We start from the raw sequence: 131,089 nt of genomic DNA on the forward strand, positions 1-131,089 counted from the left end.
ACACACCGCGAGACAGATCAACCCCGACTCCCCCGACTCGTTCACGCCCAGCACCACCCCGTCGTACCAGTCTCCCCTTCCCCTCCCCAGCCATGTCCGAGTCGTACATCCACGCCCGAAAGCGCTTCCCCGGGTACCAACACGCCCTCATCGACTGTCCCTGAACCGACTCACCAACACCAAAAAGTCCGGCAACTCCATCGCCGACACGTGGTAGTGCACGCTAAACGTCGTGGCCACCTGCTCCTCCCCCTGCTCCTCCCCCCCCCCCCAAAAACTCCGAGCGGCACCACCGCCTCGCTCTGCTCCTCCCCCCCCTCCTCCTCACTCACCCTTATCCTCGGCACCACCCCCTGTCTCGCCGCCGTCGTCAACTCCAACACGCAGTGCGGAAAACGGCTCCAAGGCCGTAGTTGATGCTCGTCACCCTGCAAAACGCCAAGTTCGGCACCTCCGACGGTACTATGTCGCTGAACTCCGCAAACATCGCGCAATACTGGTCGTGTCCCTGTCGAAAATAAACCACCTCGTCCCCCACCTGCGGCGAATAACAGTGCTGCGTCCCCGCCAACGACTCCTCCCCTCTCCCCCCCCTCTTCTTCCTCCCCCCCCCCACCCAACAGCCAACCCCCCCACGCTCTCCAACTCCACCTCCTCCTCTCTGCTCCGAAAATCCGACTCCACCACCACCTCCTCCCCCCCCTCCTCCGACGACGGTCACCACCTCCTCCGACGACGCCACACTCCTGCCATCTCGCACCACCCCTCCTGCTCCTCGAACGCAACCTCCTCTCCAAAATCGCCTCCGAATACCGACTAATCGTGTTCTTCAAACCGCACCGACCGATACGGACGCACGCTCGTCAAAAACCGACCGCTCTTCCACCCCGACTCAACCTCATCTGTCTCTGCCTCTCACTCTCCTCCTCAACTGACCCCCCCCATCACTCCTGCCCAAAAACCGCAACCGACCCCACCTCACCCTCCCCCCTCCTCTCCCCACGCGCCCCGTGCCCACCTCGACCCCCCCCCCCCACCCTCCGACGACTCCTCCTCTCCAGACCAGTCCTCGCTCCCGCTATCCTCCGCCTCGCTGTACCTCTCCTCCTCCCCACTCATCCCCCACCGACTCGTCCCCCTCGCTCTCCACGTCCACAAAATCCCCATCCTCGTCGTCCGTCGTCGCCCCCTCCCCCCTCTGCGACGCCCCGTTCGACGCGTCGTCGCTCCGGTCGTCTCCCGACGGCCCCCTCACCGGCCCCCTCAACCTCACTCTCGGACGCAACGACCGGTGGTACGCGTCCGTCCTCCTCCTCCTCACCTCCAACGCCCCACTCTGGCTCGACGACGCCCTCTGACCCTGCTCGCCCACCACCCCCTCCAACGAGTTCCTCGTCGTCCTCGCCGTCGCCACCACCCCCTGTCCACCCGCCAACTCACTCGTGCTCTTCTGCGTCTGCAACCTCGTCCATCTGCCTCACCAGCGCCGCCGAAAATCGCGAAATCCCACTCTCCTCCACCGCCCCCCTCTCCTCCATGCGCAAACAACACTCCCTCAAGTCGAAGTCCTCCGCAAACTTGTCCTCCACGCTCGGCAGCGTCACCGCACTGTCGTACGGCGCCATGTACATGTTGCAAATCGGCCCCCTCGACATCAAGTGCGGCTCCTGGTTCGTCGTCAAATCCAGCACAAACCCATTCGCGTCCACTATCGTCTGCGCGTAATCCGTCTGGAAAAACTGGTCCACCGGCGTCCGACGATACCCGTCCACCGGACCCAACCCAAATATCGTAAACGCTCCCCAAAATGTCCGACACCACCAAACTGCATCCCCGTCGGACTAAAGTGCCCATCCACTATCTTGCTGTGCTCCTCCTCAAAATTCTCCAACACTATCACGCTCAACGGCCTCCCCTCCGACAAGTCCCACACCACCACCTTGCCGTCGTATCCAGCGCTCATGAACACGCTCGGGTCCCTCGGGTTGCGCGTCCAACACGTACACAAAATTCGTGTGCTCCGACAAACTGTACGCCAGCTGTCCCGTCTGCGCGTCGAAAATCTTCAAATTCGAAACCGTTCTGCGGCTTCTTCAACGACATAATCACGTACCGGTCGTCCAACGACCACAACACCGTCACCACCTTCGGCTTCGAGTGCGGCGACTCCGCCGTCTTCATCGTGCACTGCAACTGCCACCCAACTCCGCTCCCGCGAACGACCAAATCCGACCCACCCCGTCCTCCGTCGTCGAAAAAAATCCTCCCATACCCGGTGACTCCACGACACGTTGCTCACCTCGCTCGCACCCCCCTGAAACGTCAACTCCTGCACCACGCTCGCCGTGTTCAAATTCCACACCCTTATCACCCCCGTCCTTCGACCCCGTCACCACTCGACTCCCACCCTGCGACACCGCCGCGCACTCGAACCCGTTCAAACACGCTATCGTCGCCTCCTGTCTAAACGCCGTCCCCTCTCCGTACTCCGGCAACTCCAACGGGTCCCTCCTCATCCTCTCCTCGTTGCTCGGCGTCACCCTCCACACCCTCAACCCATCGCTGCACGACGACAGCAGCGCCGGCGACCTCCACGACGGACTCCACGACAAAAAAGCCCACCGACTTCGCGTGCTCCGTCTGCAACACCTCTATCGGCGACAACGTCCTCAAACACCATATCCTAATCGTGTCGTCCTCCGAACTCGACGCCAGCAACTGGTTCGTGCTGTCTATCGCCAGCCCCCGTTATCGCCTGCTTGTGCCCCCTCAGGGTCTGTATCAGCAGTCCAGTCTGCGCCGACCACACCTTGATCAACCAATCGTCACTGCCCGTTATTATTCTGTTCCCAGTCCTGTCAAACATGACAAAAAACACCTCGAGCTTGTGTCCCCTCACTCGAGCCAACTGCGAAAACCCCTTGTACACCGACTTCAACATCCGCCGAAACATCCCCACCTCGGACACTCTAGGCTCCACCTCGCCAGCCATCAACATGTGCAGCAAACCAACCCGCAGCGAAGGCAACTTCTGCAGCGAAAACCTCCCCAACGCGAGCCTTCTGGACTGGCAAACCCTGGCCGGCATGTAGGCGCACCCCGGCCCTCAGATCCGCGAAGCAATACTCGGACCTCTCCCCCAACGAAAGACGACCGGACCTCGACCGCCGCACCCCCTCCCTCCAACAACCTCAAGTTCGGCAGGTCCAACTCACCCCTCTCGACCGGCAACATCCCCGCAGACAACTCCGGAAACATCCGGTGTCGGCTGGGACGTGTCCACGAAGTACTTCAACAGGTTCAAGAGGCCCTCTCACCCCCGTACAAGAGCGCTTAGCCATACATCCACACACACACACACACGCGCGTACAAAGAGAAGAATTAGCGACACCTTTTTTGTGCAATTCCCTCCGCTCTCCGAAGTCGAGCCGCGCAAACTGAACGGGCGAGCGCAGGACGGTGCCAGACGGTCGCTTCTCGTAGCGCTCGAAGCGCGCCCAACCGAACTTCTGAACCTGCGAGCGCCACGCGCAAAAACCAACCGCGCTTCGCCGCCTCTTCTCTTTTCCACTCAGGAACAACTCCCACTCCGCCCCCCACTTCACTCGAACTTTGAAAAAGCTACATACTATTTCGGTCGAACGTTAAGGGCGATACGGTCCCATCCCAGTTAATGTATTTTGGAAGCTTGCCGTCTGAAACCAGGCACCTCTCTAATTCCTCTGCTAACTTTCTATAAGGTCCGCTCTTCAAGTAAAAGAGCACCAGGAAATTGAACTCTATTGCGTCGAGAAAAGTCAATTGTCGTGAGAAACCTGTCACCGAGAAATTTACAAGGCCCGCTCACCTTCTGTGCACGAGAACGTGCAATACACTTCCAGCTAGCACAACCACGCTCAAGACAAGGGAACGTATTCTTGTCCAGAATCGCGCACACTCGTGACTAAATCATCAACCTGGCACCAATTTGTGTGCATACCTTCGTCCTGTAGGAAGTGCCCCATCCTAAGAACAACCTAGCTATTTGTACGTAGACGCAGACCCACACTACCGATTTGCTTAAGCATACGAGCAATTCAAATGAACGGGGAGTGTCTCGCTTATTGAATTTAAGTCTTCAATAATATTTTTCATACACACATATACGCAATGGACACCAAACCAATACAAAAACACACTTTCTCAACCAGCGCAAAAATATTTTGTTGTTCAGCAAGGTGCGCGAAGGTATTTAATTCTTACGAATTACATGACAAGTATGTACTATCATCACTATTTGCACCGCCTCTGCGCGTGGCCCGACGCTGCTCTTCGACAAGAACCAGCATTCCCTCCGCCTATCTTCCGATACTGACCGTTCTTCTTGCCTCGTGAGATCACATCACCGAGGTCCAGAAAGAAAAGCTCATCAATGAAGAATACAAAATATGGAAAAAGAATGCCCCATTTTTGTATGACTTGGTCCTCTCTCATGCGTTGTTGTGGCCCTCGCTGACGGTACAATGGTTCCCAGACAAGAGAATGTATGTCCCCCCTTTTCCTCGGCCCTCTGAGAGAGTCCTCTGATGTCTGCGCTTCCGTTCGCGCAGCAAGGTTCGCGTAGTTCAGAGCGGTGTCCGGTTGTGTTCACGACCTGGTCGCGCTTAATGCAACGCGCTGCATGTAACTGATAATTAACATCAAAAATTTTCTCGCTCCCACTCGGTCTCACTTCGCGCGCCTAATACCGCCTCTGTTTCGCTCTTTCGCCGAGGCAGCTCCGAAAACAACGAATGTTCGATTCAGCGCCTGCTGTTGGGAACACACACCATAGTGAAGGAAATGAATTACTTGATGATTGCTGAAGTAAAAATCCCCTTGGAAGAGACCGCCTTCGACCTTCGAAGGTACGACGACCAAAGAGGCGATATAGGGGGATATGGCGCTATGTCAAAGTGTAAAATAGATATCAAAGTCAAGTTGAATCACGAGGGCGAGGTGAACAGGTATGGGAGTGTTGTTTTCTCTCTCTTGCGCTCAAACTTCTTGTTGTAACAAGCTTGTCTCCCTTGTCTTGGACTGCGACCTTGTGGTGCCTCTGCGCTGTAGAGCGCGTTATATGCCACAAAACCCAAACATCCTGGCTACAAAAACCATATACGCCGACGCGCTACTGTTTGACTACACGAAGCATCCTTCGCAGCCGTCTGATGACACCTGCAGACCTGATCTCAGACTGCAGGGACACACAAAAGAAGGGTACGTTTAGAGCATGTTTTGGTTTTTTTTTTTAATGACAGGCACTGACACTTCCTTTTAGATATGGCCTCGCCTGGAACCCACTGAGGGCCGGTCACCTTCTCTCAGGTTCCAACGACTCGACCATCTGTTTGTGGGACGTTGAGGCGAATACCAAAGGCCGAGCCACGTTGGATCCCAAAACTGTGTTTGTTGGGCACTCGTCTATCGTCGAGGACGTGTCTTGGAATCCTAAGCACGAGAACTCTTTTGCCTCAGTTGGAGACGACAAGAAAATTATGATATGGGACGTTCGCACCCCTGAGCAACCCTGCAGCCAAATAGAATCTCACACTGCCGAAATCAACGCGGTATCGTTCAATGCCTTCAACGAATACATATTTGCTACAGGCTCTTCGGACAACACGGTCAGACTTTGGGACCTTCGAAACTTGAACACCCAACTACATACCTTCGTCAGTCACACGGACCAAATTTTCCAAGTTCAGTGGTCCCCTTTCAGTGAGACCATACTCGCCTCTGCTGGTCAGGATCGACGTGTCTTCATCTGGGATCTTGCCTGCATAGGCGCAGAACAGACTCCAGACAGCCAGGAAGATGGTCCTCCGGAACTTCTGTTCATTCACGGCGGTCATACGTCGGAGGTGTCCGATTTCGCCTGGAACTACAACGAAGACTGGGTCATCGCCAGCGTCGACGCCAACAACATTCTGCAGATATGGCAAATTGCGGAGAGCATCCACTCCGATCAGAAGGACGAGACTGAACCTAAGATCTAAAGCTTTCTGAAAGAGTGCGTGTTACCGCCGAAATACTTTTTTTTTTGGGGTGGAACGTGCTAAAAAATGCTTCTCTTTTATGCTGTGAGTAAAGATCAATTTTTTTTTTCGAGCATTTTCCTGATTTGGTCGTTTTTTGCTAAGTCCGCCGCCGTATTTCCTCTGACATCGCGAACTGTCGGGTCCGCTCCGTGCATCAAGAGCGTGGCCACGGTATCCAAGTGGCCTTGTTGAGCCGCCTTGTGTAGGCTGGTCGAGTTGTCGGCATCTTGCGCGTTCACGTCGGCGCCAAATTCCGACAGATACTGTATCACCTTGGCGTGGCCCGCGTAGGCCGCCCGGTGAATCGGCCTTACCTGGACGCGTTTCGAGTAAATAAAGGGGAACATTATGTGGCGACAGCTTGTAGAGGAGACGCACCTTTCCAAACTTCGTTTCTCCATTCGGATTGGCACCTCTTTCTAAGAGCAACTTGCAGATGTTCGCGTTCTTCGTGGCATAGTGTAGCAAGGAATATCCATAGCTGTCTCGTTCGTTGACGTCTGCCTTCTGGCGACAGCGTCAGTTTGGCCGCGGCACCGCGAGAGTATGTACGAGGGAAATGTACGTACCCTGGAGATCAGGCTCGCCACCTTTTGCTCGTCTCCGTCCCTAATAAATTGCTTTATATGGTGGCTTCTTTTTTTTTTTTAACAAAACGATTCAGAATCACGGTACCTAACTGCAGACCACAGTCCTCTCTCGCAACTGAGCTCCGCCAATGTCTGGGTCAAGAAGGAGCCGGGATGGGTCGAGCATTCGTGGGTCGAGTCTTGGCCCTCGTGCTTGTTCATTCGTTACGGTATGAAGCAGATTTGCACAGTTGAGCGCACAAAAAAAAAAAAGAAGCAGACTTTAAACCTCAAGGCGAGCAGTATAGCCGTGCGCGACGTAGGGGCTGGGAAGTTTTTTCAAAAATCTCGCATTCGCTCAATAAGAGCTATTCAATTATCCGCACTGGCGCTGACAATCTTTGCTACTGAGTTTCCGTAGATCCTTTCTCTGCCGATGAGACGCGAGGGTCCTCCCTCTACCCGGTCTCCCTCGTGATATCACCTCGCGTCTGCTATCGGTGCCCGCCTCGACTGTGGGAGACTCGAGGAGACTTTTTTTTTCCTCTGCGTCATTCAGTACAACTTGTTTGAAGCTGTTCCTCGGGCGAGTTCGGGAGCCGCCTAGAGCGCGCCTTCGGCTTCTATAGAGGCCGAGCGGTCGGCGAGTCTGCGTAAGTTCGCGTGCCAGGGACCTGTGGCTCGGAAGCAAAGACCTCTATTTGAGGACTGAGAGATAGATCCATATCTGCGCCCGGCCAAAGGGAAAGAAAAGTTCTACCACAACGAAATCAAAATACACAAAGTCCCTGATGGAAAATCGAGCCCATCGACCGATTGGCATTCTTTGTGTGCTTCCTTGTCAGCGCCAACCGGCGTCCAAGGACTGAGTAGGTCGACATAGACCGTGAATTCACCTCGAACTTTGACAGGACAAATTGGTACGCCTATACACACTTTAAAGGGGTCTAACTACCGGGGCGTCGAGCTCGTAATACCGAGAACTTCTTCGAGTCTGGAGAGCTTCTATGAGGTCAGGAATACACTTCACATTTTTGGAGCAGCAGGGCCGCATGCATTTTGAGCTCCCCTGCAGCATGCAGATCCGTGCGTGATGAGAAAAAAGAAACAGACTTGAACTTCACCATCATCAGGCGGGGTCCCCATCCTCCCCCAGAGTTTCGAGAGCACATCCTCATTCTGTGATAGAACGGCATCGCACATACGTACTATGCGTACAAAGTCTCTCTGCAAATGTACGGAAAAAGTTCGAAATTAGAAAAAGAGTGTTTTTTTATCTTCCCCCCAGAATTTGAGGATCTGAAAATCACCTACGATCAAAGATATTCCGTAATCAAGGGGGTCCGCCCCGATGAACCTCTCGTTAATATATTCAAAAACCACGCTGAACGATTTAAGAGTGCGCCTATCGAACGCCAAACCTCGTCTCAATAGGTCTTTTCAAAAATGCCTTCTTGAAGTCCGAATCCGAAACGACGACATAAAACACAGGATATCCCGGAACGATGTACTCCGCATGTTCGAGGACTTGCTTTAAGGTCGTCGTCAGGCTGACCCTGACCTTTCTGGGCGGTCCCTTAGCTCTCCCGTGTAAGGGAGGCACGTGATTGACGACCACGTAGACCTCTAGGCGATGGTAGACGTATTCCCGCCTCCTATCCCAATCGCAGTACACTTCTTCGGGAAACATTTCTTGCAAGTGCTGTTTGAAGGTGTGCAGCTCAGAAAAATCCTTTACGAAGTCTGTCTGATGGTATTCATCGTACAAGAACAGAACCGGCCAGTGAGTCGCGCCGTACTCATCCTCGTAGGGCCTCGTGCCCTCGGTCAGGTATTCGGACATGAACTCGAAGAGATAAGGACCAATCCGGATATTTTGACGTATCGGCTGTTCGCAGCCTTTTTTGATGACTCGGCGATTTTTTTCTTCTTCAACCGTTTGAATTTTTTGTTCGATCTTCTTTTTTTCGAGCAGAAGCTCAGAGTCGCTAGGCGCGAAGCTCAACCCGGACACTATGCTTGACAATGCTTCCGAATACCTGCGCAGGCCGCAAAGGGCCTTGGCCGCGCGAAAGTGCGCCTTAATGTTCGAGGCATTGTGCTTTACGGAGGACTCGCAGTCTTCTAGAGCGCGCCGGTAGTTCTCCAACTTCAGCTCCACAGCGGCGCGATTTGCGTAGTAGACTGACAGGCGGTCAGAATCAACCGGCTCCGCTATCGCCTTGGAATACCATTCTCTGGCCTGCTTGTAAAACTTCGGACCTCTGCCACACACAATAAAATATGTGTGACATGAAGGAGAAAAGGAGTCAAAAAAAAATCCTCAAGCCGCCGCGTGAAGGTTCACAGAGCGTACTTTTGGAAAAAATAGTTCCCCTGATCCTTGTAGCAGTCAGCACGTCCTTCCGGCTCGGACAGGCCGTACTTCAGTTCCTGGAGGGCCATGAGTTTCTCGTTCGAGTGATCTGAGATTCTGGTCATGAACAGAGGGTGCTCGGACTCCCAGTCGCCCTCAGCGTCCCCTAGGGGGTCGACGTCGGCCGCAGCCCCGATCATGAGAGACCCTGCAATGAAAAAAAAGTTTCGCCATACATTATTTTTTTTATGCGCAGCAGAACCTACATGTGTATTGTATGTTATTGTACGCCACCTTTTTATAAGAGAATTAATATTAACCGCTAAAATAGTTATAATCAATTCGATTTCTATTTTAATTCTCGGCTAATTCATATATTCTTATACTCGCCAACAACAAGAATTTACCATCTCTCATCGCTATTCTTCGTATCATACACCCCAAATTTGCATAGATGATAGTCATTATTTATAACGTCAATAATTTAAGTCAATGGTGGCCTTGTTTTTTCAGTGGTTCATCTGGATAGCTCAGATCCACACAACTCGCAAATATTGTTTATAACGTCATCAGCGAGCCTAAATATAACCCCTATCAGAACCCTCTTCAAAAATTTCAATTCTTTACTATCATTTACTTGTATAGAGCCAACTGTTCGTTTGGATTTGTCTGCCAGTTAAAAATATACCGAATTGTTTTGATGAATACTGTTACTAAATTTTTATTTATATTTTATTTGAATATAACCCGGTACCTTCTATTTGCAAATATGCATATAGCAAAAGCTGACACGTACTTAGAATGGGTAGGGATTGCATCTTACCCAAATCAGCATTTGGCTATACCATTCATATGGGTTATACCGCCAACTAAATTATTAGCAACACCTAGGATGTGTGGTAGTTTTGAGAATATACATCCAGATGAAGACATTCTCAACAAGTATATGAAACAGACCGATACTGGATTAAATATAGATGTGCTCAAGCAATTATGTATCGTTAATGATAATTTTTGTGTTGCTCACATTAAAAACCAAGAAAATATTATAACACCAATATCTTGGATATCGACGACAAAGGCGATCGCTTCTGCATGTGCTTCTGTTTCTTCAACAATAATAAATGGAATTTTATTATTAAAAAACGTAACTGATATAATTGCTGCTGATTTATACAAAAAACATAATCAAGGAGGTATTGTGTCTGAAATCAATAGGGTGACTGTTAAACTTGAAATATTACAAAAAAATATAGAAAACCTCAAGTATAACCTCTGCACTGTCAATAGGAGCGTTATATCCAGAGATCTTGCATATCAATATTTGTCCATCTATTGGAATAAATATGAAAGCGTTTTGGATAGTGCTATTCGAGGTGAGGTAAATCATCAATTGATAAGTTTAGACGAATTCAGTGAGTTGTTAATGAAAAAAGATTTAAATTATAAATATAGTAATTTGGATGTATCCTCAATGTTCTATGGAAGTAAGTTTATTCTTACTAATTACAGTCAAAAAACTACGCCGTCGATTCATGGAGTGCTAGTAGTCCCAATAATAATCAAAACTGAAACACTCCCTGTTTATAAATTGTTAACTCTTACTACTGTTAATAGACGATACTACAGATTTCCAAACCAGGTTGCAATCTCCTATGTAAAAAATCGTTATCGTGTATATCAAGTAGATAATTGCGATGTATTAAATGATCGATATATTTGTCCAGTTAGTGTAGCTAAAACTTCTGATAAATTACGAGAACTAGAAGATTTTATAAACGATATTGATAGATTCATAGAGCCGGAGATTGCAAAATATAATATAAACTATATGCAAGGAATGAATGGAGTCTACATTAAGAAAGGTCAAGAATATACTTTGAAAGTATCAAATCGTGCTGCCCAATCATTTAGAAACAGTAAAAATTTATTTATTGATTACGACGAATTTGACGTAATGACAATTAGAGGTAAAGAGATAATTGGATTAAACAAAATAGCTAGCTCGTTGAAAACAGAAAACAATACCGTTTACACAGTAAAGGCACATAATGAATTAAGATATGTGAAAGAACTTTTTCCAAAAAACAATCTATTAGCTGATGAAAGAGCAACAAACTCCCCTCCAGATGATATTCTTTGGGCATATTTAACGCGCATCGCCTATATCTGTAAATACACATCCATTGCAGGATATATATCTATTTTATTAATAATTTTATGGATTGTTTACGTCGAGTATCGCATAAAAAATAACACTAAGTAGTAATAACATGTAGGCTATAAAATATTAAGTACGCAGCTTACAAGATATATGGAACGGTACAAGTAATAAATTCAATAGGTTTGACAAATGCTAATCCTAAAATTGGTATATAACACTATAGACAACCTGTTTTATCAGTTGTAATGGACTTGTAAGGCGAGTATAAGGAGTTGTTGTACTCATCTATAAATCATCATAAATCAGGACTGCTTAGATGATCGCAAAAATTGTGTTTTTATTGAAATAGGATTAAAGACAGCCTGGGTAATATTCAGTGGATATGAACTGTTAAGATCATTATTATTGCATCTGATTGTATTTGCGATATTTTTTTATCAGGTTTGTTTTCTAGATTTTTTTGGTTGTTTTGACGCTTTTTTTTACAATTATTTTTTTATTTATTTCTAATTACGTGATGTTTGTCTATCACCTATCAAGGATTTTCAAGGTGAATTTTGATTGAGTGCAGGTAAAATATCGATGTCCTAATAATTCCTCGCTTTCAATTATGTGTTTAATACTCATCACCTTTTAGATAAGGGTACTGATTAGGGAGTATTTGTGTAATTACTGTGCAAAACTTCATCATTACGCATCTCACATTGTCGTATAGGCCGATTTTTCTCTATCTATTGATCAATTCCTCGGCATGGGCATATCTAAAATCTATTTCCGTAGGCCTGCTTTCATAGCAGTTATGTATATTGCTTATAATTTTTGTACTTTGGTCTATGTACTTGATTGTAATTATGCCTGAATTATTATATTTTAGTATCAACAATACAATGCTGAATTTTCAATAGATTTGAATCTATTTCATCAAAGTATTTACGTTGTGTAACATCTTCTACATTATAAATTTGTGCTTTCTCTTATGATAGCATTTTTTAGCTTTTTCAAGTAATATTGGATTCTAGATTCATTTTTGGTTGTCTATTTTTTTGGAGACCTTTTTCACATCTCTAGGGCAACGATCTGTCTGAGTTTAGACATGTTCAATTACGGATTCAACACTCTGATATATATTAAAACATGCGTTCAGCTCTACACAAGATTCAGGCCTGGGCATTTCGGTGACTAAAACTGTAGCTGTATTAGCTTGAACCGTTCCATAGATTTTAACTCCTCTGATAAGTGACCAATGCAACCCAGCTCGACATACTACTCTGTTTCAACATACTATTTACACTTTTTAACACCTTTTTAACTTTTTCACTCTAGCGTTAATTTCATTAAAAAAGGTGTGAGCTCGTATAAACTAACGTCGTTGTACGCTCTTTTTTGTATACACAATATGAGTTGGATTTATCGCTCAATTTTATTGTTAGCATTATGTCCAGTATCTGATGGGAGCAGAGTCATTTTTTCGTCCATAAGATGTGCTATGCTTGATGTGAGAATTTGAATTTTTGGAAAATGGATAATATCACTGTACATCTCGATATACGTAGCCAGCTGCTACAGACGAGATGCTGCGCACCAACGTTTTCATTCAAATACTGTCAGGCGATGCATCATTCTACAAATTAATTTTACAGAGGAGGAAGTTTTTGGTCTTTTTATTAGTACGGTCATTAGCGAATTTATATAGGGGGCTATCATGTCTTATCTGAATGTAAAATTTATGCTGATACAGTACACCTGCTTGTGTTGTTTATGGTAATATATTTTTGGTGTCGTTGTTGTTAATACTTATTCGTTCTGCTAGAACCAAAGTTGTCCAAATTATTTAAATAGCTAGTAAATAACCTCTAGGTGTTAATTATAGAGTTACTATCCGTGACCCACGTCGACGTATTATGCATGAGGATGTTTCTGCGTGTTCCATTTTTTACACTAGGTACATCGCGTTTGATTAACATAGCAGATTCTATCTATGCGCAATTTAGAAAATAGTCGCAAGACGGTATTTTCCATCAAATATTGTTCTTTTAAATATTTGCAGTGGTGCAGCAATTGGTAACAGTTAGCATATGCACGTCAGACCCATCAGCGGCACGTTTCTTAGTAAAAGGGTTCATACCGAGATATCGGCAACAGTTGTCGCTGTAACGTGTGTCTATGAATTTGTCGTCCTGAATGCCTAATAGCGTAGCCGAGAGAGTGCGTTCGGGTACTCGCAAGAGGCATTTCTGTACAGTTTTATTTAGAAAAAAGTAGACGTATGGATTGTTTTGGACGTGTTCTGTAAAAAATGCTGTCAAGCTACGTTGTTTTCTGTGAAATTCGTACGTAAAACGACACGAGCGGTGTGTCCAGATGGCCAGTAGAAACAAGTCTACAGAAGAAATTATCGTGTCAACGTAGATGGTAGGGGTACAAAGAGAAAATACGGATTTTACAGTTGTTTTATTTTCAGATTAGCATAGTTACTCTCAATGTTTACAGATAAGAATTACATATGTATATGAGGTGCTGGTGGTGAGCGCTCATCCAGAGGCAGATCGTTATCGGGGCGCAGGCTCCACACGATTGAGAACAGTGTCATTATGTAGGTCATGACCAGGAGAAGGCTGTAGCACGAGATGTTTATGATGAGGTGCATGTACAAATTAACACAAAAGTAGTCGGATCCGCTGTATGCTGTAGATATCCAGCCGAATCGGAGGGACGGGTGCTGGTTCATTGCGGTATCAAAGTCGGTGAGGGCGTTCAACGTTGAGTCGAAGAACGAGGAGACATAGTTAGAGAGGAGCTCGACTTGGTCAGACAGAGCCCCTAAGTTTGAAATTGAGGTGTACAGGAGGGCGATCTTTTTGTTCAGGGCGTCGCAGGAAGAACTGATCTCGGGGGGGTTGGATGGGCAGATGAAGTAGGTGGCGTTGGTGTTTTCGGACGGCATTAATTCCCTGACCGACTTGAGCTCGGCCACGAGAGTGTCGATCATCGACACTGCCTGAAGCTTGCCGTTTTCCAGGGCCACTGTGATCGGTGTGGAACTGCCTTCTGAGAGGAGGGATAGAAAGTCGAGGTTGTACAGCTCTAAGATAGTGAGATTCTTGTTTTTGTTATCCAGCAGCCTAGGGACATCGCTGGAGATCTCGACCACGATTCTGTTAACAATTGGCGCGACGGATGGGGCGTTCGTGATGGTGTACTCGTTGAGGGTGTTGAGCAGGCATTGAACCGACGAGATGATCGCTTCCCTGCGACCCTGGCACTGAGATGCTATGATGTTCAGGAAAAGCGGGATAGACAAATAGATCAATGCCGAGAAAAAAAGGAAGAGAATGGTCCATATGACGCTGACAGTCATGCTGAAGGAGTGACGAGTGTTTTTGCAGAATATTCGGATGGACATGATAACCAGCGCCAAGCCCACGATGACCTGAACCACGATCAAGTAGATGAGCGGCCCAGACGTAACGTATCCCATAAACGGATCGACCCTTTGGAAGATATGCTCCGCGGAAACATTCTCAACCAAACTCGCGTAATCATTGATGAGGTCTCGAAAATCGCAGACGTCCGGGAATTTCATATTGTTGAACGTTTCAACACTTTTTTGCGAATCAACCACTATTTTTTCGAGTTTGCTCAAGTTATTTTCAAGTTCAGTGGTGTCCAGAATAGCACCGAGACCACTGTCTTTGGCGTCTTCTAAGGCGGATTGAACCTCCCGCGTGGCAGACAGAACGTCTGCCGTCCGATTCATGAACTCATTCACGAGACCGTCCTTCTGGTTCATCAATTCGCCGTAACTCTCAGTCAAGCTTGTGCCCAGACTCCGTAGCAGAGCGGAGATACTAGTAACGTCGCGAACCTGGAGTTTGATCGTGGCGTACAGATCATCGGCAGATTGCGTGACGTTTTTCAGACTCCGGTACATCAAAACGTTCGAAACGGCGTACAGCACACACGACAGACTTGGTAATGGTCAGTAAAAACCCAAGTGGAGCGGTTTCCGGTTACGCAGGTAAAGGCGTACAAAAATACGAGAGAGACGATGAGCACCACCCACGTGGCATCCAACAACAGCGAGCGGTCGCCCCCACCCTTCTGAGGCTTGCTGTACTGCCTAGCTCTTTTCCTCACCCGACAGCGGTTAGCGGAAATCTAAAAAGACTTCTACAAATAGATACGTACCCGACGGTTTTTATCGCATATAGCCCGAACAGCAGTAATATTACCGCCAGCAGAACGGCTGAGTACAGAAATATAGATGATGTCTCAAGTGACAAAAATCAGATGGGGTCCTCAAAACAATCCTGAGGTAAAAGTTGTTCACATACACTGGTGAAGTATTTGGTGAGATCAGCTAGCAAATCGTTGTTTTGACATGATACTGCTTCGAGATAGTTGAATGCAAACGATGTCATGCTTACTGAATGCTATACGAGTGACCTAAGTCTGACTGTGTGTGCCTATTTATCGCAAAAATATATTTTGACACAAGCACCAACTAATAGAGGAAAACTACTTGAGAACGCAAGAAGACCAGACAGCCATCTCGCATTGTTTGAGCACGGTGGACACGGGTGGTGATAGGTCGGACCAGTGCGTTTTCTTGCTTTCAGACCGCTGGTTCGTGAAAAATTTTCTCGTGCGCTGATATTTTCCTACAAAGAAAAAAAGAATATAGTCGCCCCCATCAACGCAATACTTCTTCGATTCGAATGTTCGTGCACTTGCCGGTGCCTGTAACTCACGCATGACCCGCTAATCTGGGATTACCGAATATTTGCGTGTCGAGCCTTTTGTGTAAGCATGCAAAACTCCCCCCAGAATGCCACGGTTGCATAAACTCAGGTGTTATTTTTTTAATATAGAGAGTTGTTGGCATTCGATTTGCGCTCTTCTGCAGCAGATTGCCGTTACACCGCTTTCTCTTCAATGGATCTGGCAGCTATCGACAAATATAACAAAATCATAGCCTTTGTCAACGGGAAGAGTGGCGGGCGACTTGGTCTGAGGCTGTACACCAAACTGCAGTGCCTTTTGGGCATGGACCATGTGTTCGACCTAGGGGACGGCGGACCGGAGGAGGGGTGCGTTCAAGAAAGAGTGAGGGGTGCTGAGAAACTGGCGAGCTTCTGACTTTCTTCGCGCATTGACGGGGGTGCATCACCGACGGCAGACTGAAAAAATACAGAGACGAGAAGGGTCTGACGATTGTCGCTTGTGGTGGGGACGGTACAGTAGTACGTGTAAATAGCTGAGTTCGGCGTTGTTCCCATCCGCACGGTCTCGCATAGAAGACGCATGAAAAGCTAATCTGATTTTCTGATATATGTATGAATTAGACACACGTATGAGGTGTATCTTATTGCTAACTGTCTCCCTTCGCGTGCTTTGGCAATCTAGGGATGGGTGCTTTCATCTATAGATAACGTTGAGTTTAGGTACAAGCCAAGCGTACGTTTTATGCGGACGCACAGAGAAGTGGCTCTCGAGTATTTTTGACGACGAGCGAATACTTTGTGATTTTCGTTTTCGCTAGACGCTCGGCTCCTAGTGTTGACCGTTTGCGATGTCTGCAGGTAGTGCCCATGCCGTTGGGGACGGGGAACGACATGTCTAGAGTGCTGGAGTGGGGGTCCAGCTACTCGGATGCGTCGCTGATTGATTGGCTGGACAGCATTCTGGACGCCATTGGCATGAATTTCGATCGCTGGGTCGTCGATTCTCGTGAGCTGACTTCAGAGGAAATTGAAGCATTGCACAAGGAGCTATGTCAGGGGAATGCGGGGGGCCTGCACGACAGTGAGCTCGCAGAATGCATTCTTGCAGATAGCGGTGCTCCAGAGGGCGCGGCGCCAGAGGAACAAGACAAAGAGGCAGATCATTCGCCCGAAGATGCGCAGTCTAAGCCGTTGGCCGTGCCTCACCATCACCATCACCATCACCACCGTCATCGCCATGATCGCGGCCCGCTGTCGAAGTCTCAGTTTTATACGAGCACGCAATTGGCCGCTTCTACTGACCACTCCGCGGCTTTCGCATACGACAGCGAGACGTCGTGCGATTCCGAAAAGAACGGCCATGCGCACTTGAATTCGTCCATATCTGACTTAAAGGAGCCGAGGCGGGACAGCGAGACTCGCCACCGCACATCTAATAGGAATAGGAGCTCCAGCACCCGGATGTCGTCGTCCTCCAACAGCACGCACGACAAAAAAAGTGAAATCGACGAAGGCAAAGGTAAATCGGTCCACCCGAGGCACCACAAGAACAGAAAGGAGTCGCCGCCATCTTCTCTGAAGCAAAAGTTAACTCGAATGAGCAGTTCTGTGGGCGACTTCGCCAACGGCTACAAGTATTTAATCAGCCAAAAAAAGGGCGTAGACATCAACATCGTTACGCCTTCCAGGGCGAAAAGACGCAGCGAGAGCACCAAGGAAGTGATACCGCCAGAGTCTCGAAGACCAGAGCGCCAGACGAACAGGAAGTCGGACCAGCGCAGCGTCCTGAGCGGCTTAGATGAGAAAACGAGCGAAGCTGCGTCCAAAGCCTCGCCAGAGGAGGAGTGCCCATGCGCCTCTCCAGCTCTTGAAACATGTCCCATCATTGACAAGAAGACCCAAGCCAGGACACTGGTCATGAATAACTATTTCAGCCTGGGCATCGATTCCCTTATCGCCCTGGAATTCCATAAAGCACGCAAGACTAATCCATCTCTCTTTCCGCACCACGCCATCAACAAGGCCTGGTACAGTATTTTTGGCCTCAAGAGCGCCTTTCTGAACATGACGTCGAAACCGCTGCACAAAGTGATCAAACTGGAGCTCGACAACAAGCTCGTTCAGTTGCCCAAGCAACTTCAAGCCATCGTCTTTTTGCAGATTCCATCCTACGGGTCCGGGACCAACTTGTGGGGCGATCCCTCTAACACCAAAAACCAAGCTTTCCCTCCCCGCATCGACGACTTCATCTTCGAGGTGGTAGGCCTGAAGGGCGTGATGCACTTGAGCCGATTGCAAACCGGCCTGAGCTCCGGCATCAGAATCGCCCAAGCCCACTCAGCCACCATCACCAACCTGATTCCCATCCCAGTGCAGTGCGACGGCGAGCCGTGGGTCATACCTCCCTGTCAAACTGAAATCAAGCACAAAAACCAGTCACGGCTGCTGTTCAACTATCGAAACGGAAGAGGTTTGAAAAAATGTACCATGTTGATAGGAGGCGAAAACACTAAAAACGCCATCAAGAACATGCTGCGTGCCAACGCGAATGCCAAGATGAGGAGGCGCAAGCAAGCGAGCTTCGCTTCTCCTGTCCAACAAAAGCAGACCGATTTGAGTCCCCAAGACGCTAAGAAGCATTTTTCTAAACCCAAGCTCTACAGAATCGTAAGTCGAAGCACATCTCACCTGCCCTCAGCGGATGATTATGCTGATGAGTGCTGTGCGGAAGTGCAGCATGGAGGGAGAAGGCACAGGAAGCACTCTTTGCCGAGGGAATCTTGAAGACGAGACTCACACTACCAGAAGAGGCCAGATTGGGTATTTTTTTTCACGCATGTGCAGCCAAGTGACAAAGGAGACGAAAAAGTTCCTACGCGCGTTATACACTTACTAGTCCGAACCCACAAGGACACCTCGACGGAGCCAGGTCACCCTGGCTATCGCACCCCGATCATCTGCAAGAATGAGCGTGTACTAATTTTACCGAATAAAACAGATGTGCATGATGAACGCACTCCTATTGATTTTTTTTTTGCATTAGTGGTCGTCTAGAACTAGGCTCTATCCCCCCTGGTGTGTGAGAACGCTCTCTCCTTTGAAGGCCAAACGGGGCCAGCGTAGCGAAGGCCCTGTCTTTTCATTGCATATCAGGATGAGTCGACCCCTCAAATCGAAACGTGTAAAAGTCGTAACTCTCTGGCCGCTGTTTTGTGGTAAATGATCCATCTAACAGCCGTTCGGGTACGGGATGCCGGGCGACCCTGAATCCAGCCTCCCGCATGCATTCGCATAACATCGAAACACCGTCTCGATCAGTTGAGAGAATATGATAGAAGACACCGTCTTTTTTCAGGTACTGTTGTACGGTGCGAACCAAGCCTTTGACACTTTTGGGGCTGTATGTTAATTCGGAGCCAATGATGATGTCCGCAAGCGGTACAGGCGAGCTCCTGCAGACCTCGTCGTCCCAATCTAGCTGCATGCAGGTGGTTTTGAACTTGATAGAGCGTCTCCACTCAGGGGCATCAGGAGGATCGCTCTCGTCCACATAGTCTAAATTACTGTTGATCAAGATGTTGTACCGAACGTTTTCAATGACGCCAGGTAAGTAATCAGAAAAGTATACGTGCTGCGCGTACCGAGCAGCGACCAATCCGGGAAGGCCCACGCCACACCCGAGTTCGTGCACTATTGCATCTCGAAAGACGCCAGGATGCGAATCAATCCAACGAGCGAGAAAGACGGCCGCATCCCAAAGAGAGCTGCCGAAGCCACCAATGGTCAGAGAGACTTCGCGAAGGTAAACAATTCCATTCGACCAAAGGCGTGTCTTGCGGTCGTAGCTACCGAACCCTATTTCTTTTCGACGATACTTGCCATGACCGAGAGCGATAGATTTCCAGTCAATGTTCACATCGGAACCTCAAACAAGATCGGTCAGCTTGAGCACTGTATACACATACGCATGTCGTCAACACGTCAACACGAACCGATCCTTTCGCGACCAGCGAGCATTTAACAGAGACCAAAAATAACTTTGTGGTTTCGCCATAAACCTCTTACAAACTACAAACTTGGTTTTTGTTTTTGTGCGCTCAAAATCCGACGTGTCTCCCTGTCGGAAACTACCTGCAAACATTTTTTGCCAGTCCGCTCCAACAGCCCACTTCCGAAGGAAAGGGCCGTGGCTGCGCACGAATGGAACTCACAGCCTCACGCCGCAAAACAGCTGCTCAACTACGGCGACGATAGAGTTGCGAAAAATGCAAATCGACTTCCAAAAATAGTCTTCAGGCACGCTCTTTCAAGCCCAAGGTAGGGGCCAGAATTAAAGGCATTCAAGAAGAAGTCACCGCGCACAAAAATGCAGAATGCTGAGACCTCGGCATTCTGAAAGTGCACAGTGAAGTATCTATCTTCACAAAAAATATTTCGTATTCGGTCAGTTCATTTCGACGAGTACCAAAAGAAATGTTCCCAGTGCTAAAAACAACCAAATTGATTAGCGACCCCAGCAACTCTGGTACTGCCGCGTTCTCTAAAGACAGACGATATTCGAAGGGCAGCGCGTCTACATCGCGAAGGTCTTGGACCTAGTCCTCTCTGCTACGCGGAAAGAGCCGAACAAAACGGAAAAAACTTTGCACTTCGAGCTGAAGACAATAAATGAGTGAGATATTCATTACATCTATATATAATAGTCGGTTTATATTGCAGCTCGAAAAACATGCGAGAAGATCTATTTCTTCGCGCCCTGGTTTGTTGCCACTTTGATTCTCCATTCTAATAAATGTATCCAATACAAAATGTTGTTTATATCCTCTGAGTATAAAATGTATTTTCGTGTATCGGTGTTAATTTCCATACATCCTTGGATTCCTTTAAATTCAACTATCTTGATATGTGAAATGTGCTTAAGCATGATGGCTCCAGCAGGCAAAATTGTATTTTTCTTTTTGTAATAAGAAAAATAGTTGTGGCCAAGACGCCAATAGCGCTGCTGAAACGTTCCTTTGGAATTATCGTCGGATCCTTTGTAATAGTCCTTGCCTTCCTTCCACCGTGCCCAAGCAGTTCCTTTGATTCCTTTACCATACTTCTTTAAAAATCCTTCTCTAATAAAAATGCTGTCTAGGTCAATGGCGGTGGGCTTTAGCTTAGTTATGTTTATGGAGGCTCGAGGATTGGCCTCGTAGTCAGATTTCATGTTGAAAGGAGGCTGTGAAGGTTCGCTAAATGGCAGCTTTTTGCCAGATTTGCGCGAGGATGCCAAGATGAGCTGTGTCTGTACTATAAACTGCTCGAAGAGCTGCGATCCTGCTATGATTTCTAGTAAAGGCCTCAAGTTTTTGCGGTACTCAATGAATCCCTGCCTGTCGAAGGAGGACTCCGTAATAAATTTGGTGTAATGACTGAATATTTCGTAAAAAAAGTTGTTAATAATGGCTTCTATCTCTTGCGTCTCTAAATCTCCAGCTGACCTTTCATCGAGTCTGAAGTTTTCCTGGATATACTGTGCCAGGTTATCTTGTCCCTCGCTCCTCTTGGACTTGGAGCTCGTGCTGTCCACCATGCTTTTGAATTTTTGCTCGATGTCTGAAAAGACATTCCGTTGGGAATGAGCTGTAAGTTGCTTCATTTTAGAAACCGAACACAGAAAATTGATCAAAATTTTTTCTGGAAGCAAAAAAATGTCAGTGGGGGGTGGAGAGATAGTTGAAGCATCAATGTCGATTATCATGACTTCTTCCATACTGGAGGCTACTGACTGCAGCTCGCCTAGCAGGTTCGCTATAATGCCTATGACAAAGGGTACAGGTGCGCACACAAAATTCATCATCTTCGACGGAAGAACCGGAATGAAAACATGTTGCCATACAAAGGGGTAGATTATAGAGATACATGCCTGGAGGCAGCTCGTCAAAACAGACAAATTTTTACAGAAGAAGATCATCCTTCTTTCCGCTAAAAGTGCGATGATGATTGCAACGATGGTGAACGGATCGAGGTATTTGAAGAGCAACTTGAAGTCGGCAAAGCCAGAAAGAGAAGTGTCCTGCAGGGGTCGATCGAAGTTGAATACTCTGGTTTCATGAACCATTGGATTAATGGTTATGCTTGTGCAAACAGACTCACCTGGTAGGGGGAATTCGCGACTTCTAAGCTGTGTGACCAGTTGGAGGACAGAATTTGTATCCAAATTAATCAATTCATCGAGAATCCTATAGAAAAAGACATGAGAGTAGTGGCTGCTTATAATGCAGAAACAAATAGGCCAGCGCTTAATTGCCAGATTAAAGCCGATAAGATGACGGCGGCAATATCCAAACCGTTTTTGACCCTCGAGTTTAGTTACAGTAAAAGTAAACCTCTTGTTACTTTCAGACATTTTAAGCTTAGGGAAAGAGTTTTTGTCCGGGAAACAAAATTCGCTTGCATTGCTGATCACGGGCTGTTCATCTTTGGGAATATCTCGCACGGGATAGATCGTTTCTAGATAAGCTTCAGGGATGTCATCTTTGAAAAAAATATCAGCAAAAAGGTTGTACGAGAATGTCAAGCTGAGGTGATTGGGACATGCCTAATAATAATGTGAACTAGTAACTCTGTGACAGAGCTAACTTACCTATAGATTGCATCTTTATAATCAAGAAGTACTCGTAAAGAGGCTGTTTTTGTCGTACACGATTCATGATAGCCGTTTTATGTGCTCATACTGCCAACACAAGTATATCAGTACGTGGTAAACTGCGGTTCGCTTTATGAGATATATGAGACAAAAGAACTTGGCTTGGCGGTAGACTACGGCAAAATAGTTGTATTAAAATCAACAGAGAGAGAACAAAATTTTTGTCGCACAAGCGGCTTTCATCGGCCCTCTCTTTAGGTTTACGACTGCCGATATTGAAAAATTCAATAACAGTAAAATATTTGCGCATTGGATTTACGAGAATGATATCTCTACCAATGGCTATTTCGTACCAGACTGAATAATTTAGTAGATAAAAACCGTTATAGTCAACCTGTGTTGCGGAAGTAACACGCAGAGGTTTAGCCCTTGAGGGTTTTTGATACCAAGAAGATTCAAGTCAAAGGCGTATAGTTGAATTCGATGAACTTCAAGGGACTGTAAGGCTTAAAGCTGGGTTAGATTGAAAATGTCGTAGTACATTATGTGTTCTAAATTTTTCTGTTCATCTATGAGCAAACGTACCAAAGCATATGTATTGTCCTAAAATTTAACCCGAGTGTTTTTAATGATAATTTTATTACATTGCCAACACCTGACCTACTTCTTTTTAAGTAATCAATGGGTCGCTAGAAAAAAAATTACGATATAGAGAATACAAATCTCTAGGTATCATTTATTCGTGGTCATCGCATATGACATGTATGCTGTTTGTTTCTCACTGGAGTGACGATGGTGCGACAGACCCGATTTTGACGCGACGAACATAGGGAACAAGAAGCCATGCTGTTTCTCTTCCTTATAGACACCAGCGCGTCTATGAACCAGCATACAGCCTGTGGGTTGAGTTTGCTGGATGTTGCCAAAAGCGCTGTGGAATATTTTTTCAAAAAAAGGGCTTGCGATCAAGCTGTTCGAAGTGACACTTACTTTTTGGTCACATGTGAAGAGGATTTGAATGCAATCAAGGTAGGGAAAATTGAACGTCCAAGAGGGGGGAGGAGTGGCCCTACCTTTTTTATCGGTTGCTGTACCAGCAGAAGTTTGCCCGAACTGACGACAACTAATGTATTTTTGCCTAATTTCCTCAGGTTGGATGGAAGGATTCCCTTTCGGCTAATGCCTTTTTACAGGAAGTCAAAAATTTGGAAGCTTACGATTTGAGCGACATCAGATCAGCTCTGAAAAAAAGCTTTGACCTTTTGAATATGTACCACCTCAGTAACAACTCGTTTAATAACAAAGACCACTACGCACAAGTAAGGGACATTTTAAGTTAGTTTTAGTCGGTCAGACTTTCTCGTTGGGCCGCGGGGTCGAGTTGCCTGTTTGTGTTCGAGCAACTGTGTTTTTACAACTTACCGCTTTATTTTCTTGGAGTTAGGGTCGTTATCCGTGGGAAATCGAGCCTACTGCAATCATCGTTTTGTCAGATTCTGGCGCATTCTGCGACAAGAATGGGACGTACGAAGAACTGGAGTTGGATACCAGTCATATTGAGAGCGAATTGTGGTTAGAGCCGTTTCGATGGGAGCAGCACGTGTACGGCATTTCAGTTCGCTTCCCGGGCGTTGAGTGCGTGCCGTCAAATGGGGGTGCAACAAGGGGCAGTAGGGAGTCGAGTACATCCACTATTTCGTCTATATGCGAAATGACAGGCGGAAGTTACACACAAGTCGCTAATATGAAGCAGCTGTACCTCGCTACCGATTCGATTCTTGCGAAGTGTGCTAGTAACGCGAGTTTTGGCGTCAGCGTATCATTTGAACCCATCGTACAGCACCAGGATAGTTCTACTTGTCCGCCACCTACGGTGCGTGGCCGGTCTATCTATGTGCGGCCGGGCTCGCCTGGGAATTGGCCATTGCCGGAGGATTATTCAGTGACTGCCAACATGACCAAAACACCTCCTCGCCACGTACATCCCTGTATTCAGTATCGCTCTACTCCCGTGAACCAGACGGTGCATCCTAAGGATTTCCCGGTTGACGTCTACGTACTGGAAAGTTCTCCCTTAACAGAGTGGATTCTCAGTCGCACGCTGAACTGGAACATGGTCTATGAATGCTCGATTGTGCCTAACAATGATCTGGTTTGTTCGTCGCTGCACGTCCCGCCATTTGGCTATTTGAAACCATACAGCGACCAAAACATTGTGTGTTTGCATGTGTTGGCATATAACTACCCTATGTTGCTTTCTCTATTTAATCACGCCCACCAGAGCGACACGTCCAGATGGAAGGCGGAGTTTGAGCGGTACATTAACTCGACGCCTCCTTACTACATCCCTTTTATTCGTTCCGCGCTGAGAAGGTTGGAGATGGGAGGCACCCGATCTTCTATCTCTGCTTCCAGTCTGATATCGGACAAGTTAGTCGCCAGCTGCGAATTACCGTACACTATTCTCGAGTGGATAAACGGCGTGCGCAAGCTGGCCTTCAACGAAACTAGTCTCTTCGAGTCCGCTTTGGCTAGCCAGCGAAAGAAGGCCAGCAATCGCGCTAGACAGTCTGAGCAGTATGAAACAAAGTTCAATCTAAACAATTTGAACGTTTTTGAGCTCTCCAGGTCTCAACTGTTTGAGTCACTTGACCAGATGCGGACGAACCTCTTTTCGTCGGCTCACGCAGATACGTTGCTCAAGAAACGGACACTGGACGATGAAGCAAAACATCGCGTTCCAATCGGTGAAATGGGCGATTATCAGTCTCATCTGATGAAAAAAAAACCTGGACTGAGAACTGTTGAAGACAAGGACATGGGACCCATGCACTCCAGAATGACACCTTTGAAAAAGAATAACCAGAAAATAGATTTCGTTGACGAAGCAGACATGCCGTGGAAGAGTGAAACATCGTCTACGACAAACGCGGGAATGGAAACAAGATCAAGAAAGCTTAAACTTGAGTACATCCGAAGAAGGCAACAGGAGGACCTTTTAAGGTCAAAGAACCCAACTGATTCTCAACCGATGGCCTCAAATGAAGAAGTCGCGTTTGAGAACGAAATCACGACGATTGGACTAAGAGAAACGGACCTCTCTACTCCATCCCAGAGCAGCGACGAAGGAGTTGCTTCTTCAAAAGTCCAGAAAAACTCTCAACCTCTTGCTGACCATGACGACCAAATTGGCGTTCGTGACTCTCTCGAACCGAAGCCTTCCGCTTTGAATGTTCAGCGCGTTCCCCCGTCCTTGACGCCCGCGGAAAACAGACTGGAGATGCTAAAGATGCACCGCCACAACAACGCCTTGAAGCTGGATGCTCTGAAGGCCATCCGACGACCTGTACAAGTCGATTTGATAGGGCTTAGAAAATGCATTGAATCAATACAAGGTGGCGAAGTCCAGCGAAAAATGTTCATTTACTCACTCTCGGTCTTTGGCCAGCGATACAAGCGAGACGTAATAGGCTTGCTGAAGACTTCGCAAAAATCAAGATAATAGTCCTTTTATAGAGGGAGAAGGACGTTTCGCAATTTTGAGCCTCTTCGTCCAGAATTAAAGTTTGTGTATGTACAAAGGATTTAGAGAGCCGTTTTTTTTTTCTTTGATTTGTTCTATCTAGAGTGTCAGTTTAACTAGCTCGTAGAGTTGATCATCTGCCTATTGCCTACACGTTACAAGTGGATCAGATTTTCAGTAAACATTCTTTCTCATGGCACATCTTCTCTCGACCCCCATGCTCCTTGCGACCCCATCTTCCACCAACAAGGAAAATCTGATTGTCGTTCCAAAGAAATCCCAACAAAACACTCTAGCTGAAGCTCGAGCATTCGGCACGGTCATTACTAATCAGCCGAGCGCCAGCGAGAAGGTAAAATTCCCTCTAGTCAGCCAAAACCAGGTAGGCCGATATTTTTTTAATTTTCTTTCATCTAGAACGTACAATTTCTAACGCTGAGCACAGACGACCAACCCGCAACAGAAGGCGTCATTGGTTCAAGAACCTCAGTGGGATAACGAGTTCGAGGTCTCGGATATAGATTTTACATATACGAGTCCCACTCCGGCATTTTTGGATCCTCTAACCGAAGATGTCGACTTTTCCAAGCTAAGGCATCCTTACCATTATAGTCGCTCAACTCCTAGCCTCGAAGACCTACTCACGTGCGATGAGGTTTCCTATCAATCTGGTACGTCATAAAAATTATTTTTTTTTGGCATAAATTAACGTCATGGAAAAGATTCAGACATTCAAGGTGCATACTTTTCGTCTGAGGAGAGCATAGAGCTTCCACCTACTGGGTTCTACACTGAACCCATGTGAACTATTTTATTCGACAAGTTTGTACCGCGCCTGGAAAGGAGCCGCAAAAATGTCACATATGACAAATTCACAGCAATGTTTTTTTCAGGATTACCACGACGCGAGACCATGTTACCTAAGGGAAGATATAAGATGCTCACTCGAGGGCTATGCATCTTCTTCCCAGGTAGAAAGCACTTGTTTATGAAATGCTATTATATCCCTTTCACCTGTAATAAAAAATCTTGAAGATAGTGTCTATAATTGTCCTTATAGGGCAGATTCTGGTTTTGCTATTTGCGAATTTCTGTGTTTTTCTGCCCGCTCCCTCTGACCCATTGCTCCCTCTGACCCATATCATATGTACTGGACTAAAAAAAAAACCATTTTATAGCTCTCAATTTTCGCTTTTTTCAAGTAACTTTCGCTTTATATTCCATTTCTATCTCTAAGACAAAGATGTGTGACTGTGCATCATCGATGTCTGCTTCTTCTGAAGCTACCCCGAGTAATCTGCCATATAAGTTTTTGTTCAAGTACATCATTGTTGGCGATACTGGTACGCATGATACACAACAACATGGTGTAATTTAGCGAGTCTGCTCTCAACATATCTGGTAGTGCATTTCTCGGATCTTTGCTTTTTTTTCGCTGCATTGAAAAACAGGCTCAACTCAAGAAGCGCTGCGATAACAGATAGACCTATTACGCGAAGCGTATATGTATACAAAAAAAAAATCTAACGCTCAATTTTTGCCTTTTGAGCCGTTGGCAAGTCTTGTCTGTTAATGCAATTCACCGACAAACGCTTTCAGCCCATGCATGATTTGACCATCGGCGTCGAATTTGGGAGTCGTACTATTATGATAGACAACAAACGTGTCAAACTTCAAATTTGGGATACAGCTGGGCAAGAAAAGTTTCGTTCTATCACTCGTTCATGTATGTTATCCTCCTGTTGATCACATTCTACCCAAGAGGGCTCTAGACGATGTGGCAACGACCATGCAACCCCCTCTGTGCCACCTCACTGCGAGTGTTCTTGGATTCGGTTGAAACCCTATTGAAAAATTAACAGTGTTTTGAACACCGTCCAGATTATCGAGGCGCCTCCGGCGCGCTTTTGGTTTACGACATTACTAGGTGCGCAATATATACACAATATGCACACGAATGATTTTTTCTTGCATTTTTCTAACGCGTTTGACTACTGAAGGCGTGAGACGTTCGAACATCTCTCCTCCTGGTTGGAAGACTGCAGAAAGTGCTCAAGCAACAACACAGTGATTGTTCTTGTCGGAAACAAGTGTGATTTGGAACCTGATCGTCAAGTTACGCGTGAGGAAGGAGAAAACTTTGCCAAAAAAAATAATCTGGAGTTCATAGAAACATCCGCCAAAACGGCAGAAAATGTCGAAGAAGCGTTTGTCCGTACATCATATAAAATATACCAAATGGCAGAAAAGGGAGAAATCCAGTTTTTCCACACAAGCAATAACCGTCTTCTCTAAAATTTCGTCTAAGTCAAAGATACGCAAAAAGAGAAAAAGGCCATGCCTTAAAACGCATACATGCCTTCACTGTCGCTTTGAAAAAGTCCTCCCAATCGTATGAACGGCAGATGAACCGCTTCTTTTCGCACATCTCTCCAAAGGAAGTTCCAAAATTTAGAATTCCTCTTTCGTCTCTTTTCCCTTCCCCAATATTAATAAATTCCAGAAAGAGTGCTGTACAAGCTCCCCCCTCGTCGACGTTCCTTGAGAGGTGTTTTTGTGTGAAACTTGACCCAGTGTACCCGTGCACAACCGCGGGCTGTTTTTAGCACCCCTCACAGACTAGCCCTTGTCCAGAGAACGAGGTGCAAAGGGTTGTTTCCTCCCCACGAGAGCTGTACCCGCCTCACAAAAATCATCATGAAGATCTAAAAGATGATAGATTTTATTTACAGTGCACGCGTGTAGCAGCAAATAAAAGCAAGATATCTTTGAATTACATTCCTCGTATCAGGACCACGTCACTAGCTTTCTCTCGATCAAAAAATGGAAGGTCCAATGTACTTCAAGAATGGGCTGCAGCGTTGCTTAGAGAAGAGATGCTAGTGCCACGGCCTTTCCGAATGTGTTATGTGCTAGAGGAGAGAGAAAAGCAGGTTCGTTTTTTTTTGTGTTTTTTTTTTCGATATAAGCTTTGGATGTCATACATCTCAATTGTATGGCAGGTTTGTGATTCTGTGTGGGGTGCACCTCGGCGCTCGTAGACGTATTTGCGCTCGATCGTCACCTGGTTTACAAAAGGCTGAAAGCCTAAATCTCGTTGATTTTACTTGGTGCAACAAGCGGGTTGGCTTTGTAGAGTAAGTTCTGTTTGCTTGACTTGTAGTCGAATGGACAGTTATGTTGTTCTGCATATCGGTGAGTGGAACAGAATACAAGTCCACAGCGGCACTCTACAGAGGTGAGAGTAAGTCTTTTCTTGCACCCTTGAGCTGCACAAGTGTTTCTCTTTTTTTTCGCGTCACGGTCGCCGTTTGACTCAGAATCCAGGAACTTCGGAGCTTGCGACTTTGCGTCCGCATCTCGAGATGGACTCTCGTCCATGACGACCATGTCCAAGTGATCCTTGTCATCACTCTCTGGGCTACAGCTGTTCGACAACTTAAGTGAGTTGTTGTTGAAGTTCTTGGTCGAGATGGGAGACGAGACCTTGCCACCATTCGCACCATGACGAGAGCGCACAGAGGATTTTTCCGAAGAGTGTTCTAACGGGTTCTTAGACAACGAGGTGCCAAAGAGCTGAGCATAACACTTGCTGCAGTAATTGTCCCACTGAGACGCGCTGTAGAAAACAGTACGTTAATACAAAAAAAAATTATCATTTCATGTAGGTATAGCTCCTTCCCTTTCATGAGTGACCATGACAGGTCTATAAAGAATTGCGAGACGAGACGTACCCATAAAACCCACAATTGTTTCGACAAAGGGTAGGTGTTTTCTGCTCGCTAGACATTTTGTTCCGTTCGCTACAAAACGGTCTAGTCGTGAAGGTTGACCAAGATGTTCAGAGAAGCAAGCTGCAGCAAGTATTAGAACGAAAAGAATAATATCGCGATTAAGAGGCAATGAGTAAAAAAAATATGCGCTAAAAACGATGTATACTAGGAAAAAAAAAGCACAGGCACATTATGTTATTGCCAATTGATAGATAGGCCAGTTTCGGTGTTACGGTTGCCTGCTTTCCTATTTTGATGCGCGAGGGTCAACCGTGTCTACCAGTAATTCTAAGCTGAAGGAGTGAGAAAACATCATGTATTGCAAAATGTGTATACATAATAATAGAGCTAAATCAGGATTTGTTCGCCGTCTGTGAATGCAAGACAACCCGGTGAATATTTGAAAAATCGTGTGACAGCGGGGCTCACCATCTACCAATCTTTAAGTGTTCGGCAGATTCACCCCACTCTAAACAAGTCTGAAAAAAAGTGCAGGCGAGAGGGACTTCTGGTTTCGAACGCCTCAACCTCTTAATGAAGAGGTTTGTGTGTGTATACAAGATGCAGCCACCAACTGCATCCCTTTCTCTCTGGGTTTCTGAGAGGGACAGCTTATGCACACACGCACACACGAAAAGTGACAAATTTGACGCATTAATAATCATATTCTGTTTTGCTCTTCGCGCATCTAGTCCGTCTCTGAGATGCGGCGATGTCGCATCCCTCTGAGATTAAGTGCTTTTAACTTCCTCTACTGAACTTAAGTGCTTTACATATGGCTCAAAATGCTACCTCGATTTCGCCCAACGCCATCTTGTTACAGATTTTGTTAGATGCCGAAGAGGAGGCCAGAGCTTCTAGGGCAGAGAATATGATGCAGAATCTCAAGAAAGTATGCTCAATTTTCATTAAAAATGAAACCGTCACAAAGGGCGCTTGTTTCAATTCAACTTGTTGTGCAAAGGGTTTCCAGGGACAGATTGCGGATCACGAAAATGCTGCCACTACGTGTATACTTCATGTACTTAGTCGCGTTTGCTTTTCTTTTTTAGGCACGCATTGAATTGGAAAAGTATCCGCTACCTATTTCTTGTGGAAAAGATGCATTAGTGATCAAATTTGTAGGTGATCGAATTGCCAAATTAATCGATGAAAAGCTACCACAATATCTCGAAGCTGTACAAAAAGATTTACCTGCTCTCAATGCAGCTACTCGAAACCATTCCTGCGCATCTAATTTAGACGAACCTAGTCGCACTGCACTTGCTGTCCAGAAACGATGCACGTCTAAAGTTCCAGTCAAGAGTAAAAAATGCAATAATGGTACATAATTTTGAATACACTTTTTTTTTTATCTCAACTAGGGGAAGGAACGCCATAGAGGAAGGCCGAACTAACTGAGCTTTGCACCATGTCTCCGAAAACGTATGATTTGTATAAGAAGACGAACAGTCGAGTGTAAAGAAAGAATACGTGCCTCGACCTAAGACAGGAAACTGGGCCGTGCTCATTGCTTTATACCTACATGCACTTCCCGGACAGGCCATTGAAGAGGCCACGTTGAAAACTCTTGCTCAACGCTATAGCAAAGAATCTATGACGGCCAAAAATCACGGCATGTATACGTCTTTTTCCTCTGTAAACAAGAAATTATGCGAAGCCGAAAAACTTGTGATTAGAAAAATTTCACCAAAGCGTTATTTGCTCAGCCCTAAAGGCCGAATGCTTGCAGAAAGACTCTGGCGAGAATGTGATGAATTCAAAGAGCTTTCAGACGGGAAAAATGCTGTCGAGTCGATGGGCGTGCCAATATCATGCAAGCCATCAGGAACAAAGTTTTCGAACAACTCGAATGAGCCGTTAGATTCGACATGTTCAGCAAAGAATATAAATAACGCAGACTGTCTTTCTTCTGGAATCACAGAAAAAAATAACGATCTAATTTATCGAGATCAAGGCCAGCCATCGAATCAGAGGTTTGGTTTTTTCAATATCACTCCTTTTACTAATGGGGACGATGTCATAAACCTTGATTCGGACGATGAGACTGACAAGTCGCCCATTCAGGCCAGCTGGATCTCTCCTTCTAAACATGCTTCTCGCGATATCAAGCGCAGGGAATTTGTACACGATAATTCTCCCTGTCAAACCAAACGGCTGTACGAAATTTCGAATCACCGCATCTCTTCAACGTTGAATTCTGTTTTTCCAGAACTCACCAACGGTAGCCCTGCAACGTCTTGCTTTGTACAGTCGGATTTACCAGAGTGGGACTTGACTGACTTGGATCTCGAGTTGACAGAACACACAATCGATCAGGTGGTTCTCTTTGTCGACAATCGTGAAAAAAGCTTCAAAAATGCACAGAGCGACCAAGAATATTTTCAAAGTGAGCTCAGCAGTCTAGGTGTTTCGGTGCAGACGCGCTCATTGGTGTTGGGTGATTTTTTATGGGTTGGCATATCAAACCTTGGAAAATATATTGTTCTTGATACAATCATCGAGCGCAAAACTGTATCTGATTTAGCGTCTTCAATTGTTGACAAAAGGTATCTAGAGCAGAAGTGGCGTTTGAGACATTCTGGACTGTCAAAAATAATTTATTTAATTGAAGGTAATTTGAGCCACTTGGTCCCTTTGAGTAAGTCAAGTGTAACACCAGAAATGTTAGACTCGGCCCTGGTAACCACAGAAACTCTAGACTCGATGATCATCATTCGATCTAAGGACTATAAAACCACAGTCGCTCAACTTTATGCCATTAGCACCTTTTTGGAGACAAAGTACAAGGGAAAAAAGGTATTGACAACTCATTACAACCAAACCATCGCACTCAAGGTACGGCACAATGGACAGACTCTTGTAGAACGTTCGCAACGAATGAGTGTGCTTGGCTTGGACAAGCTACATTTTAGTTATGAGCATTATGAGGAGCATAATGCAAAGAGAAAAATGTTGCCCCTAGTTGACTGCTTCGGGAAACAGCTTATGCGATGTCCTGGAATTACCATGGCAAAAGCGGCCGTCATTGTCAATCAATTCAAGACACCTCGTGCGTTTATGAATGCGCTGAAGGAGCTGCCAAACGAAGAGTCCAGAATCAAATTGATCGCTGACTTGAGGGTGGAAGGAAGACGAGTAGGAGAAGCGGGCAGCAAGGCCGTTCTCTCATTATTTTGGGGAACGGACTAGACTCTCGAAAAAAATACAATGTCGATATTGAACTTTTTCTTTTTTTTGCAATAGTGGCAGAAAAATATTGTACACTTTCTCAGAAGCTCGATTGAATGTTCTTTAAAGAAAGAAGAACACGTTACTGCTAGTCTAGAACTATACTGCTTACTATCTCAAGTTTCATCTTGGCTATTTCGTATCCAGTATCTATACAGTGCGTCCCTGTCTGGCTTTGGTTGAAAGAATCACAGTGAAGTGATAGAGAGTGACACAGCTGCATACAAAATAACATTTAGCGCTTTTTTCGTCAGTATCAATTCAACTATTCTACCTGGCTTATGCAGATTTATCCATTAGCTAGCTAAACTGTCGATCTATTGTGTGTCAGAGCATTCAGACGGTTCTCAAGCATTACTTCAGTTATGCTGACTCGTGGCATTACATACATTCCCAGAAAGAGCATTAATAGCGCGCACCGCCGACTTAGGTTTCTTGTCATCAAAACTTTATTTTCGGTGGACAGATCAATGTTCGATACAGAGTTAGCTCCTTGCTCTACCTCATTCCTATTTAACGTTCAAGAGGATCCGTTTTTCGAAGTATTTCCAACCTTTCTACTGCCCTTGGAAATAATTGACAATATTCTTCAATACCTCAGTGTGAAGTCTATTAAGAATTTATCAGCCACATGCAAATTGCTTTGGAATTGGACGCAACAAAACGCGATTTGGGCGTTTCACTATCATCGCTGGTGTTATCTGTTATATGTTCCACACACGAAAAAATTGAAGCGACTAAATTATTGGGAACGATGCAGAATTATTTATCCCTTCTATAAAGTGTTTTGTGCGCTCGTTAACCTGAGTGATTGTCACCCCTATGTTGTGGCACCTGAAAAATACAAAAGGTGGATTGAACTAGTTGAAAAGAGCATTTGCATACCTTGGAAGCGCCCCACTTTAGAAGAATGCTTGTCTTACAGCGTGGATAGACTGATGCTTTCCAGGCGAAAGGAATTCAAAATTTTCAAAATTAGTGCGAGGGAGATATTACTCATCCTGTTTACACGATATCTGAACCCCGTCTATCGAGATTCGAAGACTTTGTGCTTTTTGATATCTTATCCACATACTAGAAAATATTTCAGACCGCATGTAATGTGCATCAGCCAGCATACTGTATATCATCCGAATATCATCAAAGGCATGGTTCTGTTTCCATTGGCAGCTGAACACTGTGGGCTAGTGAGCATTCTTCAGGTGTTGTATTGTATGTTTACGCAAATTGAATTTTTAACTAAGCGTTTTTCTGATTAAGTCATTGAAAAATAAAGCGCCTGAATTGAAGGTTCGATTTGTATTTTCTTGGGAGTGAAATTTGCAATGACGCCTATAGGTAATGAATTGTATGTTCTCCAGGTGCCTTTCCTATACGCTCCAATGACCAGGCTATGTAGGGGATCAAAGGGCTGAGAGAAACTCTTTTTAAAGCACGCACATTGGGCAATGTGGAGCATTTTTTGTATCACACGACCAAAACTCCAAATTGCATCAACTGTTGGCTGTGCAGGTTGATAGAAAATCCGAATTGTGTTTTTCTAGATTTTTTAGATTTTAATTTTTAGTCTGCTTCTGATTACAGAAAGAGATCGAGAAGTATCATTGTCTTAATTCGAGTAGATGCTCATTTCTATTTGCAGCACTCGCTTGAATTTTCTTGCGTGAGAGCTTAGCCACGGCAACGCATTGGTCTAGGAGTTGAATGTCTTGTTTCAGTTAAAATAAACTTGTTTTTCTCTTTCTTCTAATAGCATCTCTGGTAATGATGTGTTGGTGCCGATATCATCGTATGCAATCGAATGGTTTCTTACAGTGCCCTCTGCGTTCACGAAAACACAAGTAGTGGTCAACGCGCCTGCGCTGGCTCCTGATAAACCAAACGACGAAGTAAGGAAGTACCACCGCTTTTTGTCCGCCCTCAATAACTGTTACCAGCATTCTCTCTTTTCTTGAGTCCAAAAATGAGTCTACTGATCCATATCTTGCGAATGTGTCGCTCGAACCGAGTTGCTTTCAAGTATACACCAAACCAAGACGAAAATTTTCGGACCGGCTTCTTAGCTGCCGCGTCTCTAGAGAAGCCGACGATGAAAGTGCAGACATTCATACACACAAAGAGAATGTTCCAACCTATCCCGGTGTTTGAGTATCGTATAGAGGAAGGGTCTATACAACGTGTTGTAAAATTATAGTCAAGAAATGATCGTTTTTTAAGCTGTCAAAAATCAAAAATGAGCGGTTTTTCGCCTGTTTTCTACCATTGCGATTTATTTGTGATGACAACGAAGGGTAGACTTAGCAATGATAATATGAGTTCTGAGTGACCGAAGGGAGATGGCATCCCAGCACTGAGTTTTACGTAAGCTGGTTACATCTCGGTTAAGACAGGAGCCGCCAGTCGGTCAAATTGTACCGGAAATTGTTTTCGATCTGGTCGAAAACGGCGGTTTTGCTTTGAAGCGTATTAAACGTATCACCCGACTCCGTCGATTTGATCGCTGCTCGTACCTCCATGTTGATTTTTTAGAAGTCACGAAGAAGTTTGATTTGGTAAAAAACTGCTAAGTTCTTGTCTTTAAATGTCACTTGTGACGTTGGCTGATGCACAACCTCCATAGCCTAGCTGTGGATGTCGGAGGCTGTTTCGAAATAATAGTTGTTCGAGATTTTTTGCAATATAAGTCCCCCAGTCTTGATAAGCTGATGGCCTTGAATTATTTCTTGAATTTTTATCAATACGAGGAGATTCAACAAATTCTGACTTGCCTCTAGAATGCAACTCACTGATCCACTGAGCATATTTTGAAGTCCCTGCGCTTCGTCAATGAAGGCTGAAATCTGCTCAGAAATCTCGAGGGCGTCGGAATGGTATTATAGTTCGTCTGTGAATTTAGTCGTTTCTGAACACAAATTGCCTGTGCATCGAAAAACTGGACGGATATTTTACGAATTCTGTACGTCGTCAGCTAGTGAAGCAGCTGGCTTCGGTCTATGGGGCAGCAGCACGTTTTCACCTAACACAAAATCGGAAGTGTAATGGACCTTCTGTACATGCTCGTCGCGGGATAGCGCTGCAGTCCCTTCGGCCATGTTAAAATTTAGCTATTTGTGCGCTGAGGGATTTTCTGTTTTGGTGAACAAATTCGACCGGTAGGTTTCCCGCAGAATCCTGCGAGGATGCAATCGAGAACGTGCAACTGAAGGTGGGTGTCCGGCGTCGTATTGTAGTGACCCCTCCGAGTCTCTTCAGCTAATCGAGCCCGATAACGTCTAGAATTTGATTTTTTGCAGTGGTTTGAGTTCGTACTAGAGACTTTCGAATTGAAGAAGTTCTGCAAAGAGCATTTATTTGCGAGGTGGTGTATCAGAATTTTGAACGCCTAGTAGTGGGATTGGCGAATACATGACATTTAAAAGCGTTGGGGGTAATTTTCGCTGATGCAAGTACTGGTCCTTATCAGTGTCAAGTTCGCGCACAGCGATTGCTATAAACACAGTAAATAGACGTCTGAAGTCGACTCAGTTGCACCTGTTTTTCTGCGGCGCATTTTTACAGATTTCGCTTCGCCTCATTACCGATAGTTACATTGACGAGAGAAGCACTGTTTCGTCCGCGAGGACCAGCCAGAAATCGACATTTTAGCTTTGAATTTTGTTCCGGTTTCTTTTGCCCTCAAAAAAAAAAGGAGGAAAGAGTGTGTTCATACTTTCTCCGTCTGAAAATTGCTTTTTATTAGCAAGGGCGAAAAAAGCCTTTGTGTGCGTGTTCCATGTGTGAATGGCGTTTGTACAGGGAGGAAAGGGCGTTGGTCATTAAGAGATAGCAGATGGGTTTACTGGTATAAAACTAGGCTGCCAAAATCATATGGTATTGCGGGAGGTGGATGATGATCAGTAGGGGCTTCGTTGGCGAGCGATATAGCCGAGAAGGGCGAGAATCCCGACGATGAGTAAAATTATGCCAATCGTAAGCATGATGCCATCACCAGCATCAAATGCGGCTACAGGAGATACTACGGATACGACGAATAGAATCGCGCCAAGGAGGGGATTCATGTCTTGTGGTAGAAAGGCGAATAAAACGTAAGGTAGAGATCAAGAGTATTAAAATTATGTTTTTTTAGGACATTTATCGGTTATCGGTCTATGTATGGCGGAGGTGGCGAGGTTTTTTAAGATATTATCTGAGGTCTTTTAAAGTCGTAGTGCGGCGTTACGCGAGTGCCTCATGAGTTTGGCAGGGGTGGATGTGAAGAGTGCGGGGGCGGAGTTGCCGGGTGCAAAACAGACTTACTTGTTCTTTCAGCGAGACGAGGTTGCTTTTTCCGTCGCTCAAATTCTTGTGTACAAGTTGACGAAAATCGGACAGGCGTGGTTGGTTGAGAGAGAGGCATTCTCGATGAATTTCGCAGGAAATTTTGACAGCTTGGTCTATGAATTTGGCGATTTCAAACATGTGTTCTTCTTTGGCACCGAGGCTGGTGACAGCAGGTGTTCCAATTCGCAGGCCAGATGGGGGAGACGCAGGTTTGTCGCTCGGAATGAAGTTCTTGTTGGTATAAATATTGACAGATTCGGCAACAGCTTCTACCCTGGCGCCGTCAATATGTTGAGGTCGAAGGTCTATGACGACTAAGTGAGTGCTCGTTCCTCCAGAGACGAGTGAGTAGCCGAGAGAAGTCAGCTTTTGGGCAATAGACAGGGCGTTTTTTTGAACCTGGATTTGGTACGTTTGGTAATCTTTCGTAGCGGCTTCTTTGAGTGCGACGCCAATGGCGGCAATGGTGTGGTTGTGAGGTCCGCCCTGTATCGAAGGGAATACGGACGAATTGATCCGCCGCTCGAGGTTCTTTCGACAGAAAATAATAGCACCGCGAGGACCCCGAAGAGTTTTATGCGTGGTTGTGGTGACGACATGTGCAAATTGAAACGGATCTGGAATGAGTCGCGCGGCCATAAGTCCGGCGGTATGCGATATGTCCGCAAATAGATAAGCTTGGTGCCTATCACAAATTTGGCGAATTCGGTCGTACTCAAACAGGCGTGGATAAGATGACGACCCAGCAACGATCATTTTTGGATGAAATAAGGCAGCCGTTTTTTCGAGCGTTTGGTAATCGATCTCTCCAGTTTCAGCAACGGTTCGATAAGGCGTACACTCAAAGTATTTAGAAGATGCTGAAACTCGCCTGGCTGGCGTTTGGTGTCCGTGGGTCAGATGCCCTCCATGAGATAACTCTAATCCCATGATCCGGTCGTGCGGGTCCAAAAGGCCATTGTAAACGGCAAAGTTCGCGATAGACCCACTCAATGCTTGTACGTTGACTGCCCATTCGTCTGGATTCAGGCGAAACAGTTCGAGTGCTCGACGCTGGCATAGCCTTTCATTCTGGTCGATGAACTCATTTCCGCTGTAATACCTCTCTCCAGGTAAGCCCTCAGAATACTTATGAATCAAATAAGATGAAGCAGCTTGTCTGACTGCGTGAGATGTGAAATTTTCGCTGGCAATCATAGGAAGACCGCTCAACTGACGACTTTTTTCCTTTTCCAAGATTGCATAAACTTCCGGATCTGCGTCTTTCAGCGGCGTTCTCTGTACGGGTTCGAGTCAGAGGGACGAAGGTTAAAATTTTTTTGCATAACGTACAAAATCCACGCTCGTGCCATATTTTTGGGCTCTTCCTTCAAAAGCACTCAATCTGCTCTCGAAGCCCTTGGATGCGCCAACTTGACGTGACTTCTCCAGCGCGCGCAGACAAAGCGGCGCAAGCATTTCGCCCTTCGCGGCGCAGAACACTCTGTCTTGACAGGAACGTTTTTTTTTTTTTGTCACCTCCTTCACGGCTTATCCGTCGCTACCACACCAGAAAAGGAAAATTTGAAAGTTTTCCCACTCAGTGCGATGCCTGTTCCCCAGCCGTGTACGGCACTTCTTGCGACAACTGTTGTGTGTGAATAATGCAAAAAAAACAATTTTTCGAAATCGAACATGTTTCGGTCACCGCGCTTAATCAAACTCCCTGCACCACAGACTTTTACAAGATAACGTCGCACTTTCAGTCAGCATAGCTGTTTTCCGTGTTCTGAATTGGCTGTCAATCTCGCTGACGAGCCACACACCGCTTTCATGAATATTGCCCTGCTCGGTATGTGCGCCGCTTCTCTTTTTCAGTCCGAGAAGTCGCCTCCGGCCGCTTTTTTTTTTTCGCTGACAAACCGGACCGCGCTGCCCAAAGACCTGCAGACCAGAAATGCATTGCCCGAGTACATAGAGTACGAGCTGCGAGAAGATGGGCTTGTACGATGTGTGGAATTTAATCGGAAAGGAACTCTGTTAGCCGCTGGGTGCAACGACGGCAGAACGGTAATTTGGGACTTTGAAACAAAAGGCGTTGCAAAAATCCTAATCGGGCACGTTTTACCGATCAGCTCTGTGAGGTAAGTGTGGGTTTGCTTCGGATTCGCAACGCAGTCTAACTCAAACACATCTAGCTGGTCGAAGAACGGGAAGAAGCTGTTGACGGCGTCGCTTGATTGGAACGTTATTTTGTGGGACTTACTCAATGGAACCCCAGACGTGAAAATTCAATTTGAATCGCAAGTCATGAAGGCCGTCTTACATCCACGTGATCCGTACGACCGAGTCGTGCGGAACCGGCGCGCACTCTTTTGGGAGAACGCGGAACTTGTGCACTTAAGTCGCAAAACCGCTCGCTCATGTACTTTCTTGATTTTTTTAGGAAATGGTGCTTGGTCAGCTCTTGGATGGAGTGTCCCTATCTTGTAAATTTGGAAACGCTCGAAAAATTCCAATTGGTGCACGACGCGTGGCGCGCGGACCTACCTCAGGACGATATCTGTTTTGATCCAAAGAACACGTCTATTCATACGACGGCTGTCTTTGCCGACAATGGCGACACAATCTACACTGGAGACTCGCTGGGTTTCGTTTGCGTTATCGACACGAAACTGCTCACGCTCCGCCACAGCTTTCGACTACCCTGCGGCGCCGCGATTAAATCACTGGTCTTCTCCAAGGACAAACGACGCGTGCTTTTGAATTGCAGCGACAGAATAATTCGTGTGTGGGATGTTGCAACTCACACACAATTATTTGAATTGACAGATGCTGTCAGCAAACTACAGTGGAAAGCAGTCTGCTTTACGTCAGATGGCGAGTACATCGTCGGAGGCTCTGCGCTGAAGCGAGAGCATAAAATATACATCTGGACAAATCCGTTGAATGGATCTGGGACCATTTGGAGATTGCTAGAGGGCCCAAAAGAGGGAGTTCTTGATCTAGTGGTACACATTTTTTTGACATAGTGGATGACAGCTGTTTTTTTTTACATAATCCTGACGTCAACATGTTCTTTTTCTCAACCCTCTACTCAGTGGCATCCTGTCCAGTCAGTGTTAATTTCGGTGAGCAACGCTGGTGTCATCTACGTCTGGAACGCTCATCTACCGGAACGATGGGGCTCCTTTTGTCCTAGTTTTGTGGACTTGAAAGAGAATGAGGAATATCTGGAGCGAGAAGACGAATTCGACCTTTCGAACTCGTCTGAATCCGAAGGAACCAAGAAACTTGAGACGGATAGCTGTTCAGTCGATATTACAACAGTCGACAAAATAAATGGCTCAAATTCTGATGAAGAAGATTCATTTCATCTTCCTGTCTATATTATCCCAGACAGCTACGCACAGCCAGAATCCTCCTCTGCCTCAGAACATTGTCAAGATCAAGATAAGCTAGCTCTTGAGTCTTTGGCGCGGAAGCGTAAAGAAAAAGAATGATGCCATTTTTAATGTTTTTTGCCTAGCTCTCTCAGACCTGATTGTCACAAACAGCGTCAGAGAAGAAGACCCGAATTTTATGTTCCGGTCCTAGCTGTAATTTTTATAGGTGTTGTGTGTATAATACATCCCCTTTTCTTACACCCCTTCTGCTCGCTTTTTTTCGCTATGAAGATGGCCGCTTAAGTCTTGAATGTTCTAATTTTTGTCAATCTGGCGTGCTTGCATAGAATCTACCTATACGTTTATTTTCCGGCGCCCTTTTTGAGAAATTGCAATAAACGTGAGCGAAAAAATATTATTCATTTTTTCTCTACATCTCTATCTTTCACATGCAACATATCGCGTACTAAATCCCATCTTTCCGTACTAAGTGTTAGAGAGAAGGCGTAACTGGCAGCCATACAGGTTCAAGGCTACTCGAAAACTAAGTATATGAGTGAAACAATTGTATGGATACGTTCATAAAGGGATAATATTTTATTACGGCAAATCCTAGCAGAGGTGAAAGAAGCGGTGATACCGAGGTGCAATACAAGTGAACTGCTATTACTGGATACGCGAAGTTGAGTTGATCTAGGTATAACTTTCGTCTCAGTGCCAAATTTTCTTCCAGATATGAAAAATTTTTTTTTTTTTTTTTTTTTTTACCATCGTCTTTTGAGGGAGAGACTTTCTCGGATGTTTTGATGTCCGGGTGGTCCTTTTTGGTTTTGTCGGTTTTCATCTCCACTTTCTCTGTCTTACTACCTGAGCCTTTCAGCTTGAAACCTCCGTCCTCTTTCGTGCCATCCTGGGTCGGGATAGGACTTGAGGATCTGGACAGTGTTTCGGTTTGAGTAGATTGGCTGTCAGGCGATTTGACGTATTGCCTTTTTATAGAGGGTGCGGGCAGTTTTTTGTAAGTGTCAAAGTTCAGGAAGGACGTAGAATTCCTTTTTTCATCGTCACCGTCTATAACAACCATGGTGTTGATGTCCTGGGTATCCCTGGTGGAAGACATGGATTGTGCGTTACTGAGGGAAGAAGTAGATGACTCATTACTGTCATTGTAGATGGCGGATAACGCCTTTTCTTTTCCACCGTACTGCTTGATCAGTTCATCGACGTTAGCAATCAACTCGATTAGCGGATTCGAGTCGAAGGTGTACATTTTTAGCCAAGGATGCTCTAGGCATTGAAAGGTACTAAACCGGGATTCTTGTTCTTTCTTCAAACAGTTTTCGAGGAATTCATTCATTTCTGGGCTCCATTTGAGTTTCTTTTTGAGTGAGGGTGGAGGCTGGGAAGGGATCATGAAGATGGCGCGTAGTGGATGCACATCAGATAGAGGTGGATATCCTTCTGCCATTTCTATGATTGTAATACCCAGTGACCAAATATCGGCTTTACAGTTATACCCGATTTCTTGGATGACTTCTGGGGCCATCCAAAAGGGAGTTCCGATGACTGTATGGCGAGCGTCATTGTCTTTGGAAAGAGTACCAGAGACGCCGAAGTCACCTAACTTAGAGACACCTTCATGGGTAACTAGGATATTTTCAGCTGTGGAGATAAAGAGATAAAAAGCATTAGTCTCGTATTTTTTTTCCCTAGAAATTCGAGTTTAGAATGTACCTTTGATATCTCTGTGGATCCTGTTTTTAGAGTGTAGTGCAGCCAACCCATCCAAGATGTCTCGAACGACGTATACGATTTGTTTTTCAGTTAGAGTGGTTTGATTCAAACGCAGAAGATCTGAAACCGATCCAGCTCTACAGTATTCCATAACGATGCATAACACGTTCTCTTCTAGCAAGTAGCAGTCGTCGAATCGTACAACATGCTCGGACTTGCAATCCATCATGTACTCAATTTCCTAAAAAAATTTTCGATACATTTTGTTTAATATACATTTTTTCCGGATAACACAGTTTCAGGTGACTTACCTTTAGAAGCTCTTTTAGATTATCATTGATAGGAATTTGCTTGATGGCGTGTAGCGACTGCTTTTTTTTGTGACGCGCGAGAGAAACTGCGCCATAGGACCTGCCGAAAAAAAGTGAGTAACCGGAACGATGCGCTTCTCCTCACAGCTCGATTTTTACCCTCGAGAAGCCGTCGCTAGAAGGTGGACCTTCGCTGATCGGCTGCTCAAGATAGAAGGCTGGCTTACCCTTGACCTAACGTCTCTATAATTTCATATTCTTCTGACAGCTTACGAGTATTAAGCTTCAGTTTAGACTTGATTGACTTGAAGGATTTACCAGACATGAGCTATAGCCGACTGTGAATGTTCAGGTAGCTTATGTACATAAGCTAAAACAGGATCCGTACAGAATGATTAAACCATTTTGTAAAACAGATTAAAAAAATTTTGCTATAGCGGTTCGAAAAACCCGCAGATCCATGCTCTATCTCTACGATTATCAAAACGCTGTATCAAGGGCTCAGAAAAAATTACATCGATCCCATGGATGTTACGGGCGGGGCGAGGCGGTATAATAGTGTAGTATGAATTAGTCTATTTTTTTGCACAATTTCTCTTCTATCCTCTTTTTTCCCGTGTTGACGATATATTTTCGCTGTTTTTTTAAAACGGCTTCCTTTTTTTTCTGTAGAGCACTTTTGAATAATTTCTTCAAAATTCGGTTATTTTTCTTCGTCGGTTTGTCTGTTCACACTATATGTTTACATTATAAATAGAATGGCTCTTCGAGAGTCCCGTGCATTTCTGAAATATGATTGCTTTTTGCGAAAGGCTTTTTTTTTCATATTTTCTCGTGTCTTCTCCGTTTTTTGGCCGTGTTCTCGGTTTTTCACTAAAATCTCTGGAATTCCGTCAACCTAAGGCTTTTTTCTTTCTCGAGGTCGGATTCAAATTAGTCAATTTTTTACGCGTGTATCATGTCAAGCGCTCCGAACCAAAGGAAGCGTGCTTCAAGCACGCAAGTTGAAGGGTCCAAAAAGCCCAAAAGCCGAATTCCTAATGACGCAGCCGAAACGAATGATGGCGTGACTGAAGAGGCCAGCGTGCCTCCTCGCTCTTCCAGAAGGACTGATGCTGTTCAAATTGAAGAAGACACCTATTCATATACTGACAAGGATTTTGCGCCTATTGTGTCTAAAGAGGGCCAGAATGAAGGCAAGCCCGAGTTGTCTGCTCCAGAGAAAGAAAGTACAGCGCCCTATTCTCTGCAGGAACTCGGCTACGTCTACTTTTTCTGTCGTCCGAACGACACGCGAGATCAGACTCTCCCTAAAAGTGTAGAAGCCTTTTATATGCTGTTGTGTCCGTCTGACAAGGAACAAAACCATAAACTCTGGAGGGTTCCAAAAAATAGTCTACCGGCACCTGAAACAACATCCAGGTACTACTGCCTTGTCGACACGGTCTCGAATGACATGTCCGATCTTTTGAAATTTCTACAGACAAGCGCAGCGCCATCCGACACCAATGCGAAACAATCTTCGAATCCAGATTCACAACCTTCGAATTCAGATTCACAACCTTCGGATCCCGGCCAACAGCCACCTTCTCGCCAGACCGCCCCCAACCAGGCGCCGAATACCCCTCAATCTGGTCAATTAATCGCACGCGGATCCTATGTCATCGCATCTAAGTCCAAAAAAAGTACCATCTTCTACTATATGATCGACTTCCCCGAAACTATCGGCCCATCTCAAGAAGCATTCCAAATAAGAAATAAAGGATGTTATCTCTTGCAATGCCAAAACCCTGAAAACACCCTCCCTAACTATCCCGCAAGGCTGCTAGAAATGTTTCAAAACTGTAGATATTCGTCTGTCCAAGAAATTTCCATGCTGGAACAACCCGGGTCTTTGCTTATTCTCGCTTCTAATGACCAAGGCACCACCGATTCTGGCGGAGAACCAATGCCTCCTCATATAGAGGTGAAGAACACTCAAGCGGCCCCCGATACAAGCGAGCCTGTTTGTCCTATAGATAAAATTTTGAAGGCCCTTCATTGTAGTCCCAGGAAGCTGCCTTCAGGTACTCCAATGCCAAGCAAAACAGGGCAAACCTAAACATATGAGGACGAGCTCTGATACCCCAGCGCTCTGTCTGAATGTAGGTTCAATAAAAAAAAATTCTATAAACCATTTTTTTTACGTGCCTTTCAATCGCTCTCGTCGAACTCTTGGGCAAGAAATGCGTTCGAGTCCATCCAACGCAAAAGAGATAGCGTCTGTTTATCCTTAAACCAATCAACTTGTTTTGCAAAAATTATGTTTTGAGTGATTGTTTGCAAAACAACATATCGCTTCTGTACGAATTCTAACCGTTTTTTGAGGCTGAAAAACGCGTTAATCAAAAGCTATCAAAAAGCGCTAGTCAACGCATGTTTGAAAAGCGTACTCCGACAAACTCTTGCTTCGATTCTCAAACCTCTTCAACAACTCCGATCTCTTATCTGTGACGTGTACTCGAAAAAGAGTTAACATCAAAAATGACTCGCAGCCATACGACCTTCCGTCAGAAATCACCCCTCGCTCTCGACGCACCCTCGAACCGGTTCTCAGCCTGGACCAGTTCATTCCATAACTTTCTCTTTCTATCGTCTAACATCATCCACCGAGTGACTTCCGCACTGAAAACTCGCGAAAAAATCACCAAACATTCTTCTTCTATCTGATGCCATGTCTTGTCTGTTTTCCGATCTGCACGTCCAGGAATAGACTCCGCGCGAATCTGGGGCATTGACTCTTCGCAATCTCTCATTTGGCTCTCAGATTTGAAATGCAGGTTTTCTAAAACCTCTAATTGTGCCTCATCAGCTCGACTCAAGCTGCTCAACAACGCGTCTATCCTCGACTCGGCTAAGCGCTTTTCTAGCTTTTCGTTCTCGACTTGTTCTGAGTCATCTTCTAAGTTCACAAAGGTCATTTTTGAGAAACAAAAGCGTTAAACTAAAAAAAAAATGTACCTGAGACGTTTATCGAATTCAGCTTGTCAATATATAACACGCTCTGCTCGTAAAAACAAATCTGCTTTTTGAGCCTTTTTAGCTCGTCGCTTAATGCACTTATATGACGGACAATCGAATTTGATTGCTTGAAACCATTTAATCTGCTGTCTGAAGCCTGAGCTAAAAACAAACTGCACAGATCATCCGAAGATAGCAAACGACTGTCGCAACCCTCATCCATTTGGAAAACTAATGAATATGTGTTGTTTAACTTTCGACCCCATACTATTTCTAATACAATCGGTTGCCTCCTTAGCACAGTGGTAGTGCATCTGCCTTGTAAGCAGGGGGTCGCGTGTTCAATCCACGCAGGGGGCATTTTTTTTTAACTAGTAAATTTTTATAATTTCGTCAACATGGCTCACAAATAACATACACTCAAACACTGGTAGTCAATACTTTTTATGCCATTCCCACGAGCAGCAACACCCGCTATAGCAGGGACTAAATTTCTCAAACGTCTGAATCTAATGTCTTGCAATTCTCATTACTTTATGGACTTTTTTTTTGATGAGGGCATTCAGAGTATGCGAATGCGCATACGTCGGACGCCTCTGCACCTGATCTCTCTGGAATACCACGGGGTCGTGGCGCGTAATCACCTGACGCAAAGGCCATCCGGATTTGTTGAGTTTTGCGAACACCAGTAAGTCTAGGCGCCGAAGGAAATTTTGCGGCGCTTTGCTTGAGGTGTGTGTCCGAATTTGGCTCCAAGATGGACCTGTTTTGAACCATTTGAAAAGCCACATCTCATGATTATTTCATAACAATGTTGAAACAATATGCTGCAAAGTTATTAATATTTTTATGTTCTTGAGTTTTTTAGTATCTTCAATAGTTCTGCAACATATCTATTCATCGCAAGCTTCATACTTTCTGTTAACTTAATATATGAGCATTTATACGTCTCTCATTAAGATGATAAATCAATTAGCCATTCAAGTCTAGCTCAGCTATTTATTTTGCAATCATGAGTATCGAGGCTGCCCCCGATTCGGGGCTTTATGGCTACACCGTGATCACTATTGGCGCATTTTTATTATTCTTAGTATGGTCCTACGTATATCCTGTTGTACTCGGCTTCATAACGACCGCGTTATGTCGTCTTTTCTTGAAAAAACAGATTCGCTTTATTAAAATTGGTATGTATACAATCTAATCTTTCTGCCTCCTTTCCCGAACATGTCATACTCTTAACGTGTATAAACTAAACACTTGCTCTATCGTGGGAAATTTAGGTTCTGTAAGCCTTTCTCTCCTCTGGTGCACAATTCACATCAAAAATATTATAGTTGTTAAGGACGATTACTGCATTCGCCTGGTTGATGGATCGTACCGATATAGGTGGTGGGTCTCTAGATGTTTAAAGAAGAATGTTGACGCTGATGGAAAATTGCGCCGCAATTTCATCGAACTCAGCGGCCTCGAAATTCAACTTTTCGACAACACGTCTATCTACAACTTTATGCACATTCAAAACATGAAAAGCGAGCATATCGGCGCAGAGGACGAACGTGCTAATGCCGGTGCTGAATCGAGCTTTGGCATACAGAGAGCTTATCAAAACTTAAAACACCGTCTGTGGCTGAAATTTTGTACTCAGTTTACTGTCAAGATTTTGCTTAACAGGGGCAGCGTTTTGATTGGCAACCCACAATTTAAAAACATTTTAATTGGCTACTTTCACAGCGCTTATGTGAATTATGAATTCGTCGCCGCAAAATCAGAGACTTCCGGGCTCTCTAACAGTCAGGCAGAAGCCAACGTTTCTCAATTAAAGCTGAGCTTGGTGCCAAATGGCCAACATGAAAGCAGTCGTGACTCGAGAGATAAGACGGACAAAGCACGTTACAGCCAGAACCTGTCGGCCTACTATGGCGAATACCTGGCAAGGTTGGGAATTGATTCTTCAATTTGGAACGAGCAACAGCCAACGTTAGGGAGCTATCCCCTGCTCTCAGACGGTACTGTGTATCCACAAGCGCACTCCGAAAACTGGAAAGGATTGAAGCGCTTCACTCAGGCCGTTGACAGGGTGGAAGAGCCCAATTTGCTCATTGTTCTGGGTCTGCAAGTCAGCTATTGCTATGAAGCAGCTCATTTCGATGACAGTACGAAGACGCAGGGTGAAATGGACGCCAGTTCACCCCCCAGCCCTTTTTGGAGTACGACTCTCATTTTTGATCACACGACGGTCAACTACGGTCCATGGACCCACCATCAAATACTCCTATTGATGCATTTCTTCTTTCCTTCTATGAAAAGCGAAGACTATGACAACCAGGATTTGGAACTTGACAATGATGCAAATCTAAAACGGTCCAGCCATTTCGCTATCTACTTCCATTTCAGATCGCAGTTTCTCTTGTCCATTCCGGTTCATAGCACCAACACCTTCAGTACCTTCTCGGAATCCAGCAATCTGGAACATGGGTCGAAATTAGCCAAGCCCTATTCTTCGTGTTCAGAATCTTTTGATTATTTTAGACTCAAGATCAAAGACATGCTCGTTGAGCACAAGGTGACGTTGCAGACTCCAATGGATCGGAAAAGGTTTAAGGTTTTCGTGGACTCGATCACCTGCATAAAGGACATGTCGCACAACAAATCTCTTTTTGCAACAAAACCCTCACTCAAGCAGGTGTTATTTTTTTTTAAGGTCATGCAGGTTTCTCTGACTACGAGGAATCCTCGTGGCTTGGATCGCCCCACGGCCCTGAATGTTTTCGTCAACGCGGACAGTGGCAACGTACAGCTTTACAGGAATCACATCGATTCTTTGGTACAGCTCTCTCAAAGCATTTTACATTCTCCACATTACTCAGACAGCGAGGCGTCCTATTACAAGATACTGAACGATTTCAGACCCGCCCTTTACCGGTTTAAGTTTGTCCTGAATCACAGCGATTTTTTTTTCAACGTCAACGAGTACAACATCGTCAGCAGCTTCAGCGACACAAAGAGTAACTCTTATTGCGTTCTGTCCAGCAGCAGATTGAGCATCGACTGCAGGCTGCCCATGCTTTCTTTTAGCCCTCTGAAGACTAAGTTTATGTTCGACGTGCGCTTTAAGACGGCCGAGTTGAAGTGTGCTTATCCAGCGCTTTCGACCATGGTCTTGTTGGACGAGAGATGCAAGAGCATCATTTCGGCGCCCGAGGTCGTTTTGCTTGGGCGGTACATCATGTATTCGGGCGTATTAGCGGAGGCCGATTTGTGGAAAACAGGTCATTCCCCTTCAAACCTTTTGAAGCTAGATTTTCGGATCGAGAATGCCAATTTCGTAGTACTGGGGTCTCATTTTCGTTTTTTGTCGATCTTCATAAGCAATTTTTTCGGAGAACATACGCAAGTTGTTCAATCGCGTGATCTCAAGCAGCGGTTGCTGCGCCAAGTGTCCCTCGAGTCTCAACGTCTGGCAAGTCCCAATTCGGTCCCTCTGGAACTTGTTATAACGCTGGAGGCGAAAAGAACTACTTTCACCGTTCCCGTCCACCTGTACTGCATGGACGATAGCTTTGAGCTGAAGGCGAGACGGACGGTGCTCAGCTTTCGAATGTTTCGCGACTTGGAGTGCTCCGTATCGATTATGCCGATATATATTTGCGTCAAAGCGAGGCGTTACGATTTGAAAAAAAAGCCGACGCTGCTGTACATTCGAGCATTTTATTTTAGTTTGCAGAGAACTTATGGCACCGCGTTCGAGCGATTGAGCCTGAAGCCTTATAGGCATCTGATCAAGCTTTCGGCTGGAAACGTTTCTATGACCGTCGAGCCGAGCCGGTTGCTTGATATGCTTGGATGTTACAGGAACTTTTTGTACCACTATGAAGATCGCGACAATGTTGTGGATCGGTTCGATCTGGAGAGGCAGGGAGTTCAGTCGGGCGCGGTGGACGTTTCTCGACTTGAGCATTTGACCGTCTATTGTTCGGTCGAGGCGGTTGACGTCAATCTGATGACCGACGAGGGTATTTTTCGCTGGCAGCTGGAGTCTGGGATGAAGATGGTTTACGACAACTTCTGCACGCCAGAGTTCAGAGACTACGTTCGTCTTTCCGTTCCGGGGATCAGGATGTCGGTTCTCACGCCGTCCGTTTTCGGCCGAGATGGCGGTCGAAGAGAGCGCGTTTCGGAACAAAAGTACGTAGAGACGGGGGAGGTTTGGATACCCGAGTTGGTTATTTGCTCGATGGCCTTGATCAGAGACAGAGACGTTGCGAGGAGGTTGGCGTTGCAGCAGCTGAAGTTTTTGCGCTTGGCGGATTGTTCAAGAAGGAAAAGGTATTCTTACTTTTGGACGGAGACGAGCACATGCTGGTGTCAGCCGATTGAGAGGTGTTGGATTCGGCGGTTTTTCCAAACGTTACCTGTTGCGAGGTTCCGAGTTAGTTTGTACGACCGTTTGAGCGGTATGTGGGATTCGTCTGGTCGAGAAGCTGGGAGTTTTGGTTTGGAGAGTGGTTTTGAGTCGTCCGTTGGACACAGAGTCAAAGGGGAGTATGGCAGCGGCTATGAATCTTTGAGGGCTGGCGCGAGTACGGGCGTTTATTCGGACAGTTCGGTGAGCTCGGACGAGTTTTTGTTTGGGAGTCGGAGTCGCCGGGCAGCAGAGCGGTCGTCGTCGAGACTTGCGCAGTATGTATTGAGGTTTTCGTTTTTGCCTTTCGAGCAGTCTTCGATTGGCTTTTTGTTGGCAGATCTCTGTTCTTCGGGCCGCGATGCAGCTCCCGAGGACCAAGTTCGCGAGGGGGATCGGTTGGCGGGGTCGATGGAGTCTCCGAGGGTTGAGCGCGAGGACGTGGGAAGAGGTCAGAGTACTAAGGAGGGCGATGAGTTTGCGGATGCATGCAAGTGGGACGGAGAGGATAGTGAGCAATTGAAGGAATTCGTTTTGTCTCCTCCGAAGGAGGATCATCTTACGTGCGTGAATGTGCGCGGGTCTGTGAGTATTAGTTTTTCTTCAGTTGCATTGGACAGTTTGACCCATGCCATGCATCGGCATTTGTGCAGAGAGGTTGGCGTCGACTCTCTTTTGGACTCGTTGCAATTTCAGATATTGGACACGTTACGTCTGGACCAACAGTCGGTGGTTCCTGGAGTTGAGAATCGGCGTTCTAGTCGCGTGGAAGTTTCCTCTGTTCGCCTGGCCGTGTTTGAATTGGACGACAATTCGACGGTTGGGAGCGTGGCTGCATTGCTGAGCGTTGGCGGGCTCAAGTACACGGTGTCGAGCGTCGAGTGTTCGTTCGCGCCGACTTATTATGTAAACGACGCACTTGGGTTGCCGGCGGTTATTTGGAGGCCGATGAGTGCCGACGCGTTGCTGACGTTGGCCGGGTTGGAATTTTGCATAAGGCAGTGGGGCAGCAGAGTTGGTCCCGCCGCGAGGTTGGCGTCGAGTGGCGGCGCGGAGTCGGCGGAGGTTGTTCGAGATCGGGGTGAGGTTTGGTGTTCTTCCTGCGTCGAGTGCAGACAGACGCCGTTCAAGTTGGTTCGCAGGTTGTGGGGTGGTGGCTTGGAGCGCGAGTTGGGTTTAGAGGGGTGCCGGTACTGGACAGTTGCGGAGTTTGGATCGACTGAGGTTCGAATAAACCGGCAGTTAGACGTGGCGTGGGTGTCGGCGGTGCAGCGCGTGCTCGCGCGGTTGAGGGTGTTTTTGCCTATGGCTCGAACGGTTACCGACCGTTTCGCGAACGATTCCGTTCGATTGCTGTTTTTCATGGAGTTGTTGCTGAGGTTGGAGGCGAAAAATCGTCCGTTTGAGATGGGTGCTAGTGTTTCTTCGGAATATCTCGAGCAGCATTACACGTCGTGGCGTCACTTTTCGTCTTGGAACTTGGTGTATGCGATGAGGAGCCACATTGGGAGGATTTTGAAGGAGGGGCGCCTGAGCCGTCGGTCTTATGGGCGACTTTGCTTGAAGTTTTCGGAGCCCGCGACGGCGACGAGGTCGCCCGTTGACTGGGTTTCGATTGTCGATTTGAGGCAGGCGTTGAAGCAGGTTGTGGTCGTTTCGTTGGAGCGTTTTTCCGGGAGTCTTGGGGAGCGCAGCGACGAGTTGGAGTTGTTGGCGCGCTTGGTGCAGTCTTTTTACGCGCAGTCTGTTATTGATTTGCAGCGCTCGGATTCGACGGAGCGATTTCGCGTCCTAGTTGGCGAGGTTCGGGTTGTGGCTTTTAGCGCAGAGTCGAGGAGTTGGTCCGTTGCGTCAGGGGTGACGCCTGAGCAGGCGCTGGCCGTTTTTTCGCCCTGCACGGTTGGCGGGGTGTATGAAGTGAGTGGGGCGGTGCGACCTGATTCGTTGAAGTCCTCGGCTAGTGCAGAGCACAAGTCGCAGTTGGAGAAGAAGTTGTGGAAGCAGTACAAGTTGTCTGCGAGAACGTCGAAGTACCGTCGAGGCGAGTCGCCGCCGTCCGCGCGCGCGTCGAGCGTTCCGGTTTACGTCTATTTGGTGGACCACAGCGTCCTTGGTGAGGCGAAGCTTTCGTTTCGAGCGGAGCTCGGCGCCATTCGCGTTTGTCTGGTACAAGATTTGTTGTGTGTGTTGCCGATAATGAATTTAGGTCGCAGATTGTCGTCGTTCGAGTCTGCGGAGGAGGTCAAGCCGGTGGCAGGTTTCGTTTTCGAGTTGCTCGATTTGCCGAGCTTGCGGTCGCTCCTGTCTAGCGATGCGTCGGCGCGCGACAACTCGGCGCGCGGTCATTTTTGTGGCGTTGTTGACTCGGGGCTTTCGTGTTGCGGGGAGTTGGAGCTCGGGGAGTTGTCTGCGTTGACGGCGGAGTCCCGGCGGGATTCGGTGGGGTTGCGCCTGGAGGGGGCGCGATTGTTTCTGACGGCAGGTGTGGGCGAGTCGCGTCGAGCTCGATCCGTGAGCCTCGCTTTGATTTGGCGCGCGCGTTCCGTCGAGTTTGGCATGTCAGTTAGAGAGGAGGCGAGGCGGGGCACGGAGCCGGTCCGTCCGTTGAATCTGCGGGTGGAGGACAGTTCTGCCGCGCTTGCGTACAGTGCCTACGCTGCGTTCCGCCTACCGTTCGATGTCGTGAAAATCGAAGGCGTTGAGGAGGATTTTTTTTCGGCCGTTTTTCGGTTTTATTTGCTGGAGTTCGACTACCGGCACCGCCATGTGGATTGCCTGATTGAGCTTCTGCAAGAGTGCCTTGTCTGTCTGGAGGCTTCGAGCGCCATGCGGTCGACGTCGCGCAGCGCCGAGCTCGGTTACGGGTCGCTGCTTGTCGCCGCCGAATCGGACACGTCGGACACGGACGAAGCGTACACGAAAAAGAGCAACGCGTCATCGTCTGTGTTCTATTCCGGGGGTCATGCTATGTTCAAGCAGCACCCCAGGCGCCGTCGTTGCTTTTTGAGCTATGTTCGGGTTGGTCGCGTTTCCGCGACAGCCGAGGAGTTGGCGAGCGTCGACATTCGGTACGAAGCGGAGGCGGTGCGCGGTCTGTACTGCGCGGTTTCTTCTGACCGCCGAGAGAGGCGCAGGCGGGGTGAGAGGCTGAAGCTGAGTCTGAAAGATCACCGATTGGCTTTGGACTGCGGCCGGTCTCGTTCGAAGAGGGAGTCGCTTGTTCCGCCGCCGCCGTTTTTGTCGCCGTCTGAGTCGGCTTCGGCGCCTTGCCTCAATTTCAGCTTGCCCTCAGTGTACGTGTATACGAAGACGAGGCCGTGCAACGGCGCCGACAGCCTGGCGGCGATCAGCGTCAAAGTTGCGTCATTCGCGAGGGTAGTGGCGTCTCCGGTGTTGGTCGAGCTGATACTGTTTTGGTACGTTTTGTTCAAGGAGGCGGCCCTTCCGAGGACGACGGAGCGGCTTCGACGCGTCCGCTCGCTGCTGAATTCGCTGGGCCGAGTTGGCTGGCGCGACGAGGAGGGTCGGGCGCGCAAGGAGGCGTCGGTGGTGTTGTACAGGGTCAAGGTCCAAGTGCTTGGCGCGTCGGTGCGGGCGGTTTTTCCGTCGGCGTACGTGGGTTTGTCTGTTGCGAGTGGTCATTTGATAGTTTCGACGGTGAGCGCGTATCCGGACGTGCAGGTGCAGGTCAACAGGTTGTGTCTGACCGCCGCCGGGCGAGAGGGTGGTTCTTCGTTGGGGAGGAGAAAGCGGGCGGGCGACTTTTGCATGGCGAGCACGTGGATAGAGTTGCTGAGTTCGGTGAAGGTGCAGAACTTTTCGGACGACAAGCGCTTCGCGGGGGGAGCGGTGAGGAGGGGTGGGGCGAGTTGGAAGGGGGGGCAGTTTGAGTCGCTGTGGGTGTACGTGAACAGTTTGTTGATAGCGGTGGAGTCGAGCATTGCGTTCTCGGCGCTGTGGATATGGTCTTATTGTTCGAGCTGCTACGGGGACCTGAAGAGGTATTTGGGCCGTGCGAGGGAGCTTCTTGAGGGGGAGGAGGAGGGAGCGAGGGTGGCGGCGAAAGAGCAGTCAGAGTTTGGCAGGTTGTCCTCGACGTCTGGCGGATTTTTGGAGTCTTTGGACAGAGCGGTGTTCTTGTCGGTACAGGTGAAGAGGTTTGGGGTGTACTTGCCCTACAGGAGCGAGTTGTACAGCGCGCGGTTGCTCGAGTTGGCCAAGTTGGAGAAGTTGAGTTTGTACTCTTCGATAGTGCTGAAGGTAGAGTTTGCGTCTCTGTCGGGTCGCTTGGTACAGGCGAGGGGGTTGGGAGTTGGGCGAGACGGCGAGGGGAGTGGGGGAGCGGGGTTTGGTTGGCAGGGGAGAGAGAAGCAGACGAAGTTGTTGGCGAGCGCGTGTTTGAAGATATTTGCGGTTGGGTTTAGAACGGCGGTTCGCCAGGAGAGTTCGGTTAGCCTGGAGGACGGCGGTATTTGGGCGCTCGACGAGCACAACCAGGTGTCGTTGGCGAGCAGCGACTTTGAGATTTGCTTTACGGAGGACGAGCGTCGAGTGACGCGGGGAGTGGTGAACGTGCTGTCGGAGGGGCAGAAGTTGGTTTTGAGTTCCGATATTTACACGAGGTTGCTGATCATCAGGTACAGTTTGTTGTCGAGTGGTTGGAAGTGGGGGGAGTTTGCGGCGAGCGAGGGGGAGGGAGAGAGCGGGGGGGGAGGTGGAGGCGACGAGGGGGCGAGTTTTTCGGAGTTTTGCCTGGACGTGAGTTTGTGCACGGAGTCTGGGTTTTTGGACCTCTATTCGCTGTCTGCGGCGAAGGGGTCGAGGGGAGCGCACCACCAGGAGAAGTTGAGGAGGGCAGCGAGGAAGGGGGAGGCGCCGCCGACGTTTTCGCAGATTGCCAAGATTCCGATTCCGAAGATTGCGCTGAAGTACCGAAAGGAGTCGCGCTACGATTTTTCGCCGGAGCCGACGAGGGGCGCGGTGCCCCGGGCGCGCCACGAGAACTATTTGACGTTTGAGTCTCAGCCGGCGCACGTTTTGTTGTTTCCGGACTTCGTGTTCTTCTACGACAGTTTGCAGAGTCAGACGGAGTTGACGCACGCGTTCGCGTCGGAGGTGGAGCGTCGAGAGGGGAGAGAGGTGGGGGAATCGGTGGGGACGGCGGTTCGACAGACGTCTGGTTGGACGGTTAGTCTGAGGATGTTTTCGATGGATTTGACGTTGGACTCGAGTCCGTACTCGAAGACGTGTTTGAAGGTTAGGTTGTTGCGGTCGAGCGTGTTGTACCAGAAGTATTACAGGTCGGCGGATGGCGCGAGTGCGCCGGAGTGGTCGTCTCTTTGTCGGTATTTTTGCATGGAGATCAAGTCGGCGGAGATATCGATTGAGAATCCGAGTTTTGAGAAGGAGACGCTCGCGTTTGCGAAGTTGGAGTTGTTGCGCGCGTACACGAGTCACGTGGTGTCGGAGGAGGGGGAGGGGGGTTGGAGGTTTCCGTTTTCGGCGCTGGCGGGGGTTGCGGAGGCGCGTTTTTGCCGCGGACACCCGTTGGATTCGAGTTTGACGCCGTGTTTCGTGCAGTTGGAGAAGTTGACGAATTTCCTTTCGGCGAGGTACTTGAACGAGGTGTTGTTGTTCTTCAGGGTGTGGAACGAGGGCGTGAGGTTGATGAGGCAGTCGGAGGCGCGAGAGGGAGACGGATTGCGGCGAAGGGGGTCGGGGAGCGAGTTGGGCGAGAAGAAGAGCGCTGGATTTTTGGAGTTGGTTCGCAACGGGTATTCGATTTGCCTGTACGGAGTGGCGCGTGTGGTGGATTTCAAGCTGGACTTGGGGTCGTCGCTTCCACAGGCGAGGCTGCGGATAGGTGGTGTGTTGGCGAACTGGATTGCTTGCAGGCCGTGCGAGGCGGATCCGTTTGGGAGGGCGCACTTGGCGGTGGTGGAGTTGGATCGGTTGAGTTTGAGTCTGGAGGGAACGATTTCCGGAGAAATCCAGTTATCGTGCGCTTCTTTTCGGAGCAAGCGGTCCGTTTCGACGTACGCGTCGTGGGACAGGCCGCCGGGGTTGGTCGAGGAGGGTGCGGAGAGCGGCTTGGACAGGCGGCACAGGCAGGAGTTGGCGTTTGGGTCGTTTTCGGCCGAGTTGTCGCACGTGTTGTTCCCGTTCCTTGCGGTTTGCTTTGGGTGCCTGGAGGTGGGCGTCACGGACACCTGGATTGCGCGAGAGGACGACGAGACGCGCGTGGAGCCCTGCACGAGCTTCGACGCGGTGCTGAGCGCGCCTCGCGTGCAGCTGGCGTGCGAGTCGGTGCCGATTTTGGTGACGATGCTGGACCGCCTCGAGAGGACGATTCGCGACCAGAGGGAGAGGGCGGACACTCAGATGAGCTCGATGAGCCGGCTGTTGAAGATCAGGAGGAGACACGCGAGCACTCAGACGAAGGTGACCGAGGGGTTCAGTCGCGTGTACTTGTGGTACTACTCGCCGACCGAATTGAACAAGAGCGACAGGAGCGCGGAGCAAAAAGTTGGAAAAAAAAAGCGCGAGCGAAGCGACGCGCTCGGATTTTTGAAAGTTTCCAGTCACCAAATCGAGATTTTGTTGTACCACCATTCGTTCCGAGATCCGTGCTGGTTTTCGTTCAAGTTGGATTTTTGTCAATTGATGTTGAAGAAGTCGCTGAGGGGCGTCGCCGGAGCTCGGGCGGACGTGTGCAGAGAGCTCACGTTGGCACTTAACAGCGGTCTGATTATGAGGTGCAGCGAGAAGACGTCGGGGGGTCTCATTTCCGCGAAGTCCAGAGTCAAGTCGGACACGATTTTCAAGATTCCCGCGACCACGCTCGTGCAGAATTCTGTGCAGCGAGTCGGGTGCGCCGAGTTGGAGATTTACCTGGTCACCGAGTTCGGCGGCGCGGTGCAGGTCTCGAAGGACCTTAGTTTGTACAACGAGTTGCGGACGTTGTTCGCGGCGTACATGCAGACGTACAACCTGCGCATGGAGGCGCGCGGTGAGAACTGGATCAAGCATTCCGGCGTCAAGAGGGCGCAGGAGGACGGGAGGCTGGGCGGCTCGTCGAGGGGCGAGGAGTCGGTTCGCTCGTCGAGTACTGCTCAACCGTCGTACCATTTGGGGGGCAACAAGCCGAACTCGCCGTTGCCGGCGAAGTCCGCCGACGGCTCGTCTGTGCTGCCCGATTACGGCAGCGCCGGCGGGCCCGCGCGCGCCGCCAGTTCCTCCGAGGACAGGGAGCGTCCGGGCGCAGCCGCGTCGAAAAAAAGGCCGTTTTTCCGCATCAAGAGGTTCGATCTCAATCCGCAGGTGGACGTGTTTTGCGAGCTCACGCCGAGTTTTTTTACGGTGCTCGAGTGGATGGGCATAAAGGACGGCAAGAAGGCGTGCCTGGAGGTCCTTCACGACATGGTTGCGTCTTTAGAGGCCGTGCTGGCGAATGCAGAAGAATTGAATCGATGATTTTCTCTCTCAGTCTCTCTAACTGTAAATTCAATTTTTTATTTTTTATGTGTATTTTTTTTTATATTTTTTTATATTTTTTTTTTGGGGGCTCCGCGTCTATATAGGAGCGCGTTCACATTTTCATGACGCAGTCTTCGTTCAAGAACATCAGCTTGCCGTCGTTTTCCATGTTCTCGAGCGCGCTTCTGACGCGCGCGTCCAGGTCCGCGCGACTGACCGCGCCGTCTTGGAGCAGGGCGCTGGAGACCTCTGCGACGGAGCACTGGTCCTTTTGGCGAAACAGGTTGCTTAGGGCGCGTTCGACGTCTCGTTGGCTCGCGGGCGGCGGTTCGCTGGTGCCCGAGCGCTGGACGTCGTTCGCCGAGTCGCCGGCTTCGGTTCGGAGCGTTGGGGCGCTCGAGTTTTGTCCGGCGTCGTTGTAGAGCGCGTATCGCATGATTTCCAGCGCCGAATCGACGTCGTCTAGGGTCACGTCGTTGGAGAGTCTGCAGCGCGCGTGGGCGACTGACAGGCGAATCGCCGTTTCCAGCATTCTGGCGGTGACGGCGAGCGTTTTGGTGTCTTCTTTCCTCCTGAGCTCGTCGTAGGCCTCGACTATTCTAGCTTGGGCCTCCTGAGTCAGGACGGGTTGCGCGCGCAGTTTGGCGTACAAAATGTACTTTTTGATGAACGAAATGGTGCAGATTTTGTCCCTTGGTCCGCTGCTGGGCGCATAGTAGCTGGTGCACGGGACGTAGATGGGGGAGGTCTTGGGCTGTTCGTCGCCCTCCTCCTCTGGAATCGTCCGCGCGTCGTCCGCGGGGCGCGAACTGGGCCCCGGCTCTCCGACGCCCGCCGGGTCCCCGCGGAGCTCGTCCGACTCGCCGTCGTCCCCCTGCCGGTAGCGGTGCATGCGGACGACGTGCTCGGCGACGTTCCGGTCGTGCATCGGGTCGAGGAGGTCCAAGACTATGAACAGCAGGTCGAACCGAGACAAGAGCGAATCTGGCAGGGCGATGTTCTGAGTCGCGGTCTTGTTTTTGTCATACTTCCCGTAAATCGGGTTCGCGGCTGCCAAGACGCTGCACCGAGCGTTCAGAGAGGCGTGAATGCCCGCCTTCGATATGGTGACGGTCTGTTGTTCCATGGCCTCGTGAATCGCGACTCGGTCGTCCGGTGTCATCTTGTCAAACTCGTCAATGCACACTATCCCTCGGTCGGCCAGCACCATCGCGCCGGCCTCCAAGCGCCTCTCGCTGGTCTCTCTATCCTGAACCACCGCCGCGGTCAGCCCGACGCCGGACGCGCCGCGGCCCGAGGTGGAGATGCACAGCGGAGCTGCGTGCATCACGAACCGAAGGAGCTGGGACTTGGCCGTGCCGGGGTCCCCGACCATGAGGATGTTGATGTCTCCCCTTATGCGAATGCCGGTGGACTTCAGGTCTTGTTCCGCGCCGCCCAGCAGTTGCATTAGAATTCCCTTTTTTATGTAAGAGTACCCGTACACGGAAGGCGCTATCGAGCGACTCAATATCTCGAACACATTTGGGTCCTTCGCCAGGGATTTTATGTTCTGCACGTCTTCCGCCGTGATCACGGGGCCCTGAGCGTCCTTGCCGATCACCTGAATGTTGTTCGCTACGATCAGCGTCTGAAAGATGCCCTTCGTCTTCTGGGTCGTGAAGGCGTTCGCCAGAGCTCTGTAGACGCCCATCACCCTGACGCGGTCCCCCGGCTTGACCAGGTCGACCAGGTCGTTCTCGACGATCACCTCGACGCTGCGGGGCAGCTGGCCGGGCGGCGCCCTCTCCGGCATCTCCTGGACGTGCAGAGTTTGGAAGTCCTTGAAAACACACAATCCGAACTCGGTTTGGAGAACGTTTCCGAATTCGTCCGTCTTGGGGTACGCGGGCGCCGTGGGGAGCCCGAACAGCGCCGTGGAGTCCCTGTGGTACTTCACCGTGTGCTTCTTCGTGGCGGGACAGTAATGCACGGATTGCACCAGCTTGGGGCGCACCGGCGACATCTTCGTCACGACCCCCTCGACACACAAAAGCGACAAGATCAGAGACGCTCTGAGCTGTCGAGGCGACACTCTGTTCGGCCCGAAGCTGCCGCTGAACCCGACGAAGTATTCCTCGCGCGCGGACTCCAGCGCGGGAACCGAATCCACGTACGCCTTCAGCGCGTCCTGGAACGCAGCAATGTAACGGTGGGGCTGAGACATCAATCTCCACCCGCGCCTCTCAATTAGTCCCCTCCGACGCGCCCTCCCTCGGTCCGCGGTAAAAGTCCGACGACGCACCTCGAAATGTGTTGGCGATTGCGGTCGAACGCAATGAAGTCGTCCAAGCTGACGATCAACCTGCACCTGCCCTCTTCGACCATTTGGCGAACCCTCTCCGGATAGTCGTCGCCCGTCTCCGAATGCTAGACACGGCGCTCGTCATCGATTTCCAGCTCAGACACACCCCCCCTGGCGCAGCCGCGCCGGCACACGCACCTTGCCATCCAGAAACTCCAAAAACAGACTCTTGTGCTGCTGGTAGCGCTCGTCCTGCTGCGCGCACATCAACGATCAATTCCACCTCCCGGGGGAGGGCCTCTCGACGTCCGAGCAGCGAGAGATGCGCGCGGCTCGGAACCAACGCTCGAAATTGTAAAAAAAAAAAAAAAAAAAAAAAACCACCACACACGACGCTTTTTGTACGTGCCAACTTTCGGGTCCACTGACCCCTCAATAGACGTCTCGTCCATATGGTACGCGCGCCTTGTCCCCCCCCAGCTCGTCCCCGAACGAGCGAGGCAACTCTCGCGCTCCGTGTCGGAGCGCTCCCAATTGAAAACCCCCCCCCTGTGCACCTCTCCTCCGTTCGCGAACGTTGACCAGTTTGCCTGCTCTTCCCCCGCTCCGCCCCTGATCTCAGAATGACTTGAACGAATCGGAACAGAACTCCATCTTAGAGTCCGCCAAAGAGGTTCTGAAAGTCGAGGAATTTCACCTCCAGCGCGCCTTGGTACAAAAAAAAAAAAAAAAAAAACGTAAACTCAGCTCGACCTCGCCGCCCCTAACCCGACTCCCCCCTTCCCAGGACGCGAACGACCACATCAAGGCCATCCACCACGCGACCCTCATCCTGAACGGGCTCATGCGCTCCGAACTCTCCCCCAAGCTCTACTTCGACCTCTACAGCAACGTGTCCGACTGCCTTCGTCACCTCGCGTCCTATCTCTGTGAGGCCCCCGGCGTCGACATCTCCGAGGTCTACAAACTCGTGCAGTTCACGCCCGGCATCTTTCAGCGCCTCTACCTCATGGTGCTCGTCGGGAGCGTCTACATCAAGCTCCAAAAGGCCCCGGCGAAGACGGTGCTGAACGACCTGGTCGAGATGTGCCACGGCGTGCAGCACCACCTCCGCGGCCTGTTTCTGCGAAACTACCTGATCGAGGTCACCAAGGACAAACTCCCCGAAGTCGGCAGCCCCTACTTCGGCGAGGAAAGCGGGTGCCTGCAGGACTGCATCAGCTTCTTGGTCAAAAACTTCACCGCGATGAATCAGCTCTGGGCGCGCATGAAGCACTTGGCCGCGACTAAGAACCGAGTCAAGAGCCAAATCGAGCGGCGCCACCTCGCCACGCTCGTCGGCCGAAACATCTCAATTTTGGCCTCCTTGGAGGGCCTCACTTTCGAGATATACAGCGCCTCCGTCCTGCCCAAGCTGCTCAACCAAATCATCGCCTGCCAAGACCCCATCATCCAAACCGACTTGATCTTCATCATCATCCAAACCGTCGACGCCGAATGGCACCTCAGGTCCCTGGAAAAAATAATCAAGACCATCGGCCTGTTCGACCACCAAATCGAGCTGAAGTCGATCATCGTCATGCTACTCGACCGCATCGCCTCCTACCTCACCGAAGTCGAAAGCGACCCGTCCAACTTCTCGAACTACGACCGCTCCGCCTACAAAAACGACGCCTTCAACATCCTGTCGGACGGCGTCGTCTCCATCATCCAGCGACGCCCTCAACTCCCCCCCAGCCACGCTCTCGCCATGCTGCACTCCCTGATGAGCTTCAGCTTCCAGTGCTACCAAGACAACAAAGAACAAGTCGACTTCCTGCTCGACTACACCTCCAAGTACCTCGAACAACTTCCCGAAGACTTCGACTCGGAACTCGCCTCCACCGAGATCTCCAGGCTCCTGCGCCTGCCCCTTCACCAGTACCAGGACATCGCAAAGGTATTCGAAAACCCCAACTACCTCTCCATCATAAACTTCCTCAGTCCCCACAAGCACATGTCCATGGTTGTCGAAATCGTCAAGTCCGTCGTCGAATTTCCCACACACATAGAGGTCTACACCGTCCTCAACAAAGTGCTCACCCTCTCCAAGCCCCTGCTGTCGCCCCCCGCCACCTCCCCGGGCGAACCGGCCAAACCCGCCGACTGCACCCAAGGCTACGAACTCGTGGCCTGCGTCGTCCATAAAATCAACACCACCGACCTCAAGGAACTCGGCGCGTGCGTCATGCTGTGCAAAAAATTCTTCTTCGCCGAAAACGACGACTCCCAAAACGCCAACCCCTCCAAACTGTGTCTGTTGACCTCCTGCGTCTTCGCCATGCTGAGACTCGTCAAGCTCACCCACGACGACCAGCAAAACGACCCCACGTGGCAATCCAAGGCCCAGCGAATCTTCAAAATCATCACCCAGTGGTGCGAACCCTTCGAAGACGCCACCCCCCTCGCCGCCTTCAAGCTGTACATACAAGCCGCCCTCGCCGCCCTCGAATGCCGCCTAGCCGACACCGTCGACTTCTTCGTCGAAAAAGCGCTCCTGCTCTACGAAATGCGCGTCCCCGCCAGCCTGCAACTCGAATACTGGAAACAAATCTTCTCTGTGCTCTACATCGCCTATCCCGTTCTAGCACAAACCGACCCGACCACCACCGAACCCATCGACTACTGGGCCCTCCTCTCCACCAACTGCGCTCGCTCCGCCAAAAGCATGCTCACCTTCTCCGATCGAGCCATCGCCATCTCCACCTGCTCCCACCTCTACTGGGTCTCCGCCAAGTCCTCCACTCAGCCCAACGAACGCGACGTCGCGAACGTCCAAAAAAGCCTCCAATTCGCCTACAACAACCTCTCCATCGCCAGCACCGTCAAGGCCGACCCCCTCCCCTTCGTCCACCTTCTCAACCTCTACCTCTACTACCTGCCGCACATCCCCAACGACTCGTTCAGAGACGAAATGAACGCCGTCGTCGAAACGGTCAAGCGCATCATCGCCGAATTCATACCGGAAAACGCCAACATGACAATTTTGTTCAAAGAGGCCCAAGTCTTTTTTCAAAATACGCTAAAATCCATTGAAAACCTAAAACCTGTTGAAACCCAAACTGAATAAATGCACTGCCCCCACCACCGCGCCCACTCAAGCGACTCCTCCCCACAAATTTTCGTTTTTTGCTCACACGCCGCCCCTTTTCCTGCGCGCGCCCTCGCGGCGACGAACCGTTCTCCTCGCCGCCCCAACGCTCTCCTCAACTCGCGAAACCCCTCGCGCGTCCCAGCACCGAACCAACCACCTCTCCCCCGCGCAAACCGCAACCCACCGCTCAAACGCCACTCCAACCAAAGAAGCAACCCTCGCACCTCTCTCCAACGCGCGCGAACGAACACCCTCCATCCAACGCGCGCGCACACCCCCCAGGCCCCCCCCAACCACAATGAATTTTGATACACTTGTAAAAAAAAAAAAACGAAAAAATGTTACATGTTTCTCAAACCGTCCCATTTTGTCAGATCCTCTACTCAAGCAATGAATTCCCCCTACGATCCAGACCTTCTGGAACTGCTGGTGCGTGCCCCCCCTTCCACTCAACCGCTCCCTCGCCCGCCTCCGACCTCACAGCGCCCTCACATTCACAAACGCACCGCTCCTGGAATTCGCACGGGCGCCAGATCAACACGGCTCGACAACAACAAACCCTGGTCGCAGAAGCACTCTCTCGCTGCTGCGAGCTCAAAGAGACCAGTGACAAGCGCGTACGCATCCAAACGAACCCTTCACAGCCCCTGGACGACACTTTCCTAAAATCAATTTTTGCGCCCTTCAAGCTACAATTCATCTCCGATTATCACGTTTGCTCGAACAAGGCCTTCACGTACTTCAGGCATTTGCAACAGCTAATCCAAGAGCTGCTGCAGCGATACGAAGACGCCAAAGAAAAGCTGGTGCAATTGGAAAAAAAGCACGAGTTCACAGAATTTGGTACAACTCTCGGTGCGCCGAAAACTAATTCGACTCGTCTTGCGCCTCTTAACTGACCAAAACCTTTAGAGCTCGTCCAACAAAAAGAACAGTGCGCCAAGCTACAACGCGAATTGGTGGAGGTCGAGGTGGAGGCAGCCCGTCGCATCGAAGAAACCACTCTGCAGTTCGATACGCTGTATGCTGAAAAACAAGCCGAAGTTCAGTATTACGCAAAGCAGTGCGAAAAAGTGTCTAGACAGTGCCAGCAACTGCAACTAGATGCAAAACTAGTGAAGAGGTGCCGGTCTTCTGATTTGAGAGAGACTTCGAACACCTTCGTGGAAGCTCTGAAAGTTATTTGGCAGATGACCAGCAACCCAAGCCAAGTCCAGAGCGTACTTGATAGCTCGAGCGAGCTCATACAACTGCTCGACGCGGAGCTAGATTCTATTCTCATGTGCTGTTCGCTCACGATTCCAACGAAATTTCAGGCAGAAAGGCTGAGCCCAGCCGATCTGTCCACCGTGCTTTCCATACTCGGAATCTTGGTCAACATCTCTGCAAGTCCATACGGGAAACAGGCTTTGCTAAAAGAAGAGAACAAGCCGACCATTCAGCACATAGTCAACGCATTCTACATCATTCCTTTTCTTCCAGCAAAACGCCAGTCTGAACCTTTTCGCCAGAAACCGACATCGCGTCACAAACCCACCTCAACCAGAAAGATATGTGAAATCTCCGACATAAAGGAACTTTTGCTGTGCTTTTGTTCAAACCTAGTTACAGAAAAGTTAGGCGCAATAGCTTTGCTAGAATTCGGAATCGTCTCAGCCACCATAAATTTGATAACTCAAGAAACGCCTCAAGAAGTCCGCCAATACGGTGTCCTGATTTTCCGGAACGCTCTGGAGAGATGTCAAAGTACAAACAGCTTCCAAGCTATGGAACCGGCCGAATGGGTCAAACTCTGCCCAGATTATTTACAAATCCCTAAATTATTAAGCATCGTCAAACAAGATTTCGAAATAGATCCCCCGACCCTGGAGAGCATTTCAAAGCTTCAGCCGGCGTTCAACTACGAAGAGTAGACCTCGCTTTTCGCCCGCGAAAAACGAGCATACGAAACGCTCACTCGTGCCGGGCCGAGGCCATCTCTAGACCTCCATAAAGCCCATCGACGACCTACATCTCCTACATCTCTCTTGAACGTCTAAATCAAAAAATTATCGTCAGAAACCGTCCAATGCTCGATTCGCGTTGCGTAAGAGTACAGTCGTCTTCACTCCGGGCTCAAAAATGAACCCCACAAAAAAAGTGAACAGAAGGTACAAAGACAGTTCACATTCAACCGCCCTATACTCTGGTCTCTCTGCTTAAGCGACTCAACTGCCAGAATAAAGTTTAGACATTTAGCCCTTCCAGCCTCTAAATTTAGTTTATGTCTAATTAACAAAAATATTCAATTTACCGACTTGTCGGGTGTCACTAGCGGCGCATAGCAACGTGAAGATGGGATTGAGCCCGCAGGCTGATCAGTTATTTCATAGTTGTAACTGGAATTCCCCTTCGGCTGCTCGGAACAGGTAATCACGGCCGTTCAAATACATAACCCCTCCGCTCAAAAGAAACTTACGTTTCGTCTTAACCTTTCGACACTAGATATTTCCAACAAAGTACAAGGTCAATATCAAACCGCGCTGTACCTAACACTCAAAACTGCTTTCAAGAACCAACCTACCTTTTCAAACAAACAAAAGGCCAGATTTTCCCACGAGGATGTGTCCACTCGACGATCGTCGTACTCCTCCTCATCAGAGTCCTCGGAGTCTTCCAACTTATTTTTCTGGACTTTCGAGGGGTCCGCAACACCAGTGCTCGAATTTACATTGTTGCTGTCTTTAGCAACAGCTGGCGTCCTCTCTATTGGGGTTGTTATTTCCTTGTCCAAGGGATGTGCGGCTGGCGCAGTCTGGAACGAACTGTTGCTTTTTTCATTCTGGGCAAAACCCGTGGGTAGAAGTTCCTGCTGGGTAGGAACGGTGTTCACAGTATACTGCAACAGGTCCTCTCTAATTGGCAAGCTCTGTGCGGAGTCCTGCTTTTTGGTGACTGGATTCGGAGGCTGCAGCTGGGAATTTCAATGAACAGAGCAGGTCAACAACGAATTTACGATAAAAAAAAATCGTGACACAATATTGTGTGTATGTGTAGCACAGATATATACACCGACGTGTCACTCTATATAACAGAATGTGAAGACCAAGTCGGTTGAAAACGCGCTAGCTCACAACAAGATGGCAGAACAGATCCCGCGGATCACGCGGCTCAGTACGATCGCCCGGAATCGGAAAAGACCGCGACTTTTCCCCTGTTCTCCTTTACACAATATAATCAAATGGAGTAGTACTGCATTGTATGCACTTTTTGTGTATAGAAAAAAAATTTTGATAGCCCAACATTCTAAACGCGCGCTCTTTCTAAAATTCGTACCAATGTGCCAGGCCTCACCATGGTTGAGCTTGCTTTCGATATTACGGACCCCGTCGATTGGGAGTGACCTGGCAGATGCGCCATATTCCCGGGGTCATACCAATTGAAGTTGCCTAGATGCGACTTCTTATATAACACAGATGCGACTGTTTGATCCAACTGCAAACCATGAAGCTGGGCCTGTACCTGACTTTGTTGTACCGCCATCGTATCGCGCATCTTTGCATTCCATATCTGTCATAGTGAATTCGTCAACGCAGAAAATGATAATGCGAAAACAACGTTTAGGTCAAAGCACGAAAAATTGAAACACACTACAGCTTTTAGCGAGCTAAAGACTCATTGCAGTGCCTTACTTGATGGATCATAGTAATAACGCTATCAGGTATACCAGAGTTTTCAAATTCTGGCATAAGTTTTGTGATGACATCTTCTATCACCCACTTATATATTTCTGTGACGGTCTGTGGATCTGTCATGTAGAAACGTAATTAGCAAAAAAACGAGTGTAGCCCCAGTCGCTCAGAAAACTTCTTACAGAGCAAAGTAAATTCAACTGATAAAAAAAACTAAAAATATGATATAAGCAATTTTTTCAGAGGGCAGAGCGCTGGTTGGATAGCACAAAAAGAAATTCGTCGTGACTAGAGAAGTACTTGGCACGGTGGGGGTAATAACAAGTAGCGCGTAGCTGAATACAAAAAAGAAAGCTAGGCAAGTACATTAATTGTTTTTGAATGGAAAGTAAATCAATAGGGCGCACAAATGAGAAAAGATAAAAGACCACTGCATCGTAATTCACACTCCTAGATAAAAGATTTCGATTGCAGCGCGAATGCTTATTTTCTCAGTTTGAGACGTCCATTATGCACCCCTGGTAGAATACTGATACAAGTGGATGAAACGAATGAGAATGTGGGACAGTTAAAACAATTGACATTCTTCGTAGTTAACTCGTTCTCGAATCCGTGTTCATCAATGAGGTGCAGCTATATATAGGTACATAAAAAGACTTGTGCTGGTTTGTGATACAAATACCTCAAATAGCCGCCGTCCCTGCATATATGTGCGTACACAAGGACACAAAATTTTCTTTCATCTGTCAGATGGCTCTCGGGCACTTGCTGCTGGACGAGGATACACTCAATTTCGGTGTTATACTGTATCATTTTCGTGAGCGGTGAAAACGGGCGCGAACATCATTCATTTTTTTGGCCACTCTATGTCTTTTGCGACAGAGTGCCTTTCAGTCATCGGGTGCGAATGAGTCGTCTTCGCCAAACTAAATTCGATATTTAAGCTGAATGAATATACGTTATGACTTGTTGGATTTCAGTTACCCGGATTTAAACACGACAACATGATAAGCAATCTAAAAATACTCACTGATAACAAGAACTTTCACCAAAATACAGCAGCTTGAACCGTCACGAAGGCATTTCAGTTATACGGGCTATACGTCTTTTGTATTGTACCCTTTCTTCAATCAAGGCTGTTGAGAACTGCCTCCTATCCAACGCTATATTTTATAGCTCTGAAAATTCAGTTTCTATCTCCCCCATTCATAAAAACTTCCAGAAAAACTGGTCTTCACTGGAAACAGCCTTCTTGCTCTTTAATTCATCTCTATCGTAAAATAGACCCTAATCTAAATTTCGTTCTTTTTTTTACAGAGCGAACCATCTGCCAGGCATTAATATATAGATGGTAGTATAAGCTCAGGTTCATAAGTACTAAGAATGTCAACTTTCCTTCAATGTATGAAAAACATGTTCCGTTCTATAAAATACGCTCCCTGTAAAACATTGTGACTTGTTTCATCACTTTGCCCAATTTTTTGTTTATTGTGTGTGTTAACTTTGTACCTTTTTCGATTATTCAACTTTTCCAGTTTTTAGCGATTTTGTACGTTTATAGAAGACTCTGGTACTCTCGTCGATACTTAAAATAGGGACATCCACTGCGCCAATTCAGTGAGTTCCGCGATCATTAAGTATTGCCTTCTTGCTGGAAGCTCAGTATTTTTTACCTATGAGAGTGCATCGATCCCTTTTGAATATAGGAATCAAGTCTGTTTGTAAAGGATACCTTCAATTGTCTGAGTACCACAGTCCCAGTGGGTGTTCAATCCGTAGTCCTCATTACACAACGACTACTCTGAATTATTGTGTACGATTTATATTTCGCAAAAGAAAATTTAAAATTTCATTTAGCTCTGCAGCATATGCATTGATTGCATCTAAATCTGTTTCCCTTTTTACGTCCTCGAATCAATTTTGTATTTTAAAACTTTGCTTGTAGATTAAATGGAAAACTATGTCAAATTAGAGAAGCTGGGCGAAGGCACTGTACGTGATAAACTGCTTCTAGTCCAATAAAAAAACGCCATTTATTAGTTTTTGAATGCAAGCTAACACTCGAATTTATCTCAATACCAAACGCAACGTCCCCTAGTACGGAGTCGTTTACAGATGTAAGTCTAATATCCTTTGATCTTCGTTTTTTCTAGTTCAATTTGAAGTCATTTTGTACATAGTTTAAGTGTAAATAGCACATGCCATTTTAGGCCTGTGTCTGACAATACAGAGGTGCACGTGCATACGCACATGCACCCTAAATTCTGGTTTATTGTTTATCTTTAATAATCCTGTAAAAGCGATAATGTCAAATTTCCGTACTACATGTTTTTTGTTTCCAACTAAATACAATTGACAAAGCAGACCGTCGCACTAAAGAGGATTCGACTGGAATTTGAAGAAGAGGGGGTTCCTTGTACCGCCATCCGTGAAATTTCGCTTTTGAAGGAACTTATTCATCCTAATATAGTCAGGTCAGTTCCAGCAAAAAATGACTGCTCTTAAAGCTTAACATCACAACACGCCGAAAATGCTCTTTTTTCATTTAATGGATTTGCTTTCATTGGTGGCGGCATTTTGAGCAAGAAGTTATTCGTTTTTCATGTAGCCACTAACCATATCAGCTGATTGAAAAATGTTTTAGGTTATATGACGTTATTCATGAGGAAAAAAAACTCACGTTAGTGTTTGAATACTGTGATCAGGACCTGAAGAAATACTTGGATGAACACGGGGGGGTGATACCCTTACAGATTATAAAGGTACTAGTTAGATAAATTTTAGCATTTAGGGCGCTCGATTGATATCCATAATTAGGACACACATGCAAAAAGTTGTAGAATTGAAGGGAAAAAGAATTGATTGATGCATTATTGACTATTTGCTTGATCGTTTATTCATTGTGGATGGCTTGGTTATACTGTAATTTCTCACCAAATCAACGAAATCGAACGTGCTTAGTATTTCTTAGCACAGCTGCTTACGGGTGTAACGTTTTGCCACGAGAGGCGCGTTTTACATCGAGACTTAAAACCGCAAAACTTGCTCATCAATAAGGTAAATGCGTATTTTTGTTGATTCTCGGATTAATTGTTTTCGTTTGATTCTTTAACCGTCTGTCTTTAAAATTCGGTGAGTTGTATTAGTCGAATTTGCAGCTCAAGTTGGCAGATTTCGGTTTGGCGAGAGCATTCGGTGTTCCCGTAAGAAGCTACTCGCACGAGGTACGAGCTTTTTGTTGATAGATTTCACTGCGAAGTTTTAGAGTAGAGGTAGAAAAATCCCTATCTCTATGGAGCTTGAATCAAGAAGTAGGCCAATATTATATACAAAATAGGTGATCGAGCCATAGATATTTTGGTCACATAGGTTGGATCGATTCGTGAATTTGGAATTAGAATCCTTGCTCGACAATCGATAGGGGGCAATATGTTTGTGTCGTGTGTGTACATTTTTTTTGTCCTTGACAAAATTTAGTTTTTCGCAGTCGGCGCCCTCTTAATCATATACGACGTCCCTCTCTATCAATTAGGTAGTTACGTTGTGGTACAGAGCACCGGATGTCTTGCTAGGATCTCGAAAATATTCGACTGCAATTGACATCTGGTCAGCAGGTTGCATTTTTGCAGAGATGGCAACCGGAAGACCCTTGTTTCCTGGGTCTAACCAGGCTGAGGAGCTTACTTTGATATTCAGGGCTCTAGGGACGCCGACCGAGGAGACATGGAATGGCGTTTCAAGTTTGCCTGATTGGCAAAAGTATAATTTTTTGAATTATCCAAAGGGAGATTTGAGAATCACCGTACCCACTCTGAATAAAGAGGGATATGATTTGCTAGACGTATGTTTCGAATTTTGCCGAGTTTAGAAGTATAGAGAGGATCTATTATAGAGTGTGTTCTTCTTAGTCTTCTGGTTGCGATGAAAGAGAGAGAGAGTTGATCCTTTTGATGAGGGCGCGCCTGCGATGTGCATCTAGAGTTACAACGTCAACATAGAGAGGATATACAGACTAAGACTATCACTCTTCTCAAAATGATATTGTTCGGTGGTGTCGATTAAAAAGGCCGCGCAGGTTAGTGCGCTCTTGCGGCGCTTGTATTCAAGATACATGTGAAGTAGTAGTACCCTGCAGAAATCTTCGGTACCAGTTGGTGCATATTCTTATCGGCTCTTTATCACCTCTCTCTCTCTAGCATCCGCCTGATACGCACTCACATTCTCGAAGCTTTGTATTAAGAGGAGAGCAATAACTCAATGTTTTTTTGTCACATCCATTGTGGATTTAACTGAAACTTGTATGGCTCATGCTGAAAGCAGCAAATGCTCCAGTACGACCCGGCGAAGAGGATTACTGCAGCAGCAGCATTGAAGCATCCCTTTTTCGATTCACTGGTGGATTTCAAGCCCAGAGAAGCAGCAACGAACGTTAGCTTGCCTGTACTAAACTAAGGTATTGTAGGTTCAAGTAGTAAATTTTAAGGGAGCGTGAAGACGCGAATGTTCGAACGCTTCAAACGCTGTGCATCGAGTGTCATGTACACAAAGTTATATACAAAGGTTTTGTCATTTAGAAATGCGGACGCAGGTTTTATGTGACTCGGTTGGTGTACTGCGCCATTGTACGGGCGTTTACACAACATTATGCGAAAGAGACAATAGGCATATAGAGTGAGTGCGTATAAAGAAAAAAAGTGTATCCATCACTTATTGTGTTGTCAAAAAAAGACGGGCAAGATTTCAGTTTTGCAGCTGCGTGAGCCATTGATTGCTCAGTGAACTGTTCGCATTACATAGAAGGCGTGGCGTTGTCTTCCTGGAAGCAGAACAAGAAATGGTTTACATTTCGAAAGGCACGTGCGGTGGAAACAACGTGGTTTAAGAGAGAGTTGAGAGGCAGTTAGCTCGCGGGCACACAAGCGATCCTGCACCGAGATATATTGTATGCAAAGGGTGTTTCTTTTGGATTTTCCTGGCATTAACTGAGAAGGGTCTAGGCGAAGTGGTGGAGAAACAGGGATGGGATGCAGCATATTTCAAGAAGATGGCGATGTTCGTGTACAAATTTATCATTTTTTTGTATGCGCCGCGGTGAGGGCAGAGTGGACAAGGGATGGCGTCTGTGAAGAGAACTGACAACAGGATGGGGGAATTGCACGTCGTGAAACGTTGTAGTTTTCAAAGTTTGTTTTTGACGGAAGACGAGATGTCAGGTGGTGTGTTGGGTGAATCAAGTGGGCAGGGTTATAACAGGCCAGATGACGGCAGAGGGGGTAGACCATCCGGTGGTCGACCTATTGGTCGGATTTCGCACGGTACGTGGTTGATGAGAGAGACGTGATAAGTTGAGTGTTGCGGTCAGGGAGCGCGCATGACAGCGGCGAGAAATGGGGCAAAAAAGAAAACAGGAGCGATGAGAACTGACGGATGTCTAAAAAAAAACATGTTTTACATACAAATATGACGCGTGTATCAGTGAGAAGCTTCACGACGTGCTGCGGAGGTGGGTGCGGATGATAGAACGTAAAGAAAGCGGATATCGGGAAATAAAGAGACGTGTTGTTCTTGAATTTGCAGTACGCAGTTTTTTCTCGAGAGAGCATAGCACGTAGATAGAGGGTGGTCGAGAGAGATGAGGGGTGTATGCGATGTACGGAGAGATAGAGTTGTGTGCATGTATGTATAGGGGTGTGCATAATTTCTGTGGCAGAGATCTCCTTTTATTTGGAGGGCGTGGAGCATGACTCTTTGTACCGCTGAATTCTGGATTCAATCTGGTTGAACATGTCGTAGTTGTTTTGAGATTCCTCGATCAGGTGCCGGATTTGGTCTTCTAAGTCTGTTTGAGAGAAGTGGTTTGGTTAATTGTCAGACTAAGGGTGAGTAAGCATACATAAAGGGTGGTGTGTAGAGGCTATGAGAGGCGTACTGGTAGCATCGACAGATCCGCCTAGCAGATTTAGGTGGAACCATATTTTTTCTAATGTTTCTAAGTAGGCTTGATGTTCTTGTACACACTTTAGAAGCTGGTGATTGAAATATTCAGCTTTTTGAAGGCTGAGTTGGAGTTGCGGCAGGTGATCTTGAGCGGGATGTGTGGAAGAGGTGGCTGCAGGTTGTTCCGAGTTTTGGGCCGTTGCTTGTGGAATGAATGAGGAAGTGGATTCACATTCTTGTTCGACTCGACCTGGTTCAAGTGGCGAGATGCGCTCGGTGGGCTCATCGAGCAACAGGTCATTAAACAGAGCTCGAGAGTTGTAGGGGGCGACGTTCATTGTATCTTTTCTGGATATGGGGACTTGTTGACTCATGACAGCGACGATGGCGTCGCAAGGAACCTTGAAGACGTATCTTTCAAGGTATTTTTGGAAGATGTCTGTTTGTTCCTTCATTTTAGTCATAAGCAGCCGCTTGAGCTTGGAAATGGCCTACAGGGTAGCGTCAAAGAACATATTAATTGAAGGGAGAGAATACAGTTGATGGATCTCGTGGAGTGCCTATGAAACGATTTAACGGGATAATTGAGAGCGGAAGCGCGCAGATTTGCTTAGATCAGAGTGTGTTGGATGGCTCTCTGGGTCGATGGCACGCACAAATAAGGAGGTGGGAAAAATATGTGAATGTTTATGTGTGATAAAAACATGGGCCATTTAATATGGCGGAGGCGCGTATAGACGCGCCGCGAGGACGTTTGACAGGGCGGGGAGATAGAATACCATATCGACTTGTTTTGCGTGGTCACGACTCAAAGGTTTTTGTTTCTCTAGGTAGCAGCGCAGGCGCGAAGACAAATCTTCGCACTCCATAGAAGTTTTATCGAACAGGTTGTCGATGAGGCGGAGCGTCCAATAGTGCGGGTCGAAGGTGAAGATGCGTGACTCGCGCGTGGCCATGGGGAGACGAAAGGGGGGACGAGGCAGTAAAACAAAAAATGGCAGATGGAAAAGATGAACGTAAAAAAAAAGTGTACGAGGAGGTTGGCGTTGAAGGTTCAGTTGTTTTGGTTTGACGGCTAGTCTGTATTGAGAAGGACGTCGAGAGGCATACAATAGGCTCGGGGTGTCTGCGAGAAAATTGGAAAGGGCGCAGAGAAGGGGAGGAAGCAGCAAGAATACAACGCATGCCAGTCACTTGCGAGTGACAAGACAGGGAGAGAAAAAGAGTGAGAAGGGGCGATGTTCGAGTATCCATGCTTGATAAAGATATGCAGTAGGTACAGCAGAAGCGGAGGACATGGCGAGGAGGGCGATTCGTGGCGACGTCGCGGACCAGAAGGGGACATGGAAAAAGAGCAGGGAGACAAGAAGGAGGGAGAGGCGAGGTGCGGTGGAGAGGTGCGGAGGTGGAGTGCAGGCATGGAGTGGTGGATTGGCACGACGCAGTCGATGAGGTTAGACATATTAAAGCTTTTTGTGGCATGGCCGTGTATATATGTGTATGCTAAAGTAGGAGACGAGTGGCTGAAGATGAGGTCGTTGAAAGACTCTGTGCTTCGAAAGCTGAGGGAGCAATTGGGCTGTGGATCGAGTTTGCCCTTGGTGGCGTTTTACATATCTATGTGGAGGAACAATCGGTATTTGTTTGTGAAGACGGCGTTGGTGAACTACGTGTTGCAAGTGGTGATGGAATGCCTGCCATCTTGGGCTTGTCGGAGGAAATTGAACTCCAAAGTGGGGTCTATAAAGATTGAGCTGAGTCACCGATTGGTGACGGGGAGGCCTTTGTCGCGGAGGTTGTTGTTGGAATACTTGAAGTGTTCTGGCTGGTATGCGCTGCTCGAGTCGCTGTGTCACTTCATCAAGAACCGCGTGTCGGTGGAGAACCAGCTAGAAGCGCGTCGCCTGATTTTGGAGAGGTTGTTGTACGCGGAGTGGTTGGAGCTCGAAAAGCTGCTTCGTCACGGAAACTTGGAAGAAAGAATTGTTCAGGACGTGGCCTCGACTTTGAAAGTGGTCAATCATTACTTGCCCTCGTTGTTTTCGAGTGTTTATACGGTGATGGGCGAGTTGGGTACACTTTGGGCGAAGAGGGGTCTCATTGACTGGGTGGCGGTGGCGTATCCGCTTTGCATTCTCACGTTCCAACACTGGTCGAAGTGGATTCGGAACGCGTGGAATTCCAAGTCTCTTCAAGAGCGGAGGGAGCAAAATCGCCAAGCTCTGAATGCCGCGATCTCTCAGGTTTTGAACGGCATCGTGGACATTCAGGCCAACAATTTGCAGTCGCACTTGTTGACTCGGTTTGACCTCATCGCTCGATTTGAGGTGTCCAGCTTGAAGACCTGGATTGCTTGGGCCATAGACGTGTTGCAGATTTGCGGTGACTTGAACATTTTCTTTTTTGTGTTTGAGCTGCTGTGTTTTCATTTTTTGATGTACCGCAGTGGATGCGATCACAGTCAACAGGCGCACATTCAGCAGCACATAGACCAAGTGGTATACGGCACCAAGAAGGCCGTCAAGTATTTCAGGAAGCTTAGTTGCATAGTCCACGCCAAGAACGACCTCGTCCAGCTTCTTCACATTCCCAACTTCATCGAGAGCTCATTTACGTACAAGTTACCCTCGCACATGAGGCTCAGTAGCGTGTGCGTGAGCAAGGACCTGACGTTTCGGTATTCGGCCGATTCCGCGAACGCCATTCATCTGGGGTGCGAGCTCTGCTTCGAGGTTGGCAAGACCTACATTATGATTGGGCAGAACGCTTCCGGAAAGTCTACGCTCGCCAAGCTGCTGACCAAGTTCATACATCCCACGCAAGGCACGATCACCTGGAACAACATTTCGTACGAGCACTTGCACCATTTGCAGCTTCGAGACTGGATTTCTTACGTGCCGCAACAGCCGCTGATGATCAACGGGACGATTCGCGAAAACATTCTTATCGGGAACTTTTGCGCGAGCGAGCAGGAGGTTATAGAGGCGGCCGAGGCCAGCGGGCTCTTGGACTTTTTGCGCTCGGTCGAAAACAAGCCGCCCGACAGGGCGCCGACCGAGGGGACAGAGACGAGCCAGGAGACGGAGGCGAGGGCGCCGACCGACACGTCGAAGGGCTGGGTGGTGGGTGCGGGTTGGAGGGAGGGGTTGTCGGAGGCGACGGCGACTGAGGGCAGCCGGGCGTCGAAAGAGGAGCGCGCCGAGGAGAAAGGCGAGGATGAAGGCGTCTTTGGTCGCGGCACAAGGGCGATGGAAAAAAATGGCGTTCAACAGCGCAACGGTGGTTCGACAGATTATGGCGGTGATGATGGGGTCGACCATCAACACCAAGTGCCTGATAACGACTGTACAGACATAGAATCCAGTAACATACGTAACTTCGTAACGGCCGGCATGAATAATGGCCCGATCGTCAATTCCACCAATGGTACCAAGGACGACTTTGACCGGCCCGCGAATGGCTTTGCGGCTTCTTCTTTTTTGGACAGCAGGGACGAATTCGCCACCGCCTTGTCCGCCGCCACCTCGATTTTTCAGCGTTCTTTTACGCGCGCAGGGGTCGCCAGTCCTCCTGAGACGCCGAACCAGGTCAGCAGCGGCGTTCGGGGAACATCTGCTCGGACTAGCTCTGCCTTCCGCCTCGTTTTAGGAGAGGCCTCGAGCCCTTTGTACAGAGGAGCCTTGGCGAGGTCCAATTCCATGCCGGAATTTCAAGGCCTCCCCCAGATCAGACACGACCGTCAGAACCAAAGGGAGCATGACACGATACAACCCTACTCTTCTTCTTCTTCCTTTTTCGGGCATTCTATGTGTTCGAACTCACTGTCCACAACCTCCTTGCTAGGCCTGTTCAACGCCTCTGTCAACCAGGACGGCCTGGTCTGCGACCAGCCTTCCTCGGAGAAGAAGAGAGAGGCGGAAAAGCTGTCGCCTTCCTACTTGGAGCAGGCGTCGTCTCTGCTGGACCAGCCCTTGGAGCAGTACTCCTCGGACTTCAACGACGGGCTCAAGCAGTCCATAGCCTTGGCGCGGGTTTTCGTGAAAAAGCAGGCGAGGTTCGTCATTTTGGACGAGGCCACCAGCCACGTCGACCCCTTCAAGTTGAGGACCATCATCTTTCCGAGACTGTTCGATTTTGTGAAGAGGCTGAACATGTGTTTGCTGGCCATCACACACAATTTGCTGGGCATACAAGAATTCGACCAGATAATCGTCCTCCACGAAGGCAAGGTGGTGTACACCGGCACGCATCAGGGTTTTGTCAACCAGAGTGTCGAGTACTTTCCAGAGTCCGAGTAGGGTGCCTTCTTCTTTGCCCACGAAAATGTACCGAAAAAGAAACCGCACAAGCCTCGAATAAAGACTCTATCGGACGCGACGTCACCGCGGCCGCCGTGCTGTAGGCAAACGGCAGTCGCCTGGCGCACATGCGGAGAGATAAGGTTTGAAGCGGAGGCGATCGACCGCGCGGTGATTTGTTTACAGCAAATGCGTATTTCCAATAGATGGTTGTTGTACGGTCCAGGTCACAAACAATCTTATTCGTTGGCGAGCTACCGCGTAGCGTTGAACGACTCTTTCAGCCCTCTCTCAAGTGCGTGTGCCCCTCAGGTGACCTGCATGATCCCCCCGGCGCTGGGCCTCCCTCCGACTGGAAGGCGCATCGAATTTGCGAAGGTTCTTACGTGGGCCGTCATCCTGGCTCCCTCGAGCTCGCGCTCAAAAAGCTGAAGCGATTTACAGTTGTTGTACGACCGACGCCCGGTATGGGCCTCGCGCGCACCTCGCAATGCATTTTTGGTCGTTGGCCACAGCGTACGCGCTCAGCAAAAGCGTTCTTCGCCGTTCAAGAGGTTCTCGGCCTCATCTCGCGGCTTGGGTTCGAATTGAACGTCAAGCACATCTTGGCATTCGCGAAGAGAGGCGCGACCGGTCGATGGCATGCGGGAGGGGATGGCGTTCCTCGTTATGTGACGTCGCTATCTATCATATTGCGAGGGCCGCAGCGTCTTTGTCCAGTTGTTTTTAGGACCGGCAGCGCTTTGCTTTTCAGGTGGTCGGAGGGACTGTCAGTATTTCGCGTGGACAGACGGCGCAGTCGAGTCGGGTTTGGCCGGCATGTGCACTTGTTCACACTGAACATCGAACTTCAGCGCTCAAAAACACATCTCGACCAAGCAGCGCTTTGGGTTTTGGACGATGGCCACGAGTCGCTCCGTTCGAAATTCAGCATTTGATGACCCACTCCTCCGCGCAGAGTGCTATCTAGAGCGCCTCCGTGCTGGTTCCAGGCTACGTATGCGGCCGCAAGAGCCCTGGCTATTATTTGCTCGTTGGTTGCAACCACCGCTAATTTTGTGTAATTGGTGTACGCGTGTGTGTCGCGTGATGTTTTGCGATGTCATTGACGGCGCGTCACCTGGTTTGGGTGCAGTGGTTCGAACGTCCTCGGCACCCGACAAATCACAGAACCGCCGGCTTCGTCAGATAGCGACTGGCTGTCTGAATTCGCGCTGATTCGCGCCCTCTATATTCAGCACCGATCTTCCCTGAATTTTGTTTTTTTTTCTGCAAGTTTTTTGACACCTGTCAGACAGGGCTACACTTCCGCAGCTAAGAGAGATGACGAAAGGGCCTGAGGATTTCTTGTGCGCGCCAGAGGCAAGACCATTCATTTGACGTCCCCGCCTAAACCCGCGCGCTCTATCGCCGCGTCGGTGGTTTTCGCGTGAGACTTCACGGTCTCCGGATCTAGCTGGGCGTGGGCGATTTTGTTTCTATGGCGTGTCTTTGGTCTGGTGCTTTCCATCGAGGCACATAAAGGGGAGACGGCCGGCAATTGGTCCGTGTGTGTGACATCACTTTCTCTCGTGCGAGGTTGTAGACGTGTCGGCTCCGTTCAGCGTATGTGCCCGTGGACAACCCGGGTGCGAATGCCGACTGCAAATTGGGGATAGTGATCGTTCACAGGAATTTGCTGCGTGTCCTAAGAGGAACTGGTCTGTGAAAGCATTTCTGCGTTCGGCAGTGGTTGTGTGAAGGTGCTGATTCGTCATTTGGTTCGGCGCAGTGCAATATAGTGTCGGGCTGTACGCGATGTCGTGATTCACACAACGCACGACTGTTTCGAAATAGCTCGCCGTGGCCACGTCGGTTAGAAGCCGTTCTGATCGCTGGCAGCTTTATGGGATACCGTAGAGCGCTTAAGGGCTCACGTTGTTCGGAACGGGTTGTGGTTTGCGTTGTATGACCGTCCAACGCCTAGTCGCCACAGGTGTCATTTTCGCGTGAGTGGTTTCCCCATGGCACGCTCAGATGACGGGTGCAAGGACTCCGAGGTCGTTTCTTGCATTCGTGTACCTAGAATGCCTTCGACGAGCTTACCCTTTACGTTCAGAGCACCTCTAGTTCCCTCCGCCACCCAGAAAAAAAAAAAAAAAAAGCATAGCAGTTGTAGACACATGAATAGTCTTGGTCGTCTATCAAATCGCCTCTGTCTCTATTTTGGAGTCAGGACTGCGAGTCCCGTACATTCTTTGAGGGCACTGCGACCCCGTTTCAGGGACAGGCTAGATATTCGTTGCTTCCCCAAACGGAGGAGAGCAGGAGTTGTACTAGAAGGCGCCTAACAAAGGCCCTCTGGCGCTCACCAAGAACCGTCTTCCAATCTGATTGGCGCAGCGGTAAGAGGTTCGTCCGTTCCTCAAGGAGCTCGTGAGATGGAGCAAGCTGTATTGGCGTTCACGGCGCAGGAAGCGGTCGACTCATAACCTCAGCGGCTTTGAGCCTGACACATTCGGGCAAGGGGTCTCCTGTCAAGCAAATTTCTCGGGCGCGCGCCAGCCTCTGCCGTTTTTCGTGTGCTGAGTTCGGAATCGGTGTGAGCAGAAAGTGATAAGTCTACAGCCTTGGAAAAGGTGACACATGGCTTTACCCAGAAGGTGTTTCGAGACGCAAACTTGACTAGAAGGGCCGTGCAATTAAGACAGTACATATTTTATAAATTGCTGACCTATGTCAGCTGCCTCTTCTTTTGTCCGCGCTTCGCTGATCACTCTGATTATCGGCTCAGTGTTCGACTTTCTAACATGTACCCAGAAGCGCGGAGCGTCTACCCTGATACCGTCTATCTCACAGATTTTGACATTCTCTCGGGTCCACTCCGCCTTGATCAACTCGATCGCCCTCGAAAAATGCGGACTTGCCTCGGGTACCTTTAACTTGACCATTTCCCACTGGGGCAAGCTCGCTTTGTATGCACTCAAAGTGGTGTTGACCAAAGTCAGCTGCATGATCACGATCGCTGCCGCGACGGGCGCATCACGACCGATGTGCAGATCAGGGAGCATGACACCTCCATTTCCCTCTCCTCCAATGATCGCGTTTTCCTTAAGCATGCGCTTGGCGACGTGGACTTCTCCCACCGGGCTCGTGTGGACGACGCAGCCGTACCTCTTGCCCAAATCGTCGATCAGTCGAGAAGTGCTGATGTTCTTCACGACGCACCCCCGCTTTCCACGGCTACCTAAAAGAAAATCAACCGAAATGCCAAGCGTATATTCTTCGCCTAGCGGGCGACCCGTCTCATCTATCAACACGCAGCGGTCGCTGTCAGGATCGATCGCAATACCGAAATCCGAGCGAGTCTCCTGCACAGCCCGACAAAGCTGGGACAAATTCGCCGCGACCGGCTCTGGTTCGTGCGCGAAGATGCCAGTCGGCTCAAAGTTCAAATATGTGGCCTCACAGCCACACGTCTCCAACAGCAGCTTCATAGCTAGCCCACCTGCGCCATTTATGGAATCAACACACACCTTGAACCTCTTCTTTGCTATGGCGGCCACGTCCATATAAGGGAGGCTCAAGATTGAATGAACATGCATATGAACTGCGTCACTTCTCTCAAATACGTGTCCTATAGGCACTTTTTGATAAACGCCTTCCAACACTTCCTGACACCTCGCCCGGCAAAACAGCACCTCGCAGAGCTCTGAATCGAGGAACAGACCGTCGCGGTCCACGAACTTCAGTCCGTTCCACTCGATGGGGTTGTGCGACGCGGTAACGATCACTCCACCAACGGCGTCTTGTTGCTTCATCACCAAAAACTGTACGGTGGGCGTGGGTACAATTCCCAAAATTTGTACCTGATATCCTTGGCACAAAAACATACCTAATAGCATTTTTTCAATGGCCAGTCCGGACACCCTCGAGTCCCTTCCAATCACCAACAGTGGTCCCACTCCGTCGGTCTGAACCTTATACCGAGACCGCTGCAACTCGCCAAACGCGCTGGCGTACCGCAAAACACTGAATGGGGTGAGGCCAGCACCTACGATCCCTCGAACTCCGCTAACGGATTCCTACTTCAGAAATCAGTCATTCGGTCGTATCGGGACACCGCGCAGACGAGCCGCGATTTGGTGCGGTTTTTGAGCTCATCTGCGCGCATCTTTGTCAAAGCGAGAACCGCCAAAGCCCCGTTTTTGAGTTTCTGTACACTTCTCACACTCGAAAGCGTACCATGAGCACCTTTTCTTGAACCTCCATCTCTCTGCAACCGCCGAAACGAATATTATGGATAAGCCGCCGAATCTGACGACAGAAAATATAAGCGCGAATATCAACTCCTTTTGAGAGAACGAATTTAAAATTTCCTGGTCATTGCAACGTCCCAAAAGAGGGCCTGATTCGCCGCGATACGCACAAAGGGTGTTCGTCGCACTCTGTATCTTCTACGCTGCACCTCATATTTTTTTTAACGATGTGCGCGTATTTTTTGCGCGTTTCGCGTTCTTCTGTCAGCGCCCGAACAAGCAGGTACCGAGTTTTTGCTGTGCCTCGCGCCAGAAGCTTCCTCTCAGACTTCGGCTCGCTTTTCGTTGAATCGCCGCTGCCCCTCTAACTTCACCTTCGAAGGTTCGTGAAAAATCGGTCCTGAGCATTTGTAAAGTGTACCAACTGTATACACACGACAGGCAATGTACACAAATTAGGCGTATTTTTCCCCCAGAGCATTTTCGCTCGAAACAGATTCTGTAGCCTTGTCGACTCCGTCCCGTTTGACTGATCGTTAGTGAATGTGTCTCTAGCAGTTCGGCTGAAGCGTCAGCATCGAGCCGTCCTGTGAGAGTGTGGCCTCATTTTTCACCCCGTCTTGAATGCGCTCATAACTATTTTTGGAGCTCGCGGGTCCTGCTGTCTTGGTTGAGGTCGGCTTTGCACGGCTTAAGTTCTGTCTTCCTTGGAAAAGGTCGTGATTGGCAGGTATTGTTAGCGTTTTGCACCTCGACGTGCTGCCGTTGCGTCTTTGGGGTGCGACTCTGTGGTGGTGTCTCGGAAGTGGTTCTAGGGTTCTTGTCCTCTTTGGTGACGCGCGCGTCGCAGTTTTTTTTTTTTTTTTTTTTGGTGAATGACCAGCGCGCCGGACGAGCTCGAGCAAGGTCTCCGGATTCGGCTGCCTTGCCCGGGTTAGCAGCAGCGATAAGAGAGAGCGCGTAGCTGTCGTGTTTGGCTAGGAGGATCCGTTGTTTTCGCTTGATCCTGAAAGGGAGTCGATCGCTCCATTCGCGCTGTGCGATATTTGGTTCGGGTTTTCGGAGGTAGGCGGTCGCGACACAGGCGCTGCGGAAGCACGGGTTCGCGTGGCCTCCGAGACGCGTTCGGTACAAAAATCACGATCGAAATGGCTCGTTCTAGGTGGCGAAGCGCTCGTCGAAGGGTCGTGCTGCTCCGACGCGGAAAACGGACGGGTACGAGGACGCGTTGGTTCGAAGAGGCGGTGGCGGGAGTCGGGAGCGAGTTTTGGAATTTGAGTGCGCTTAACGGGTAGGAGACAAAAAAAAAAACGATTGAGAAAAACACACAAAATACGACAGGGTTGTTCGTAAATTGCGCTTTCGGTTCTGGTGGGGGGACCGGGGGCGATTTGCTTCTTTCTTTCGCGCGCTGCCTTTTACGGCACACCGGTCCGAGTCGGAGGCCTCGTGCTCGAGGTCCGCGGCAGTTTTCTCCCAGCTCTCTCTGTGCTCGCGCGGCCGCTTGTCGTGGGGCGAGGTCCCTCGAAGCGGTGCTGGGGTTTGCGCTCGGCGGGGACCTCGAGGCGGGACCGCGGGAGTCGGCGCCGCTCTGTGGAGACGGGGCGAGCCGCGTTCGCTGGAGTGGAGCGAGCGGAGGGGGCGCGGTTGCGATAGACGGTGCAAAGAGCCGAGCGTTCGTGGAGAGAAGCGTTACGCAAATGCCTGAGGTGTTAAAGAAGAGTATGGGATTTTATATTTTTTTATTATGTGTATATTTTTTTTTTTCGGTTTTCAGAGTTTTGGTGCTGCAAATAGGGCGCTGGGGACACGATGTTCCCTTGGTCTTGGGCGAGGTTCCGCCGGATTCCCGGGCGGGAGTTTCGCGAGTCGGTTTGCCGCGGGGGTGCGGCCCGTTTTTTGAGAAGCACGTCTTTGATCGAGGTGCCTTTAGGTTTTTGGCGCGAGCTCGGTCGAGATTGCGGCGTTTGCGTTTGTGTGTTGCCTTACTGACTCGATGCTGGCGTCTGGCGTTTTTTTTTTTTTTTCCCGTACTGCGAACGGCGGAAACCAGCACTTGTAGGGCGGAGGGAGGGCGGCGCTGGCTCGGTGGCGTGGGGCGGAGGCGTGGAGGGCGTCTTGGAGAGTGGGTGGAGGCGGTGGTCGAGGGGGGGCGGAGAGTTTGGAGGAGCGGGGCGCCCGCGGTGGGGGCGTTGGGGGGGGAGCGGGGGTTTGACGGCGAGGGGCTACGGTGGGTCTGCGAGGAGGGGAGAGGGGGGGGTTAGGCGGAGGAGGGTGGAGGAGCTGACGAGGGAGACGGAGTTGAAGATTCGAGAGTTTGCGGTTGTTTTTTTGGAGTTCATGCAGCTGGAGGGACTTCCGATGGCGTTCCGGACGCGGAGCGAGTTTTCGGAGTGGCTTTACAGGTACAACAGGCCGTTGAGGCCGCAGGAGTACAGATTTACGGACGAGCAGTTGGAGGAGTTCCAGCAGCACGTGGTTCGGAGGATGTCGCCGTTGGCGAGGGATTTGGAGGAGTTTTCGAAGAGGAGCGTGAGGGAGTTGTTGGAGTCTCGGGAGTACGTGGAGTACTTGAGGGTGATGGTGGGGGAGCAGGCTGGGGTGGTGCGAGCAGAGTTGTTGGAGAGGTTGGAGGGGTTTGACGAGAGGATGAACGCGGGTGGGAGGAGAGAGGGGGAGTGGGTGGATTGGAGGGAGAGGAGTTTGGCGAGTTTGTACGAGGAGTGGACTGGGAAGAGGTTGGGGTACGAGTTGACGCCGTTGGAGGTGTGCGAGGCGATGCCGGAGGGGTTGGAGGGTGGGGGGGGGGTGGGAGAGGGGGAGAGGTACATGTTTGATTTTTTGACGCCAATGGAGAGTGCGTTGGACGAGGAGTATTTGAGGATGCTGGAGCCGTTGGTGGAGGGGGTGAGGAGTTGGTGCGCGACGCGAGAGGAGGGGTTGGAGGGGGGGTGGGTGCCGGCGTTGCGTAGGGAGTTGTTGCCGGCGGATTTGGTGGTGAATAGTTACGTGCAGAATTTTGCGTTGGAATTTGGGGATTGGTTGAGTGCGTACGCGATAGAGATGGGGTTTCCGGTGGAGAGGGCGAAGGAATACTTGGGTTTGCTGAGGTTGTCGCCGACGTTGTTTCACAGGATGAACACGGAGCGCGACGCGTCGGTTTTGCAGTCGATGGAGCAGGCGATGGAGGTGTTGTCGTCTCACAGGAGCGTGGAGGAGAGGATTGAGTGGTACAAGAAGTTTCAGCACGAGTTGATGGAGGTGGTGGAGCAGGTGCGAGCGCTGATAGGTGCGGAGGGCGAGAGTTACTTGCGGATGAACGAGGCGTTGATAGTGGAGAACAAGTTGAAGAAGGAGCAGGTGGAGAACGAGGCGGTGCAGAGGTTGCTCGACGTGAGTGCGATGGAGCTCGGAACGGGGGAGTTGGACAACCCGACGGAGTCGGCGCTGTTGCAGGTGTTGTTGTCGGTGGTGCGGAGCGCGCTGCGTCCGGTGGAGTTGGACAGGTTGAGGAATGTGAAGACGATGGGGGACTTGGAGGTGTGGCACGTGTGGAGGACGATGCGTCGGCGCGCGGAGAAGTGCGGCGTGGGCGGCGAGGGCGCGGAGGAGCGCGGAGGAGCGCGAGAAGAGGCGGGGGAGCGCGAGAAGGCGGAGAAGACGAGTGACGAGGAGGATTTGGAGGAGTTGGAGGACGATCCGGAGCGTGAGGAGGCAGAAGGTACGGAGAAGGAGGTTGGAGAGGGGGGAGCGAGCTACAAGGAGTTGCGGAAGCGGGTTTTGGAGTTGAAGAAGGAGAGAGAGGGGAAGGAAGAGCAGATGAGGAAGGATTTCGAAGAGATGGCGAGTTGTGGAGATTCGGGAGAGCGCGACGAGCGGTGGGCGAAAGAGCGGGGGGGAGGCGCGTGTGGAGTGGAGGAGGGGGGGGAAAGTGAGGCGATGGAGGATTTTGGGGAGTGCGTGAGCGAGCGAGATGGAGGCGGGGCAGGTGAAGGTGCGGGGAGTGAGTTTGCGGCGGACGGGGAGGAGGATTGGTGTGTAGAGGGGACACTGTGGTCGGAGTCGGAGCTGCCGGTGCAGGTTCTTCCTATGGAGCACGAGGAGATTTCCTCTTTTCAGCTGATATTCGAGCGCCGAATGGCGCAGAGGCTGATTTGCGCGAAGTTCTACAAGCTGCGTCACCTGGCCGTGGAGCTGGGTTTGGACGAGCACTACGGCGTGCTGGTGATGTACGCGAGCAACTTGCAGTTGCTCTACACGCAGCACCTCGACATTCACTTTTGGTACAGCGTGCCGCACGAAGAGAGGCATCGGGAAGTTTTGGGGCGGTATCTGGCGGACAACGTGTTGTACAGTCGGAAGCTTTATCGCCGCATGATGGTCGACGTGGCCCCGATCATGTGGGGCAGGGTGCATTACGTGCCGAGAGACAGTTTCGGCGAACTTCCGACAGGTTTGACACTTTTGGAAACGGCGAACCGCGAGGCGCCCGGAGAGGAGATCACGTCGGCGTGGACGGGGAAGCGCGTGCGCGTGTCGAACAGCGTGGTCGAGCTTCCAGACTTGAGCGCGGAGGAGCGCGGCGTGCTGGAGAAGAACGAGGTCATTTGTACGAGAAAGCGAAACCGCGCGTACGGTTTTTGGCTCGCGGTGGTCTTCGTCGTGTGCGCTTCGGCGCTGGTTTGGGTGGCGCGATACGCGTGGGGTGGGATGGCGCACGGGGACTGGGTGGAGAGGCTCATGAACCAGTCTCGCTGGACGGTGGTTCAGGCTTACCACGTTTTAGACAGAATTTCGTACGTTTTTGTCTTTTTAGGGTGTCTGCTTTTGGCGACGGGCTCCGCGTTTTTGCTACTGTTCGACAGAAAGCCCGTTTTGGCCTCCATCTCCGAGGAGGTCGAGCGAAACTCCATGCTGAGGCACGCGCTCCAAGACATTCAGCTCCAGCTGCTGAGGAGTTTGGTGGTTCGGCAGTCCGCTCCGGAGGATTCGTTCGCGGACGAGCTCGTCGCAGGCGGGGGGCAAGCGTCCGCCGCGCCCGGGGAGCCCGCGCCGCCCGCGGACCGCGCGGAGCGCAGCCGCCTTCGCCGCTTCTTGCGCGAAAAGCTCGACGAGCACCAGCGACGGGTCTACGAGCAGCAGAAGCAGGACTACCAACGCGCCGTGGACTCGCGGAGCGTCAGGGCGCCGGGGCGCCAGGCCCCCGAGACGTCCCTGCCGCTCTCTGACGCATCGGACCAGGAGAACTACGAAAGGCTTCAAGCCTACTACGAAAGACAAGGGTACCCCATATCGGACCCAATTAATTTGCAGCGCTTGAAAGTGGAGTAGAATAAATAACGTATACATATATATAACATATCTGTACGTGACATCTGATCACCGCGTTTTGCATGACGTGCGAAGCCTTGCTAAATGACGAGCCAAGAGTAACCTTCACGACGTGTACGCGACGCGTGCATACGCGTTGCTTGCCCTCCGAGACAGGCGTGTGTGCACGTGTTGCGGCCGAGAGAGGGGAGGTGGTCCTGTCTCGCGTTTCGCCCTCGAAAAACAAGCGGGCCCCGTCGGGTCCGGGTTGGCGCTGCTGCGCGGACTTCTCTCTCTCTCTCTGTGGGTCTGCGCCAGCTGCCTGCCGGCGACTGGGCGGGAGGCACTCTCGCGGGATCTCGGTGCTCCTTCCAGCGAGAGGGTCATGCGCACGTTGTACGCGAACGGCTTATTTTTGCGCAAGGCCCAGGGCTGCTGCTCGATCCAACGTCAGCGGAGGGTTTCACGGGCGCAGGGCACGGTGTCCGCTTGTCCTTCTGGGCGCGACGTCCGCTTTCGGCGAGATCGGCGCGGTTGCGCCCAGTCCCGTTGGGGCGTTGCACGCGCGAGGGGGGGTCCCCCCCTCCTTCGGAGTTTGCGCGGAGCTCGCGACGTAACACAACAAACGAGAGCCCTGCGAGCGTTTTCGTCTGCGCGCGCCGACAGGGCGTTTTCGGCGGGCTCTTCGTCCGTGGCGGGAGTCAGGGGGGCCCCCCACAGCCGGCGCGGACTGGCTTTTTTTTTTTTTTTTGTACGCCAAATCAGCGTTGTACGGAACCGTTTGCTCTTTGGATGTCTTTTTGCCGCCCCCTCCCTCGCGCCCGCGTCGAGCAGCATCCAAAGGTGAACCCGACCGGGGAGAGCGAGCTTGTCTCGAAGAGGGACTCTCGTCTTGGCCATTTCTGCGTGCTCCCTTGGAGACAGCAGAGCTTGTAGAGGACGGAGGGGCGGGCGCTTGAGCGCGCCCAGTAGCGGCGCCTCGAACTTTTTTTGAACGGGAGCTGAAGACGCGTTCGGCTCGACCCCTCGCGGCAAGACGCAATTTGTGATCGATCTCTGGGCCAAGCGCAGAAAAGCGACAAAAATAGGAGACATTTCTTTGTAAAAAAAAAAAAAATTCGGGGCGGTAGGGACAGTTGACTCAGAGCTGAGTACCGGCGCCCTTTATTTGCCGGCGAGCGAGACGGCTCGCGTAGATCCAAGCGCTGTCGAGAGAAATTCGATGATGTCGCGGGCACTTTCGCGAAAAAAATTCGGGGCTTCAGCCTCTTCTTTTGGACAATCTCCATTCGTTCGGTTCTCTCCATTTGTCGAAGAAAGGCTCGAGTCGCTCTCGCTTCTTCCTTTTTGTTATCTTGTTGGGGTCCGCCATCTTGTAGAACTTGGGGGCGAATTCCCCTAGCCACTTGGCCTCGATCACGGTAACTTCTCGCATGTATTCCTTCGTCGTCTGTACGAGCTCGTGATAGATGACCCAGTCCGGGTTCTTCTGGAAAAGGGACGACGACGGGTGAATGTACACCGGGGTCCCCTCGACGGTCGTCTTGTAGCCCTCCTGGGGGTCCTTTTTGGCCGCGTTGGCGAAGAAGCCGGAGACGATGGATTTTCGAACTTGGTTGTAATTTTTGCCGCAGGAGACGATGTCGAGTTTGTAGCGGTCCATCATGGCCAGGAGCTGTTTGCGGACTTCCTGCGCTCTCCTCATGGACCTGGCCTGGATGAAGTTTTCGTAGCACCACGGGTTGCTGAACCGCGATGCCTTCCACCCCTCGTAGACGGCCAGGAAGGTCAGGTGGTCCCCTTCCGGCTGGAAGAACTTGCTTCGCTTCTGGTCGGCTAGCTGCGCCTTGTCTTTGGGTCGGTAGAATACGTTGTGCACGCTCAGCATGGCGACGATGCTCAGCACTTCCTCGCTGCAGCCCAGCTCGACCGAGGTGAGCAGCATTTTGGCGAGCTGCGGGTCGAGTGGAAAGTCGGCCATTTTTCGCCCGAGACGAGTCAGCAGGCCCTCCTCGTCCAGCGCGCCCAGCGTGTAGAGCGTGTTCATCGCCGAGAAGAGCTGCGCCTCGGCGGGCTTGTCCATGAAGTCGAAGTTGAACAGCTCGTTGATGCCCAGCGCCTTCATCGTCAGCACTGTGTTGGCGAGGTTGGTGCGCTGGATTTCCGGAACTGGAGAATCCAGCATTTCGTTGTTGTATGCCGCCTCCGTGTAGAGTCGGTAGCACTTGCCGGGGCCGGTTCTTCCGGCGCGTCCGCTGCGCTGTTTCGCCTGCGCCTTCGAGATCGGACAGACGATCAGGGCGTCCATCCCCGTCTTGGGGTTGTAGACCTTCTGCTTCACGAACCCGGGGTCGATGACGTAGTATATGCCGTCGATGGTGACGGACGTCTCCGCGATGTTCGTCCCGATGATTACCTTTCGAGCGCCCGGGGGCGCGGGCTCGAAGATCCTGGACTGCATCTCGGAGGGCAGCGCAGAGTAGATGGGCAAGATCAGGAGTTCCGGCAGGTCCGAGCCGAGCTTTTTCATGCGTTCGTACAGGACCTGACAGGCGGTGTCGATTTCCTCTTGTCCCGTCAGGAAGACCAGGATGTCTCCCGGGGGCTCGTTGATGTGTATTTGCAGCACGGTGATCAGCGCGGCGTCGAGGTAGTCGGTCTCCGGCTCGCGAGTCCAGAGGATTTCCACCGGATAGGTGCGTCCCGGGATGGTGAAAATCGGCGAGTCCATGAAGTACTTGGAAAATTTCTCGGCATCCAACGTGGCCGAGGTCACGATCAGCTTCAGGTCCGGCCTCCTCAGGATCGCCTGTTTCATCAGCGCCATCAACACATCCGTGTGAATGCTGCGTTCGTGCGCCTCGTCCAAGATGATCGCCGAGTACTGCTTCAGGTCCGGGTCGACCAGACACTCGCGGAGCAGCATGCCGTCGGTCATGTACTTGATGCACGTTTCGGGGGAAGTCATGTCTTCGAAGCGGATGCTGTACCCCACTTTCTCGCCGAGCCTGCACCCGACCTCCTCCGACACGCGCTGCGCCACGGACGTCGCCGCGACGCGGCGGGGCTGAGTGCACCCGATGCGGCCTCGCAGCGAGTACCCGGACTCGTCCAGGTATTGGGTCAGCTGAGTCGTCTTGCCGCTGCCGGTCTCCCCGACCACGATCAGAATTCTGTTGTTCGAAATCGCCTCGAGCAACTTTTCTCGAAACGCGTACACCGGCAGAGACCGGCGCTGCTCTTGAATGCTCATGCTCGTCGTCCAACCGAGCTTGGTCGCCAATCCGAAGGTCGACCTCTTCCACTCGGGGATGTCCGCGGCGGGCTGCTTCATGAACGCGTCTATGGCCTGTCTGCTGTTCAACTCGTAGATGGGATCCTCCCTCAAGGAATAGTTGCTGTCGCGGTGCATGCTGTCAAGCAGCGCGTTGTTCTTTGCGTCTCGCATCTCGCGCCTCTCCTTCGCCAACGCGGACTGAGTCAAGGTGGCCCAATGGAGCGATCCGTGCGGATTCTTGACTATCTTCGCCGGCGACAACCGACCAGCCTGACCGACGTAGGCGCGCAAGAACATCGGTATGTCCTCGTTGAGCTCCACGTCCTGCTCGACCAAGTTCTCGTCCCTCTCCGGGTGCAGAGACACGCCGTACTCCTCGTCGTAATAAGGCTGCTCCTCGAGCTCCACCGCGCCCGTGCGCGCAAGTTGTACCCACTCAAACAAATCAGGAGAGGAAATGCGCTGCTTCGCCCGTCTAGGACCGCGATCGTCCCGAAGCAGCGCCAACGCCTTCTGCTTCTCCGCCTCGTGGTCCTGCTCCTTGTCGGCGTCTTCCAGCAGTCTAGACGCGCCCACCGGAAAGAACTCGTCCCTCAACTGCTGCATGCGATCTCGATATTGAAAATTGGGAATCGTCGGCAACAAGTCCTCGCCCGTGCGCTGGTCCACCTCCTTGATCGAAAGGCTCATCCGCTTCCCAGAATAACTCTTTACCTTGACCAAGACCCGCTGGTTGCGCTTCAAATAATCGGGAAGCGTCCTCAAGTTGTCCTGTCGAAAGTCGGAAATGTGAACCAGTCCCTCGCGGTTCCCATGAACGCCCTTGAGCACCACGAAACACCCAAAATCCTTCACGCCGCTGACGTAACCCTCGTATATCTTGTTGACAACGGGCTCCTCGCTCATGCCAGCGCACCTGTCCCTGTCCTGATACCTCCTTCTTTCGTCCTCGTAGCGACCCTGCGCGCCGGCCCGCTCTCCCCCACTCCTCAGCTCGCCCCTTCCCGCGTAGCCGTCCCTGTAGGCCTCTCTTCCGTCCCCCGCGTCGCTCCGGTACGACCCACCAGAACGACCGGCCCTCTGCTCGTCGCGCGAAAAACCGCGGCCAGAGGAGTCGCCGCCCGACCTCCGCCTAACGCGTCCAAAGTCGTCCACGTCCTCTTCCGGCCTCCTCCCAGGCGCCGCGGAGCCAGCTCGACCGTTGGACGTCGGCGAAGAATCAATTCTTCGAGAATTGCAATTTCTTAATACACAAAGAAAATGTCAGCTTCTAGGATTTTTTCGCAGTGCTCAACCGTGAGCAGGAGACTAAAACCTGTACTCTCTTTGACAAACCGAGTTGTTGAAGAGGCAGAGCCAGGTCTTTCTAACAAAAAATGGTGTTTTTTTCACGGCACAGAAGGGGTGGGTATTCCCTATGCGCTCGTGTTTTCTCTACTTACTTATCCTGCCCAGAATCTCCCCCGTTGGCTGTATCTGGCTCTATCTTGACATCTCTTGTCATGCTGTCGCTCGCACGCGGGGCTTCCGATGCACTCGTCGGCGGCTTTTTGAAGCGCATCTTAGAGATTAATTTGTAAAGAGTGGCTGTAAACTGGTCGGTAAAGTCGGCGCCGGTGTCTTTGATGGCCTGACTGAAATCGTCAAACTTTGGGTGCTTGTCCGCGAGGTCAATGATGAATTCGGCGACCAGTTCCTCGCCCATGCCAATGTTGTTGTTTAACTCTTTCATAATTTTTTGGACCAGGGAAAAATGCTGAAATTTGGCGAGGTCCTCCATCTGGTTCGGAAACGAACTCTCTAATGCGTTCGATGCGTTAGCCGGATGGGGGCTGCTGCTTGACGCGAGCTGGCCAAAGGAGTTTATATTAAAATGACGAATAAATCGATTAAAAAAAAAGTGAAGTTACAATGGCTTCGCGCGGCTTTGAAATCACACCTAGGACTCGCTGAGCGTCAGACCCTTTACTATCGAGTGTCGGTGTGCTCGTGAAATGGCCGCAGAACATCTCAAAGTGCGCGCCAGGTCCACCTTTTTTTTTTTGCAAGAGCAGAATGTTGCCGCTTAGGCAGTTTTCTTCGGCGTTGAGAAACCCCTTGCCCTCTACGAGTGAAAATAGGCGCAGCTGCGGCGCGGTGCGGTGCGCGGCGAAGGTTGCGCGGTCTCGACGCAATTGTGCTTTACGTGCGTAGGCAGGCCGGGTGTACCGTACACGTGTATAGGACATATGTAGGCGCTTTTTTGATCTGAGCTTATATGGCGGTTGCATTGAGTCCATAGGGAGCTCTTTTACGCGCGAAATTTTTGCCGTTTGTGACGCGAAGATGGGTCCATTGGTGAGCGCGATGCGTCCCGGAAGTACATTTAGGAGTCATTACCGACGTTAGTCTTTTTGGTGGCGGCGTTGGGAACGAGATCGGTACGCCGCATCGGCCGAGATTTGGGGAACAGGACTGCATTGCTCGGAGCGTCTCCGTGGGGAGAGCAGCTTCTGCTGATTTTGGGTTATGGTTTGAGACGTTCACGAGATACACGCGCTGCAGAAGCGGAGACTTTTTTCGAAAGGAAGGCTCAAGTGCGCATCATTCGAAGCTTGCATGTGATCGTCCCCGTACATGGTTTCTGTGCTCGGTGGATGCTTCATCACGGAGGGATAGGTGAGGCGGCGCCACTCTTCGCGCCATGGTGTTAAGAGAACGCGTTTCTTTACTGCTGGCGTTTTTTTTCCAGTGTATCGAGGAAGTCGAAGGCTCCTTCGAATCAAAGAGCAACGAGTACAAGAGCTGCTCACAGAGTCGAATGTACACGTCTCCGGGTGAGGGGCAAGCACGCGTTGAAAATTGGATTTTTCTGGACAAAACTTACTGCAAGCGAAGGTCGTCAATTCCGAATTGGACTTTTTATCAACGGTCTAAAAATAGAATTAGACGGACAAACGAGTGAGTGGATCAAAAAATGCTAGAAGACCCAAGAAGATTTCAAAGGATACGCGTCTTGATAAGGTGCAGATAGGGACGTGCTGAAAGCCCAACAAGAGATTTATTGATGAACGAAAATACTTCTTACTGAAGATCCGCTGCAGGGCGGATAACAGGCTGCAGGTCATACGTGACATCTCTGCTGCAGTAGGCGCAACATGTCAAAAAAAAAAAAGAGCACCTATCTTAAGATCAGCTGATGCGTAGAAAACGTCAAGATCAAGAAGCCCGATACCGGGAAAGCAAACTCGAATGAGAGCGAGTAGGCCCGTCTTTAATGGCTCCAACAGCGCCAGAGACCAAGAAGTCAGAGGTACAAGCTCTCAAGAGGACGGAACGTCAGACGCACGACTCGGACACTAGGGTGAATCCGAGTGGTTTAAGTACGTGTGGGTTCTCCCTCGAGAAACCTATCCGTAGAATTCGTGAGTTTTTGAGTGCCGCCGGTTTTTGACAGGTTTTCGATCAGTCCAAACATGCGCTCCAATTCCTGGTCATTCGCCTTACCGAAGGAGAACCAACGGATACGAAGGCAGTGATCGACAAGAAGCTGGTAATTGGCCAGGCTGTTCTCCATGTCAATTCCAACCAGTTCGGTAGGCTTTTTCGGGAAATAGATGTAGCCGTATTTGGTGTGCACATCTGACTTCTGCTCCCACGTACTAGAAGCTAGGGGTGTGAGGAGTTTATATCCCCAATTATAAGTGAGGGTGATGTCGAAGGCGGCCAGTTCTGGATACTTCGCTCGAACTGGTTCTAGCCAGCTGTTCACTTGAGTCTGGGAATGCCGCCGTTGTATATGGAATTTCGCGGCGTCGCAGAGAAGGGAGATGAGGTTAGATAGAATAAAATTTTTTGAGAAGACAGCAACGACCTTATGGGTAGAATGTGTACTGTAGTCAATAACCGTTTTTGAGAGACAAAAATAAGGTTCGCAGGACATTCGACTAAGCATTCGGAGATGACGAGCGTGTCTCCAAAGATGCCAGTTTTTACTTTGTCGTATTCAGTCGGCCATCGTTTGGCATCTACCTCAGAGAATATGGTCGCCTGAAAAGTTGGTTTTTCAACAAAGGAGCATGCACGTTATTTGAAGAAAGAAAGATATCAGCGGCATGAGGGGGAAATTGTATAGGCTTTTAAAAAAATTGCACGCCTTTCAGAAAAACACAACGCATACAGGAGGTGTGTTGCCTTCTAAGTGTTTTTTGATCTCGGCATATTCCCAAAGATTTCCTCTGGCTATGTCTCGCCTTCTAAAGGTTAAAAATCGTTTAGACAGGGGAAAACCAGGTTACGCGAAAAGCGGGTGAAAGGTGAGGGACGTTCACTCCTTCCGATAATTTCGACGATTTTTTTCGCGGTGTTGAAGTCTGCGCGTAACAACGGGTACCCGATGGGAGCGAGCGAGAAGATGTCACGCTTTTCGGATAGAACAGAGAATACCGAATCATCAGTGAGCCATCCAATGGATGAAGCGCTGCAGAAAATTAAGCAAAAAATATTGCGAAATCAGAGAAACAGGAACAAAAGCCACATACATCACGGAGGTAATTTTTTTTGAAATTGTATGGCGAATAGATATGTCAAAAATGTGGATCCGTATATCGGGGTATCAGAGCAGGCGCGATTTGTGAAAACAGGTGGCACGGCAGTCTCGAAATGGTGATTATGTATCTAGAAACAAGGACCCTGTGTTTAGAGTTTGAAGACTCGTAGGGTAATCGAACTTGATTGAGAAGAGGAAGACATGCCAGAGACAAAATTGAGGTTACTGTGCACATAAAACGTGACAGAGCGACAAAGAGAGAGGCTACTCTGTGCATTCAATACACATTTAGTGGTCTATGTACGTGTTACATTATTTTCGACAGTATTGTGCATTCCTCGCATTTATCATGAACACATTTTCCTCCTCTCTGATTAAGCAGCAAAAAATGATGCGTCTTCAGAGCTTTGTTCTTTTAAAGGGGCTCTACAGGCCCGGATTCGCAGGTCTCTCCTCCCCTATTTTTAGGGAAGGCAGAGAGAAGAGCGCACTCTTTCGATGTCTGAGTTCCTCTCAAGAAACTGGGTTGCTGTTCCTGGTCTGATGAAGATTCTAGAAAACGAGACACTCCGTGGCGGTCCTTTCTTTAGGGACAAGCTATTGCGCGGATCCGAAATGAAACGTGGTATAGTCATGGAAAGTCGCACGTGCAAGAGTGAAGAGCGGCCGTGAGAGAATTTTGATGTAATACCTCGACACGTCATCGTGTGTGGGAAGCTGCCTTTTCTGTTTCTGATATTTTTCTGAACAGGATTACAGTGTTGCACTAGATAAGGGAATAGAAAGCAGAATGAAGTTAACTAACGCTTGCTGGAATTTAAGTCGCGATGCAAAGTAACACCACTTTCAAATTTCTCACATTCTAACTTCCTAGCATGCATTATACAAAATTTTCAGGTGAAGAGGGTGTGGTGCTGATTGTATATTTGCACTGATCAGGGGTCTAGAGATACATTTTGAATTGAGTAGGGATGAAATGGTATATACTCGTTTCGCGGGAGGTCAGCAATTTTCATTCTGAGTATTTTTTTAAATCAACGCTATTATTGTGACATGAATGAAATACTAGCGTTCTCTAAACACTATAGATCATAACTCAATGCTTGCTTGTTTCATGCAGATACAGATAAGCTATTCCTGATATGATCAGCCTACTATTCTTATTGAATGCATCAAAAAACATGGCAAAGGTGAATTTTGGAAACGAACCTCCGTTCTTGGATGCAGCCAACTTAGAGAGCTTTAGTTTGACTGACTCTGAACTATCATCATACGATGGCTACCATATACACCCTTCAGCGACCAATCACCAATCAGATGCTATGCACTCTACTAACAAGTGCTGCACGCAACCGCATGACGAGATCGGAAATGTCTTTGGCGATCGATTTCATGGAAAAAAACGACTGACTCAGTTTCCTCGAGAACTTTTGGTAAAGATTTTCAAGTTTTTTAATGTTCAAACTCTGTTTCATATTGCCTCGGTGTGCAAACTGTTCAACAACTTAGTGTCTTCCAATCTTACGTGGCTAGCAGTAGCGCAGCTAAGATTTCCTGAATTATCGGTCGAAACGTTGAGTACCAGTTCTATTCCTGTCCAGATTTCTAAGGTTAATTGGCGCGCTTATTATTTAGAGAGGCTAGAACTCGAGAAGCCGCGTACGTTGGCACCAATGAAAACTTTTTTTCGAATCCTCGTAGAGGACAGGCTCGATGAAACACCGTATCTTCCACTGACCATCTGCTTTCTTTGCTCACTCGAACGTGCAAAAAATGTGGATAAAAATATTTTTTTAAAGTACCTTTAATCTGGAAAGAAGTATTTTACCCAAGGGTGATTGAGCCACGGTATGCACATACAGGGACAGTAATAGAAGGCAATTTATATATTATAGGTGGCGAGAATTCAATTTTGTCTAGGTTCAATGATGTTCATTGCTTGAATTTAGGTACGATACATAACCATACACGCTTTACATTTTTCCTTAATGGTAACCAACAGCTTTTTTTTCCTCTTTGGTGAAACGTAAATTCAGAAACTTCCGAAATCACCAAGTGTCACACGAGGAACGAGATCCAGCTCATCTCGAGACATCAGGCGATTGGATACAAAGAGTCGATTTACGTCTTCGGCGGATACGATGGGGTTTCAAACTTCAACAATTTGAAGAAGCTAGACACTGGTACGCGTTTTAAGAGTAGTGGTAGAGAACTTTGCTTTTTGTGAAATTTTTTTTAGAAAGATGTAGCTGCGCGAAGCTAATGAGATCAATTTCAAAAATGTATACAGTTACCCAGACTTGGTCTATACCCAAGACGAGTGGTCAAGCGCCTATATGCCGGTCAAATCACGGGTGCGTGTTGTTGGGACACGATGTTTACATTTTTGGCGGAAATAATCAGATGAGCGAAAACGACTACCAAGTGCTTGGGGATTTTTACAAGCTTGATTTAGAAGCAATGAGATGGGAGGACTACACAGATCAACACGACGGATACATTCCGTCCAGGCGAAGCGGTCACAGATTGGTGGAGATTGGTGGGAAAATATGGATGTTTGGAGGTGGCGTATGGTGCAAGAGTGCCGCTGCTTGGAAGGAAAAGTACAATCAAGTGAACGTGTACGATCCGGTAAAAAGGTGCTGGAGGCTATTAGAGGAGGAGGATAACGCAAGCGTGTGTACGTTTTCTAGTTGCGCGAGAATGGGCTTTCAATTAGCGGTATGGGGAGGACAGGAGATGGAAACGAATTGGACGTCTTCAAGTTTTTTCACGTTGGATACGATTACTTTGAGATGGAGGAAATGGAGTATACCAAATTCTCCGAAGTGTCGAGACATGGGGGTGTTAGTGGCCATAGGAAATCACGAGATGTTATTATTTGGAGGCAATCACGGGGGTCCGAAGGATGACTGGCACGTATTGCAATCGTCAATTGATGTTTTGGCTGATGTGTTGTACGACAAGGCAAAGAACAGGAGAAAAAGTGTACGACGTAATGAAGAGAGGCAACACTTCAGGTCCAGGGAAGGAATTGCGTGAATAAAGAGATGCCGACAAGGTTGTAGAAGATGAGATAGAATGCGACAAGAGAGGGCCATAGGTGACCGCTATTTGCAGAAAATAGGTGGACCATATACCAATAGACAAATGGACACTGCGAAAAGATGAAGCGATTCAGCACTTGGATGTAGATGAAAGGAACAGAAACCAAGAGCAGAAACATTACTTGAGCTACATAGACAAATACCGAATTTCGTTTGAATGGTGGTATGGCGCCGGTGTCTGGGTATAAGAATGTGTTTAGTAAAGATCGTGCGTTACACAGGAAAAAGAACAATTGGCTTACTTTTTGTCGGTTTATCTGGACATAGACCTAAACTAAATTGTTTCAAATTGCAGATGGCATAAGAGACAATACCCATTATACATAATATGATAACGGGAAGGGCGATTAAAAAGTTTGGAACTTGTTTGAGTGTGTAGTATCTGAATAGGCCAACATTCCTATAGTTTTATACGAACAACTTGTGTTAAATAAAGGAAAAGAAGTTTTTGATGAGGGAGGAAAAAAAGTGTACCAATAATGATCTTGGACGAAAGAATAGATGTTAGGGATAGTACGTTGGCACCATGGCCTCTTAGAATCCGGATTTGAGCAATATGTCATGTATCCATATGACAGATAACACACGAATGGCAGGATGGAGAGGAAGCATGCAAATCCTGCATAAATCCATTCCAGAACAATTCGGCTGAGTTTCTAACACAAAAAAAATTAACAGGACAGACAAAAGGGCTGCAAGGCGGTATTTGTAAAACCTCGCACTTGATTAGGTAGGCGAAGAAGAAAAAGCACCCTTGACGTACGGTCCGAGCTTCTTTTTGATACAAATATCTGTCGTATGAGTATCTGAGTTGTTCGTACAGAATGAATCCAACAAGTGTGATGGCATTCGATCTGACAGTACACGCAAGTGCGAAGAAGACCGATGCCATGAATGTGTTAAAAAGATGTTTCTCGGAAGACGCATGACGGTTTCGAGCACAGAAGAACATGCCAGTGAATGCTGTAGCTGCAAAGAGACTTTCGCTATAGATGCCAAGAAAGAAAGGCGTCGCTGGAGATAGACAGAATAGGAGCGCAGATTTGAAAGCCCAACGTTCATCTCCAAGAACAATGCAACTCAATCTTGGGGGTTTCGTATCGTCTTCATCAGTGAATTTTTTTTATATAGAAGAGCAAAAGAGACATACCTATAGAGAATCCATGAGGCGAAGACAAAAGAGATATTACTTGCGAGATACCCAGAAAGGAGTATAGACTCTGTGTTTCCAATTCCCAAGAGTCTGATCATGACTGAATGCGAACAAGAGAGAAGAAAGAGGTAGATTAGCAATACACTGATTTTGGAAGAAAAAAAGAGATGTTCGACTGTACGCAAGGCTTTTACACACGCAGATATAAACTATTTACATTTTGATAGGAGGCGAATAGTGACAGGATAGCCAGGCAAAAAGGCGAAGAAATTTTCCCATTGGTATCCATTTTGCGCAATTTGAGTGAAAAAGATGGCATCCCAATTGGCCATACCCCTGAGTGTTCTGTAGTAGAGAAATTTAAGGCCAGTGTAGTTGAGTGAAGCGGGACGAATAAGCGTTGATTCGGATTGATAATCGTCCCCCTCCAATGGATAAGCAAGGATAGAAGATGTATCATATGGCAGTGGCATGAAAAGTCTGAGGAGCATGGCATATATAGTAAAAAGAATGCGCGTGAGAAGAGCAAAACCTACTACTTGCATTGACCGACGAAACTCATGCGACGCATAGGGGGTTATTTGTGGTTTGAGGCGCCTCAACGACGAAAAAAACAGCATTTGTTTTGCTGGGTATGTATGCACAAACTGGTCTAAGTAAAATGAATTTTCAATATGTTAGATGGATTCTTTTTTTTTTTGTGTATAAAGGATGAAAAGCTGTAACATAATATTTTCGCCATGAGAGAGGAGTACGTTGAGCTTTTTATTTCTAATTGCACCGAAGAACCCACTGAGAGGGTGTATGCACATTGCAAACTGAATAATTGGTGGTTGACGCTAGCAACTTTTTTCTGCGTTCATGACACGGGTGGAAGGATTGCAACAGCGCTATCACCTTGTTCTCAAATTTACTAATCACTTTTTTTTTAATTCTTAACTGATAGCAAAAGCGAAGGCTCCTCTAGCAATCATCTAAACGACGTGAACTCTAGGTTGAGATATTGGCTCTCATCCCTTTGGTCTTTGTTTTCGTTACCATGGAAAATCTATTCGACTGTATTGTGTACGTATGCTATATCTTGCTTTTCTATATGCGCTCTATTTAACACATACTAACAGACACATTTCGTTTCTTGCGTAAATATGCATACAAATCTTTTTTTCTTGATGTACTTCCTTTCTCTCTCAAGCATTCATCGGGAACTGGATCCAGTTAAGGCGAATGCTTCCCACTCCTGAACAAGAGTCTATTGGCATGAAAAATTTTTTCTCTAAACTTGGCACATGTACCCCACCCGTATTTATTGGCAGCTTCGAGCAGGCGCTGGCCTATTCTAAATCTCAGTACAAATTTCTTTTCGTTTATCTGCATTCGGATTTGCATGAGGGCTGCCTCTCTTTTTGTCGAAATGTACTGGGCGCACAGCTGACTAGTGAGTTTTTGGGCAACAACTTCGTCTTCTGGGCCGGAAACGTTGCCTATCCAGAAGGCAGCCGTATATCTAGAGTGCTAGATGCCTTCTCTTATCCCCATGTATCGATTTGGAGTCATAGCTCGTTTGCACCCGACCAAGCTCAAACTATCTCTGGCTATCCAGCTTATCTTCTCAAGCAAATTCACGACCTTGACACGAGTGAAGCACTCATCTCGCATTCTTTTCAGGTCATTGGGAGCTACAGCAGTTGGATAACGGCCATTACATCTCGGCCATCAACATGCGAGCACGCAAGAAACATTATCGAAGAACAAGACCACGCGTATGAAGATTCTCTGGCTGCTGATCAAGAGCGCCAAAACAACCTGCTTATACAAGAAAAACAAAAAGAAGAGATCAAAAAGCAAAATCAGCTCGCTGAAGCTGAGCAACAAAGAACTCAAGAGGCGTCTCGTTCAAAAATTGAACAGCTCCTTGGTGCGGAACCAGATCCTGCTCCAGATGTCGTCACAGTCCCGATTCGATTTTTGGACGGGTCGGTACAAAAACGAAGGTTCTTGCTAACGGATCGAATTCAAACTCTATACGATTTTTGCATGACCAAAGAATCTACACCCAAAAACTTTGTCATTGTTTCACCTTATCCTCGTAAAGCTTTCGTTGACAAACATCTGACACTCGGCGAGACAGAAATCCCATGTGGACTTCTGATTGTTGAAGAAGTATTCGACGATTAATTTCAGTCTTTTTTTGCCTCTCTTGCTACTACTTTCTTTTTCTCTACAAAAAACAAAGCACCTCATTTGGTCTGTCCACTTTGCATGTTTTCTTCATCGAAAGATCCACCGGTGCATTTTCATGCTCAAGTTTTCTCTTACCTCAGAATGGGCTGGTGAAAAGAGTCTATGTGCAGGAAAAAAAGAGTCCACCTAGAGAGAGCGCACGGCATTCGCTCATTTCCACCCCAAAAATTTCACCCGCAGGTTTAGACTATTTTGTTCGCAGCGACGTTCAAAAGCAGACTTTTTTAAAAATACAATAGGCGAGCAGCAACAGACATTATCTGTTCTTGTTCATATAACTCCTGGAACAAAAGAAACCAAGCAAACGTGAAGAGGTGGCATGTGCTGAGAGAGTGCTCTTCAAATCGTGCATTATTGGAATCAAAAAGAAAAAAAAAGCTTCCTTCTTCGCAAAAAATAAAAGTAGTGACAACCCTTACTCGAAACTGAGATTCGTTATTTTAGTCATAGTAAGTCACGCACGACTTATTGAAATTCTCCTGCCTGAAATAAAAATTGATACCTAGAGCAAACACGATGCGCCTGCAAACCTAAATCTTTCTCCTATGCCCTCTTCCGGACAAGCACCTTTTCCATCATTCATACACTTCTGAGACGTTGTGTTGACCTTTGTATGCATAGGTATATGCATCCATCAGACACAAAGCCTTCGAGTATCGAGTATGAGTCATTCAGTAGTTTTTATCTTCCGCTAACCTCTATTGGCGAATGAATGAGCCTTGCTGCTTTTGTTTCCTTTTACCAAGTTTCTAGATGTGGTCGGCACGCAGATCGCATAATCTCTCCGTACTCGCTTACTGTCATAGATGATCAACAACACTTCACTTCCTAACCATGCAATGGCAAACGCATTCCGTTTTGATCCTACATCGAGAATCCAAGGATAAAAATGTGGAATTATCTTAAAGAATGAAGTTTGAGCCTTGGTAAGTATCTGCCTTATTATTTACAGATTTTTTACGAAACAGTCAAAAGATAGCAACAAAACTAGTTCATCTCTCCTGCAGCAGGTCAACGGAACGCCGAAAAAAGATCGCGAGGACAGGCGGGAGAAAGAGCCGGCATTTGACTCCGCTGGGGAGACACGATCATGCTAATGAAAAGAATTGATTTTTCAAATGAATATTATATTTTTTCTGTCGAATAAAGTAATCCTTACTTCGGTATAGTCTATATGTCCTTTGTTTCTTCCCAACGCACGGATATTCGTTCTCTGCAAATCTCACAGGATGTCTTGCGTCGAAAGCGCGAGTCGGAAGCGGTCTCGCTTCGTAAGCAGGCCAGAGAAGAACATATGCAAAAGCGTCGTATTGAGTCATCAAAAAATGAGTCCATACATTACAAAGAAATTATGAAAAGGGTACGGTGTGCGAGAGGGAGGTACAGGAAAGGGCGGGGCATTTTTTTAAAGGCTGCCACCGACTCTTCTTGTCAAAGTTGAGTTGACAGAGTTTTAACCTGCATTTTTCTTATTTTCGGCCTTTTGGCTGGCGCGGATGTGCTCAAGATTCATGACTGCAAAATACTGCTAGCGTCTCAGGACGAAGCCTGCATGTTGGAGGCTGTCACGGGCTTTCAAAAGCTGCTATCTTCTGGTACACAATCGATGCAATTTTGTGTTGTCTAAAAAAAATACTGACGGTTCAACTAATAAAATGGTTAATCTAGAGGAGAATCCACCCATTGAAGAAATAATCAGGTGCGATGTAGTGGGCAAGTTCTTAGAGTTCCTGAGTCATAAAAACGAAGACATTCAGGTATGATTTTTGTCTTTTCTAGGGCAAAGTTGAGGATATTATACACACACATATACCCGTCCCGTAGTTTGTTCGACCGATCTCATTTTCTTTTTTACTTGGCAAAAGTACATGTCGCTATGGGCGATCACGAATATTGCAGCAGGAAAGCATGAGCACACGCAATATTTATACGAACGCAATGCTATACCACTCATAATCCAGGTGTTGCTGAGTTCCAATTCACACCGAATACAAGAGCAGGGCTGTTGGGCACTAGGTAACATTTCTGGGGACTGCCCAAAGTTCCGAGATGAAGTAATTAAAAAGGGTGCTTTGAAGATTGTACTGAGACTGCTCAGCAGTGAAGAATACTCATCGAATATGGTCAGGACGGCTACATGGACCCTGAGCAATTTATGCAGAGGTAGGCCGCCTCCTCCAAAGGAAATCCAGGAGGCAATACCTGTAGCATCAAGATTAATCTATAGCAGTGATCCAGACGTAGAAGTTGATGCTCTGTGGGCACTTGCATTCTTGTCTGAATCCCTTCAAGAAAACCAACAGTCTATGGCGGAAATCGGTATTTGCAAGCGTCTGGTATTGCTGCTTCAAAGTGAAGAACTCAGATACTTAATCCCTACTCTTAGAATCATCGGTAACCTAATGAGTGGCGACGACAAGACCACGCAGCTCGTCATTGATAACGGTGTCCTCCCAGTTCTCACTCCGCTTCTTAGTCATACCAAAATTGGTGTCAGAAAAGAATCCTGCTGGACCATTTCCAATGTGCTTGCTGGGCCTCCCCAACAAATTAGCGCTGTCCTAAATGCCGGTATCTTCCACATCATTTTGGTCAGATTACATGAAGACAGAGAAGATATCCAACACGAAGCGGCGTGGGCACTTGCAAACGCCGTTTCTGGGTCCACTCCAGAGCTCGTCGTTGAGTTCGTCGAATCTTATGGTGTCATCCCGCATATCGTCTCCTTGTTATCCAAATGTAACGAAGAGCGACTTATCGACAGTCTCTTGGATGCTGTCGACCGCATACTTCTCGTCGGCAAAAAGCGCGCTATCTCTTCTCCACGCGGTGTCAATGTCTACCTTCAAATGTTCGATCAATACAATGCACAGGAATACATCATCGAACTCCAGGCACACAATTGCAGGTATATCTATATCAAGGCAAAAAAGATCATTCAAGACTATTGGGGAAGCGATGAAAATAGTATTGCCATCGACGAAGACACCTCAAATCAGCAAGATTATCAATGGGACCAAAATCCTTCCTAAAACTATTTATTCTTTGCGCACGTTAAAAAAAACATCTCTCACATTTTTCATTGCATAACCCCACTAAAATGCTCCATGTGCTCATATGTGATCCCTCCTAAAAAATTTCTTATCAAATCTTTGACTTCATCAAACACCTTCTGTTTACTGAAAAACAGATACAACTTTCCGACGTTGTTTTCTTTGTTCATTGTGTACAATGAATGCGTCGTTTTAATCTGTCTTTTTCCCATATTCATGACGTGTCAATTACAAAAAAATTTTCTGTAATACATCGTATACACGCGAGTGTATACGGTCCTGTAGGCAGATAAAACTCACCTTTATAACACAGCTCTCTCTTTCGCACGTAAGTTGAACCGTGCATTAGAACCTCTCGCTCACTTGCTGTCTTATCTTTTCAGATATCCTTTTTTGTTCCCGATCCTGTGTAACACGAAAAAGACAGTCATTTGTGCACAATTCGATCAAGGAAAGGAGCGCTGCTCCTGTTTTTGTGTGTGTTGAGCTATTTGTTCATCTGAGAATACTGCTTTGCAAAGGAATTTTTGAGAGTTTGCAAAAGAAGTATGTTCGTCTCCTGGTTGACTGCTGTCGCCTTTTCTTGATCAGTGTTGTTGATGCTTTCTTCATGTTGAGATTTGTGCAGATAGCTTCGATAAAAGCCGCGCGGCATCATCTTGGTAAAGTCACCAATAATGTCTATAGCAAGTATATTTCCACACGTCAATTCTATCAGGGCTTCAAGAACGACGAGTACTTCTTGCAATGTCAGCATTCCAGAATTCCAGTTTTGAATTGCGTCTTTCTTGATCATCACATCTTTGTCTAGAGTGATATAACAAGGATATTTTTTCAACTCCTCGGCGTGAGGCTTGAATAATTCCATCGCTCGATCCTTCGTCATCGATTTGTGCCACCTGTCCCTCATCGTCACCTGCTCAACTTTAGGCCATAGGGTACCTGTAAAACAGCTAATAGCAGGCATCACCCTAACCAAACTCAGACGAAACAAGGGTTAAAATTTTTTTTAACTTTGTATTAAAAAAAAACGTACTTGATTTTGGCTCTTTCTCCAATCAAATGCTCCCATGGAGTCAAACATAAGAACCCTGTATCCTCGAACTCTCCAGAGTTTCCTCCTAAATGGAAAATGCGCTGAACCGTCTTCATATCTGCTACGTGGTTCAGCCAGCTGCCACAATGGAGGCCCAAATAGTATTTAATCCAGTCGGGGTGGTTATCTAGCATGATCACGTTGAACGGCATCCTAAACCGTCTGATCAGGGCCAACGTTAAATGGTGGTAGTCGTTGGAGCCGAGAAAGCTGATGATCGGACCGTGACTAGATAGCTCATCATCGGTCGTAGAACCTGTCCACTGGCTAAGTTTGTTTTCGAACTCATACCAATCCAAATAACTGCATTCAACTCGAATGCTTTCATTCATAAACGTAAAGTCCAGTTTTTCGGCCGTCTCTAGCTGAGATAACAGTTTATCTTGCAGAAAAACACCTCTGATATAGGGACAAACAATAGCTTACTTTAGAAAGAAGAAAAAAGATTTTTTACAAAAGAGCTTTAAAAATTAGCTTGCAGTTGACTTCACCTTTGACATACCCATCGATATTGATAACGCGGTAATGAATCTGATCCTTTTCTCTCACTGCCTTGTACGCTGCCAGGCGGCTCTCACCCTCTTCTTCTGTATAACGCCATGCGGGACGACTAAGAGAATAGTAATTGAACATCCAGTAATATGTTAGTGCGGTGCCAGCCATTGCTGCGGTGGCTGCCGCGAAGAGGCTGAGTTCTTTAACAAAAGATATAGCCATAGGGACTGAACAGAAATGGGAAAAAATAAAATAGAACCTTGAAGAGAGAGACGGTAAACGTAAAAAAGGTTCGTGTTATAGCAGTCAAAACATGTCGATACAACCTCTCATTCCCGCTCTTCTCCTTGCAGAAAAATAGTATTTAAGCGGGCCCTGTTATATTCGAGCGTCTCGTTCCATTTGAAGTCATCTTGTATCGAATTATATAGATACACAAACAAAACGGCTCGTTTAACTATCTTTTTTGCTCAACAATGGCATTTGCCACTGTTGAAAGTACATCATCCCAACCCCCTTTAGATAGATTCACCTACCTTGCTTGTGCACGGATAACTTCGTTTGGGTTATAATTCGTACAAGCATGTTTGGAGAGGTCAATAGAACAGAGTCTCAAAAGAGGTCTTTTTGCATTGAGAAAGAGGAGTGGATGAGATGCGTGGGGTGAATTTGTGCATATATGCGTATAGCTATGCGGGGGCAAAGAGGGATAAGGAGAGTTCGCTAAAGAGAATTGAGTTCAGCACGAAAGAGTCGAGAAATAGTGGAGAGGAGGGAACTAATCGTCAGATCGATGGTTGAACGATTGTTTAGGGATGTGATAGACGTATGAAGGTTTTTGGACAAGGAATGACACTGATTTCTGCTCTGTTGAACACGGGGCTACGGGATTAGCTGGGATGTGAGAAAGAGTTGAAGGAGATAAAGGCTGAGTATGTATCAGACGTATGTCGACAACTGCGGGTTGGGTGATGCGAACATGATTCTGGTTGGGATGTAAAAATAAGTTGCAAAACGTATAAGAAAGGGAAAAAAAGGGTTCGAAAAAAGTTTATATATGTTTAAGCTAATTTTTTAGAGTGTCTGAAAAAAAGAAATGGGCAAATTATGGTGAGGGCGTATGAAGCCGCTCGAGAAGACGGGTTGAACGGAGATGAAGGCGTATCATCTATTTCACTGATATGATGAGGTGATTCAATTGTTCTCTCAGAAGTTCATATTTTGGAATAGGATTTAAATTTGCCATAATTTTTTAGACTGACACAGTCATAGATCCCGGATATCTATCCCCGCGACCTCAAGAGCGAACGTTTTCTGCCAGATAGACGAAGTGAGCAAGAGATGATCATCAGCGCATTCACAGAAGTGGAAAAAAGAAGTTGGCCGACCGATGTCTGACTGGGGTCAAAACAAAATTTATGTTTGAAAAATAGTAAAAAAGTGCCTGAAATCTACGCCATGGCTACCGAAGGCCCGTCTCAAAGTAGAGGTAGAGGTTTCATGAAGATGTATCCTTCAAGTAGCCAGGTACAGCACCGGGTCTCTCTCTTTTTTAGTGCTGGGGATGTCACAACGTATCAAATTCTAGATAGGACCGGATAGTGTTTTTGCATTTTCTATACCGTAGGTATAGAGAAAACGACCTAACAGATATTTGAGATCATCTTCTGTAAAAAATCTGGGTAATCAATAATTGAGGAGATATCTTCTTCAATTTTGATCTTAAGGCCTTAGTCAAAAACTTTCATGTACAGGGTGACAGACTCATCAGATTCATCGGGGGAGCTAGCATCACTGCCAGTATTGGCCGGAATAGAATAAAAATGTTCTAGCGCCAAAAAAATAACTAGCTTTTTTCTGAATTTCAGGATGCTTCCTACTGAAAGTTCTTTGGAAGTCTTTTTGACAACTCTCAACATGCCATCTGCAAGCGTCGCTGACAGTTCTCGAATTATACGTATTAGTTATTTTAGATTACTCCTAAATAAATTTCTCGATGGTCTTCTGCAAGTTTATATATACAGGTTCTTGCCATGACCTCGCCAAATTGTAACATTCAATTCATCCTGTCGTTTGTCAAAACAGGTGTAGAATGTCTATTTGTATCATACCAGTCTGCTGATATTTTTCATATATCGCTGGAATACTTCAATTCGTAGTTTTGCTGACTTTGATACATCATGGCAAAATAAAATTTGCTTAGAATTCAAGACAGATAGAGCAAATAAACTACTTTATACTTTAATAACATTTTTCTAAAGCCTGAGTTTATTTTTCAACGGTTTCTGAACAGGAACGAAATGATGCGGATGTGCATATGTGCGGAGAATGCAGATAAATTTGGGAAGTGACTAGGAGATCTTTCACCAGCAAGAGTATAGTTTCCTAATTTCCTCCTCATTGATAGCTGAATAGCATTCTGATAAATTGTAACTCCTGGTCTTACAGGATAAATATTTTTCTAATGAATGAAACGTATGCTTGTAATGGCGAATATCTTTTTCGCAATACTTCATAAACCAGTATTTCTCATGTTCAGGAAGAGAATTTTCGTAAATGAAATGCTGACATTCTTCAACAGTTATGTCAAAGTTTGGTATGTTTCCATCGCTACGATAATATTTTTCAAGATAGCTATTCTCAAAATATAGGAACTCTGAATCGGCCATGTCTTTCCTGGGAACTTCTTTTTTCACCCAGGGCGGATAGGAAGTATCGGAGGCCAATTCAATGTTGGCTTATTACGCGAAGAACGTGAGGTTTGTCAGACAAGCACAAATAATTTACAGGTTAAAATGCCGCCATAAAGTTGTGCACGTGCTACAGTGCTCAGATATAAAGTGCCGAAATTTTGAAAGTGGCGCGTAAAACGTACCTACATCATTCAGGTCGAGAATTTCCATTTCATATTCATCAAAGAAAACATCCAGAGTGTCGTCTGCTTCTGTTGTAGAGAGGGTATTGTTCGCGGAAAGAGGCTTCGTGATTTCATCTGATTTTTTATTTTTGGGGCATTCGGTGTACTTATCAGCCGCTGCCAAAACCTTGCTATTGAGCATTGCCGGAAACAGCTTGGTAATCTCGACAGTAGTGTATTCAATAGAATCATTATGATAATATTGTATCTCCTCCACATATGATGTATAGTGTTCCGGCGCCACGAAGGCTTGTACAGAGAGTGGAATATTTAAAAGCAAGAAACACAGCAAAACGTCATACGAGGACATATTGTTCAGTTTCGCGTTTTATCAAGATGGTGGTCGGAGCCGATGCCAAGTCAATTATATTATACAGGCGTGCCTTGCTGATAAGCCCGAAATCTAGTTTTTGTTGACAAATTTTTGAAGTAAAGGTTATCTTTAGGTCCTTCTTTAAATAATGAAGCAAGTGTCGACATTATATTCAACAGTGTTGATTCAACTCCCATATACCTTGGGTAGATACAAAACTTCAGCAGTGCCCATTAGCCAATCTTCAGGCTTTTGAGTACTCAAGAATTTATCTAATAGCTACGAACTTTATTTCGTGTGTATATGAGGGTATCGTAGGATTGAATAGCTGTTGCCTGGTCCCTTTTGCCGCGGCGGTCTCTAATTTCTCATTTTGAAGCTACAGTCTGGTGATTCGATGAAGGCAGTAAGACATTGTAGAAAAAAAAATTCTTTTATAATCTGCCTTTATTTATGAAATTGAGCTTGCAATGGTCATCTTCGAGCTAGAATACAGTCCGGCATCTCAATTGACTGTTTATTTTATTGTAGCTTCTTTGTCATTCTATATATGAATTTGAAAGCTTTGCTTGATGTGATGCAACGTTTTCGGAATACCCCCTTATTTGTTGAAAACAGCTGTTGAAATTTTTGTTTTTCAGTCTTTCTCTTTCATGCATTGAAAACATTAAATATATATTTGCTTAATCCGATATGTGACAGTAATTGAGGCGTTGAACATGTATTTGTCTTCATGCTGAATATATGTGTTATAACACAGTATATTAATGAATGTAAACATAGCTATATAATAAGCTATGATTAATAAAATTGACGCTATACCATGTTTTGTTGATATGCAAAATCTAAAAGTATTGTATGTAAAATGTGTATTAGATAAAATATATAACAATAAAATGATAAATATATCTAATATTGTGTATATATGTTGTAATCTCTATCAGTGTTGTATTTGTCCATGACAACTAACATTATTAACTTCGGCTATACACACTGTAACGTAGTTAAGTCACCAAAATATATTTCCACATATTTAATAAAACAAACGAATTTATAACATAATATAAAAATGAGACAATAGTTATATAATTACAAAATACATATACTATATAAATGCTTTTAAACGTATACTGTGTCATATAGTGCAATATAATATTATTGGAATAATGCAATAATTGAAAATAACATCCCAATTTATTTTGTAACGCGTCATCAGTATTATGAATATAATTGTATTGAACTAAAAATAGTTATAATAGGTTTCTGGGCTAGCATAAAAGCTGACCCTATAAAAGTTGTTGATTTAAATTTCAGATTTTCATTTATTATATACATTGTCTTTTTATTATTTCAATAAGCAGGATTCGCAAATCACTAACAATTGTTTCTGATATATTTAATGGCAAGTAGCTCAATATTAAAAGTAACAAGCAAAAGGAGTTTGGCCGTTGAGGTTGTAGGAATCTTAGCCATTTGTCTAATTACAATTGGTCTTGTGGTGTTCAACATAGAGGGTCAACTTGATAAGCAAGGGACTAAGAATAGTTACATAAATAGACAGTACATTTTACAAATTTACGATGCAGATGATTGTATGGATATAGGTGTGCATCTTTATAGGATTTATGATGATCAATCATATGCCGATTTCCGAGCAGCAGATGACTTCTGCCAAAATATGGGGACAATGCAAGAATATTGCATCTGCATGGCAGCAATTAAAGCAATAAAAAATGCTATTGGTTCATTTAACCCTCACATTCCACAACATCTTGAATGGTTTAGTGATGCTGTAGAGATGTACCTATGCGATCCCCGTACGCTTCGATCTCACTCCATTGAAGTGCTTTCACCACCCGGAGGATTTGGTCTTGAATTGCCTGAGGACAGTTCAAGCGATCAAGAAAGTGATATCGAACCACGCCCGGTGAGTTCACTGAATTCAAACAGTCGAGAAAGTGATGTTGAACCACGCCCGATGAGTTCACTGAGTCCAAAAAGTCAAGACAGTGGTGTCGAACCACGCCCGATGAGTTCACTGAATTCAAACTATCAAGACAGTGATATTGAACCACGCCCGGTGAGTTCACTGAATTCAAACGATCGAGACAGTGTTGTCGAACCATGCCCGGTAAGTTCACTGAATTTAAGCGATCAAGAACGTATCGCATTACTCCCGATGAATTTACAAAATCCAAGAGATCAAGAACGTGATATCGCATTAGACCCGATGGATCCCGAGGCCCAAAATGAAGATCAATTGGGTGCGGTCGGTTTATCTCCTCAACAAAACTGTGCTTCCGAGAACAGTTCATGCTCAGATGATGGCAACATATTCAGGCGAGCTTTTCGTTGTTTCTCATGTGAACGCGCAAGAGTATCTGACAATACATATGGATATTATTCAGCTAACCCGAGGCACTCATCGATATAAACGTATTATGATTAACATTGTCAATATCAATATAATACAAATAGACTTTACATCTATAATTATCTATCATGCAGTGTTATGTTATTATTCTATGCAGGTTCAGCTTATATACACAAGCACACATTAAGTCATTAAACATATATATATATATATATACACATGTATATACATTTGTGTATATATACAGTTAATATGGTTATGTTTATTCTATATTATTATAATGGATAATAATATATACATTTACAAACATAGACAAGCATATTATTATAACGATTCTAATATCTTCAGTCTTATCATATTTCATTGATCTATAATAATACTGTCTATACAACACTTGTTCGCAGTGTGTTATTCTGTAAAATGTTTTATATATCAGATTTTATTGATACCTGGTTTGTACAACATGCTGTTTTTAACTCGGAAGATTTATTATCTCATAATAACTGACCCTCAGGCATATATAAAAAATTAATATATTTATATTTGTTGACCCAAGGTCATCCGTTCATAGTTGTTTGTTTAAGCTTGATAATACAGACACCCTTTTTTATATATTTATCTAAATATTTCTCATATATTCATACCTACCATTATAGATGCTTTTATATTATACATATTTTTTTCTAAAATACTTATGTTTCTTTTTTTTTGTACACCTATTTATATATCACGTTTCGTTTCTGAAATTCAATAACTTCGTCATCCATCTAATTTTCTTATTAGTAGGATACCATTATCAATTAAAACGACACAAATTTATTTTGTCATATAATCTTCACATAACCCCATTTTGAACATATATTATCAATGTCTTTAATATATTTTAACTGGAAATTCCATTGTGTGAAAGCTTATACGCATAGTGAGTCCTTGTTGAATGCAATTAGACTTAATACAAATATAAAGACTGTATTTTTGTCATAATGACAGTCATCCAATGATTCTACTCGTGCCTCCCATTCCATCAAAATATTAGAATTAGTTATATTCATAATGCAGTATTCTATACCGCTAACATATTAAATTATAGGCTATCAATTATTTCGATTAATTATTTTTAATATTATATCTTCTTCAATAATCACTGTAATGTAGCTTAGTAAGATATCTCTACTTACCTCGCATTCATTCAACGTGTTGTTGTTTTTCTTTTGTTAAGAATTTATACCATTATTGTCTCTAAATTCAGTAGATATCTGATAATATTTTAGTTTCTTTATATATTATAATATATTTATTAGAATAATAAATAATTTATAATTTTATGTACAACTATTGGTTGATTAAATCAATAGCAAGATGAATACAGTTTATCAATACGATATCATGTGTAACAACTTTAGAAGAACGTAATATTTGAGTTACTTTACAGGTTATATAACATGTAATACGGTTATGGATATATAAATATACACCTAGTCTTTAGTCCTTTGCTATATATACATATATATATATTTTATTGCTATCAAAGGTCACACATGTACGCCATCTATAGTACGGAATTATTTGCCATCGTAAAGAGTAAATGGGTGCGTAGATAATTATAATTAATGTTAAATAGATATATAATAATGAAAAATATATTTATATTATAATAATATTAGGATATTTTGATAAAGAGTATTAAAGATAAACATACTAATTGAAATAATGAATTTAACAGTCAAGGTTGCATATAGTGTGCATACAAGGGAATAAATAGTAAGAGTGGTATGATTAAATATCAGAAACAGAAAAATACAAATAAACCGATTAATTAGATGAGAAACTTATTATAAGAAGATAACATATCGCGTAAGATTTATTTGATAGACAATTTTAGTGTATTAATATAAGATAGTAGATCTAATATTTAAAATGTTAAATAATTTTATTTATATTAGGTTGTTATAAATGTTCTAAAAAATATAGACGCTAAAGAGAATAATAGATATAAAAAAATAATACATAGAGGATACAAAATAGAATAGAACAGAAATAATTAAATAAAATATAACATAGATAGATAAGGTAAGAAGGATATGGAAGGATAGATAGATTAGAAAATAGAGTAAATGAAGAAAAATGAAATAAAAATTGAAGAATATTAAATTGGTAATAGTAGTAATAAATAATAACATATAATAAAATGAGGATAATAAATATGAAAAATAATGTATTATAAAGAATGAATAAGAATGAAGAAGACAAAATATTATGATGATGGATAAAGGGAAAGGAGAAATGAATAATGAATAATGAATAAAATTAAAAAAAATGAAACAGAAAATACGACGAATTAAAAACAGACGATTGTAGACAAATACAAAAAAAATATAAAATAAAGAATAATAGAAAATACAGTTTGTCTTAATAGAAAATAAAATATAATATAGATTCTGTATTAGGTAAAAGATCTAAAATCGAATATTATAGCTGAATTCTCATGAAGAACCCGATATATTCCATAATAGAAATATCTATAATTTGTCTTAAATAATAGGTAATTAATATAATAAAATTATAGAATAATAAAATTATACATATATAACAATAAAATATAAAATAATGAATATAGAATATAATATTGTCAAAAAGTTATATAAATAGTCAAATAATAATTAGATATAAACAAATATATACATATGAGATAAATTACAGTTCTACAAAATTATGAACAATTTTAGTTGATAATATATAAATAGATTAAAATATCACACCCGCATATAGGGTCAACTGAGCTATTATAAAAATATACAATATCTCTGAATTATAGTGTCAATATAAATCTGATAATATAATAAAAGGTTCTATTAGCAAAATAATAAAAATAATATATAACTACACTAAACTATATTGACGTAGCGTTATTATTTAAATGATATTGTTATAAATGATGGATAATAGATACCAAAATCACATAATGTCAGAGGATAGTTTAATATGTCTTTATTTGTATAGGTAAACATAGACAAAGTGATATTCAATAAACTCAAAATCATATTCAAATCATGTAAGATAATAATATATTTGTCAATAATTTAAATTACGTGTTCATACATATTATCATATCATAAGATATGGTGTTTCTAGATTATTCATATATATTATACGACGACTATTGTTTTATAAAGCTATTTGCAGGATTTATTGTCTATATTATATGTATTGATTATTGTATATTATTGTTATACTGTGTATTAAAAATACACATATTTTGGGTCAGGTAATGATATGAGAATTGTTGATGATACACTCTTGTTATTTGACATGTCTTTCTCTATATATATATATATTCATATGATGTTTTATTGAAGTAAAATTATAGAAGTTGTGATATATCTACTGATATATAGGTTTATATCTAGTTATGTTATTATTATGTTATATTTCTATAATATATGTCATATGTATACATACATATATTACATACAATATTTTCGTTTGTAATTTACTGGCACAGTCTGATACTGTTTCGATAATGTTATATAATTTATACTCCTATATAGTTTACACTTTTTATTATTTATATTATTTATATTAATTTGTTTGTTCAATTTTATTTATATACATTCTCTAGATAGATACAATTAGGTATTTCATATGGTGTTTTAACTTGATACAATTAATTTGTATATTGATATTTATATGTAATTTTGCTACAATAACATACATTGTTACGTACAGTTTTTTTAGACTTGTGTTACATATACTATTATCATATACATTTTCTATACCTATTTTACTCAATGACTTCTTATAATATTATTAGTATATATATAATTGTTATAATATTTTGCAGTTTTATTTGATCATCTTCACTACTATATCTTGGTTTATATGTGCATAACTATCTAATAGTATTATATATATATGTATATATACCATATGATATTAGTTGTATTATAGTTGTTTATACTTATATTTTTTGTCACCTAGATATAAATATTGATGACGATTTGATATATAGATCATATGTTATTTAATATTTTTAATGAACATATTATTATCTGTTTTTATGTTTTCATATATAATAAATAACACTAATATAACAACACAACCTATATATTTACAGTTATTATTATATAAATAAATTATCGTATATATATATACGTGTATTATTATTGTATATATCTGTATATATCTTTATATATTTATTGTATTTAATATTATTAAATTTAAAGAAATTTTATTTAAGCATATAAATGATTATGGTCGTAATTAATAACTAAAAAATATATAATTGGTAATATAATTGGATATATTCCAAATATTATTAATGTTATATAAATACCCAATAAGGCCCTTCATCATCTCTGTTAATCTTCAACAATTAATAATTTATAAAATACAAAAATATAATTTTTATTATTGCTCTATATACAGGTACCCCAACCTAATTATAACATATATCACCATTCAAGTGTTAATTTATCTTCAACATTTCTGCTATATATATATTTCATTTATCATCTATATACATATATAATCATATATGCTATTTGTAATATTATATATCGCATCATTTGTTTTATATATCTATTTATTACTCTGATATCGCTATATTTATCCTTCTATTATTCGCATAATAGCATGTATTCAATATCATCTACAACCACAATATATATATATATATATATATATGCATATCATGTAACCTATAGCATGGTATGCTTATATCTATCCAGTTTTATTTAATACTTATTTTTATGTCGTCGTTTATTATTTTTTTTCTCAATAACCATTATACATAAAATCATTAAATAATCGTTCTGGTATAAACATATTATGATTGAAATTGTCAATAATAATATACTATAACTATATTGTTGAGTATATGTATATGACTTAATATAAAGAAGGTGTGAATAATATGAATACATGTATAGGAGTATGATATAACGAGGATTATATATACAGTCTTGTCAATTTAGACAAGGTGATAGGTTTAGTGAAAATGTAGATAATGTGAGAAAATATGAACAGTATATAGCTATATACTATGATAAAGTTCAAATGTGTGAATAGTTTGATATAGTCTGTGTGTAGGTATTGTATGTGGGTAATATGATAATATGTAGAGGTGTGTGAGGTAGTATGATAGGGTGATGAATGTGTAGATAATATAGTAGAGCGTGTGGGTGTACAGGATAATATGATATGATAGAAGAGTATGCATAAATAGTATCTAGGTGGTGTAGCGTGTGGATGTATAAATAGTATAATAGAGGGTGTGTATGTGATGATATAATATAATGAATAAGGTAGACACTACAGAATAATAGAGGAAGTGGACTGAGATGATATAGGTTGAAGGAACAGAAAAGTTGACAGACAATATAAACAGAATATGAAAGTATTATGGGTTAGAGAGGATGTATAATATAGAATAAAAAAAACAGGTTATGAAAATGATGAGTAAAAAAATAATATTGAGTAGTACAGAGAAGATAAGAGAAGAAGATAGAGGGAGAATATATATATGAACAATTATGAAATGGTAGGGATGTATCTAGAGAGGAAATACAAATAAAATAGATTTGAGATAAGGGGATGATAGATGAGAGGTATAATGAAATAAATTATTTTTTTACAGACCGTGAAATGAAATAAACAGAAAGTAAAGATAATGTATAGAAAAAGTGAAGGAGATAGAGGGTGATGATAAAGAACAAGAAGCTGTGGATAGAGAATATGTGCATAAAAATATGTAGTGCATGTAGATAATTATGTGAAATATATAAATAGAATGAAGATGTAGTGTAGAAATAAATGTAAACAAATAGTACCAATAATAATATGATGTAAGATATTGAATAAATGATAAAACAATAAAAATAAAAAATGATATAGAATATGTACAGGTAAATATAGTGGGTAAAAGAATATTAGTTAATAAGATAGACAGGCGATTATTGTATAATTGTATAGGTAGATAAGATTAACATTTATAGATTAAAGAGAGAGGTGAGGTGACAAGAAATTGAAATCTATTTGTATATAGAGGGAATAGGTATAAATAAATGTATTGAACAACAGGTTGTGGATAAAAGAGATAATGAATGAGATGAGATAATAGGTAAATGATAGACTAGTTATTGACGGAGATAAGGGATATGTTATAATGGTAGACATTAAATAAAGCAGAATACTATGGCATGAGGTAGACGAAAGGTAGTGAGGTATAGATGTGAATAAGGGCTCTCTGTTTTTGCTCTAAATCAGCCAGATCAATGAAAATTTTTTGAGTGTTTGACACGGATGATTGTAATTAATGATGTCTACCTGATGTCAATGTGGTCTTTGAGAGATGAGGATACTGTGCAGAAGGCATATACTATGGGTTGATAGTAAAAGAAAAAATATAAATTACAATAATAATAAACTAAGGCAAAGGATAGAATCAGAGACTGTAGTCGAAGAAGTTATGCAAGGTTTGTGAATTTGTGGATTGTAAACGGTGTAGTAGAGCAAGACGGTAAAATACATATTATAATGTCTTAGAGTCAGGTAATAAATGTGGTAAAAAAAAGGATCAATAACAAATATGGTAAAGATGATCAATACTAAATATGGTAAAGATGATCAATGCTAAATATGGTAAAGATGATCAATGCTAAATATGGTAAAGGGTTGGTAATATGATAAAAAAGACAGATTAGCAACAAATATGGTAAAAAAGACAGATCAACAATAAAGACGATTGAAGACAGGTTCTATGGTTAACGTTGATAATTTTGATAAGCAATAAGAAAATTGAAAAGAAGGAGACCGGAAAGTGATAAGAAGCTGTTGTTGTCTATTACCAATGAAATTGGTGAACAAGCTATTAGTAGTGGTGATTATAGTAATTGAGATTTCAAGAACGCTTTCGATAGAGCCGAATAATAATCCTTCGAAGAGTTTTGTGAATGCGTTGAACAAGTATTTGGCCGATTTAGATAAAATAAGTTTAGAAAATTATTGTGATGATAGAAAAATAATATATTGCAATGATATTGGTCAGATCAGTATGGTTGAATTTGATAATATTACCCTGACTGGTTTCCCTGCAGAAATTCAAATAATTAACGATACACTAGAATGTTTATTAATTGAATATGTAAATATTAAAGGTAATATTCCAAGTGAAATCTACAAACTAAAGAAATTGAAAAGTCTGTACATGGGATGGAACAATTTTAATGGTAATTTAAGTAATGAGATTAAGAATTTGAAGGACTTAAAACACCTTGACTTATATGGGTCAAATCTATCTGGTCCGATACCTGATGATCTGTATTCACTGACTGAACTGGAATATCTGAGATTAGGAAGAAATAATTTTAGTGGCGGTTTAAGTGATAAGATTGGAAATCTGCGAAAATTAAGTTATCTTGACTTATACGGGTCAAGTCTATTTGGCTCGATACCTGATAGTCTATTTTCATTGACTAAATTGCAGCATCTGGGACTATCAGGGAACAAATTTAATGGCAGTTTAAGTGGTGAGATTAAGAATTTGAACAATTTACGTTATCTCGACTTAAGGGGGTTAAATTTATCTATTTCAGTACCTGATAGTCTGTATTCATTGGTTGAATTACAATATTTGATATTAGAAGGGAACAAATTGAATGGTAGTTTAAGTGATAAGATTGGAGATCTGCAACAGTTATTTTGTCTTGACTTGAGTGGGTCAAACCTATCTGGCCCGATACCTGATAGTCTATATTCAGTGACTGAGTTGCAATATTTGAGATTAGCAGGGAACAAATTTAATGGTAGCTTAAGTTATAAGATTGGGAATCTGCAAAAACTAGATCGTCTTGACTTAAGTGAATTAAATCTATCTGGCCCGATACCTGATAGTCTGTATTCGCTGACTGCACTGAGACATCTGGACCTGAAAGGGAACAAATTTAATGGTAGTTTAAGTGATAAGGTTGGAGATCTGCAACAGTTACTTCATCTTGACTTATATGGATTAAATCTATCTGGCCCGATACCTGATAGTCTGTATTCGCTGACTGCACTGAGACATCTGGACCTGCAAGGGAACAAATTTAATGGTAGTTTAAGTGATAAGATTGGAGATCTGCAACAGTTATTTTATCTTGACTTGAATGGGTCAAACCTATCTGGCCCGATACCTGATAGTCTATATTCAGTGACTGAGTTGCAATATTTGAGATTAGCAGGGAACAAATTTAATGGTAGCTTAAGTGATAAGATTGGGAATCTGCAACAATTGATTTATCTCGACTTAAGTAGGGTAAGTTTATCTGGTTGGATACCTGATAGTCTGTATTCACTGGCCCAATTACAATATCTAAAATTAGGAAGGAGCAAATTTAATGGTGGTATAAGTGATGAGATTGGGAATTTGAGTCAATTAGTTTACCTTGACTTATATGGGTTAAATCTATCTGGTTCGATACCTGATATTCTCTATTCACTGGTTGGATTGGAATATCTGATATTAGGAGGGAACAATTTTTGTGATAGTTTAAGTGAGGATATTGCAAATCTGAATGATTTACATCATCTTGACTTAAGTAGGTCAGGTATATCAGGCCCGATACCTGACGGTCTGTATTCACTGGTTGAATTGGAATACCTGGATCTTACGAACAACAAGATTAGTGGTATTTTGTCACCTGAAATTGGTGGCCTGACTAAGTTGATTAGTCTAAATCTGAGTTTCAATGAATTGAGCGGGACTATACCGAATGAAATTAGCAAGTTAACTAATCTCAGAACTTTAGATGTGAGAGAAAATCAGTTTGAAGGTGATATTCCAGATCTGAGTGGTCTGAAAACATTGATAAATATGAACATTAGCTCAACAAAACATTATCTGAATGTGAAATGTGATGACGCGATGTTACCTCAATCTATCAATAAGAATAATTGTTTGATTAGACCAGTGAGTAGATCGTGCAACGGTATCACACGTTGTGAATATAGCGTTGAACCTATACCTACATCATCAGTTAGTTCAATGTTCTATACATCTGGATTGAAGACGATTGTTGTGACGGTGGTGTGTACAGCTGGAGCAGAAATGATATTAAATTACGATTTGTAATTATGATGTGTGTGCAAATAAGGTAATAGATAAAATATGTAGAGGCTTAAGAGTGGAATATGAACGATTTGAATTAAAAAATTAATATTTAGTATAAGAGTTAGTCGTTGTATAATATATAAAAGGATGAACAAGGGTGATAAATAGAATATGTTTATGTGAAAAGATATGGGACAAAGCTGAAATAGTAAGAGAGATAGTTTGAAATATTATGTGAAGTACTATTAGGCATATGTGAGGAGGTTATTGGTATATATAGTGCTAGAAGGAATAGAATTAGAGTGAACATTTTGAGATATGTTTATGTTTATTGTGTAAGTGTTTGTTATATATTGATGTATATGTTTCTTAGGTGCGTTGAGTTAATATTAGAAGCTGTAAAGTCGGGTAATGTGTAGTAAATTTTAATTGATATTAATAATATTGTATAAATTAGGCTGTTTATTATTTGATTAAGAGTGTTTGTTGATTATATAACATTGTTTAACACTGTAGGAGAGATTTGTTGAGAAATGAATGAGAAAAAATTATTATTTATAGATTAGAATATGAAATGTGTAAATATAAGGTAGGTATTGATTGAAATAAGCAAGATAGACAAAATCAAAAGGTTGGTATACAAGGATGTATTGATATTGAATATTGTGATTATTATTTGTTTGTGAATTTAATGTGACAAGAATGATTAAGATGAATATCAAGAGATATGAAGACAAGTAGGGTTGTGATGTAGTTTGAGATAGAATAGAAACGATTGTATGTGATAGATAGAGCATGAATAGAGTGGATGAAGGAGATAGATATATGTTTATATAATAAAAAAATAAAATAAATGTGTACGTGAGTAGAGTAAAATTGTGAATAGATAAAAAAGTGAAATAATATGTATATAGATTGGTATATAGATATTATGGTATTGACAAGGTAGAGGTATATGAGAAGATGAACAATGAATATATATGAAGAGAGAAAGTATAGTTAATAATGAGAAAGGTGAGAAAGAAAATAAAATAACATTAATTGAGGTAGAGTAGATGATATGATATAATGAGGAGTGTGTATGGAGTATTGTTAACGATGTGTGTCTATGTATGAATATAATAGTGTTAGTGCGTGTGAATAGTGTTGTTGTTGTGAGCGTGCAGATAATATCTGGATAATATGGTATGATTGTGAGTGTATAAGTAGTATGATGTAAATGCTGTGTGTAGATAGTGTGATAGAGTAAGAATGCGTATATGGAGAGTATAATGTAGTTTAAATATATGGGTAGAGTATAGTATGATGAAGAGAGTGGAGGGGATAAAATAAAAAAAGGAGAATTGATAAATAGAAGTTGAAAGTAAATGATAGAATTTTAGGATGGTGAGAAGAGACAGTAGAGGTAGAGGCAGGGTGAATTTCAGAGTAATAAAAAGAATAGGACGTATGATGATAGAATATAATAGTATATAAGGTAGTGTGACTTTAGGGTAACAGAAAAAATAGGATACATAATTATAGAATATAATGTAGGTTAGGTCAGTATCATTGATAATGAAATAAATAAGGTAGTATGATATTAGAAGATAAGATAGTAGAATAGGATTGGATAATGATAAGATAATATAAAATAATATAATTATGATATAATGTGATGAAAAGAGCGTCTAGATAGTATTAGTACATATAAAAGTAGGTGTAGGTTAGATAGAATAAGAGATTGTAGATTAGATAGAGTAATAATGGATTATAAGTCAGATAGATTAGAGATGGATATTTGGTTAGATAGAGACAAATGGACAATATCATAAGAGTGTGTGAATGTGTAAATAAGATATAAATAACATGGTAGACAGTTAATGTGTGTGAATAATTAGCGACGGTTAACGTGTATGGATAATATGATATAGATTGGTGAAGTGTGTGGGTATATGAATAGAACGTTGTGAATTATGGATTAGATTGAGTAGGAGTAGATGATATGACAGAGTATATATATGTATGGATAAGATGTAGGTAGTATGTTAGAGAGTGTGTGTGGATAGTATGGTAAAGAGTAAATGGGTGTATAGATAATCATGAAAATTATATAATGTTAAATAGATACATAATAATGAAAAATATATTTATATTATAATAATATTAGGATATTTTGATAAAGAGTATTAAAGATAAATACATTAATTGAAATAACGAATTTAATAGTCAAGATTTTATAGAATGGAGATATAGAGAATGTACAGAGGTATTCTTCAAAGTTGTATGGTTAAATATCAGATTTAACAAAGAATTATAAACAGGTTAGACGAACCTTATAAGGAGGTTATCTATATTCGGATGTGAAGCTTATTTGATAGACAACTGCGATATATTAACACAAAGAGATATAGATCTAATGTTTATCTTAAATAATTAATTTTATCGAATGCTTGTATGTAGATATTATAAATGTTCTAAATAATATAGATAGATGCTAGAGAAAATAATAAATATAAAAAAAATAATATATAGAGGATATAGAATAATAAAGTAAGATATACAGAAATAGGAGGAATAAAATAAAATATACTGTATATAGATAAGAGAATAAATGAGGAACAAAAAAAGTGAAATAAAAATTGAAGAATATTAAATTGGTAATAGTAGTAATAAATAATAACATATAATAAAATGAGGATAATAAATATGAAAAATAATGTATTATAAAGAATGAATAAGAATGAAGAAGACAAAATATTATGATGATGGATAAAGGGAAAGGAGAAATGAATAATGAATAATGAATAAAATTAAAAAAAATGAAACAGAAAATACGACGAATTAAAAACAGACGATTGTAGACAAATACAAAAAAAATATAAAATAAAGAATAATAGAAAATACAGTTTGTCTTAATAGAAAATAAAATATAATATAGATTCTGTATTAGGTAAAAGATCTAAAATCGAATATTATAGCTGAATTCTCATGAAGAACCCGATATATTCCATAATAAAAATATCTATAATTTGTCTTAAATAATAGGGAATATTATAGCTGAATTCTCATGAACCCGATATATTCCATAATAGAAATATCTATAATTTGTCTTAAATAATAGGTAATTAATATAATAAAATTATAGAATAATAAAATTATACATATATAACAATAAAATATAAAATAATGAATATAGAATATAATATTGTCAAAAAGTTATATAAATAGTCAAATAATAATTAGATATAAACAAATATATACATATGAGATAAATTACAGTTCTACAAAATTATGAACAATTTTAGTTGATAATATATAAATAGATTAAAATATCATATATACATATATATATATATATAATGTGAAGTAAATAAAATGTGAACAAATATTGTTAATAAAAGATAGTATGATATGTCTGAATTATAATATTGATACAAAATTAATAATATAATAAAATTTTCTATTAACTAATAACAAAAATAATATATAACAATACTAAACTATATTAACACAGTTTTATTATATGAATAATATTTTTATAGATAGATAATAGGTAATGAAATAGTATGAAGTCAGATAGTTGAATAAATTATCTATATCTGCATAGACAGGTGTTATTACGATATTTAATGAACAGCTATACTGGAACTGTGTATAGGTAATATATTTATATCATGATTTAGATTATATATTCGTATATATAGATATTTTTGTATAAAATGATAAAATAGTGTCACAGTAAATGTGTTGCTAGGGGTAAAATTAAATAGTACATAAAATAAAAGAATTGAATAAGTGTGTGTAAATCAATAAGTATTTCATGATATAATTCAGTGAAAATTATAATATAATTTTATATTATTAATACAAATAAATTAACCAATAGATATAGACTATTGAGAACTAATTTAAATGTCAAAGAAGATATTGGTGAATTTAAAAAAACTGATATGTTATCCAATTATATTAACAGGTTGTTAACAGATTATCTAGTTAGAATATATAATTTGATTAATATAATAATATCTTAAATATCGTTTATTTATGCAAAAATAGAAACTATTTGGTAAATATAATAGGAATTGATGAATTAAACGTAGACAGAAGTTATAGATATAGTACTGAATAAATAGTTATTGTGTTAATAAAAAATAAAACATATAATGATATTATATTATAAAAAAATATGGCAATATATTATATAGTTATGATGAGGTGGAGATGTATGGATGATATATATATAAATATAGATACGCAATATAATTAATATAGTGCTGGCAAATATATTAATAATAATATTTAGGTAATATATATCAAGATTGAAGAAGTATAGAATATTAATGATTCTGGTAACTGATATCTATAGAGGTGGTGTTTATGATAATTATTATAAATATAATAGGATTCAATAGTAAATATATATATGTATGAGTTTATATATAAATAATCAATCGATATATATATATATATATATTTGTTTATATAGGTTAATATATTGATATTTAATGAAATTTATATGAAATAATATGTTAGACACTATTACTATTATAATAACATCGAAGTATGTAGGTAAATAATATTTTACATATTTTATGTTATCAGAATATATACTAAATATTGGTTACAATGATAGGGTGTTTATATTTTATTTTGTATATGTATGATAATATGCTATGACATTATATATCAAATATATAAAATAATATTACATATATAATTTAACTCAGACATAAAATAAATATGATATATATTTATATTAATGTTATTTATATTATATATAGAAATATAAAAGTATATGATAAATATGATCAATGTATACATAAACATTAAATAATATAAATAGTTTATATATATTAATAATTGATAATGGTAAATTATATATATATATAGAAAGAATAGATAAAGGTATATAAAAAACTATAAATAAATATTGCAATACAGCGAATATTACATTGTATGTATATATTATATACACATTGGTTAACATGAATATGTATAAAATAAAATATAATAGTAAATATGATATAATGTAAAACAATATACAATGATTGTATAATTTAAAAATAAAATATAATCGTAAATATGATATAATATGAAACAATATACAATGATTATATAATTTAAAAATATTATATTGAGGATATAACTAATTATGTATGGAAAATAATAATATATGTAATAAAACAAATCTAAAATAGGTGTGTACAACATAATTGGTTATATATTATAGGAACATATGACATACATATGACATAATAAGGATAAAATATTATATCTCAGTTGTAACGATCTAGAAATAATATTTTTAAATTGTATCAGTTATAAAGATTATTAACATATACAATAAAGCAAGCGATATAAAGTATAATAATGTTGAAACTACACCAAAATATATAAATAGACTATAATAAAAACACTATATTAATTATATAGATATATATATGATGCCTAAAGACAAAAATGATTAAAATAATATAGAAGTATATTTAATAATTATGTAATATGTAAATATAAACTTATATATAACAATTGATATGCATATAATGTTACGCAGAGGTAGATAAATAATAGACACATATATCAAATAACAGAATGAATGAAATACGAAGGATTGTGAGATTATTACCTGTGATCTAAAACGTTTGTATATGTAAACAATAACATATAATATAAATATACATAAGTATATGTAAGAAAGTGTGATAGAATAATAAGGGGATATGATAGTAATGATAACTTGATGGTAAAATAGGAAAGGGTATGTATAGATGGTATGATATGAGGAGTAGGTATAGGTAATATGAATAGATAAAAAAGCATTTATGAATAATATGATATACTAGGAATATCTAAATAATTATATTAATGTAAATAATATGATACGAAAAAATGTATGTGGGTAGTATGTGAGTAATATAATAAAATGTGTAGATGTATATGCAGTGTACTAGAGAATATATGTGTGATATCATAATATAATAAATAAGGCATATAGTACAGAATAGAGAAAGTAGACCGGAGTAATACGATAGGTTGAAGGAATAAGAGAATTGATAGGTGATAGAAATAAAAGTAATATAGGTCAAAGTTAGAGGATATATAGTGTAGAACAAAAAAATATAGATTACAAAGATAATAAAAGATATTATTGAATAATATAAAGGAGAAGTCCATAAAGAGGAGAGAACAGAAGAGAAAAAATACACACAAATAATTGTGAGAGAGAATAATAATGTAAATTATAAATTTTAGTTAAAGAGATAAATCACATTTTTTATGTTTTTAGATTAGGTGGAAATTAGAGAAAAAGTGAAGGAGGGTATAAGGTAGATGAAAATTGGTGGTATAGTTATATGTGTTTATAAAAGTTTATCTGTTTTATTTTTATTCAAATCAGATTGATCAATGAAGATTTTTTGAACATTTGACATGAATGATTATGAATAATATCTAGATGGTACCAGTGTAATATTTGATAGATAAGGATGTTGCATATAAGGCGCAGGCCATGAGTTGATGATAGTGAAAAAGTCACAACACTAATAATAGATTAAGACAAAAAATAATAAACGAGAAAAAAGAATTATGAAAAATTTCAAGACTACAAATTGTTGTGTATGATGCAAAAGATACATTGTCTTAGGGTGACAATATGACTAAAAGAGATTGGTAATAATAAAAGACATGTTGGTAATAAATATGGTTAAAAACAGATCGGTAATAAATATGGTTAAAAGACAGATTGGTAATAAATATGGTTAAAAGACAGATTGGCAATAAATATGGTTAAAGGACAGATTGGCAATAAATATGGTTAAAAGACAGACCGGTAATAAATATGGTTAAAAAGAGGTTATATGATCAATAATAATTTTGATAATCAATAAAAAGAGAAACAGATAAAAAAGTAAGTTGTTGATGCTATTTAGCATTAAATATGAGGATAGTGGACAATTTGTTGATAGTGGCAGTTGTTGTACTGATTGAGATTTCAACAGTGTTTTCAGTCGAGCAGGATGATCCTTCGAAGATATTTGTGAATGAGTTAAACAAGCTGTTGATCAACTCGGATAGAATTTTAGACAACTATTGTTTCGACAGAAGAATATGTTGCAATAATAGCCATATCCTTGATGTTTTATTATATGGTATTAAGCTGCTGTCTTTTCCTGTAGACATCAAAAGAATTAATAGTACACTAAGGAGGTTAATAATCACAAACGCCGGTCTGAAAGGTGATATTCCAAGCGAAATCTACGAACTGAAAAAATTGCAAATTCTGATATTAGAAGGAAACAACTTTAGTGGTGGCCTAAGTGATAAGATTAAGGAACTGAATGAATTACAGACTGTTGACTTAAGCGGTTTAAGTTTATCTGGTTCGATACCTGATGGTCTGTATTCATTGACTGAATTGCAAGTGCTGAAATTAAGAGGAAACAAATTTAGTGGTAGTTTAAGTGCTAGCATTGGAAAGCTGAGTGAGTTACGTTGCCTTGACTTAAGTGGATCAAGTATATCTGGTTCGATACCTGATAGCTTGTATTCGTTGACTAAATTGAAAGAATTGAAATTAAGAGAGAACAAGTTTAGTGGTAGTTTAAATTCCAACATTGGGAAGCTGAATAAATTACAGATTCTTGACTTGAGTATTTTAAATATGTCTGGCACGATACCTGATAGTCTGTATTCATTGACTGAATTAGAACAGTTGAGATTAGAAGGGAACAGATTTAGTGGTAGCTTAAGTGACAAAATTATAAATCTGAAGAAATTATTCTATCTTAACTTAAATGGCTTAAATCTGTCTGGTCCAATACCTGATAGTCTTTATTCATTGACTGAATTACGACACTTGATATTAAAAGGCAACAACTTCAATGGTAGTTTAAGTGATAAGATTAGACATCTGAATAAATTACATCGTCTTGACTTGAGCAGGTTAAATCTATCTGGTGACATACCTGACGGTCTATATTCACTGACTAAATTGATATATCTGGATTTGCAAGGGAATAAACTTAATGGTAGATTGAGTGATAAAATTAGATATCTGAATAAATTAAACTATCTTGACTTAGGTGGGTTAAATCTATCTGGCTCGATACCTGATAGTCTGTATTCATTGACTGAATTAGAATATCTGGATCTTCAAGGGAACAATTTTAATAATAGTTTAAGTGATAAGATTAGACATCTGAATAAACTATACCGTCTTGACTTAAGTGGGTTAAGTCTATCTGGTGAGATACCTGATAGTCTTTATTCACTGACTAAATTGCAATATCTGATACTAGAAGGAAATAACTTTAACGGCAGTTTGAGTAATAGGATTAGAAATCTGAATAAACTATATCGTCTTGACTTAAGTGGGTTAAATTTATCTGGCTCGATACCTGATGGTCTATATTCATTGACCAAATTGGAATATCTGATATTAGAAGGGAACAAATTTAATGGTAGATTGAGTGATAAAATTAGATATTTGAATAAACTATATAGCCTTGACTTAAGTGGGTTAAATCTATCTGGCTCGATACCTGATGGTCTATACTCACTGACTAGATTGAAATACCTGAGGTTAAGATGGAACAAATTTAATGGTAGTTTAAGTGATAAGATTATAAATCTAAATAAATTACGGACTCTTGACTTAGGTGGGTTAAATCTATCTGGTCCGATACCTGGTAGCTTGTATTCACTGACTGAATTGCAAGAATTAATATTAGAAGGAAACAACTTTAATGGTACTTTAAGTGAAAAAATTGTAAATCTGAATAGATTATATCGCCTTGACTTAAATGGGTTAAATCTATCTGGTCCGATACCTGATAGTCTGTATTCATTGACTGAATTACACTATTTGATATTGGAAGGGAACAAATTTAATGGTAGTTTAAATGCAGACATTGGGAAGCTGAGTAAATTATTGCATCTAAACTTAAATGGGTTAAGTTTATCTGGTTGGATACCTGATAGCCTATATTCACTGACTAAATTGAAATATTTGAGGTTGGGAGGAAATAAATTTAATGGTGGCTTAAATGATAAGATTGGGAAGCTAAATAAATTACTGGATCTTGACATAAGTGGATTAAATCTATCTGGTCCGATACCTGATAGTCTGTATTTACTGACTGAATTGAAGCAACTGGTATTAAGAGAGAGTAATTTTAATGGTAGCTTAAGTAATGATATTAGAAACTTGAATAAATTATCGAGTCTTGACTTAAGTAATTCAAGTCTATCTGGTTCGATACCTGATGGTCTATATTCGCTGGACAAATTACAACACTTGAATCTGCAAGGGAATAATTTTAGTGGTAGTTTAAGTGCTGATATTAGGAATTTAAGTGAATTATATTATCTTGATTTAAGTGGGTCAAGTCTGTCTGGTGAGATACCTGATAGTCTTTATTCACTGACTAAATTGAAACACCTGTTATTGAGAGGGAATAAATTTAATGGTAGTTTAAATGATAAGATCAGAAATTTGAATCAATTATTGAGCCTTGACTTAAGTGGCTCACATCTGTCTGGTAAAATACCTGATAGTCTATATTTGCTGACCAAATTGATATATCTAAATCTTCAAGGGTGTAATTTTAATGGCAGTTTAAATGCTGACATTAGGAAACTGAGTAAATTATCATATCTTGACTTAAGCAACTCAAGTCTATCTGGTGAGATACCTGATAGTCTATATTCGCTGACCAAATTGATATATCTGAATCTGCAAGGTAATAAATTTAATGGTAGTTTAAGCGCTGATATCAGGAAGTTGAATAGATTAAAAAACCTTGACTTAAGTGAATTAAATCTATCTGGCTCTATACCTGATAGTCTATATTCAATGATCGAATTGCAATATCTGAACCTTACGAAGAACAGTATTGATGGTCGTCTGTCGTCTAATATTGGTAATCTGGTTAATCTAGTTGAGTTAAGTCTATGTTTCAATAGATTGAGCGGGACTATACCGAATGAAATTGGTAATTTAATTAATCTAGAAACTTTACAAATGAGAGAGAATGAGTTTGAAGGTGATATTCCTAATCTGAGTCGTCTGACAAATTTGATAAATATGAACATTAGCTCAACAAAACGTTATCTGAATGCGAAATGTGATGATAAGGTGTTACCTCCGTCTGTTAGTAAGAACAAATGCTTGATTAGACCTGTGAGTAGATTGTGCAGTAATATTACGCACTGTGAATATAGCAATAAACCTATATCTAAATCATCAGTTGGTTCAATGTTCTACACATCTGGATTGAAGATAGTTGTTGTGATGGTTGTGTATAGAACTGGAACAGAAATGCTGTCAAATTAGAACTTGGGATTATGATATATAGTAAGAATAAAATGATGATAATTTGGGTTGAAAAATAATTGATATTTAGTAGAGTTAGTTGTTATGTTTAATATATTATGTGAGAATATGCAGAGATGAGAGATGATAAGTAGAATGAATGTGTGAGAAGATATGAAATAGAGTTGAAATAATAAGAGTTTATAAAATAATGAGAGATTATGAAGCATGTGTGATGAAAGGGGATTGGGATAGAAGAAGTTAGGAGAAATAAATTAGAATTGAAATGAGAAATCGAGATATATTTATTGTGTAAGGGTTTAGTGTAGATTAGTATTGATATATTGAGTTATTGATATTCAATTGTAGGTGTGTATATAGGTATGCGGAGGTATATAGATGGTGTGAATGAATGATTTGATTTTAAGAGTATATGAATGGGATGAGGTGTAATAGAGAATGTGTAAGGGAATTATAGGTATGTAGAAGTATGTGGATATTATGAATTGAGATTTGATGACGTGTGGATGTGTACAGAGTTTATGGATAGTATAAATGATACTATTGTGAGTACGTGAATAAGATGAGGTGCGTGTTGGGGTATGGATGTATTCGGAATAGGGGATAATGTGAATGTGAGTAT

General features: G+C 44.7%; 29 protein-coding genes, 2 long non-coding RNA genes and 1 other non-coding gene across 39 annotated transcripts; 15 read left to right on the forward strand and 17 right to left on the reverse strand.

Moving 5' to 3' along the window:
- Window positions 1–4,180: 4,180 nt before the first annotated feature.
- LOC126327186 (histone-binding protein RBBP4-like) lies at window positions 4,181–6,117 on the forward strand. Its single transcript, XM_049995838.1, has 5 exons — window positions 4,181–4,257; window positions 4,377–4,524; window positions 4,759–4,986; window positions 5,090–5,239; window positions 5,301–6,117. The coding sequence occupies exons 1-5, from the start codon at window positions 4,251–4,253 to the stop codon at window positions 6,016–6,018; spliced, it is 1,251 nt and encodes a 416-aa protein (XP_049851795.1). The 5' UTR covers window positions 4,181–4,250; the 3' UTR covers window positions 6,019–6,117.
- Window positions 6,114–6,851, reverse strand: LOC126327179 (ankyrin repeat domain-containing protein 39-like). Its single transcript, XM_049995830.1, has 4 exons — window positions 6,736–6,851; window positions 6,630–6,669; window positions 6,439–6,567; window positions 6,114–6,374 (listed from the first exon to the last, which is right to left on the reverse strand). Exons 1-4 carry the CDS (start codon window positions 6,849–6,851, stop codon window positions 6,114–6,116), a joined length of 546 nt encoding a protein of 181 aa, XP_049851787.1.
- Window positions 6,852–8,034: 1,183 nt separating this feature from the next.
- LOC126327180 (tetratricopeptide repeat protein 4 homolog) lies at window positions 8,035–9,402 on the reverse strand. Its single transcript, XM_049995831.1, has 3 exons — window positions 9,393–9,402; window positions 8,986–9,193; window positions 8,035–8,893 (listed from the first exon to the last, which is right to left on the reverse strand). The coding sequence occupies exons 1-3, from the start codon at window positions 9,400–9,402 to the stop codon at window positions 8,035–8,037; spliced, it is 1,077 nt and encodes a 358-aa protein (XP_049851788.1).
- A 4,179-nt stretch (window positions 9,403–13,581) lies between these two features.
- On the reverse strand, window positions 13,582–15,603 carry LOC126327200 (uncharacterized). The gene is made up of 4 exons (XM_049995854.1): window positions 15,484–15,603; window positions 15,338–15,420; window positions 15,180–15,275; window positions 13,582–15,117 (listed from the first exon to the last, which is right to left on the reverse strand). Exons 1-4 carry the CDS (start codon window positions 15,568–15,570, stop codon window positions 13,647–13,649), a joined length of 1,737 nt encoding a protein of 578 aa, XP_049851811.1. The 5' UTR covers window positions 15,571–15,603; the 3' UTR covers window positions 13,582–13,646.
- Window positions 15,604–15,849: 246 nt separating this feature from the next.
- Window positions 15,850–18,889, forward strand: LOC126327199 (diacylglycerol kinase 1-like). 2 transcript variants are annotated; one of them, XM_049995853.1, is made up of 5 exons: window positions 15,850–15,952; window positions 16,021–16,239; window positions 16,329–16,392; window positions 16,556–16,606; window positions 16,732–18,889. In XM_049995853.1, the coding sequence occupies exons 2-5, from the start codon at window positions 16,085–16,087 to the stop codon at window positions 18,655–18,657; spliced, it is 2,196 nt and encodes a 731-aa protein (XP_049851810.1). In that variant the 5' UTR covers window positions 15,850–15,952; window positions 16,021–16,084; the 3' UTR covers window positions 18,658–18,889. The 2 variants fall into 2 exon arrangements, with proteins under 2 accessions (XP_049851810.1, XP_049851808.1); XM_049995851.1 differs by having other exon boundaries at window positions 15,850–16,239.
- Window positions 18,890–20,522: 1,633 nt separating this feature from the next.
- LOC126327201 (DENN domain-containing protein 2A-like) lies at window positions 20,523–23,187 on the reverse strand. Of its 3 annotated transcripts, XM_049995857.1 has the most exons (4): window positions 23,090–23,187; window positions 22,858–23,010; window positions 22,502–22,591; window positions 20,557–22,392 (listed from the first exon to the last, which is right to left on the reverse strand). In XM_049995857.1, the coding sequence occupies exons 3-4, from the start codon at window positions 22,566–22,568 to the stop codon at window positions 20,615–20,617; spliced, it is 1,845 nt and encodes a 614-aa protein (XP_049851814.1). In that variant the 5' UTR covers window positions 22,569–22,591; window positions 22,858–23,010; window positions 23,090–23,187; the 3' UTR covers window positions 20,557–20,614. The 3 variants fall into 3 exon arrangements, with proteins under 3 accessions (XP_049851812.1, XP_049851813.1, XP_049851814.1); XM_049995855.1 differs by lacking the exon at window positions 23,090–23,187 and having other exon boundaries at window positions 20,523–22,392; window positions 22,502–22,863; XM_049995856.1 differs by lacking the exon at window positions 23,090–23,187 and having other exon boundaries at window positions 20,529–22,392; window positions 22,457–22,863.
- A 51-nt stretch (window positions 23,188–23,238) lies between these two features.
- Window positions 23,239–26,092, forward strand: LOC126327192 (integrator complex subunit 6-like). Its single transcript, XM_049995844.1, has 3 exons — window positions 23,239–23,533; window positions 23,656–23,823; window positions 23,949–26,092. The coding sequence occupies exons 1-3, from the start codon at window positions 23,348–23,350 to the stop codon at window positions 26,004–26,006; spliced, it is 2,412 nt and encodes an 803-aa protein (XP_049851801.1). The 5' UTR covers window positions 23,239–23,347; the 3' UTR covers window positions 26,007–26,092.
- A 50-nt stretch (window positions 26,093–26,142) lies between these two features.
- On the forward strand, window positions 26,143–27,072 carry LOC126327193 (uncharacterized). Its single transcript, XM_049995846.1, has 3 exons — window positions 26,143–26,409; window positions 26,473–26,698; window positions 26,750–27,072. The coding sequence occupies exons 1-3, from the start codon at window positions 26,221–26,223 to the stop codon at window positions 26,830–26,832; spliced, it is 498 nt and encodes a 165-aa protein (XP_049851803.1). The 5' UTR covers window positions 26,143–26,220; the 3' UTR covers window positions 26,833–27,072.
- Window positions 27,073–27,256: 184 nt separating this feature from the next.
- On the forward strand, window positions 27,257–28,639 carry LOC126327190 (ras-related protein Rab-2B-like). Its single transcript, XM_049995842.1, has 4 exons — window positions 27,257–27,370; window positions 27,577–27,753; window positions 27,909–27,954; window positions 28,028–28,639. The coding sequence occupies exons 1-4, from the start codon at window positions 27,271–27,273 to the stop codon at window positions 28,320–28,322; spliced, it is 618 nt and encodes a 205-aa protein (XP_049851799.1). The 5' UTR covers window positions 27,257–27,270; the 3' UTR covers window positions 28,323–28,639.
- A 92-nt stretch (window positions 28,640–28,731) lies between these two features.
- Window positions 28,732–30,084, reverse strand: LOC126327191 (uncharacterized). Its single transcript, XM_049995843.1, has 2 exons — window positions 29,762–30,084; window positions 28,732–29,646 (listed from the first exon to the last, which is right to left on the reverse strand). Exons 1-2 carry the CDS (start codon window positions 29,815–29,817, stop codon window positions 29,115–29,117), a joined length of 588 nt encoding a protein of 195 aa, XP_049851800.1. The 5' UTR covers window positions 29,818–30,084; the 3' UTR covers window positions 28,732–29,114.
- Window positions 30,085–30,463: 379 nt separating this feature from the next.
- LOC126327185 (crossover junction endonuclease MUS81-like) lies at window positions 30,464–34,327 on the forward strand. 2 transcript variants are annotated; one of them, XM_049995835.1, is made up of 3 exons: window positions 30,464–30,692; window positions 30,853–31,123; window positions 31,242–34,327. In XM_049995835.1, exons 1-3 carry the CDS (start codon window positions 30,576–30,578, stop codon window positions 32,990–32,992), a joined length of 2,139 nt encoding a protein of 712 aa, XP_049851792.1. In that variant the 5' UTR covers window positions 30,464–30,575; the 3' UTR covers window positions 32,993–34,327. The 2 variants fall into 2 exon arrangements, with proteins under 2 accessions (XP_049851792.1, XP_049851793.1); XM_049995836.1 differs by having other exon boundaries at window positions 31,245–34,324.
- A 2,412-nt stretch (window positions 34,328–36,739) lies between these two features.
- On the reverse strand, window positions 36,740–38,830 carry LOC126327203 (uncharacterized). Its single transcript, XM_049995859.1, has 2 exons — window positions 38,684–38,830; window positions 36,740–38,629 (listed from the first exon to the last, which is right to left on the reverse strand). The coding sequence occupies exons 1-2, from the start codon at window positions 38,807–38,809 to the stop codon at window positions 37,247–37,249; spliced, it is 1,509 nt and encodes a 502-aa protein (XP_049851816.1). The 5' UTR covers window positions 38,810–38,830; the 3' UTR covers window positions 36,740–37,246.
- A 230-nt stretch (window positions 38,831–39,060) lies between these two features.
- Window positions 39,061–40,979, forward strand: LOC126327204 (retinoblastoma-binding-like protein E). Its single transcript, XM_049995860.1, has 5 exons — window positions 39,061–39,182; window positions 39,273–39,474; window positions 39,529–39,669; window positions 39,777–40,341; window positions 40,432–40,979. Exons 1-5 carry the CDS (start codon window positions 39,164–39,166, stop codon window positions 40,831–40,833), a joined length of 1,329 nt encoding a protein of 442 aa, XP_049851817.1. The 5' UTR covers window positions 39,061–39,163; the 3' UTR covers window positions 40,834–40,979.
- Window positions 40,980–41,161: 182 nt separating this feature from the next.
- On the reverse strand, window positions 41,162–45,644 carry LOC126327202 (serine/threonine-protein kinase 4 homolog A-like). The gene is made up of 6 exons (XM_049995858.1): window positions 45,340–45,644; window positions 45,194–45,248; window positions 42,989–45,129; window positions 42,762–42,861; window positions 42,451–42,691; window positions 41,162–42,378 (listed from the first exon to the last, which is right to left on the reverse strand). The coding sequence occupies exons 3-6, from the start codon at window positions 43,084–43,086 to the stop codon at window positions 41,261–41,263; spliced, it is 1,557 nt and encodes a 518-aa protein (XP_049851815.1). The 5' UTR covers window positions 43,087–45,129; window positions 45,194–45,248; window positions 45,340–45,644; the 3' UTR covers window positions 41,162–41,260.
- A 405-nt stretch (window positions 45,645–46,049) lies between these two features.
- On the forward strand, window positions 46,050–46,121 carry Trnat-ugu (transfer RNA threonine (anticodon UGU)). Its single transcript has one exon. It is a non-coding gene; the product is annotated as a tRNA-Thr (tRNA).
- An 11,515-nt stretch (window positions 46,122–57,636) lies between these two features.
- Window positions 57,637–60,277, reverse strand: LOC126327206 (uncharacterized). Its single transcript, XM_049995861.1, has 3 exons — window positions 60,122–60,277; window positions 59,924–60,048; window positions 57,637–59,849 (listed from the first exon to the last, which is right to left on the reverse strand). Exons 1-3 carry the CDS (start codon window positions 60,188–60,190, stop codon window positions 57,752–57,754), a joined length of 2,292 nt encoding a protein of 763 aa, XP_049851818.1. The 5' UTR covers window positions 60,191–60,277; the 3' UTR covers window positions 57,637–57,751.
- A 75-nt stretch (window positions 60,278–60,352) lies between these two features.
- On the forward strand, window positions 60,353–63,395 carry LOC126327207 (vacuolar protein sorting-associated protein 35-like). The gene is made up of 3 exons (XM_049995862.1): window positions 60,353–60,378; window positions 60,546–60,635; window positions 60,711–63,395. Exons 1-3 carry the CDS (start codon window positions 60,376–60,378, stop codon window positions 63,030–63,032), a joined length of 2,415 nt encoding a protein of 804 aa, XP_049851819.1. The 5' UTR covers window positions 60,353–60,375; the 3' UTR covers window positions 63,033–63,395.
- A 1,905-nt stretch (window positions 63,396–65,300) lies between these two features.
- Window positions 65,301–66,896, reverse strand: LOC126327208 (uncharacterized). Its single transcript, XM_049995863.1, has 4 exons — window positions 66,728–66,896; window positions 66,372–66,605; window positions 65,620–66,009; window positions 65,301–65,536 (listed from the first exon to the last, which is right to left on the reverse strand). The coding sequence occupies exons 1-4, from the start codon at window positions 66,848–66,850 to the stop codon at window positions 65,423–65,425; spliced, it is 861 nt and encodes a 286-aa protein (XP_049851820.1). The 5' UTR covers window positions 66,851–66,896; the 3' UTR covers window positions 65,301–65,422.
- Window positions 66,897–68,520: 1,624 nt separating this feature from the next.
- LOC126327209 (cyclin-dependent kinase 5 homolog) lies at window positions 68,521–71,260 on the forward strand. Of its 2 annotated transcripts, XM_049995866.1 has the most exons (9): window positions 68,521–68,540; window positions 68,673–68,719; window positions 68,826–68,853; window positions 69,078–69,201; window positions 69,372–69,489; window positions 69,689–69,784; window positions 69,874–69,951; window positions 70,260–70,568; window positions 71,048–71,260. In XM_049995866.1, the coding sequence occupies exons 2-9, from the start codon at window positions 68,678–68,680 to the stop codon at window positions 71,177–71,179; spliced, it is 927 nt and encodes a 308-aa protein (XP_049851823.1). In that variant the 5' UTR covers window positions 68,521–68,540; window positions 68,673–68,677; the 3' UTR covers window positions 71,180–71,260. The 2 variants fall into 2 exon arrangements, with proteins under 2 accessions (XP_049851823.1, XP_049851822.1); XM_049995865.1 differs by lacking the exon at window positions 68,521–68,540 and having other exon boundaries at window positions 68,608–68,719.
- A 462-nt stretch (window positions 71,261–71,722) lies between these two features.
- Window positions 71,723–72,291, forward strand: LOC126327211 (uncharacterized). Its single transcript, XR_007561055.1, has 3 exons — window positions 71,723–71,806; window positions 71,903–72,042; window positions 72,204–72,291. It is a non-coding gene; the product is annotated as an uncharacterized LOC126327211 (long non-coding RNA).
- A 156-nt stretch (window positions 72,292–72,447) lies between these two features.
- On the reverse strand, window positions 72,448–73,130 carry LOC126327210 (uncharacterized). Its single transcript, XM_049995867.1, has 2 exons — window positions 72,657–73,130; window positions 72,448–72,566 (listed from the first exon to the last, which is right to left on the reverse strand). Exons 1-2 carry the CDS (start codon window positions 73,126–73,128, stop codon window positions 72,448–72,450), a joined length of 591 nt encoding a protein of 196 aa, XP_049851824.1. The 5' UTR covers window positions 73,129–73,130.
- A 5,982-nt stretch (window positions 73,131–79,112) lies between these two features.
- LOC126327196 (phosphoglucosamine mutase-like) lies at window positions 79,113–81,236 on the reverse strand. The gene is made up of 2 exons (XM_049995849.1): window positions 81,187–81,236; window positions 79,113–81,026 (listed from the first exon to the last, which is right to left on the reverse strand). Exons 1-2 carry the CDS (start codon window positions 81,211–81,213, stop codon window positions 79,644–79,646), a joined length of 1,410 nt encoding a protein of 469 aa, XP_049851806.1. The 5' UTR covers window positions 81,214–81,236; the 3' UTR covers window positions 79,113–79,643.
- A 6,374-nt stretch (window positions 81,237–87,610) lies between these two features.
- LOC126327194 (ATP-dependent RNA helicase dhx8-like) lies at window positions 87,611–90,706 on the reverse strand. The gene has a single exon (XM_049995847.1). It carries the CDS (start codon window positions 90,691–90,693, stop codon window positions 87,772–87,774), a length of 2,922 nt encoding a protein of 973 aa, XP_049851804.1. The 5' UTR covers window positions 90,694–90,706; the 3' UTR covers window positions 87,611–87,771.
- Window positions 90,707–91,225: 519 nt separating this feature from the next.
- Window positions 91,226–91,567, reverse strand: LOC126327181 (ATP-dependent RNA helicase DHX8-like). Its single transcript, XM_049995832.1, has one exon. It carries the CDS (start codon window positions 91,565–91,567, stop codon window positions 91,226–91,228), a length of 342 nt encoding a protein of 113 aa, XP_049851789.1.
- A 1,219-nt stretch (window positions 91,568–92,786) lies between these two features.
- Window positions 92,787–94,211, reverse strand: LOC126327198 (uncharacterized). The gene is made up of 2 exons (XR_007561054.1): window positions 93,947–94,211; window positions 92,787–93,816 (listed from the first exon to the last, which is right to left on the reverse strand). It is a non-coding gene; the product is annotated as an uncharacterized LOC126327198 (long non-coding RNA).
- A 71-nt stretch (window positions 94,212–94,282) lies between these two features.
- Window positions 94,283–97,890, forward strand: LOC126327187 (leucine-zipper-like transcriptional regulator 1). Of its 2 annotated transcripts, XR_007561053.1 has the most exons (5): window positions 94,283–95,294; window positions 95,436–95,974; window positions 96,115–96,264; window positions 96,352–96,498; window positions 96,606–97,890. XR_007561053.1 is itself a non-coding variant. In XM_049995839.1 (4 exons), exons 1-4 carry the CDS (start codon window positions 95,458–95,460, stop codon window positions 97,355–97,357), a joined length of 1,566 nt encoding a protein of 521 aa, XP_049851796.1. The 2 variants fall into 2 exon arrangements, 1 of the variants encoding a protein (XP_049851796.1); XM_049995839.1 differs by lacking the exon at window positions 94,283–95,294 and having other exon boundaries at window positions 95,458–95,974; window positions 96,606–97,357.
- On the reverse strand, window positions 96,126–99,235 carry LOC126327188 (GPI mannosyltransferase 2-like). Of its 2 annotated transcripts, XM_049995840.1 has the most exons (6): window positions 98,793–99,235; window positions 98,573–98,675; window positions 98,186–98,507; window positions 97,897–98,078; window positions 97,665–97,822; window positions 96,126–97,600 (listed from the first exon to the last, which is right to left on the reverse strand). In XM_049995840.1, the coding sequence occupies exons 1-6, from the start codon at window positions 99,193–99,195 to the stop codon at window positions 97,332–97,334; spliced, it is 1,437 nt and encodes a 478-aa protein (XP_049851797.1). In that variant the 5' UTR covers window positions 99,196–99,235; the 3' UTR covers window positions 96,126–97,331. The 2 variants fall into 2 exon arrangements, with proteins under 2 accessions (XP_049851797.1, XP_049851798.1); XM_049995841.1 differs by having other exon boundaries at window positions 96,545–97,822; window positions 98,793–99,218.
- A 72-nt stretch (window positions 99,236–99,307) lies between these two features.
- LOC126327195 (FAS-associated factor 2-B-like) lies at window positions 99,308–101,326 on the forward strand. The gene is made up of 3 exons (XM_049995848.1): window positions 99,308–99,326; window positions 99,522–99,640; window positions 99,768–101,326. The coding sequence occupies exons 1-3, from the start codon at window positions 99,316–99,318 to the stop codon at window positions 100,748–100,750; spliced, it is 1,113 nt and encodes a 370-aa protein (XP_049851805.1). The 5' UTR covers window positions 99,308–99,315; the 3' UTR covers window positions 100,751–101,326.
- A 641-nt stretch (window positions 101,327–101,967) lies between these two features.
- On the forward strand, window positions 101,968–103,989 carry LOC126327182 (uncharacterized). Its single transcript, XM_049995833.1, has 4 exons — window positions 101,968–102,176; window positions 102,324–102,411; window positions 102,485–102,573; window positions 102,682–103,989. The coding sequence occupies exons 1-4, from the start codon at window positions 101,991–101,993 to the stop codon at window positions 103,846–103,848; spliced, it is 1,530 nt and encodes a 509-aa protein (XP_049851790.1). The 5' UTR covers window positions 101,968–101,990; the 3' UTR covers window positions 103,849–103,989.
- Window positions 103,968–105,864, reverse strand: LOC126327184 (uncharacterized). The gene is made up of 3 exons (XM_049995834.1): window positions 105,468–105,864; window positions 104,906–105,364; window positions 103,968–104,840 (listed from the first exon to the last, which is right to left on the reverse strand). The coding sequence occupies exons 1-3, from the start codon at window positions 105,680–105,682 to the stop codon at window positions 104,357–104,359; spliced, it is 1,158 nt and encodes a 385-aa protein (XP_049851791.1). The 5' UTR covers window positions 105,683–105,864; the 3' UTR covers window positions 103,968–104,356.
- A 1,863-nt stretch (window positions 105,865–107,727) lies between these two features.
- LOC126327197 (uncharacterized) lies at window positions 107,728–109,083 on the reverse strand. The gene is made up of 2 exons (XM_049995850.1): window positions 108,336–109,083; window positions 107,728–108,197 (listed from the first exon to the last, which is right to left on the reverse strand). Exons 1-2 carry the CDS (start codon window positions 108,685–108,687, stop codon window positions 107,824–107,826), a joined length of 726 nt encoding a protein of 241 aa, XP_049851807.1. The 5' UTR covers window positions 108,688–109,083; the 3' UTR covers window positions 107,728–107,823.
- A 17,662-nt stretch (window positions 109,084–126,745) lies between these two features.
- Window positions 126,746–130,520, forward strand: LOC126327178 (uncharacterized). The gene has a single exon (XM_049995829.1). The coding sequence runs from the start codon at window positions 127,072–127,074 to the stop codon at window positions 130,465–130,467; it is 3,396 nt and encodes a 1,131-aa protein (XP_049851786.1). The 5' UTR covers window positions 126,746–127,071; the 3' UTR covers window positions 130,468–130,520.
- Window positions 130,521–131,089: the final 569 nt, after the last annotated feature.

This window comes from Schistocerca gregaria, unplaced genomic scaffold (genome assembly GCF_023897955.1).
Source record: "Schistocerca gregaria isolate iqSchGreg1 unplaced genomic scaffold, iqSchGreg1.2 ptg001026l, whole genome shotgun sequence".
Classification (NCBI taxonomy): domain Eukaryota; kingdom Metazoa; phylum Arthropoda; class Insecta; order Orthoptera; family Acrididae; genus Schistocerca; species Schistocerca gregaria.

Coding starts and splice junctions, on each gene's coding strand:
- LOC126327199 (XM_049995851.1), top strand. CDS start 16,085: ATGGATCTGGCAGCTATCGACAAATATAACAAAATCATAGCCTTTGTC. Junction 16,240..16,328: donor GACGGCGGACCGGAGGAGGG/GTGCGTTCAAGA, acceptor CACCGACGGCAG/ACTGAAAAAATACAGAGACG. Junction 16,393..16,555: donor GTGGTGGGGACGGTACAGTA/GTACGTGTAAAT, acceptor TTGGCAATCTAG/GGATGGGTGCTTTCATCTAT.
- LOC126327193 (XM_049995846.1), top strand. CDS start 26,221: ATGGCACATCTTCTCTCGACCCCCATGCTCCTTGCGACCCCATCTTCC. Junction 26,410..26,472: donor CTCTAGTCAGCCAAAACCAG/GTAGGCCGATAT, acceptor CGCTGAGCACAG/ACGACCAACCCGCAACAGAA. Junction 26,699..26,749: donor TGAGGTTTCCTATCAATCTG/GTACGTCATAAA, acceptor GTCATGGAAAAG/ATTCAGACATTCAAGGTGCA.
- LOC126327180 (XM_049995831.1), bottom strand. Junction 8,894..8,985: donor GGGAACTATTTTTTCCAAAA/GTACGCTCTGTG, acceptor TGTGTGTGGCAG/AGGTCCGAAGTTTTACAAGC.
- LOC126327206 (XM_049995861.1), bottom strand. CDS start 60,190: ATGTGCGCGCAGCAGGACGAGCGCTACCAGCAGCACAAGAGTCTGTTT. Junction 60,049..60,121: donor TGGAGTTTCTGGATGGCAAG/GTGCGTGTGCCG, acceptor CGCCGTGTCTAG/CATTCGGAGACGGGCGACGA. Junction 59,850..59,923: donor AATCGCCAACACATTTCGAG/GTGCGTCGTCGG, acceptor GCGCGGGTGGAG/ATTGATGTCTCAGCCCCACC.
- LOC126327181 (XM_049995832.1), bottom strand. CDS start 91,567: ATGGAGGACCTCGCCAAATTTCAGCATTTTTCCCTGGTCCAAAAAATT.
- LOC126327192 (XM_049995844.1), top strand. CDS start 23,348: ATGCTGTTTCTCTTCCTTATAGACACCAGCGCGTCTATGAACCAGCAT. Junction 23,534..23,655: donor AGGATTTGAATGCAATCAAG/GTAGGGAAAATT, acceptor TAATTTCCTCAG/GTTGGATGGAAGGATTCCCT. Junction 23,824..23,948: donor ACAAAGACCACTACGCACAA/GTAAGGGACATT, acceptor TCTTGGAGTTAG/GGTCGTTATCCGTGGGAAAT.
- LOC126327201 (XM_049995855.1), bottom strand. CDS start 22,568: ATGAATCGTGTACGACAAAAACAGCCTCTTTACGAGTACTTCTTGATT. Junction 22,393..22,501: donor TATAAAGATGCAATCTATAG/GTAAGTTAGCTC, acceptor TTTTTTTCAAAG/ATGACATCCCTGAAGCTTAT.
- LOC126327182 (XM_049995833.1), top strand. CDS start 101,991: ATGTCCTTTGTTTCTTCCCAACGCACGGATATTCGTTCTCTGCAAATC. Junction 102,177..102,323: donor ACAAAGAAATTATGAAAAGG/GTACGGTGTGCG, acceptor GATGTGCTCAAG/ATTCATGACTGCAAAATACT. Junction 102,412..102,484: donor TCAAAAGCTGCTATCTTCTG/GTACACAATCGA, acceptor TGGTTAATCTAG/AGGAGAATCCACCCATTGAA.
- LOC126327187 (XM_049995839.1), top strand. CDS start 95,458: ATGATCAGCCTACTATTCTTATTGAATGCATCAAAAAACATGGCAAAG. Junction 96,265..96,351: donor TGTTCATTGCTTGAATTTAG/GTACGATACATA, acceptor ACGTAAATTCAG/AAACTTCCGAAATCACCAAG. Junction 96,499..96,605: donor TTTGAAGAAGCTAGACACTG/GTACGCGTTTTA, acceptor AAATGTATACAG/TTACCCAGACTTGGTCTATA.
- LOC126327196 (XM_049995849.1), bottom strand. CDS start 81,213: ATGGAGGTTCAAGAAAAGGTGCTCATG. Junction 81,027..81,186: donor TTCAAGAAAAGGTGCTCATG/GTACGCTTTCGA, acceptor TTTCTGAAGTAG/GAATCCGTTAGCGGAGTTCG.
- LOC126327210 (XM_049995867.1), bottom strand. CDS start 73,128: ATGACTAAAATGAAGGAACAAACAGACATCTTCCAAAAATACCTTGAA. Junction 72,567..72,656: donor CGGATCTGTCGATGCTACCA/GTACGCCTCTCA, acceptor TCTCTCAAACAG/ACTTAGAAGACCAAATCCGG.
- LOC126327208 (XM_049995863.1), bottom strand. CDS start 66,850: ATGACAGATCCACAGACCGTCACAGAAATATATAAGTGGGTGATAGAA. Junction 66,010..66,371: donor TGGTGAGGCCTGGCACATTG/GTACGAATTTTA, acceptor TGAAATTCCCAG/CTGCAGCCTCCGAATCCAGT. Junction 65,537..65,619: donor CCTTTTGTTTGTTTGAAAAG/GTAGGTTGGTTC, acceptor GGAAATATCTAG/TGTCGAAAGGTTAAGACGAA.
- LOC126327185 (XM_049995835.1), top strand. CDS start 30,576: ATGGCTCAAAATGCTACCTCGATTTCGCCCAACGCCATCTTGTTACAG. Junction 30,693..30,852: donor TGATGCAGAATCTCAAGAAA/GTATGCTCAATT, acceptor TTTCTTTTTTAG/GCACGCATTGAATTGGAAAA. Junction 31,124..31,241: donor GAGTAAAAAATGCAATAATG/GTACATAATTTT, acceptor GATTTGTATAAG/AAGACGAACAGTCGAGTGTA.
- LOC126327188 (XM_049995840.1), bottom strand. CDS start 99,195: ATGCTGTTTTTTTCGTCGTTGAGGCGCCTCAAACCACAAATAACCCCC. Junction 98,508..98,572: donor GCCTCATGGATTCTCTATAG/GTATGTCTCTTT, acceptor GAAACCCCCAAG/ATTGAGTTGCATTGTTCTTG. Junction 98,079..98,185: donor ATCAAAAAGAAGCTCGGACC/GTACGTCAAGGG, acceptor TTTTTGTGTTAG/AAACTCAGCCGAATTGTTCT.
- LOC126327202 (XM_049995858.1), bottom strand. CDS start 43,086: ATGTCTGGTAAATCCTTCAAGTCAATCAAGTCTAAACTGAAGCTTAAT. Junction 42,862..42,988: donor ATAGAGACGTTAGGTCAAGG/GTAAGCCAGCCT, acceptor TTTTTTCGGCAG/GTCCTATGGCGCAGTTTCTC. Junction 42,692..42,761: donor ATCTAAAAGAGCTTCTAAAG/GTAAGTCACCTG, acceptor AAATTTTTTTAG/GAAATTGAGTACATGATGGA.
- LOC126327197 (XM_049995850.1), bottom strand. CDS start 108,687: ATGTCCTCGTATGACGTTTTGCTGTGTTTCTTGCTTTTAAATATTCCA. Junction 108,198..108,335: donor TCTCGACCTGAATGATGTAG/GTACGTTTTACG, acceptor TCGCGTAATAAG/CCAACATTGAATTGGCCTCC.
- LOC126327179 (XM_049995830.1), bottom strand. CDS start 6,851: ATGAACAAGCACGAGGGCCAAGACTCGACCCACGAATGCTCGACCCAT. Junction 6,670..6,735: donor GGACTGTGGTCTGCAGTTAG/GTACCGTGATTC, acceptor GCAATTTATTAG/GGACGGAGACGAGCAAAAGG. Junction 6,568..6,629: donor TGGCGAGCCTGATCTCCAGG/GTACGTACATTT, acceptor CGCTGTCGCCAG/AAGGCAGACGTCAACGAACG.
- LOC126327200 (XM_049995854.1), bottom strand. CDS start 15,570: ATGACATCGTTTGCATTCAACTATCTCGAAGCAGTATCATGTCAAAAC. Junction 15,421..15,483: donor TCACCAAATACTTCACCAGT/GTATGTGAACAA, acceptor TTGTCACTTGAG/ACATCATCTATATTTCTGTA. Junction 15,118..15,179: donor ATCGTCTCTCTCGTATTTTT/GTACGCCTTTAC, acceptor ACCATTACCAAG/TCTGTCGTGTGTGCTGTACG.
- LOC126327194 (XM_049995847.1), bottom strand. CDS start 90,693: ATGAGCGAGGAGCCCGTTGTCAACAAGATATACGAGGGTTACGTCAGC.
- LOC126327207 (XM_049995862.1), top strand. Junction 60,636..60,710: donor TTCACCTCCAGCGCGCCTTG/GTACAAAAAAAA, acceptor CCCCCTTCCCAG/GACGCGAACGACCACATCAA.
- LOC126327190 (XM_049995842.1), top strand. CDS start 27,271: ATGTGTGACTGTGCATCATCGATGTCTGCTTCTTCTGAAGCTACCCCG. Junction 27,371..27,576: donor CATCATTGTTGGCGATACTG/GTACGCATGATA, acceptor TTGCCTTTTGAG/CCGTTGGCAAGTCTTGTCTG. Junction 27,754..27,908: donor TCGTTCTATCACTCGTTCAT/GTATGTTATCCT, acceptor AACACCGTCCAG/ATTATCGAGGCGCCTCCGGC.
- LOC126327195 (XM_049995848.1), top strand. Junction 99,641..99,767: donor AATCTATTCGACTGTATTGT/GTACGTATGCTA, acceptor TTCTCTCTCAAG/CATTCATCGGGAACTGGATC.
- LOC126327203 (XM_049995859.1), bottom strand. CDS start 38,809: ATGCTTGCGCCGCTTTGTCTGCGCGCGCTGGAGAAGTCACGTCAAGTT. Junction 38,630..38,683: donor ATGGCACGAGCGTGGATTTT/GTACGTTATGCA, acceptor GAACCCGTACAG/AGAACGCCGCTGAAAGACGC.
- LOC126327184 (XM_049995834.1), bottom strand. CDS start 105,682: ATGGCTATATCTTTTGTTAAAGAACTCAGCCTCTTCGCGGCAGCCACC. Junction 105,365..105,467: donor CGCGTTATCAATATCGATGG/GTATGTCAAAGG, acceptor TCCCTATATCAG/AGGTGTTTTTCTGCAAGATA. Junction 104,841..104,905: donor GGAGAAAGAGCCAAAATCAA/GTACGTTTTTTT, acceptor GAGTTTGGTTAG/GGTGATGCCTGCTATTAGCT.
- LOC126327186 (XM_049995838.1), top strand. Junction 4,987..5,089: donor CACGAGGGCGAGGTGAACAG/GTATGGGAGTGT, acceptor TCTGCGCTGTAG/AGCGCGTTATATGCCACAAA. Junction 5,240..5,300: donor CAGGGACACACAAAAGAAGG/GTACGTTTAGAG, acceptor ACTTCCTTTTAG/ATATGGCCTCGCCTGGAACC.
- LOC126327178 (XM_049995829.1), top strand. CDS start 127,072: ATGAGGATAGTGGACAATTTGTTGATAGTGGCAGTTGTTGTACTGATT.
- LOC126327191 (XM_049995843.1), bottom strand. CDS start 29,817: ATGTCTAGCGAGCAGAAAACACCTACCCTTTGTCGAAACAATTGTGGG. Junction 29,647..29,761: donor AACAATTGTGGGTTTTATGG/GTACGTCTCGTC, acceptor TGTTTTCTACAG/CGCGTCTCAGTGGGACAATT.
- LOC126327204 (XM_049995860.1), top strand. Junction 39,475..39,528: donor TTACCGATCAGCTCTGTGAG/GTAAGTGTGGGT, acceptor AAACACATCTAG/CTGGTCGAAGAACGGGAAGA. Junction 40,342..40,431: donor AGGGAGTTCTTGATCTAGTG/GTACACATTTTT, acceptor CCCTCTACTCAG/TGGCATCCTGTCCAGTCAGT.
- LOC126327209 (XM_049995866.1), top strand. CDS start 68,678: ATGGAAAACTATGTCAAATTAGAGAAGCTGGGCGAAGGCACT. Junction 68,720..68,825: donor AGAAGCTGGGCGAAGGCACT/GTACGTGATAAA, acceptor AACGTCCCCTAG/TACGGAGTCGTTTACAGATG. Junction 69,785..69,873: donor AAAACTTGCTCATCAATAAG/GTAAATGCGTAT, acceptor GAGTTGTATTAG/TCGAATTTGCAGCTCAAGTT.